Source organism: Cucumis melo, chromosome 6 (genome assembly GCF_025177605.1).
Source record: "Cucumis melo cultivar AY chromosome 6, USDA_Cmelo_AY_1.0, whole genome shotgun sequence".
NCBI lineage: Eukaryota > Viridiplantae > Streptophyta > Magnoliopsida > Cucurbitales > Cucurbitaceae > Cucumis > Cucumis melo.
In genome coordinates this window covers 5290194-5432580 of record NC_066862.1, presented here as the reverse complement: position 1 = coordinate 5432580, position 142387 = coordinate 5290194, and the positions used below count along the sequence as shown (strand labels likewise).

Here is a 142387-nt window from a genome sequence, read left to right as displayed (position 1 = left end):
GTAAGTAATAGTGTACATATACGTAAGTACCAATAGTTTTGTTAATGAAAATTAAGGTTAGGGTTTTACCGGGAGGTTATAACTAATCTAGTGATTCGACTTATAAGAATATAGATAGAAAGACAGAAAGATAGGCCACGTGAAGAAACTGTCCTTGACTCATTAGTTGGTCTTTGAATACATTATTGCTCTCTCTCTCTCTCTCTCCAACATTTCTTCAAACTCCCTTTCAAGTTTCTAACATTTTATGCTGATCATATGGACTGTCTCTCTCTCTGATGAAATCTCTGAACCAATTTATTTTTTCCATTTGTGTTTTGGTGTTGTTCTACGTGTTCGAACTTCACGAAGGGTAATGTGCTGATGGGTTATTTTTCAAACGACCAACATTATCCATTTCTAGTTCTAACGTAATTAATCAATATCACTATATATCTATTAAATCATTGAGTAATCCACAAGTTTAAGTTATTATATAATTAATTACTAGTACTTTTCCACACTTTTGGACTTGAAATATGTAAAAAATACTCAATAAGTGAAAATAAATATAGGATATATTGGACCACACATGACTCTCTAATACGATCCTAAATCACTAATTGATCTAAAAACATGAGCTAATGGGTGAAAAAAATATTTAATATATCTAACACACATCTCACTCGTGAGCTTAAAATATGAGAAAGACAAACTAAAAGTTTGAACATAGGATCTCTATGAACAATTGGATTTAAGGTTTAGGGTAATTTGTTAAATTATAGGGTTTAGGGTTTTTTTATTACGTCATCACAATACTCATTTCTTAAAATATGCTCATCTCTGTAATGCACATCTCATTTGGTATTTAGAATGTTCAAAAAGTGGAAATCAATTTTATATTACAGAGGTTTGAACATAGAGGATTTTTCTGAACCATCTCCTCTTTAATATCATTTTAAATCATCTATGGATATAAAAATGTAAGTTGGTTGGTGAAATCAAATTTAATATTATATCATCGAATACTATTTCACTGTTAACCTCGAGGCGAGGAAAAAAATCTCCAACAACTTACAAGGAGTAAGAAAGTTTGTGTCAAGTGTCGTGCCTAAATTATACAAAAAATGAGCCTGTGATGACGTAATAAAAAATCCAAATGAGCAATATTTCACACATATATACACATATTTTGTTTGTCTTTGCAAGTATGGGGAGTGCTTTTTTCTTTTACTTTTTGGTTTTTGGGAGTTGTGATCTCCAACTAAGCACTTTCAGGGGCTTTGGAAAAGTCATTGTTATGATGATGCTTTTGCAGTTATCATCATTGTCAATATCTTTGTCCTCAAAATCTTTTTTATTCTTTTCCTAACTATATATAATATTTTTTTAATGAAAAAACAAAAACAAAAAAGAAGGTACAGTGACATTATGTTTCAATGTGTCTGGGATTGAGAACTGGATTCAGTTACAAATGAAACAGATAGTTGGATTTACGAGTGACGACGAAATATATTGATAGTCATATTGTCGCATAAGGTCATTTTCTTTCAAATAAAGTTGTGTAAATTGTATGATAGTATAACTAGTAGTATATGTAAAGTAAGTCGAATTTTTTCTTCAAATAATTAGTATCTTACTTTTATAGTTTGATAGGTTGGATGTATGATTTAACGTTGATTGTGAATGGTTACATGAACCTTCTAGTTTAGGTAGTTGACTTATGTGTTATGGTGTTGAAACGAAGGAAATAAATTAAATAATTGTTTTCAAACGTAATGATTTGAATAGATAAATTAAAAAGAGCTCTTGATATAGGATACTAGATATATACAAAACTATATTTTACTGTCAACTATCTGAGAGTAATTATCTTTTTCGTTTAAGTTGATTGTACTTTGACATGAATTATATATATTCAAATAAGTTACTTTGGATTCCAATACAATTATACACAAACACAAAGGAAAAAAATTGCATGACAGCATATTGGAGTTGGCAAAAAAATGAGTCCAAATGCTTGATATAATTTAAAGACTTTTTGTCAACGTCATAGATGTGGTGTGGACAGAGGGTGCCTCCACCGGTGCAGTAAAAATTAGCACAATAGCGTTGATGAAAAGTTCTTAAAGCCACCTTCAAAATTGGTCTCAGAAAATCACATCTCAACAAAATATGCATTTTGCATTAGCATGACTTTTAATTTCAAAATGAAAGGTTTTTTTGAACGAGTATTCAATTTCTTCCGATAGTTTTTTTACTATCAACAGAGACATGATTTGTTAGTAATTTTTTTGTTTGCTGGTGTATGTATGTAGAACCAGTGTTGCAAAGTACTCTCTTCATGCATATACTATAAATAGTTTTCTAACGAGATTTTCTAAGTACGCTACAAATGCTACATGAAATATAATTAACCACTAAGTTCATAATCTCATGTAGCATTTGTAGCAAGAAAGAAAAAAAAAAGGCTTAACAAACTTTGCAACATTAAACCCTAAGTTTCTTTTTTTTTTTTTTTTTTCCTTTTGTTTTTAATTGAAATAACCAACCCTGCACTTAAATTAGGCATGAGATCCAAATATTAAAAAAACAAGAACAAATAAATATTGAAAGAGGCTAATTAAAAGTCATATATATATGTGGCTTGTGTTGACTTCTAGTTGATCAATTTGGCAAAAAAGAAAAATCTTTAAAAAAGTTAGTAAAATTTTAATTGGTCCATTTTTCAATATTATCATAATTCAAGATACTTGTTAACTAACGAGTTTTCAGTCTCACCTAATCTATGTATCATCATAGAAGCCTCCTTTATATCATCTAATAAATAATGTGCATTTGTTAGGATCATTTAACTTTAGTAATTACTATTTAATAAAAATAAATTAAAATGTAAAAAGCTATTATCAATAAATTTAAGAGTTTTACTTGAAACGATTAATCCTTATTCTAAAACAAATATAATAGCTAGAGATAGAGACTAGTATACAATTTTTAATTTATATAATCTTATATAAGCAAAAACATATATATTCAAGAAAAGGATTTTGAATCCACTGGATTGTGTGTGTATGTGTGTGTGTGTATAAATATATTAAAAAGAAACAAAAAAAGGAAGATAAAGTATATACAGAAAAGAAAATGGATGGTGGGGTAAGGATATGTGAGAAAGGCAGTGTAGTTGACATGAGATTGAGAAGCTTTTTGTTTGAAGATAGAGATAGAGAGTATATGGAGAAAGAAAAATGATGAAAGTTTTAGTGTGAGAAAATGTGGGGCATGGGGATGTGGTTGTGTTGTGTTTGTTTATGGGCAAGTAGTATTAACATTTTTTCAACTTCCCTTTTCATTTCATTTCTTGTGTTTTTTAGATTTGACTTACTCTGACACTCTCTCTTATATATCGTTGTACATCTTTTGTAGGTCCATCCCCATCTCTACCTTTCACTCATTCACCCTGCAGTGTTCGAAGAAATATGAAAATTGTCACAAGGGGTCCTCCTAACTCATATATATTATATGTAAAAACATTCTTTAATGTTTGATTAACATAGTCGTTTAAAATTAAATACTGTTGACTTATAAAATTAAACCTCACTTTCCAATCAGCAACTAATTAATCAACTCTTCTTGTCTTGCCCTATGCTAATTTATTATTTGAACTCCCTTTTAAAATATTTGGAAAAGTTCTCTCACTATATCACAACACTTTTATCTCAAAAGGGACATAGTGCCAAATACAAAAAGACAAATTGAACATAAGAATATTGGTACTATATATTGAACATAAATCACATCTTTCATGCAATAATAATATAATAAATCAAAAGATGTTACACAAAAAGTTAAGTTATAATAAATGCACCCAATACGTTTTAAAACAGAGAGTTTTAATCAAGATGATACTTGTGTTTATGATCACAAGCTTTTAAACTATCCTTGATGCCCTAGTACTTATATATGCATATATATATATATTTAAAAAATGTCAGATTTATTTGGTACTTTATTGGCAGTGTCCAGTAGCTTTTTTTCCTTTTTATATAAAATGACATGTGTATGTTGCACATTGAAATATATATATATATATATATATATATATATATATATATATATAAGTATATGTATGTAGTACATGACCTGTGAAGTTTGGCTCTGACAAGCTTTCTAATTTCTAATAATTCAACCCTAACTTGCCCCTTTTGAAGAACAATACAATTTTTCCCCCAAAAAGATGCAAAAGTTACAAACTTACAACAGCATGGTTTTTGCAAGACAAAAATTACAATAAAATCTTTTATGGATGAGTTTGATACATCACAAATTGTCACGTTATTTGTTAAATTAATAATCGAAATTATAGATGATTCAATTTGGGACTAATTTAAGTTACATACTTTTTAAATTAAAATGGAAGATAGTGATCACCTAAATTGTCAAATCGTAATGATGCATTATATTTTTCGTCGGGCTTCTTAGATCGAATAAAATTAATTTGTTTCTACTTGGTATTACTATTTAGGCTTAGTAGTCCAAGAATATGCTTAATTAGTTTGACCCAAATGTCAACGAACTCCAAGATTTAATTAGCAAGGTTCAAAGACCAGGTTCATAGATCGACCAAGTTTAAGCCCACAAAACCCCACTTAATAAATAGAAGTGTTCTCCTTTCATAAATTTAAGACTCATATAAATCTAGCGTGAATTTTTCAAGTTCCAACAACCAGAATACTCCATAAACTTTTGGAAACTAAAGTTATCCATGCATTTTGCTTCCTCAATTCATGCATACGCCAACACAAATAAGAACATTTGAGACTCCGAAGAAGCTTGAAGAGAATTTTCTCAATAATCAAAAGACTCAAACTATTAAAGTTGAATCACACTTGAAGACAAAAGTTATTAGATGATACGTAACATCCTTCATACTTCAACTTCAAGAACATCAATAATCTATTTTGCTTCCTCAAATCAATCATTAAGCAAAGAGGATCAAACAATAAAAATCAAACCACATATGTTTAAACTCAAAATTCAATTCACATTATAAGAAATACGTGAAGAAAATAGAGAAAAACCTGGGAAAAAAAGAGTAGAATAAGAAATGAGAGTGAGAGAGAAGAAAATGCATATGGGGGATAAAATTGTAATTTTACATAATATAAGCAAAAAACCAAAACTTTATGATTTTCAAAAGTTAAAAAAGGCTTAGTGCATATCGAATACACCTATCTTTGTGCATGTTATCAAATTGTGCAACATAATTTGCCATGTAGCAAAATTTGCTTTTTCTTTTTTTTTTAAGTATTTTAATATTTTATTTTACGTGAGTGATGAAAACGGATGCACAAAAATATGAAACGATGTGTAGGATATATCTTATAATTGCTTTTAAGGTGCATATTTAGATCAACTTTCTAAATGTTTGAAAAGTGTTTATAGGTGTAAAAAATACTTATAAATTCTTAAACAGTCACTCTAAATGCATCTTAATATTTTAATGAACAATGTTGCTAAATGAAGATTAAGTTTTGAATACTAATGAAAAGTAAGGAGTGGCAATCATATAAGAATAAGCATACAACTAAGCATAGAGGTCTTGTGTGGTAATGATTTGAGTTTTTGTTTCTAAAAACCAACATATTTTCCTGTAAAGTGATTTGCATAAATTAGGAGTTACATTCTTGGCTGAATTTCATTCAAGTTTCTAAACATTAATTTTTAAATTTTGATTCGAGTTTTGAAAGTATCAATAAAAAATAGATATGCTTTATAAGATTAGTTTAAAAAGATTAAAATATATTATTTAAAATCGTTATCAAACAACTTATAAACAATATCCAAACCTTCACCATTTGGTTGTTATCAAGAAAGACATTCATAGTCCCAATCACTTAATGAAAGGCTTAATCTCATCTCACAATGTGAATGTGCTAATCTAATTTTCTTAAGAAAAATCTATAATCGATCTAAATTTATACTCAAAATTAACAATTATATTAATTTAAAATTTAAATTTTATAGTGTTGTATCAATTTAAATATTTTAATATGTTTTATTTGGACACATTTATAAAATTTCAAAGTTTTAGTTTATACAATTATTGAAGTTTAGAGTTTAAATGAAAGTTTATAGTTTAAATCGATACAACTATTAGTTTGAGATTTAAAATGATATAACACTTAAAATTTAAGATTTAAATGGATACAATTATTAGTCTAGAGTTTAAATAATGAGGTCCTTTAAAAAAATATAACAAATCGGCAAAATATTTACATATATATAATAATTCTAAAACGAAAAAAACCCATAGGCCCACCATGGAAAATACCAAAAATACTCCATCAACAACTCGCCTAATATATTTGGTGCATGATCGTTTAGATTTGGCTGTTGTTTAGTACACAATCGTTTAGATTTGACTACAATTTATTTTTTCAATTCTATAGTTTAATTTTATTACACAATCGTTTAATTTTGTTACGTTTAAATTTGGTTACAGGATCGTTTAGATTTTAACTCAAATCTAAATGATTTTTTTCTTCAAAATTTGGTACAAATCTAAACGATTTTTTTTTTCAAAATTTGGTACAGGATCGTTTAGATTTGACTAAATGATTTTTTTTTTATTTTGATACACAATCGTTTACATTTGTCTACACGATGATTTATTTTTTTACATGATCGTTTAACTTTTTTACACAATCATTTACATTTGCTTGCTTCAATCTAAATGATTTTTTTAAGATTTTTTATACAAAATCTTTTAAATGTTGCTATTTTTTGTACATTTAGATTTGATTACTCAAATTTAAATAACGGTAAAAGAAAAAGAAAAATAAGACTCTGTATACACAATCTTTTAGAAGAAAGACATGGAAAGAAATTGCAGCAAAAAAAAAAGATTAAGACGATGAAAGAAATCGCAGCGAGGAAGAGTAAAAAGAAGAAAAGACAAAACTGAAATATTTAGAAAATGGCTAATTCTATGAACTTTTTTACGTTTGGGATTTGGATATTTGACTATGAACTTTAAATGTTGCTATTTAGAAAAGAAATCGCAGGTATGAAAATTATAATAAATTAATACAACTTAAGTTGGGCCGGACAAGACCCAAAACTCAAGGACCACCTAAGACATTGTTTGGGCTTTGATCGAGTCGACGGAGTGAACGAATTTAGACCATGCTTGGATGAAGTCTAGACTGAACTTGGGCCGACGCCTGGGATTTGGACATTTGACGATGAGTATTGAGGTTCAAACCCATAAGGAGGGATCTAAATTGATATTTGGCGTTTTAAGAATTTAAAACTACACGCCTCAGATACCCGCGGCAATTTGACAATCTTCTTCCCGCTGAAAACGAACCTCAAATTTAGGGCTGCGCACAATGGCTTAATCTGGATATGAACTTCAACTAAACTCCGCGATTCTCTTCAATGTCTTCTCTCAGCAAACATTTCAACTCCCACGACGCCGGCCGATACTCAGCCATGGAGTTGGATGACCCCCGAAAGCTTCAGGAAGAAGGTGATGATGATCCGTTTCTTAAATTTGTTGATTACGCGAGGTCTGTGCTTGCATTCGAAGACGATGAAGACTTCGATCCTAATGTTAATGGAACGGAGACCGATACCCCTGGTTGGAGTTGGATCGCTTCTCGGGTCCTCAGAACTTGTATCGCCTACTCCAGTTCTGTTACCCCTGCAATTTTGCTATCTGAGCTCTCGCAGGTACTGCAAATTTGAACTCTTATAAGGTTTCTATCTTTTATCATATAAATAATTGAGTAATCAAATAGTATGATTCTGCTAATTGTCTGATTTCAAATAAAAGATTCCACCGTAGTTGAATCCTGGAGTTTAATGGAATTTCTTGGTTACAACTTAGAAGTTTGAGTTTGTAGCAGTACGCCATCTGTGGTCCTTATTACCAAGTGGTCGTAGCGAGGGGAGGATGGTACATGGGCCCATGCGTTAAATGAGTTGTGAATATTCAGTACTCGTAGTCATATCTTGCTTCTAGGCTGCTTCTAGGCCCTTGAAGTTGACGTCGGCTTAAATTTGCTTGATCCAATTGTAGTCCTTTTGTTTTGTAAGTAATAGGTAATGCGGGCAAACCCCGAGTGACCTAGATTGCACCTTGATCCCACATATTGGTTTTTTTAAGTATTAGTATCCTCTCAATGGTCTTTTTGGGTTCACTATCTCATCAGGTGAGAGGCTATTTCAACTGTTAATTATTGGTTGCCTCCCAAGCATCATAACCTGGATTGGAATAAGAAAGCCTCAGGTGACAAAGGGATTCATTTCTTCTCCAGGAGGAAATTACATTCTAGTCTTCCATTTCTCCAGTCAATTCCCCTCTAGTTTGCGACTCATTGGCATAGGAGTAATAGAATTTTGGCAAAGCATAAAATTCTTTATACCAACGCCTATCCAAATATATATATATATATATATATATATATATATATATATATATATATATATATATATATATATATTCACCCACGTAACCTGATTCGCTAGGTTTCCTTGTTGTAGGATTTGGGATTAGCCATGAATGCCATGGTGAGGGGAGTTGTTCTGGATGAATGTGATATACTTGAAGTATAATGGTGGTGCATTATGCAGCATCTTGGAGAGAGTTAATGTCTGAATGGTTGGTAAAACCTGACAAAGCTATCTATACCTAGAACAACTACATCTAACTCTTATGTTAAGGAATCAAAAAATTGCTCGTGATTTACATGGCTAGACAGAGCATGGTACTTGATGAATATGGAGCAACTCCAGGATCTAAATGTTTTATCTAGACTATGACTGGTCCACTTCTAGTTACCAACTAAGATGGTCTAAGTTAATCTTTCAAAGTGTAGTTCCACAAGACAGCTATTTGACTAGTGATTTTATTTTGAAGGCTTGGTATGAGCAACACAGAGTTGGTGCTCCCAAGAAAATACCTGAATGTATTAACCAGTTGAAGAAGAAGAATAGGAGAAAGAAGCTCCCAAAAACAGTTACTATCGACTCCATATATGAGAAGAATTTCCTGTCTTTAAGTAGCGTTTTGGAAGCTGTAATTCTTGATGAGTTTATTCTTCCAGGTACTTATATCTTTCAGCCGATGATTGTAATTTGAGCAATGTTCTGGATACTGCATTTCCAAATTAGTTATTCATGATTTATGAGCTTGAATATTTGTAGCTTAAGGAAGGGGTTGAAGAAACCGAAACATACAGATTCAAATGCAATAGTTCTCGTTAAATTTCTGAATAAGATGTACATCTTTTTCCCAAAAGCTGGTACCTTCTATTATTTTTCGATTTTGCTTGGTTTTATGAATTACTGAAGTACAAGATGTCGTATCCCTAGTTTAACTGTTTAGATGTCATTGCATGCAAGAATCTGAATGTTTCATCATGTCTTTTCCCAAGGTACAAATATACATATGCTTACTTTGGGCGATTTTTGGAGTTCTAATACAATTGATCTTTATCTCCATCGTAGGTAAACCGTTTACTTTGTGATGCTATCTATTTGATCTGCGGTTCCTCCTATAAAACCATTCTGAATGAATTGCCATTTTTTCACTAAATTAGCAGATGCTTACAGCAGTTTTACTGCACTGCACTGTCGTTGTGACATATTAATTTGGAAAATCCGGCTTTCATTAAGAAGAATAATAGTATTTAGAGAGGCCAACAACAAAAGATTTAAAGGTCAGCTAAAAGCTGGGAACAAAAAGATCACAAAAAGCCCCCAGTTGCTGTTGATAAATAACAAAGGGTAATTGTAAAGAAGTTTGGTAGTATGAAACCAACAAAGAAGCGTTAACATGCACAAAACCCCATGCCCCCTTCGACAACCTATCTAACCCCATAGAAGTTATTGGTTTCTTTGCTAATGAATGCCTCATAGAATGATGAAAGAATCCTTAACGATGAATTCAAAGTGACTTCATCCATAATCCCTTAAATACTCGATCTCCGAGTAATGGAAATATCAAATGTCTGCCACATATAACACACACTTGGAAGGCAAAAGGGTAGTCATGGTTAGTGATTTAGATTTTTTGCACTCGTACCTGACACAGTAGTTCAGACCAAGGACAAGAGTGGATGATGTAAACAAAGTTTAAGGAGAGAACTTTATTACTTCTGTCAATTAAAAAACAGGTCACAGAATACACTCGGCCAAGTTATAGACTAAGGCCAGATGAGACCAAAGACCGGTAAAACTAATCCAAACAATCAGCTAGATACAGATTAGTAAAATTGAAGTTACTCAAGTTAAGACTTAAGTAACAAATAAAGGTCTTCAAGAACTTAAATGGTATTAGTATTACAAGAAACCCCCCAGCAAAAGAGGCAAGACTAAGACCACAAGATGTCCTACATCACTTAAAGAAAATAGTATCATGAACGAACTGTACACAAATCTTGAAACATTCAAAAACCTTCAATGAGGTCTGATGGAGAATGTCTACCACAAATTAGAAACGAGAAAGAGCGTTGTCCTATCAAATGCTCTTGATAACAAAAGTTTCCTCCTTTGACTGCTATTTATTAATGTAGAAATATTAGCTGATCGAAGAGAATTTCCAGTTGAATTTCTTTATTTAAAAGCAAGACTCTTTTTTTTTTTATCGATAACCTCATTCAGGAATTCCTTGTAAGATGATCAAAATTCTTCTCTAAGTCTATCTGAAAAGAACTTCCTTCTTCCTAACTATTCTCCAAAGCCCCATTGCAGTACTTTCTTCTTTTCATTATCATTTCTCAGTGAATGCCTTTGAATGCTTGCAGTTTTTATTTTATTTTATTGAAAAAGAAAGAAAAAAAGAAAAAATAAATAGAAGAGGCCTAGATTTGAGTGCTGAGTTTTTTGTAACTCAAGGATACAGTGTGTACAGATCTTGTTCTAGTAGGTCAGACACAGTTGCTGAGTATGAATGCTGGGATTTTGTAGTGCATATTGGCATTTAAGCAGTGTTTTATAAAATACTTAGATGTACATGTTCGAATCACATTTTTGTAGGTTTTATCCATAAACATAGATTTCCATCTCTGTCTTTTCATCTTGATTTGAGGTTCTGTTTTGACTCTACAAACAACGAAGAACTTGCCATCTTTATGTTTCATGGAAGAACAAGTAAAACAGGAATCTTTGGATGGCAGATTTTATGACTTAGTGGATGGAATTCTGAAGAAAGGGAGGCAAATATTTGTAACTGGATGCTATCTTCGTGCTGCCAGTGGTGGTTCTGGTTATCCACGACTTCTACCAACTGAATACCTAGTCATATTGTTAGATGAGGTTGTCAAAAATGGTTTAACTACCGGAACCAATATTGCATCTCTCTCTTACAGTGCAGTTAGTATCTTGTTGTTTATTGTAGGAAGAGGACGATGATGTCATGCTTCTAGGAGCTCAATTTTGTTCTGATACCTTTTCTTCTGTTTCTCTTGATTCCGTCAATGAAGGGACTACATATTCATTGTATGCAAGGCAAGATATATCAATATTTTGTTTACCTACTTTTCTTCAGTTTAATCCAATTCTGTTTAAACTGGTTTCTTATCCTGTATAAGCTGCATTTATGATTTGGTCTTCTTTTGTTTTTCCCCCTGCCTAAAATGGTCAATGCTTAAACTTTAGAGGCTGAATCAACTAAATAGTTTTCGCAAAGGATGGATTTTGGATGTTCAATAATGAACTAAATAGTGGCTGCCGTATCTTCTATATTTGCAGGATTGAGTCAATTGGCCCACTGGAAATCCACGAGAAGATTAATGGTTTACGGATGATACAAATCATTCTTGTTGATAATGATGGTTTCAAGCTAAAGTTTCTCTTATGGGGTGAACAGGTGTTACTGGCCAACCTTTTAAGGTGAATCTTTTAGTTTGAATTTATTTCAAGAACATTCTTATATGATTATATCAATGAATTTATTTCAAGAACATTCTTATATGACTATATCAACTTAACAGTTCTCAATTGAACAGTGTTGGTAGTGTTCTTGCGCTTGATAGACCATATGTTGCAACCGTAAACGAGAATGGTGTAGGGACAAGTGAGGAACTTTGTCTTGAATATGGTAGTGCAACACAGTTGTATTTGGTGCCTTGCATTCAGCATGAGGAGCAAGTGAGTTGTAGAGCCCCACCTCACTCGGAGCACACACATCCACGCACGAAATTAGAAAAATTTACATGTCTCTTGGATCCCGTTATTATGTAAATATTCTACTACGCAGGTATGTGTTTTAACACAGAATATAAACCAAGCTTCAAGGACAGTCAGTATGTCGTATCCTACTCAGGGTCCCCAAGTTTCTCAAGTTTCCTTGCCCTGTGATTCACATGGGGCAATTGATTTTGGTAACTATCCTTTTCGGGTGAGTGTAACTTCAAAATTAATGTTTCGATTGTATTTGTATTCTTTTTCTGGAATTACTTATAATACAATAGACACTTGACATTTATAATATCTATTCCAACTTAAATAACATATATATTTTTCTTATCCTTCTCTAATTTCCAATTAAATTCGAACTCACCCGTAAAATTTAAATTGAATTATCTCCTCAAAACAAATCAATTTAATCCTCAAAATTCCAAATACCATCCCAACAAATCAAAACAAATAAATAGTTATACTTGGAATTTTGGGATGTCACACTGTCTTTATCTTAAATGATTTCAGACTGGCCCTACATATTTAGCCTCAGTCAGTTTTTTGTAATCTGTGGGTCGTTCTTTTGGTGGTGATACTAAAAAGACGATTTGGTTGGCTTTGCTGCATGCTTTCTTTTGGATCTTATGGGGCGAGAGGAATGTCCTGCCTTTTTCGCGACTCTTTTTCCACTTCTGGCCGGTTTTTGGATTTGGTTCTATTTACTACTTTTTCATAGTGCAAATATTAGTATAGTATGAAAATCATCATTTTAGGTTTTACAAGATGCGAAAAGTAAAAGCCAATTTGTTCCTTACGCATCTGAAGTTGAAATTAGAGGTTGCAATGCTATGATATTGAAGTTCAAATCCCCTATCATCCAAGCTTTTAAGAAATTTACTTTCATCTTGAAGTCTGTCTCGTTAATCTTTGTGGAGACAAATCTTAATTTTTTCCATGCTATTTGTTAAGTTTACAGTCTTTTGTGATCGACCTTCAAGACAAGATGACTGGCATTAGCTTATATGGTAACGTTTTAGATATAGCTAATGAAAGAAATACCACAGAAGCTGGTTTCTCCATGAGAATTGAAGATAACACGGGAGAAATTTTGGCCAAGTTACGCTTTGAGAGATCTTGGTATCGACATTTTCTTTTCCTAGCTTTTAATTTGTGGGTTTTATGAGTTTCACTTTTACATAGCGCGTGAAATAACAAAAACTTCTCATTGTATATACATCACATTTTCTGAGTTTACTTTCATTTTTTCCTTTCTACACCGCCCCATCTTGTAAAGGTCATTTGGAAGGGTAAGCGTTGGACATACAGTATTTATAAGTGGGCTGACATGCACCAAGAACAAGAATCGGTGAGCTAATTCAAACTATTTACTCAGTTATCCAGTAAATAAATTAGAAGTGTTGTACGATTTGAAATCCTTCCAAACATTATTTATAACTTGTCTTCAATTTCAATGTTTTCTCTTATATATGTTGGTGGTTTCTTGATGCCATTTCTAATTTGATTTGCGTTTTTTTCCTTGTGAAGCTTAGAGGCTTTATGGATTGAGAATCATGTTGGAGCTTCTTTTGTCAACCTTAGCTGCTTGCCAGCATTGTTAACTTCATCTTGTCTTCATAAACTTTCGCGACTTTCTGATCTTACGAGCAACACTCATGGTACAAAGGTAAAGTATTTTCCTTTTACTTCTCTCTCTTTTTGTCTATAATATATAAGTGTTATATGTGCAATAAGGACTTTTCCAAAATTGAAAGGGAAAAGTAACCTTGAGGCCGAGCCGCTGAGGGGGAAGGGACAGGCTTCGCGCCGGTTCTTCTATAAAAAAAGAAAACAGCCCCAATATTGTGGTTTATCAACAAAGACTGATTACATAATATTTTCAGTTTGGGGCCATAAAGAATTCAAAATTACAATATATGTACGTATCTTTTTAGCGTCAAATGTCTAGGTTCTTTTCATTCATCAGGACCACAAGAGAGCTCTAGTCGCACATCTTCACGAAACCTTAGCACTCTCAATAAGCAGCCTTGCTAAAGCGATTTCTAGGACTCGTTTATCAATATCAAAACAGAACTTTTGGCCTTCAAAGAATTAATGTATTCTTTCCCCTCCCACCGCGATTATTTAAGTTGGCCATCAGTTTATGAATTTTCTGCATGCGATCATAATATCAAAAAGTGGATGGACCTGCAAGAGCGTGATTTTACCTTTTCCAACCGCTTCCAATAGTCTTGTTATCTCTCTTCTTCTATCAGCTACGATCTTTATTTTGTTTCCCCAAAATCTCCTGACCAGGTTTGTCGAGTTCGGCTTGACCAAGTTTCACATTGTCACGTTAGTACGAAGTTTTTGCACGCAATTTGTGGTCATTTTGTCGAGGAGACACCTGCCAGAATTGAGTGCAGCTTCTGTTGTTGTGAATGCAAGTCTGAGCTTGTGCGTACATTCGACCTCAAAATTACCCTGGCAGACGATAGTGCAAAAATCTTTGCATGGTGTATGGGTCAAACTGCTGCAGAGTTGTTGCAAATATCTCCCGATGAATTCTGCGAACTACCTGAGGTGAAAATAGTTTTTGTTGAATAATAAAGAATTAAGTTGCTAGTATACCTCTCTAAATATAACCTAGTTTGACTACACCGATTCTTTTGCAACCCCATTTTGTCACGTGACAAAAATTTCTTTTGAAAGAAATTATATTTTGGCCTTTTATCTGCTGCGTGGCTGGACTGGTTTATAATTTGCTAAAAGGAAAATCACTGCAACACTATCTTCTTTGGTTTACAAAGTTGTGATATATCATGGTATGAAAATCTGATCGTGAGAATCACTATTTAATATGAAGTGTATCGTGTTTGGGCTGATTCTTCTAACACTGAGTGTCTTGACAATTGGTCCTAATCTTGCAGGAAGAACAAGTAATGTACCCATCTTCACTTGAGAATGAAAATTTTGTGGTTGCAATAGTGAACTGCAGAAGGCAGAGCAGGAAATATGGTAATAATGTCAATTTTGCTAATGATCCACTTTCATGGGAGATTACTCGTGCACTCAAGTGTGAATGATGTTGCATTATCTTTCTAACAATGGCTGCTGCAAGAAGGCGAAAGGTATAAAGATCTACAGGTATTATTCATTGTTCATTTTATTGTCTTCTTCTGCATTATCTAATTCATTTTGAGTTCAAACAGGGAACCAAGTGAAGAGGTCATATTACTATAAAGGTAAGAACATTTCTATTTTTCTGGTCCCTCTATTTTTTTCAATCTGCAACGTTTTGATCTCTTGGGCCACTATAGATAATAGATCGACTTATTTTGGTAGCTATTTAGTTATGTAATTTCATAAATCTTAGGATAAGTTTTAACATTTGTCGATATTAAAATTATTTTTAGTTAAAATATCATTTTAGTTGTTATACATATATAGCAACTTTGAAAATTTTATGCATATATAGCATATATAGCAACCTTGAATTTTTTTTGCAAATATAATAAAGTTTATTGGCTATAGATCTTTATAGATGATAGACTCATGGTTTATTAGTGATAGATCATATTGTTTGAGGTCTATTGTACAAGTCTTTGATAGATTTTGTTATATTTATAATTTTTTTAATATGTTATTCACTTGACTATTATTCTTAAAATTGTTATCCATTACAATTATCCTTTAATTGAATGTTCAAATGTTAAATTTTAGTTTGAATTTACTGATTTGTCCATAAAAGTACAGATCTATGTTAGTCTTTCTTCCGTAAAAAATGTGAGTCGATCACGTTTTTAGTTTATTGTATGAAAACTATTCTTATTATTTAAACAATTTCTAAAAAACTACATTTACAAAAGATCTTGTAATTACTCATCAAACTTTGAACTATAAAATTTGAACTCACAAATTTATAAAGTATTAAAATTGAATCTCCATGATAAAAGGTAAATTATGAAACTTATATATTTGATACAATTTCTACAACTATTTAAGTTTCATGCTCTAATTTAATCATTTAACAAATTTAAATATTCTATTTTTACGATTGAAAGTTCAAGAATATACACTTATACAATAATCACCGTATTTTAAAGGTGTCTTTTGCGATTCGTCTATAGATTTAAGATTGACTGGTACTCTGGATTTGGAAATTTAAAAGTACTTAGTAACATAACATCTATTAAAATAGAGTTAAATCCAATTCACTAAAATGCTATTTTTTAACTTTTCTTGTCTTATGTTCTATTTGTAGGGTGTTGAAATATTCTCTTAACTTTATAGCTAGAAATTTAATGGAAACAAAAAGGTATAAGATAAGATCTGAATTATTTATTATAAAAGTTGAGTATAGACTAAAAATGTGTATATATGTCGTTATGTAGACTTTTAGAATAGATCGGAGACCCCTATACTCAACTTTTGGTAGCATCAATCGAAGTCCTTTTTATTTTAAAATAGTGTTTTAGCCAACAACAGAAAGTAGAGGATAATTTGTGAGCCAAAAGCTTGAGACAGGAAAATCAATAGTGGTAATGCTTTTAATATTTAAACGATTTTAGATAAATTTCAATGACAATTCCTATTTGATAATATAGTCTTTTATCTTTTATAAACTTTGAAAGTTGAATTTAATTTTACTACTTTTGCAAATTCTCGTACAATGTGTTACATGCTATATTTGTAACCTTTTATTTTTCCTAATATAAACATGTTTTAGTTTTTTTATAATTGATCTACAAGGTTGATTTTCTGTTGATATTTTTATTATATTTCATCAATTTTCCTTTCATATAACATGTAAAATTGTTTGGCATTTAATGAAGAAGAATAAGCATTGATTGAAGTTTTGAAAACCAAGCAAGACAAAGAGTATTTTTCACTTTTAGGACTGTACCACCAATTCTTGAATTAAATGTGAAGCAATGAATTGTTAATTTTGTTGCTCTTTAGCTAAAGTTTAATATGCTTTTGGTCGTTGCTCTTTTGAAATGGAAAGAATTTACCGTACTCTGTTGTGATCTTCATGTGCTTCACCAACTTAATTTCTCTACAGTTTGTTTCTCTTTACCTAATTCCTCAAGTCACCCTTTGATTCTATTTTGGCCTCCCTAGACCTTATATATTATTATTCATAAATCATCTTCCAACATTTCTCATCATTGTTCACACTTAATATTTCTTTTTCCTTTCTTTAACTATTTCTTCACTTCATCCTATTTTCACGGCACCACCAGATTTTAAGTCCTTTTAAGGTATGTTGAGTGAAGTAACGTTTGTGATTTATAAATAGAAGATTAATACTAATGAAAGTACCTATCTTTTTTTTTTTCCGTTGATATTTGGTCACTTGATTAGTGGAAATATTATTTTACTATTTTCATGAAATGACTATCTTTGTGTGATATTATTTGTTCTTTTCTTGTCTTTGATATTTGTGTATTAAAGAACCCTTTACTAATTTCAATCAATTCCTCAATATCTCTGGGTCGAGGAACTAGAGAGTCGGATTGGAAAATGCGTAGATATAAACTATCTTTATTGTTTGGAGAGTTTGTAGGGTTCTACTACTAAAAAATTAGTTTATCTTATTAACTCCTTTTATTGTGGATTGTAAAGTTCAAAGCTTCACTTCTTGTTCCAAATATTTGTGAAGACTCTTAAATGTTCTTCCAATCATATAAATGCAAAGTCAGCTATTATATATTTTTTTTTTCTTTTGCTGTACTTTGAAGTTTTTGTTTGAATGTTTGGATTTGTGTTTACGAATGTTAATCCAAATTTATTGCACAACTTAAATTCCTTAATCCAGAGTTTATTGCCCTACGTTGAAAAGGAAAAATATTGAGTAAAGTGTAGTGTTGAAATGGGAGTTCAATTTGAGAACAACAAAGAATGAAGGGACCTAAATGGGAACCATTGCAAATATAGTCAGATTTAAAATATTAACATTTATAGCATTTTGTTAAAATATTATACTCTTAATTATTTGAAATGGTTGTCCATAACAACTACTTGTTTATCTATTGAATTAGTTTTCTTGTGGTTGTTTTTATATTTTGATGTAAGTAGAGATTTGACTGTTCCATTCTTTGGAACTATGTTCTACTTTTTATTAAATTAATACTGATTATTTGTTCCAAAACAAACAAGAATATTTATCATAAATTGGTATCATTCCTCTTATTTATTTTATCGTTTATTGATTTGACATCACTTAAAGTATCATCAATTTTTTAACTGTCTTCTTAAAAAAAAAAAAGGATCAAATGTACTAAACTAATATTTAATAAGTAAAAACAATATAGATAGATTCGTCTTACAAGTTACAAATAGCACTATGTAATTAAATAAATTAGTTAAAATGTTACCTAAATTCTAAATTTATTAAATTAGTACATAAAATACCAAATGTTTAAATATAAGATAAATGAGGGTGTTGTCAAATCCTTAAATAATTTGATGTTTGTTTTTATGTTGAAGCCTTACCAAATAAATTTTGATCGTAGAAATTTAATTCAAATACAGTTTAGTAGATCATTCATAAGACATAGTAAAGTCTTTTTTTTAGATGAAGAGGGTTTGGAAGATTCAAAAGACTTCTTTTTTGGTTGATTATAGGCACTTTTATCTTACATAATTTCATTATTCATTATGTTTTCTAGTCAAAATTTTCTTTTTTGATTCCTAGATTTTGAGTTCAATTTAGTATGTTAATACCTTTATTTCAAATGTTACAAATATTAGAGTTAGAAACTATATCTAAGGACTAAAAAGAATTACATATTTCTATGTTGATTTTATTACTCTTCTTTGTCGTTATGAAACAATGACTCTATTTTCTTATCCTCATAATTTTAGTTAATTAGATCCTTATTGTGAAAAATAATAATTTACCGATTACCTTACTCTGTCCCGAAAATAAAGCGCCGCCGCAAAATCTGTGGCCGTCGCCGGAAAGATGGATTCATCAACACCGGTTTCCCATACGATTAATATTCCGGGAATCTCACAAGAAAGCTCTCGGGAAGAGTCTCTCCTATCTTCCATTGAAGGAAAATTGGAAGCCAATTGTTCATCCGTTACCATCTTCAAAGCTCCAAGCGAAATCAATATTGAAGGTAGAAACGTGTTCGTTCCCGCCAAAGTTTCAATCGGCCCTTTCCACCACGGCGCTGCACATCTCCAATCCGTTGAAAATCTCAAGTGGCGTTACTTGTCCACTTTCTTGAAGCACAACTCGTCTCTCACTTTACAGGATCTTATTAAAATCGTTGTAAAATCGGAGAGCAGATTGAAGAAATGCTATGAGAAAAAGTTTTGCAGTTTGGATAGGGATGAGTTTTCGCTGATCATGTTGCTCGATTGCTGCTTCATTCTTGAGTTGCTTTTGCGATACTCGAAAAGGAGGTTCAAGCGCCGGAATGATCCTGTTTTCACTACTCCTGGTTTGCTTTTCGATATAAAATGCGATTTGATGTTGCTTGAAAATCAGATTCCATACTTCCTTCTCGATGAAATTTATGAAAAGGTGCTAGATCCGCGAGAGGAAAATATGTTTCTCAGTGATCTAACCTTCCGATTCTTTAGAACTATGGTACCTGGAGATCGGAAATTTATGGGTGATAACTTCGTGGTGGAAGCAGATCATTTACTCGAAATGGTGCATTCTTGTTTCCTCTCCACCTATCCTCCAGTTAAGACGAACGATAAATTGAAATCGAAAGAATTACCTAGTGCGTCGAAGCTTAAAACTGCCGGAATCAAATTCAAAAACGCCAGATCTTCAAAAAGCCTATTGGACATTAAATTTCAGAACGGCGTCCTTGAAATTCCGCCTCTCAGAGTGTACCAACAAACGGAGGCGATTCTGAGGAATCTCGCAGCTTATGAAATCCGTCAATCCGGAACCGATCAGCAAGTGAAATCGTATCTCAAATTCATGAGCCACCTTCTCCAGAGCGATGGAGACGTGAAGATACTCTGCAGAAAGAAAATCCTGTATGCTTTGGAGGACGACGAGGAGCAGATTATTGAGAATCTGAAATGGATACGCGAGCAGAAGGAGAGCCTATCGGGAACGTACTTTGCCGGCATTGTTCAGAAATTGAACGAGAAGCCGGACCGATCAGTCGTGCGGTGGCGGAGGCTGAGAAGGAAGCCGACGGCCATCGGCGTTGCCGCCGATTTGATGGTGGTTGTGATCTTCGGCGCGGCCTTTTTCGCTGCATTTTCAATACTTCAGCGCCGTTACAAATAAGTTACGGAGTGCAAAGACGACTAAACCATATCAATCAATAAGTTTTTATTTTGGCAACCAATCCCTAAACTTACTAAATTTTACGATTAAACCCTTCAGTGTTGCAAAATTAATTTTGGACATTTATCTTTTATTAATTAAATTATAAATTTAGTCCTACCATTCACGGGAAGTTATGACAGTCATGTTTCTTGTTTATTGTTTTTTCGTTTTTTGTTTTCTATTTCTCTTTTTTTTTAAATAAATGTTAAGGTTTGATTATATAATCATTAAACTAAAGTTTCGTTTAACAGAGCACTCATTAAAAACTTGTAATTTTATATTGATGGTTTTTTTTTTTTTATGTTTCTGCTACTTGTTTTCTTAAATTAATATTAAAATTCTTCCATTATCAATTTGAATTAAGATTCTTTAATCATCTATTATCGATTTGAAATAGGATTCTTTAATTATTACTTATCAATTTGAATTAAGATTCTTTAATATTAATTATCAATTTGAATCAAGATTGATGGCTAGAAGGAAATATTTGATAAATTGATCAAGATTCCTTTTTAAAATTGATAAACTAAATCTCATCGTCGTTCACAACCAGAAGAATACTAAACAAATTAAATTTCACTTTATATCCGCTTAAGGATATTATATGCACGTCAATTAAATCTCATTTAAGAAAAATAAGCCGAAGAAAGGGTAATTAAGAATCAATAAATAATTAAAATATATTTACCAATGGATATGTGTTACCATCCCTCTAATTAAATTATAGATTTTAATGTGATTTTTGAAAGTTACTATATTTAATATGCATATATTTAATTTGGATTCTAACTCATGATCATGTATTGGTTATATTTTATATGTTATGCATAAATATTTTTGTTTCTTATTTTTAAAATTAATGAACATCCTTAAAAATTGATAAAAAAAAATAAAATAAAAAAAAACAAAGAAACTATGAAAATTTGTTTCTCCTAGTTTTTTTTTTTTTTCCTTCCTTATTTTATCTAATTTAATTTTTATTATCATTTCTAATTGGCTCATCTTTTTAACATTTTAAGAGAAACATAGAATTTAGTGGCAATAAATAATGTTATTGCTAATGGAGTATATAAATAGGAAGCGATGAGAAGTCCAGTAATTGGCCAACACATCCCCTTGCCTTGTCACCCTCCATTGTCGAGGGATACAGTATTATGCTATGCTGCGGTTCACTACAGCTTCGCTTGTCCTTAGTCGCTGCCACTCATCTACCTTTCGATCTCGATGATCACTATCATACGTTCCTATTGAATGGTCACGAAAAGTGGATCTAAATGTATCAATTTTAACTACCAAGTTTTGTTTGATTAAACATTAGGTAAGATTATATTTTTTTTATTAAAATTAATATCTGAATTTAGTTTCCTATTTAATTCTTAAATTTTAGCATTTAGTGTTTAAGTTTCAATTTAGTCCTTCATTTCTAAAATGTTATAGTTTTAAAATTATGTTATATGCTTCGATCTTTCAAATCTTTTTATTAAATTTTCGGAGTTTTTTTTATTTATTTTTAAAGTGATAAAATATAGTAAAGCTTAATTAATTATGATTCGTTCGATTATTTTACATTTATTAGCATATACCAACACCAAAGACATATATATATATATATATATATATATATATTTAATGAATAATTAAAGTAAAATATGTACATGTTTAAGTTTGAGGTCAAAACTAAAACAAAGAGGTAAAGTTTATAATGTTTTAAAGCTTTTAAACTAAAATGAAATTAAATTCAAAATTTAATGATTGAATATGTAACATTTCGAAACAAATAAACTAAATACAAACTAATCTCAAGACTCAAAAACATATTTTTCCTATTTTTATCTACTAAATTCTTACCTTATCCTTCAAATAATGGAATTTGGCATTTTAATTAAAATCTCTTTCGAAAATCACTTGTGGCATTGATTTTAATAATGCATCTTGTAGTCTCGAAGTTCGTAAAAATTAATGATTCTATGACAAGAGTAACAAAATGATGTATTGACATTTTCAAATGAAAAGAAAAATGTCTAAATTATTTCTATTACGATAATACTTGAGTTCTTAGTAACACAATTAAAAATCTCTCCCAAATTTTTTATAAACAAAATTTAAACGAGACAATAAATTGACATAATTGAAGTTTTATAATTTTAATTGATACAACTTTCAAAGTTTCCGATATAAACTATCAATTTTTCAAATATAAATATACATACATACATATATATTATGTCTAAGCTTTGAATATAGTTTTCACATATTTTATAGGTTTCATTTAGTACTTCAATCTTTTTTTTTTTTTAATTACAATTTAATAAGTATTATAAAATTTACGCATTGGATTCCATTAGGTTTCAATTTGGTCCTTTTGTACCGTACTTGCATTTATAGATTTTTAACTTTTTCACTGAATAACCATTTACCATCACTAAAATTATTCTGTTAATCAATTTTAAATAATTAGAAAGGGACCTTTTTAAATCAACTTTAATAATAATGAAAAAAATAGCAAAATTAATTAGAAAATTTGTAAAATTAATTAATTGAAGATCACATATATATATATATATATATATATATATATATATATATATATTTTAAAAAAATTAAATGAAGATGACAATAGCCGAACAGAGTGGTTATGTACACCCGTCCACAGAGGATGAATCTCGTAGACGTAGCATATGTCAACGTCAACGACTCGACGCCCATTTTCTCCCTCACATTTTTTCCCTTTTGTCCTTTTTTTTGTCTTTTTCTCTCACGATCATTGATTGTTAATCTTTCCGATGGTGGAGTCTCTTCCCCTTAAATTCCGCTTCCTTCTTCAAAATTCCTCTCATTATGAAAGAAAAAACCAAGCTTTCCGACATTCATTCCATTCTTCCTTCCTTCCAAAAAGCTCAAACGCACTGAAAATCCCAACCCACAAAAAGCATGGACGGTCAACGGAGAGTCGGCGTCGCGGTGGATTTCTCTGCCTGCAGCATTAAAGCCCTCAAATGGGCCATCGACAACGTTGTCCGCAAGGGCGATTACCTTGTTCTCATCGCCGTTCGTCCCGAAGGCGATTATGAAGACGGCGAGATGCAGCTCTGGCAAACCACCGGATCTCGTATGATTTCTCTTTCGATCGTACCAGATATATGCATTTCTTATTCCGTCGCATCGATTTTCTGAAATTATTTGGCGTTTATTTCGTTTTCGGTTTGGTTTTTCTATTTCTTGATGATGATAGGAGATTTGTAATTTTTGGATGTATGTGTGTGTTTATTGTTTTGTAGCGCTTATTCCTTTGATTGAATTTTCCGATCCGAACACTATGAGGAAGTACGGGATTAAGCCTGATGCTGAAACTCTGGATATTGTGACAACGGCGGCTGCTCAGAAGGAGGTGATTTATCATATATTCTTGTTTTAATGTTCATTGAGATTTATTGCACTGATATGGAATTTGTTGTGTGATTGAACAGATCACTGTTTTGCTTAAGATTTATTGGGGAGATGCTCGTGAGAAGATTTGTGAAGCAATTGATAATATTCCTATTACTTGTCTCATCATTGGGAACAGAGGTCTTGGCAAACTTAAGAGGTGACAACTAATTCTCTTTCTGTTGTCTAAATCATTAATTATGCTGTTAATGGTTGATTTAATTAACAATAAAAGTTTGGCTAATGCTTTCAGAATTATACTTTCTTACTTTACTGTTGCTTATGAATTGGTTTTTACAACAACATGAAAGCTGTTAAAAATGGAAGTGTATTCAAATTCCGATGGTTAAAATCACCATGAAACGTAGTTTCTTAGAACCCAATTTTGATGAAATAAAATTTACATTTAAAATTGTTGAATTAAATGCGAAATTAATTTTGGAGTGCCTAGAGTTAAGGATGAGATGTGTTTTTAAAACTGATAAATGGTTCTGTATATAGAATTTTTTTTCTTTTCTGAAACTGTTTTGTAGAGAACGGAACAGATCTAATAGTATCTTCTCTTATTATACTTGTTAAATCCTGTGCTGATTTTGGCATTTTGAAAAGGAAGTGATGTTCAAATTTTGGTTACTAAAGCCCGTTTACACCTGTTTGTTTGTTTTTTCCTTCTAAATCCAAACCAAAATTCGAAAAGTAAAAAAAATGCAGTTTCTAAAAACTTTGTTTTTTATTTTGAAAGTTTTGGTAAGAATTCAAATGTTTTCTTGAAAAACGATAGTAATAAACCATTGTAAGGAAACATCGAGAAAACAAGCAAAACCAATTGGTTATCAATTGGGCCTAAAAGTTTGAGATTGAATGTAGATGACGATTCAAACTCTGCTCAACTGTTTATCTACCTGTCGTAGATTTGAAACTGTAAAAATATGTTTAGATAACTGTTTAAACAGATTATGAAGTTTTTTTAATTTCTTTTTCCATTCATATCCTTATGAACAATGTATTCCAATGTTACTCGAATACGTTTCCCGTAATAGTTCCTAGATTCCTTAAAAGCTATTGTAAATACGTTACCAACTTTCGTGTCAAATCTATGGTCAGGCAGTTGATTCGTGGAACATAGGTGGCCTTAGAAGGCCAAGTTAGATATATAATTAGAAACCAAGAGAGTATTTGGCTCAATAACTTCTCATAAGTTGGATATTAGATAACTCAACTCACTCTACCAACGGTAAGTTTAAATATTTATCGAAGTACTTCCCCTTACCCTTCCCTTATTCTCTCTATAATGTTTTCTAACTTATGACTAGACAATTTTGCACCCTAAACACATGCTCCTTTTAACTCCAGATTTCAGAAGTCAACTCATCTAGAATCCGACTTTGAATTTTACTGTTTCGAATTTGATGAAATTTGTGTATGCAATATAATTTTACAGGGCCATATTGGGGAGTGTAAGCAACTATGTAGTGAACAATGGTTCGTGTCCAGTCACTGTGGTGAAGAAAGCAGATCATGAGAACTGATCATCCCAACCCAACAACACTCTTTAAATCTACACTTCCCCATTCAAATTTTCTGATTGTTTTTTGTGAATTTGGTAATGTATATGTTGATGATGGTTTGTCCTTAACTAGTTTGACGTGTTGTTAAAACGTTTGTTAAATAACGAGTGTTTTTATGGGCTGTTATTGGAATGGTTTATAGGCTGTTTGGGTGTGTTCTTGAAAACAATTTTCTGTTCAATAACAAATTAGTAAAAATATGTCCACCATTTTGTTTTTTGTTTTTTTTTTTAGAATTAAGATTATATTGTTATTACACTTTATCCAAAATTTGAAAGCTAGAAATTTGGAATCTGACTATTGTATTTAAGAATACAATATGTAAATCACTGTCAGACAGGTGAAAAAACATTACCAAATGTAATTCTAGTTTTATGGATGATATACCACAAAAATGTTCCTTTTTCCAATAATTAAAATTCTATGGATCTATTACATATTTTTTAAGAACCAAGTAACAAAGAGAAGTGAAAAAGATCAGTTTTATAAACAGATGAAATAAGATAATTTTTTTAGAAGTTGCCTTTATAAAACTCAAGGATTTTGGCGAGTGTGTGACCCCCAAAAGTAGTTTTAAATGAAAATTGCATGTTTTGTTTTAAGAAATGTTTTAGCTTTCAAAAATTTTAAAATTACTTTTAAACTTCAAAAGATTTTAAAAATACTATTATTTGTTCGTTTATGAACACAAGACGTTAATATTCGTTTCAAAATTTTCTCAAATTTACAAGGGGAGAAAGGGGAGAAAAGGCTGCACACCAACCGGCCAAATATTTTCGAGATCTTTTTTGTTTAAGGTAAAGTGTATTGTTGATCCAACTTTTAGAAGCTTAGAGGAATGAGGCATTAGTAGTTTTTGTACATTTATAAAGAGCAAGTTGTGTTTTTTAACATTTCTTTAAATTTAGGGTATTTTTTAAAGAAAACATTAAGGGTGTGTTTGGCCCAAGGATTATGTACATTTATAATATAATCCTTTTCCTCTAAACTCTTGAAAGTTAGAGCTATTATATTTTATAATTCAGAATTCTTAGATTAAATAACCATGTGTGCCATTGAAACATAAACGATCAACATAATATACAAACCATACGACACTATAATAATTGTCCTATATCGTTTGCATATTCCAACTAAAAACCCTTATAAGGGTTAGAGATAGATTTAGAGAGACATGAAATTGTAAAGATTTCGTTAGGGTTTATCACAGTATTACAACAATAGTAAAGCATTAAAATGGTATAATCTAAGAAAGACGGATTGAAACCTCAATAAACCTAATTACATATCATTCTAAATAGCATAAACTATTATGGGCTATTTGGTCTAAGGGTTATCACTATTGGATTGGGTCATGATAACTCAATCCTTATTTGGAAAAGTTGTCATAACCCTTTTTTTAGTATTATCATAACAATCTTCCTTCTCTCTCATTTTTCTTAAACTTTTTTCAACTCCCCATAACCCTATCTCTTCAACTCTTTACTAAAACTATTTTTTTAAATCTTTCTCCCAAACATATCTTATCATATCTTTAATATTTAACACTCGAACACAAACATAATATGAAAACAGTAAAAAGGAGATGTGTGGACATGAGTTTAATTCTGTAATTGACAGACTTTATCTCTTAAAATGCTTAAATTAATGTAGTCCCTATCGGTTAAAGAGAAAAATGGAAGTGATACCGACCAATTTGAGCTCTTTGTTAGAATTGTTTTAAGCCAAAAGGAGATGAGGTGAGAAACGTGTAAAAAACTAAATTGCTTTCTTAAGAAAAGGATGTTGAGAGAATTTATTTCAGAGAAAGATTTGTAAATACCCACATGAGAAACACAATCAGTTCGTCAAACGAGGTCGTGCAAGGGTAATAAAGATAACACTAATAACAAGATTGACATCCTAGTTTGAAAGTAAAATTAATTTATTGTCCATGTATAATAAATAAGATTCTGAAATAGAAATTCCAATATCGATAACAATATTTTATATCTGAACTTTTTGAAGGTTGAAATTCGTGAAATTTAACTCTGAAAGTCTACATCATCATTGAATAATAAGATCAACATTTGATGTAGGTTAAATTGTTGCAAATATTTAGGTGGATCGTTGGAGAAGATGTGGGCATGGGTGAATGAGTAAAAATTTTAAGTTGTCAATGATAAAGTACAATCTAGATTTGCCCAAAAGAATAACCAATTTCAAGTATGGCTAACAATACCTCGTACATAAAACAGACAACCAGGAAATGGAAAGGGTTTATAGGCACACTCTTTTAAGCCAAGCAATTTTGCATATGTTATTATTTAACTACAAATAATGGAGAAGGGAAGGCAACACCATAAAAACATAAGATTGCTTTTTTTTTTTCCTTGTAGAATCAGAATGATATGAAACATTAGAATTTACGCTAAAACTATCAATACACATAAGACCCTCGTGTCTCATAGCAAAAGCTATCAATCAACAAATATCATCTCCAATCTTCTAAGATTCATCCATGAACACAGAACCATGAGCGCTTGCTTTCATGAACTTCTTCAGCAAAAGAACAACGATTGCAAGAGTGAGCCCGATGGCAGCCCATGTGAACAACCTGTCGTCAGCTGGTTTATGAACTCTCGTCTCAGGCCTCTGCTGCTCAGCCTGAGTGGTGGGGCGACTAGATGGCGCCACTCTTGCCACTTCGGGCTGGACCTCTGGTACTGCTTCCTCAACGATCCTGTTGATTGTAGGTGGATTCTGCAGCTCTTCCCCAGCAGCTGCAAGTTCAGCAGGTTCAGAAGTTACCTGGACATCAGACTCCTCGTTGGTCGGTTTTTCGTCAGAGACATCTGAAGAACCCGATTGAGGGACAGGCGGCGCCTTACTCAGCATGTATTCATGAATCTGAGATATAAAGGAGCTGATTAGTTAACAATGACATATCACGTGTTGGAGATTCAATACATTACTACTCAATAGCTTACAAAATTTCGACAGAACTCAGGCATACCTCGTCAATTAGTTTTTGACGCTCAGGAGTACCAAATTTCGGGGGTGCTTCTCGAGATTTGATGGCCAATACTCGCCTTTCTTCCTTCTTGTAATCCAGGGAACCAAGAGCTCCATTTGGGTTTGTGGGCATGAAAGCAATTAATGCCACCAAGGCAGTGCGCACTACAAACAGTAATCAACAGAGATGGGGATTCCAGGAAAAAGGGAACAGAGATCAGCGCATGTGGAACTTGAAGCAACTAAATGTAAATGTAAAATCCAGACAATGAAAATCCTTTGAGTTTAACATAAAATAAGATGACAAGAGAAGTTTAATAAAGAATAAAAAGAACGCACCACTCCATGATGGTTGCCAATGCTCTGGATGGTGATTTGATATGCTCAAACAAATCTTCGTTTGGGTTTCAAATCGACCGTTGGGCTGAAAGAAAGGAATTGGCATCGATAAGCTCTTCCATTAGGTATAACATCATTTGTAAAAATGCGCAACAGAAGAACTATAGGATTGTTTGAGAGTGATTATGAAATTGCTAGAATAATCCTAGTCTTCTATTCAGTCTGAGAGATTGCTTCTAATCATTCAAAATGAATTTTGATTGTATGAAAAATTGTGTTTAAAAGTGTATTAGATATGAAAAGTGATTCCGAACATGCTCTATATAAGCCGAGAAGCAACAGAAAGGGAAACAAGCATGATGAGAGATCACTATCTTACGGTCAACAGCATGAATGAAGGTGGCTTGAATGGATATTCTGCTGGCAATTGGATACGTCCATGATATATCCCACCCTCAAATTCACTATCATCAGGTCCGCGGATGGCAAATTGCCATTCAAATATATTCTCCTGAAAGACCAACATTTAGCTTCAAATTCATCAGGGAGGTTTGGAAAAACCCCTAAATTCTATAACAATTGAAATACAAAAATTACGCACATAATTATAAGATTGGTGTGTCAATCAAGCAACGCTTCCTAGTTCCCATAGCCAATATTTTCTCTCTTTTGCTTTTCTTTATCCGAAATGCAATGAAGCCGACACAATTATAACAATCAAGACACATGAGAATAGCATAAGATAAATGAAGATTTATGCAAAAAGACCGAATGCGCATGTGTTCGTTGATTTAGCAATCAATTTAAACAATTTGATTATTAGCCTAGCTAGAGAACAGGGGTTTATTGAAACAAAGGACTGCCCCAAACTTTCAGCCGTCGATAATTTTTGAAGATTGTAAACTGGAATGAATAGTATAATAAAAATTTAACCCAAAAAACCGGGTAATATTTTCACTTTCTTCCTTTTTGAGCCCTAACGGAGCATTCATATGCGACTAGTCGCAGACCCCAGTAGAGTAGGTAAGAAAAATGAAAGAACACCAAAATGATAATTGATTTCCGTCCACACTTCCACATACGTCGTACCAATTCAATAATCGGAGACAATCAAAATGAAACAATTCATTCAACAGAGAAACGCAAACCATTAGAATGTAAAACTGACCAAACAAGAACAACACCCATTAGGTTATGGAAATTCAGAGAAACTCAGAAGCAACAAACCTCGAGAGGAAGACTCATGAAATCATCAGAAGGATTAGCCTGCATCTCCTTGACCTCCTGAAGGATCCTCTTCACCGCAGGGTTCTTCATATTGTACTTATCCTCCGCCATAGCTTCTCAATTCAATCGCAGATCCGATCCGACTAAACCCACCACCGATCACAAGACTACAAAATTACTTGATCGAAAAAGAAGCAATCTCCGGAACCAAACGAGAGGATTTGAATCGATAATCAAAGCCAAGCCGTACAGATTGATGGCTGTCGCAATTTATTGGCACGGAGGAAGAAGGGGAGCGAAACAATGAAATTGGGTATTGACGCGCCACGTCATTCTTTTATTGTTTGTTGACGTGTCCTTTGCCTATTGGTTCTTAGAAAAAAGTTACTCGATATTTTCACGTTGTTTTTCTCTGGTTAAAATTAACAAACTACACTTTAAAATTAGTTAGAGTAAATTATTATTATTCAATTTAAATTTTGAATTATATCCATCTAAATTTGTTATATTAAATTAACCCGTAAACATTGGAAAAATGTATTTATCTAACTCTTTCACTCTCGTAATTATATCAATTTAAACCCTCAAACTATAAAAGAGTAAAAAAATAACAAGAAAATAAAAATAAAAAATAGTTATCCATTTTTAAGTTTTCTATTTTTACAATTTAGAAAATGCAGTGACATGATTCTATTATCGTAATTTTTTATTTTTTTGCTATTTTTACAAACGTTCCTTTAAATTTTAATTTAAATATTACTAAATAAAGTTTTAATAATTTTTTAAACATAAACTTTAAATCTTAATATTAATCCATATATTACAAAATACACAAAATTATTATTTTATATTTTCGTTATACTTCAAATTTTATTTCTTGTTTCAAAATATTGAAAATTTAAAGTATTAAAATATATTAAAATTTTATGAGTAATTGAAATATTTTAAAAAATTTATGAACCAAATGAAGGCAGTTCAAAAATTTATAATCCAAAATGGATAAAAAATGTTAAAAAATTTATGGATTAAACCTATAATTTCAGTTCTTATATAATTACATATAGACTATTTTGAAGGAACTCTTCATAAGTTGTAAGTATGAATTTTTTTTTTTTTTCAATTCTTAGATGACATCCCAAAACTTAATCATCTCAATCGATATATATGTCTTGGGTGATAAAATTTTGTTACAATTACTCAAAACTTAAAAATATTTAATATCTAAAGTTTTGGTTACTTATTTATCCTAATATCTATTATTTTGTTTACTTTTATCGTTTGCCTATATCTATGATCCAACATTCACTTCTCTCTCTTTCTTAATTTCACTTCTAAAATTGCAAAAAGTACGAGGGATTCTAACTTTTTTTTGTTGCCTATACGTATAATATATGAAAGCTCTGACAACTAACATCTAATCACTTTGAAAGTTATATGAAGTTTGAAAAATAAACAATTTGAAATAACTTGTGCAAATATTTCAAAATTTATATTGGTTTGGTTGATAATTTAATAATACTAATTAGTTTTAATCGAAACGTTTACTATAATCAATATTAAACACAATATATTGGTTATAAATGCATATTTACTTAAACATATGTATGGAATTTAAATATTTAACATGAGAAGGTATTTATTTAGTCTATTAGTGCATGTATCTTCTAAAACAAATGAATGGAATTTGATGGTAAAAGTGCATATGAATTAGTTTTACATTTGTCTCTAGATCGACTAATAATGTTCCTCACACATTTGCACTAGCATTTGATAATCTAAAAGTGATATGCATTTACATTTGCATATATCACTTTGTATGTCGTTGGTTTAATAAGGACAAGGGATAGTGAGTTTTCTACCATCATTGTTGGTTAGTTTATTGTTCAACAATTATTCTCGTATTTCTTCTAAATTTGTTATTTTAGGTGGAGGTTACGTTTTTCGAGGAAAAAAATACAATTGCAAGTGTTGTCCTCATTTTATAGTAGATGATAACCAACCAAAAAACACCAAACTTCAAATAACGTAGTCACATTCCACATAACAATACCCACTCAAGTCAACATTCATCACTATCCCATGGCAAACGTGAATAAAACAATGCTCAACCGTCGTTGCAAAAAGAATACACATCGTGCACAAGATTTTGATTTGAACCCAAAGTGTTATCCACAATTTTTGAAGACCTCTTACAATGTTCCTAACTTTCTCGTTCAGCAAATCAATCACTTCAAGACCTTTTGAATTCGTGATGGTTGTTTTCGACATGGTTTAAGACAATGACAACATCTTTGGGACCCTTGTAGATCAATTGAGCAAAGCTTTAAGGACACATTGCTCAAGAAAGTATGAATTATGCTCATCTACGTCAAAGGAGATTCAATAAAGTCACAAACATTCTAATTCTCGTGAGTAGAGAAGTTTGTTTTGAGAGGCATCAATATTCAATTAAAGTAAAGTTTTGAGTTTTGAGTTAGAATTTAAAAAAGTATAATAATTCAGCCACTGTCCCAAACACCCTCTAAATGTTTTGGGATCAAATTTCTACGACACTACAAGTTTCAAATATTGGTTTAACATTTACGTGATATCATGCAATTGTAACTTACCAGTTCTACCATACTTATGGCTGTGTGGGAGTGGTTTTTAAGTTCACACTAAATATTTAGTAAGTACATATCTAAGAATAATTTCAAAATAGTTAAAATTATTGTCATCGTCTTTAAAACCCTTTCCAAACACACTTTAAATTATTTAAATCAATTAATGGATATTTAAGATGCATTTTCACATCATGAAAATGGATTTTGAACAATTATAGATATCTCATGAGTAGTTTTAAAAATAACAAAGACGATTTAACAATTCTATAACTACTTTTAGTATGTCTCGTGGAAAATGATGGAAATCTATATCTATATTATATATAAAAGCCCCTATATAGACAAACTTTTTCTCTTTATTTTACCCTTATTTTGTAACCATTTTTATAATTAATTTTCCGGATAATTTTTTCATAGTTGTTGCAATAATTTTATTTTAGTTTTTTCTTCTTTTATCATTTAACTTTTTATTTTAGTTTTATTAATAAAAATGACTTCTAATTATTAATTATGATTAAATGTAATCAAATGTGAGGAATATGAAATGTTTTATCTATTTATTTCTAAAAAATAAATACATTCTATAATTTATGACTTTACCTTTAATTATAATTACATTAGTTTCAAAACTTTTGAAAATTTAGTAGTTTTTAGTATCATTCTTGTTACTATAAAAGGAGTCTTATTCACTATATTTTTTAAAACTTGTATTTTATTGGTTTCTTTTGCATACAACTCAACTTCTCTCAAAATTCATTTTTTGATTTAAAGAATGATAGATAAAGACTTTTTTTTTGTTCCTTCATCTATTTCCTCTAGCAAATTCTATTTTGTATGATTGATAACAAAAACAAAAAATTATTAAGGATTTTCGTTGCATTCCAAGAGTTTTTAATAATTACGTAGCTCTTTCCACTAATGTTAGCAAATGTTTGTAGAATGAAATTTGTTAAAATATCATTCTTAGGTCTTTGAGACCATCAATATGAATGTTTCTTTTGTATGATATTTTCATTATTGACTTGGTTTTCTCTATGTACTAAAAAAACAAGCACACTGTGCTATAGACTTAATTACTTGGTAATTGCAAATATATATATATTTTTTTTATGTTTTCAATTTCTATTAATTGATATACTATTAGTTGAATAAGGAATATTTGAATCAATTACAAATTGTCATGTCATTTACTAAAATAATTGTATATGTGATTAACTAAAAATTGAAATGTGGCCCAAAGACAAATTGAACAATTTTAATGATGTCACATGTATGACAATGAGATCAAATTAATTATTTTGATTCAATTAAATATTATTTACTTGAGCTAAAATTCAATTAAGCTAAAAAATAAGCTTAATTTAACTCAAAATTAAATGACTCAAATCATGTGATTGAGTCCATGAGTATGATCCATGAACCGTTCAAGTCCATAAAAGCACAAGGAACTCTACAAATCGATGAGTTATCCTCATTTGTGGAGTAGGAAAATTTTTAACTTCAGAAGGTCTAGAGAATTCTCTAAAAACACTCTCGAATATTAAATCTCCTTATATCACGTGCTTTGTTTCCTCAAATCAAGCGTAAGCATCCAGCCATTTGAGAAATATCATTCTCTCAAGCGTGCGATGACGGGCAACGATATTGAAATATGAGAATGTTTGAGGCCACACCATCTGAGCATCAAGTCACGTACAAGCCAAACCATTGAGACGAAAATCAAAAGAGAGGAATGAGACACCAAAAGTCACTAGCTAGTAAAATTAATAGTGATTTTCGTATTGGAGTATTGTTGACCAAGGAAGTATACATAATAGTCATTAAAGTAATATCGATAATAGTTATTTAAATTTTTTTATTCGACAAATATGGGCAAAAGATTTTTGCCATGGCGATTTCAATTAATTGCTACTTATGGATATGGTAATGCATTTTGACTACTTATAGCAGTTTGATTTGGAGATTGTCTTTGTCTTTGTTTTATCACATGAAGATGAATGGGTGATTTTAAAATTTATTTTTTTATTGTATTTCATAATATGGATTGTCTTTTTTTTTTTAAAATAATTAATAATTTATGGTTATTAATATACAAAAAATTATTAGCAATATGTTAAAAAAAACACACACACATACTTCCAACAAACATTTTTCCATTTACACGAGATTTTCGAAGAAATTTGATTCGTGGAATTGAACTTGTGTTGATGTTGTATTTGCGTTGATTTGATGTGATGTGGTTCGATCTCTAAAATTTGACCATCCTTCAAGAGCTTCAGAGTTTAGAGACTTCTATCTCTTGCCAGAATTCTCTCTAGACCTTCTATAGTCGAAAATTTACAACCTCTACAAATGAAGAGAACTCTATTTTATAAAGTTCCTGACGAGCTTTTATGGACTTGAGTTGGAAGTTGGTCTGGTCTATGGACCATCCGCATGGACTTAATCACATGATTTGGTTCATATTTAATTTTGGGCTAAATTAAGCTTATTTTTTTTGCTCAATTGAATTTTAGCAAAGTAAATAATATTTAATTGAACAAAAATAATTAATTTTACCTAATTTGTCTATTTAGATTTAATTTGGGACACATGCTAATTATTTTAGTAAATGATGTGACAATTTGTGATTGGTTCCAAAATTTCTTATTTAACAGTACTGTGTAAAAAATATTATATTTGTATTATGTAGAAACTATTGTATTTGTACTATGTAGAAAATATTTTATGAAAAAATATACTTTAATAAGAACGTAATGAAAATACAATATACGTATGTTTATATTTAAAAATATCATTAAAAATATTTATTTTATTGTATATATCTTACAATACCTAATATGTCTAATAAAAATATGATTTATTAGCACAATTTCTATGATATTTTTTTAACTCTAAACAACTTTATAAAAATAAAAGTAGGTTATGAATATAAAAAGAAACAAATATTATCTCCTAAATTAATTTCTTTTTAAAATATATTTTAAATTTTCAATAAAATCTTGACATTTGACGTGTGTGTTGTTACTAATAATAATAAAAAGACATAAATACTATTGTAATGAAAAAAATCATATCAATTTAAGTTTGTCACGAATTATAGAAATTTTATTTTAAGAATAAAAATGTTTATTATATTTAAAAATGCAACGTATAAGTAAATCTATTAAGACGACGTATTAAACCTTAAAATACGATGTCATGTTTTTTTTTTTCAATATTAAAAAATTAAAATTCACAAAAAGGGAAAAAAATCCCACACATTTTACAATTTATTTAATTCAAAAAATGTCTTTTTATTCTTTATAGATAAAATAACATCTAAAATAAACTAAAATATTTATAAATTTATCAATTATACTGTTTTTTTTATGTATAGAACCTAAAATGTAGGTATATCTTTTAGATAAACTAATCGATTATATTAATTATTCAAAATTATCAATTTTATAAACAAAACAAAAGAAAGATATTTTATATTAAGAATGAGTGGATTAATAGTATAATTGCATAAAATTTTCATTTAAAAAACATTAAAAATTTAGATTATAATCTTGAAAGTCAAAACTTCGATTTTACTACCTTGTTAAGAAGAAAATATCGAAATATATTTTGGGGGACTCAGTTCCAATAAAAAAAGAAAAAAACTCAACAATTTATATTTGAACCCATTTTTATTTTTGACGCATGATTTAAATTCGGTAATTAATCCCGCCGATTCAAATCTAGAAAAGAAAACCGAAACGGCGTCGTTTGACAGAACAAAACGACGTCGGATAAACGAGGGTGTTTTTTAATTATAATATCAAAAAATATTTTCGTCAATTAAGTTGGCGAGAAGGCATTGTTGTAAACTTCAAAACGCTTCGTTCGATTCTCTACTCTCCTCTCATTCCCTTTTTATTCGTCTCGCTGTTTTTTTTTTCCTTTTTTTTCTTTTTTGTATTTGCTCGTCTTCCTGTAGACTGAAGGGAAAAAAAGGAAAGAAAGGAAAAAAAAGAAAAAAAAAAAAAAGAAAAAAGAGGAAAAAGAACAAAGAAAATAGAAGAAGAATGAACTCTCACAGAAATTCCCAATGAAAATTTTGGAGCTCCCTTCAAGAATCTAAACCTATATTTTCCGTCCTCGCCCACACTCCATAGTTTTCAATCGCATTCTTACGATATCTCATCACTCCAATTCCTTATTCAGTTTCTTGATCCATATCCAGCACAGTCGTCCAATCTTAGAAGCTAAAGATGCAGTTGTCCACCGTACAATTTTTGTTGGGAATTTGTAGCTAACCCCATTGAAGGTACTTATTTCATGGTAGTATTTTTGGGTGTTCGTAAATGTTTTGAATATTGTGTAGGGCTTTTTTTTTGTTTTTTTTTTGTGGGTATGTTTTTAGAATTTGATATGATGAAATTGTGTATGTTACTTTTTTTAGTTAATTTGTCATGTGGGGAGTTTCAATGAAACTGAATTAGAGTTTATGGAATGGAATAGAGATGCACAATGGATTTTGAGAGGTCTGGATTTCAAAGGTGGAGAAAAGAGTTTCTGAGTTTCTGGGACTCACCATCTGGATGAATTTCGTGACTCCTTCAGTTCAGTAGGTCTGGGTTTTGGTTTTTTCCGATTTATTACTTTGGTATGCGGTTCACGTTCACTTTGGCTTTGTTGTTTCCTTGTACTCTTCGTGAAATTCGATGAGCATTCAGCAGCAGTATACTATAACGGCACTAGTCTTACTGCTAACTGGGTTATTCTCCCTCTCTCACACGTGCGTGTGCAGTCACGCACATCGTCCATTGCCAATATGATTTTCCTCTTCAAGAGCTTTGAATTAATTGCCTTTGATCAATTGCGAGAGAACTGGAGGACATGGGAGCACTTTTTTATTAACTTACCCCATACAGGTTGACAGTAATGCTTTCTTCTCCAATTTTTCTTCATTGGTTTGCTTGAGTGGGGCATAGCATGAGGGGGGGGGGGGGGGGGGGGGGGTTGCTGAATAGCCAAAAGTTCAACAGAGAAAGAGGAGGGTATTTGAGGAAGATGTTTTAGGAGAAGGAATTCATATGGACATGACCGTGATTCAGAAACCAAAGTAAGAAAGTTACACTTGAGTTGGAATGAGCGTTCATAGAGGAAGATGAAGACGTGAAGTTGGAGTTTATCGAGGAAGAGTGCGAGTTTGGATTTTACTTTATTTTAGTTTCTTGTCAATTTTTTAGGTACCATCTAGTTTGTTGATGGATTTTTCAATTCAATTTGTTCAAAAGGCTAAATACTCCCTCAATGCATTGGTTGCAATTTTATTATATTACTAGATGGTCACTTGAGAGTTCCTCATGGAAGATCAACCATGGGCATGAAGAAATATTCTTTATTTCAAAGTCGTGGGATCACCTTCTAGATAACTTTAGAGCTTCAAGAGCACACAAAGTTATTTTTAGACTCTTATAATATATAGAGTTATGTTTGTTATTTGGCGATTTGTTCTCTTTTCACTTCCTTGGAGTGTTTGTCTCTTTAAATACATTTTCGATCATTTTATTTATCAATGAAAAATTTATTTTTGTTAAAAAGAAAAAGAAGACTAAATATTAAGCCAAACGAAAGATATAATGTCTTCTAGTTGTAATATTTCTCTTGTTGTCCAAATGAGCATAGCTCAAGTGACATAAAATTTGTACTATTAGAGGTTAAAGGTTTGATTACCCTACCTCACTTTTTGATTAATATTTCTCTTGTTATATTATTACTGTTTCTATTATACTTTATTTTTTACTTTCAACAATGTTCCACTGGCTTTTTTTTTTTTTTTAATTTTCTTGCTGCCATTTGAAATCTTTGCTTGGAACACAACGTACACCATGGATAAATACTGTGACTTTAGTTATTTTATCAAATCCACATCTCTTTTAGCTATCATTCAAAGCAAGTTGTTTCTTCCTTTTTGTAATTACGGTTTGTCTACCACCACAAATAAAAAATGAAGTTACTTTTTGTAAATCGTTATCTAGTTGGAACTTCTTTTATGTTATATTTAATCATATTAATACATGCTTACTGTTTCCTATAAAAAAATGTTGATTTGACTAAGTATTTGATCTTGAGATTTTTAGTGGTGAAAATTTTGTTTTTTTCTTCTACTTGTAGGTTTTATGACTAATATGGCTCTTCGAAAGTTTGTTTGTGGTTCTACACCTTCAATTAACCTGAAACATTCAAGTTTTCCCATTAAGTTGCACGAACAAACTCAATTTGAAGAACCTGAGACTAATCAGACGTTGGAGCCTGATGTAGAAATTGACCCCAGAGAAGTATATTTTCTTATTATGCACTTTCTTTCATCTGGGCCATGTCTTAGAACTTGTGGGCTACTATGGGATGAGCTTTTTGAACACCAGCTTTTACCCCGACGATATCATGCATGGTATTCAAGAAGTGGGGTGCATAGTGGCCATGAAAATGACGATGGCTTGTCATTTCCATTAAGTTACCAACACTTGGTGGAGAGGTATGCATCTCTTCTTGCTAAAACTTGTGCCTTACTTCTTTTTGTAGTTTTTTTTTGGGGGTGGGGTAGTGATGGTATTTTGACCCAAGATTACTAATGAAAATCCTATTACAATTGAGAGACAAAAGGGAAGAAAAATCCGTGCTTTTGGTACTTGCTTCTTCCATTGTTCATTATTGAATTTGATTCAACACATACGAAAGTAAATCTATCTTGTAATGTTACTTTTTGTAGCCTTCCATGGTATAATTATTATTATGTTGTTGTTACCCTTAAAGGTATCCCCATGTCGATAAGAATCACCTGATAAAACTTTTGAAGCAATTGATACTTAACAAGGCCCCTCCATCTAGAGGTATGAGTGGTGGAATTGCTCCAAATGCTGCTGATGTGCCTACATTATTGGGAACGGGCACATTTTCACTTTTAAGCTGTAAGTGATAGTTGCTTGCACCTTTTCCTTGTCAATCTGTTGTTACATCATACAGTGTTCTTGGATTTTGGAGATTATTAGTGAAGACTTAGGTTATAATACCAACAATACTTTCTTATGCTGTTTTTGAGCCCGATCCAATTATTTACGTGGAAGTTCTAGACTACTATTCTATCTTTTGCTTTGTGGAGTTACTATTCATTTTTTTCTCCGGAAAATTCTTGATTCCCAGATGATAAACATGAAGGAGTTGGCAAACCAAGTGGTCCCCCAGCACACATGCGTTGGCCTCATATGAAAGCTGATTCTGTTCGTGGATTAAGTTTGAGAGAAATTGGAGGTGGTTTCTCCCGACATCAACGTGCGCCTTCTGTACGTGCAGCATGTTATGCAATTGCTAAGCCATCAACAATGGTTCAGAAAATGCAAAACATAAAGAGGCTACGAGGGCATAGGAATGCTGTCTATTGTGGTATCTTTCTCTCTTTCAACTTTTTTTTTTCTTCTTCTTCTTTTAGATAGGGATCAAAGAATTTCATTGGTTAAATGAAATTACAAGTGAGGTTCCTATTCAATCACAAAAAAGCATTTTCATTGGGCTATAGGAGAGCTTAAGCCAAAATTAGAGAAGGGAGAAACAATTTGCACCAGTTAAGCGCAGTATATGTAACACAAGAAGTAAAAGATTCAAAGTCCTGCAGCTGTAATGTATTTGTAAAGATGCCCGAGTTCCTTTCATGCTGTAGTGACTGTACGATGGCCCGTGTAAAGTTAGGCCAAAGAGTCTTTTTCATTTTTGTAGGGATGTCCAAGGAGAATAATATTTATTTGGGGCCAAAGATCTGTTGGTAATGTTATTGACCAGTTAAAACTTAAGTGATATACTACCAAAAAGATCTTGCCAAGGAGCATGAGACAAGGAGGTGCCTGCGAGTTTCTGGGCGCACAGAGTTCATAATACAACATGAGACAACATAGAGATACCTGTAGTTCTTCGTTGAAGCTTGTCAATAGTGTTGGGAGTCAGACATAAGTGGCCAAATTCCCATGAGTATAATTTAACATCTTTGGGATTTGGGATACTTTCCAGTTTAAATCAATTTGTATGAAGATTCTTTGCCTTGAATTCCATGGATAACAAAGTTCTGGCCAAAGATTTTGTGGAGAATCCATTATGGTCCGAGTGTCAAACCCCCAAATCATTACTGTCAGAGAGCATATATGAAAGTCTTGCCTATTCATCAATTTCAGCCTCTGTGAAGTGCCTCTTAAGCTCTAGGTCTCATGTTGCTGATTCAGAATGCCAAAAGTCAGCGATGGCAGCATCTTTGTTGAGAGTAGGAGCAAATAAAGATGGCAACATCTCTATTGAGAGTAAGAGCAAATAAAGTTGGGAAATCATCCTTCGAAATCCTATTACTAGCATTGTGTATAGGTACCATTGCTGACCTTAAAGATGGCGTTGCTGTAAACAGTACTTTTAAAGTGATTGAGGACCCTTTGACGATAGGATGGATGAGATCATGGGTTGTTGGTCAAAGTGAATTGATCCATTCTTAATGGCAATTACTTTTCTTTACAAAGCATCGTTTTCATTATTAACTCTCCAAATCCACCCGGCCAAAAGAGGTTTGCTTTTATGTTGAATGCTAATGATGCCAAGATCACCTTCTTCCATTGGGGTGACTGAAATCTCTTTTTTCTTCTTTTCTTTTATATAAGAAACAAACATTTTGTTGATAAAATGAAATAAGGAAAAACCCCAAGCACCCAAAGGTGATTACAAAAAGAGTGCCAATTGGCAACTAAGACCAATAAACTAAAGTTCTTAAAAGGGTGCCCAATTTTGCACCTATAAAAAGCCGTGGACAATGCCATGTCAAAAAAAGAACTAAAAGATGAAAAAAGTCTTGAAAAAGATGTCTATTACGCTTGCCCCATAAAGTCCAAATGAAAGCCTGAAGAACAACCAGCCAAGTAACCTTCTTGCAACCAATAAACGGGTGACCCACCATAAGAGAGTTGAGGATGTCCGAAATGTCATCGGACAAAGTAGTAGACCAACCAAAAGCCACCAAAATGAGATCCCAAAATTGTTGAGCAAAAGGACTATAAATAAAAAGATGAGTACGGGGTTCAACATTAGCACAACATATATACACCTAGAAGGAGAAAGAGACATATAAGGCATATGATGATGATGGCGATTGATAGTGTTTATAGCTTTATGATTAAGCTCCCAAAGAAAATTTTTAATTATCTTCGAGAAGTGATCTACCCAAATGATCGAATAAAAATCCCTTTCAGAAGGCTCAAGAGCACTTGTCAAGTCATCAATCATAGATTTCACAGTAAACATAGATGGAGTCAATAGTCCGTCTCTAAGAATCAGGCACCATACGAAATCTGCTAGAAGACAAAGATACCAATTCATGAATTTCATGATTAATAAAATTGCATCTAAGTGCAAGTCCAAGTCTCAGAATCAGCAAGATGTGCTTTAGCAACAAAAATATTAGTAGTACAAGAGACAAAACAAACAAGGAAAAATCACATGGAGAATACTACAATCATGCCATCGATCTTTCCAAAAAGAGATCGTGTCACCCGCAAGGCAATGTTGAGTCCTAGAAAATATAAGGTCAACAATATGGTAGATGGAGCTCCATGCGGACTTTGATGGCCTTCTAACAATAGTCGGCCAAACACAAGAGGGATAACAGTATTTAGCCACAATGAGTTGGTGCCACAAAGCATCCTGCTCACGTAAAAACCTCTAGATCAACTTTGCCAAAAGGGCATAATTTTGAGAAAATTGCCAATGCCAAGACCACCAAGAAGTTCCTTTCTAATGGTTTCTCCCTTAGTATTTGTTTATTTTACTTTGTGTTTATTGTTGTTGCTACCTTTATGGTTTTTGAGTTTCTTTTTATCTTTGTATCTTGTATTTTGGAGCATTAGTCCTTAATGAAAGTGGTATCCTTATCCAAAAAAAAGAAAAGAGTAAACCTCAAAAGAACCCCTCTCAAACTCCCTAAACAATCTATTATTTTTCTTCCCCCAAAGGACAACGCACACCCTGAGCATCCACAAGAAACACTCCCTCCCACGAAAAAACAGATAGAGGAGGCACTCCTTGATCATATCTTTAGTAAAACTATGCCGAGCAAGTGAGATTTCAAACAGCTGAAAAAAAATCCCACGTAGCTCTTATGTACTCAAAATGGATCGATCCAAGTCTTCCTTCGTCTTTCAATAGAGAATACAACATAACAAACAAACAAGCGAGGAATGCTTCTTTGCTAGCCAATCCATCATGTTAGTGCGGTCATGTAAAACTTAGGTAAAAAGCTTCACTTTTCTCGAGATCTTAATCCTCAACAGCACCGTGAAGACGTCTTTTTGAGGGGAGAAAGGTCAAACAAACAATGATAAAAACTTGCATGAGAACCCCTCCAAAGGATTAGGATTCCAAATCCTCAAATCCCTTCTCCCATGCCTAAAAGAATAATCCTCGAAGCAAAAAAGAAAGAAAAGCCACATCAATCTCTTCCTTTTGGAGGGAGGATGACTAAACCCAAAAGAGAACAAGGACAAACAAGAGTTCCCATCCTAAACCAAGAAATCAGACACCGTGATTTGTAGGAAAAGACCAATGGTAAAGATGAGGAAATAAAGAACAAAGGGTCCATCTCCACTCACTGATCTTCCATAAAGTACATTTCACACCCTTCTCCCACCACACAATGGACTAGGTGAACAAAAGATGGGAACTCCTTGGAAATATCCTTCCACAAGTTTCGTTAGGTGTCTTTAATCCCTAAGCCAACTAATCAAAAGGATGGAGATCATGTTTACTAGCAATAATCTGATGCCAAAGGGAATTGGGCTCAAGGTGCAATCACTACAACCATTTGGATAACAAAGTGACTGTATTATTGGTGTGGGTCACGAGCATAAAATTGACGATGGGTGTATGGGTTGCAGCTCCATGAGGTATCAAAGTTAGTCGGTCAACAGGTTTAGGATTTATAGGTAGGAATATAGATTGGTTAAAAGTGGATATGAGAAGGTTGCTGATCAATGGGCTTTGATGTAGTGGGAGAAACGATGGAAAAGTGTAAATGGCATAATTTAGGTTCTTACCGAAAAAAGTTTGCATAAATTAGGACTTAAGTGAGGCTTTTGGCTTGAGCTAGATGAGAAGGGTGCTGGGGTCACTGGTGGATGAACTTTTTCACCATACAGGTTGGAAAAGTCAGAGGTTGGGTTGCCTGAATTTTGGCCGCTCATACACCCTTGGCATGTGCCTTGCTTGGGATTTGGTACAATGACCTTTATGCGGGTTTTGATTGCTCACTTGTTTGATCTTCGACAGGATTTGGGATTGCTTGCCTTGAACACTAACCATGTACTCAATGTAAGGGTTAGGGTTGAAGAGAGGGTCAATAAGAACCGTCTTTGAAGAACTCTTCATGCTCCATTTTTCAAATCTAACAAAAAATTCCCCAACTTTGTACCATCCTTTAATATTATTTAGAATGTGTGCTTATTTGTTGTCTTGAACTCCGAGGCTGGCTTTGTCCGAATGTTTGGGGGTCATAGAGCAATGCAATGACCTCTTGCCGAAAAGCACGAAAAATGCTGTACCAGTCTTAATGAAAAGATTTTGGGTAGATGATAACAGTGGATTTAATGTACAGGGAGGCCAAGTTATTATCCAAAGGTGATTGTCGAATGGTCGAGTGGCCTCCCCTATTGCTAACATTTAAGGGTTCCTTGTATGAAGGGTTCGAAGTAAAGGCAGTAGGTTTGGCTTGGGGCTGGATGGGATCCAAGTCTTTGAGGGGGGAGGGAAGGAGGACAACCCAACCTTGTTTTTTGCCAACAGGTACAATAAGTTGATTTAATCTACCGTTGTCCCAAGCTTAGCAATTTCTGCCGGTGATCCTCTCTGTCTGTTATCTTTTCTACCCACAAGACATTCCCTGATCCTTGATTCTCTGAAGAATTTTTGGTTTAGTGAGGGCTCATTGAGGGATGTGAAGCTACTGATCAGCCAAAGATGGGACTTGATCTTCAGAGATAAAGTGAGCTTTCATTTGATGAAGATTTCATTGGCTGCAGGAGAGAATGACAGTAAAATTGTGTATAAACTTTCTATCATTGAGGTTAAACAATTAAAACTGAGTGGTTTAATTGTGATAGGAACCAACTGACTCGCAGTTGCTTCTATCATTTGTTCCCAATAAAAGTTTGGTTATTCATTGAAAAAGTACTCTCAGTTGCTGCTATTGCAGATTCTTCAATTTTTATCTCCTCAAAATTGATTTAAATACCCACTAATACCATCTCATATACCTGGGCCAACCAATTTTTCATCCTATTTCTTTGTCTAGCTAATGGTTTATTTTTCTTTTTACTTTCAACAGCAATTTTTGATCGAATGGGAAGGTACGTTATAACTGGGTCAGATGATCGCCTTGTAAAGATTTGGTCAATGGAAACTGCATATTGCTTGGCAAGCTGCAGAGGACATGAGGTGAGATTTAATTATCAAGAGTAGAATACTCGGCACAATTCAGAATTTCTCGTGTAGAGTGTGCTTATATGTTACTCTATTTTGCTCTTCTAAAGGGTGATATCACTGACCTTGCTGTTAGTTCTAACAATGCTGTGGTGGCATCATCTTCAAATGATTTTGTTATCCGTGTTGTAAGTTCACTTTGCTGATGGTTCTTTTCTGTTTACTTTTATATTGTGGGATAATGAACCTTTACCTGATTTCCCTCGTGTTAAATTACAGTGGCGTTTGCCTGATGGGCTACCGATTTCAGTCTTACGAGGACATACCGGTGCTGTTACTGCAATTGCCTTTAGTCCTAGAGCTGCATATCAGCTTCTTTCGTAAGGCCGATTCCTTTTAACCTTTTAGCTTAGCTGCTGAAGTGTTTTTCCCCTCTTTTTTGATGTTTTTGTTGTGTGTGTGTTTTTTTACCCAAACAAGAAGCAGCCTTTACATTGATGATTTGGAGGTTACAGATATGTTCAAGTTACAAGGGATGAGTAGGAATGCTGTGCTTTCTATTTAAGATTCATCGAAGAAGCAATTTAATGATAAAAAGTTCAAAATATGTTTCAGGGGAACAGTGAAAATGTGATCTCTTCTGTCTTTAGGGTCATTGAAGTAGCAAAAAAGCTCCCCAATTGCCAAATACCATTTGAGGAATAGTTATCAAGCCCAACAAAAAAGGAAGGAAAAAGAAAAAAAGAAATAAAAGGAGATCTGCCAAGATGTGTTAAACTTAGCTACATCTCTATCAGCCCATTCAAGAATGTAGAGTTAAAAAGATTCTTTGGCTTTTTAGACTAAATTTAACATTTTTCCTAATCATCTTTGGTTTTGGACTTGAGCTTGAACCACATAGGAGCTGAAAGATATTGTTCCTGGATTCTTCTTGAACACCCTATGATTGGAACTAGCGTACCAACAATTCCATGATTTTGAAACTTTATGAAGCCAATTCCAACTTCTGTGGACAGTGGAAGGACAATTCTCCTGATACAAGTTTATGTGTCAGTTATTTGCTGAAGATGCTAACATTTTTCGTTGCTGCCTCCCTTTTGTCCTTTGAAGAAGTTATATTCGTTAGGTTTTTAAAATTGTTGTGATTTCTGTTTCTACATAGTTTATCTTTATTTCTCCTTTTTCACTCATCATTTGAGTGGTAGTCTCACTATTCATCTCTTCAATAAAAAGATGTTTTTTTGTTGTTTTTTTTCCTCCACATTGCCACTAAAAAATGAAACAGGTGCTTTACTACATAATCACTTTGTTGGATTTCTTTATTTTGTGTAGATCGTCAGATGATGGAACATGTAGGATATGGGATGCTCGGAGCTCTTCTCAGAGTGCTCCTCGGATTTATGTTCCAAAACCTTTGGACTCTGTGACTGGTTGGCTGATTTGTTTGCATTATCGATACCGTTGATATCTTTTTTGCCTAAAACTTAATTTGCAATATTTTTTTGGCTGCAGCTAGAAATGGTGGCTCTTCTGTGAGTACTCTTCCTCAGAGCCATCAAATATTTTGCTGTGCATTTAATGCATGTGGAACTATTTTTGTTACTGGTAGTTCTGACACTCTGGCAAGGGTAAGATTACTTGTTTTCTTCAAATAACGTCTTAATCTTCTTCAAACCCTTGAATGGTTTTCAAGCGTAGCTTTTAAACTTTGAAGCAAGGATAAGCTCCTAGCTCCTATAGACAAAGCCGACAGTTAATTAACTAATCTTCGTATGATCTTTTACCAAGCAGGTTTGGAGTGCCTGTAAAGGAAACAATGATAACCCAGACCAACCAAATCATGAGATTGATGTGTTAGCTGGCCACGAGAATGATGTCAATTATGTGCAATTCAGGTCAGATCCTCTTATTGTATAGGTTCTTTTATATTATTACAAGTTTCATGCTAATCTACTCTCGCTATCTTTCTGCAGTGGATGTGCTGTAGCATCAAGATTTACAACTACCGACGTTGTGAAGGAAGACAATGTTCACAAGTTCAAAAACTCCTGGTTTGTTTTGCTATTTCTGGTGGGAAGAAAGTTTAGAGTTAGAGGATATATTTGTTTATAGGATGATATTGTCAACGACTGCCGATAACTTTATCTGGTTTTTGTCTAATTTATTTTTGGACTATAGTATTCGATTTGGAATTTCGCAGGGTTTATTTTTATTTTTTATGTAGTTCTATTAAGGTTTTAGGACTTACAAGTTTGCTCTGCATGCTTTGTCACAATAACTTCTCTTACTTATGTGAACAAACCAGAGGAAAAAATCATTACTTATGTGGATGGAAAATGGAAAATAGTACCAGTAAATGGGTTTAGTAGAAAAATAAATAAATAAATAAAAATGGGTACATAGTGTATCTTTATCCTAAACTAGTTCCTTTTTGTGGTTTCCAGGTTTACTTATGACAATATAGTTACTTGTTCTCGTGATGGAAGTGCAATTATTTGGGTTCCAAGATCACGGAGGTCACATGTAAGTTTTTACACTGACTCCTTTCTTTATATGCTGGTGTCTACTCTTTAATGTGATGGAAAGAGGTTCTTGTAGGTTTCTTTTATGGTTCAATTAACCATAGGTTATTTTTTAACAAGAAATAAACCTCTTCGTTAAGATAAGGAAATGAAACAAATGAAAATAGGATTAGTAGCTGCATCCGAACATCTCAACTAGGTTGACACCCTCTTAGAACCACCATCCTACCCCACGTAAGAACTATGACAAAGGAGAACTTAAAGGAAACAATACAACCTGAGCTTATAGTTGGTCAGCTATTGCAATAAAAATTAGTATGAAAAGCTATACAATAAAGCATTAAAAGAGTGAGGCAATCTCGTACTAAGCAGGGGAAATATAGTTTTTATGTATCACTCTGATATCTAATGGCCATTGCTTTCAAATTTTTGTTTCAGGGGAAGGTTGGTCGCTGGACTCGTGCATACCATTTAAAAGTGCCGCCTCCACCCATGCCCCCGCAACCTGCCCGAGGTGGCCCTCGTCAGAGGATTCTTCCTACCCCTCGTGGTGTAAATATGATAATTTGGAGCCTAGATAATCGCTTTGTCCTAGCAGCTATAATGGGTCAGTTTTTTTCTCTAGCTCATTAACAAAGATGTATAGATAATGTAGAACACCTTTTTAAGTCTCTATTTTCATATTTTCAATTAAAAGTTTTCTTGTTTGAAAAAAAACAAAGGAAACTTACACCTTAGGTTCCTGATGTTTGAAGTTTGTTTCAAATTGGTCCCAAGGTTTCAAAAGTGAACAATTTAGTTCATGAGATTATAGGAAATGCTCTATTTTAGTCCCTCTACAACAGAAATCGTTAAAGATTAATTGAGGTGCTGGTGTAGCTTTTAAAAAATAAGCTAATAATTTAAATAGTTATATAAAATAAAATGAATAATATTACTCTCTCTCTCTCTCTCTCCATGATGCCAATCTTTTTTCCCTTCCTCTCCATCTCTCCCTTCTCTTCAATTTAAGTGCCTCATACCTAATCAAATGCTTAGGTTTTGACATTGAACCTAAAGCCTTCAATCTGCCTGTGTTCAATCTATTCATGGATTATTTTGACGGAGGAGACACTATGTGATGCAATAAAGCAAGGACGGTTGGATGGGGGAATCAATGATCGGGGTATTTTTTGTGTTAGATTCTCTTAGGATTGGAATACCTTCACGCTAATGGATTGGCACATTGTGACATCAAGAGTCAATATGTGTTACTGAGTGATGAGGGTTTGAAAATCTCTGATCTAGGTCGTGTAAAATTTGTGGATGGAATTTTCGGTAATGAAGTTGGACTTTTTTTCATTGGCCTGCTTTCATGGTACTAGAGGTTGCTGAGAGGTGAAGAATAGGAATTTCCAACAGATGATGTTTGGGCTTTTGGATGTATGATCATTGAAATGGCTACTAGCTATTCAATGGGAAGATTTGGAGACATCATTGAAGGCGACCCATTGAGCTTCTTTGGCGGATTCTGCGTCTGAAGGAGGAGGTGATAGCAAGGCATAGGTGAAGAAGTGGAAGGGGAAGGTGGGAGAGAATTTTATTTCTTAAAAGCCTCATCAGCCCTTTTGTTAATATTTAATGGATTTCGTTAGAGAAGGAACCATGATAGATCATTTCCTAAAAGTCAGTGAGCTAAATTGTTCAATTTTGAAACTCAGGGACCAATTTGAAACAAACTTGGAATCATATGGACCAAAAGTGCAGTTTTCTAAAGGAAATAGACATTTCCGTGGTTACATTTGTTACTTCAATATTTAACATAGACACCAGTAGAAAATATTTAATTCAAAATTTATATTATTGCAGAAGTTTCGGTTTCCTTTTCAAAAAGAAAAAATCATTATTGTAATCTGCTACTTTTTTGGGATAAGGAACAATCATCGTTATCATCTTTTAATTATTTAGGGCTGAGCACTAAGCATTGATGGGTCGGAGTCGGTTTTTCGACCAAACCGTCACTAGACTAACTATGGTCGATTTAGTAAATGCTCAAACCAGCGTCGATTGCTGAGGAATAAAAGTCCGTTGGTTGGTTTATCCTCTTATTTTTTTTGAAAAAAATTGCCTATTTGGAATTTTCCCAAGCTGACTCCTCTCCTCTGACCGACCGATTTTTCTTTGGTTGGTCGGCTCGGTTTTTCGATCTATCATGCATGCTCACCTCTAATTCTTTATGTTGAAAGTAGAGACAAAGAACACACAAATTTAAGTGGAAACTCGAGTATCGGGAGAAAAACCACAATATTTTTCTTACTTTTTTTTGATAAAAATACAATAGGCACATGAGGGAAATAAATAGAAAAATACAAAGAGATGAAAAGGGAAAAAATATTTAGGACAAATCTCTCAATGGGCTAAGCCCACTAATTCTAACACTCCTTCTCAAGTTGGAACGTAAATATCAATGAGGCCCAACTTGCTAACACAAAAGTCGAAGTTTGGTCTGAGAAGCTCCTTGGTGAGGACATCAACGACCTGTTGGCTCGAAGAGATGTACAGAATGCATATGCTCCCATTGCCAAGTCTTTCTTTGATGAAATGTCGATCAATCTCAACATATTTAGTTCTATCATGTTGAATTGGATTGTTAGCAATACTAATAGCGGCTTTATTATCACAGAAAAGCTTCATTGGTGTCTCACTCCTGATAAGATCAAATAGGACTTTCTGGAGCCAAATTTTCTCACATATTCTCAAACTCATAGCTCGGTATTCAACTTCACTGCTGCTTTTGGCTAGAACACTTTGCTTCTTACTCCTCCAAATTACAAGATTGTCCCACACAAAAGTACAATACCCTGAGGTAGACTTTCTGTCAACAATAGATCTTGCTTAGTCAGAATTAGTATAAGCTTCAACACAACTTTTGTCAGTCTTTCAAAATCTCAGACCTTTACCAAGAGTTGCTTTTAAATACCTCAGAATCCTGTTAACCGCTTCCATTTGATCCACATAAGGTGCATGCATGAACTGACTGACGGTGCTTACGACTAAGGAGATGTTAGGCCTAGTGTGAGATAAGTAAATCAACTTTTCCCACCAAGCGCCAATATTTTTCTTTATCAACAGGAACTCTATCACCTGAATTCCGAGTTTGGCATTGAACTCAATGGATGTGTCAGTAGGACGACATCCTAGCATACCTGTCTCAGCTAATAAATCAAGGGTGTACTTTCTTTGGGACACTGAGATGCCTTCTTTGGATCTAGCAATCTCCATACCGAGAAAGTACTTCAGATTTCCCAAGTCCTTGATTTCAAACTCAAACCCCATCTTCTTCTTTAGTTGAACGATTTCATCAGTATCATCCCCAGTTAGCACAATATTATCGATATAGACAATCAATATTGCAATTTTCCCTGCCTTGGAGATTTTGGTGAACAAGGTGTGAACGGAGTGCCCCTGGTTGTACCCTTGGGACTTAATGAAAGTGGAAAATCTATCAAACCATGCTCTTGGTGATTGTTTCAACCCGTATAAGTACTTCCGAAGCTTGCAAACCTGATTATTAAATTCAGCTTCAAATCCTAGAGGTGGACTCATATACACTTCCTTTTTAAGATCCCCATTCAAAAATGCATTCTTAACATCAAGTTGATATAGGGGCCAATCTTTATTCACTGCAACAAACGACAAAACTCTAATAGTGTTCAACTTTGCAACAGGAGAAAAAGTTTCAGAATAGCAATCCCTAGGTCTGAGTGAACCCTTTTGCAACTAGCCTGATTTGTCAATTGTACCATCTGCTCTTTACTTAAGTGTAAACACCTATTGAGTCTTTCTTATTTAGTTTCCAATTAGAAATATTTATTGTAATCCCCTATTGGTGCTTGGGGGTTCCTCTATTGCATTTTATCAATGAAATGTTTCTTTTCTAAAAACAATCGAGAGAAAAGTTACAAAAGCTTTATTAACATTTCCATAAAATTAAGATAAGGCATCAAACATTTCTATAGACGTGAATATTTAAAACCGCGACTGACACAAATGCATGTACTGTACAACTTTTTATAATGCTATGTTGTGTGAAAATGAACAATATTGCTGTTTGTTCGATCTCTGTTTTCTTTATCATCATTTTCTTGGTTAGTTTTTTTTCTAGTAGGGCTTCTGGACATCAGTGTAACAAATATGTTTCCTTGGGATCTCAGATAGCTTAGTAAATTTTAGGAGCATACTTTATAAGTTTCTCAACCTAGCAGTTTTTCCTATGTGGTACAGATTGTAGAATTTGTGTTTGGAATGCTTCTGATGGCAGCTTAGTTCACTCTTTGACAGGTCATACTGAATCTGTAAGTGTTTTATTTATTTGAGAATTTTTGGTTCAACATGTTCGCATGATGAATTTTGTGCAGACCTATCTATCAGAGTACCGTAAAGATACTTTCTTATTTTCTCCTTGCACTTATGTCATTATAATGTTTCATGCTTTAGCTTTTATTCTCTAGGGTTTTATGGCAAGTCGTTAACTGTTGCAAATAGCTTTTATTCTCTAGTCCATTGGATGTAATTGTTTTAAAAGTTGTGAGAAAGAGAAGTTGTGTTTTGTTGGAGCTAAACCAATCAAGAGTTCTTTGTCTTTGAAGTTACTCCTGTGTGATTTGGATGATTTTGATACCAATCTGACTAGGATTAACACTGTTAGATATGATCAAGAGGAAGGATAAAACTAAGGATAGGAGCAGTGTCTGTATGTGTGGTTTCAAAGATTTTGAATGACTTGCAGAAAATTTTACATTAAGAACAATTTAGTATATCACGACTTAAGGATTAACCTCATACTTATGTTTCACGTTCTCAGACTGACTTTCCTGTAATTTTTGTTTCAAATTGTTACATGGACTTGAATTTAGATTTTATGACTCATTTTACCAGAAGATACTTTTGGTCAAATCTAGCCAGTATAACTAATTTTCAGAAGATTGGGACTAATAACAGAAACTATCATACTGGAACTGAATAACGCAATACCTCACACTAATTGCAGACACCTATTACTTGAAACTATCTATCCCATGAGTCAAAATGCCAACTGTTATAAACCAATTGGATTCTAATATATCAGCAGCAAGAAATGACGAAAATAAGACTGAAGCCAGGCTATAATAATATGAGTAATTTCTATCATTTGAAAAGACATCGTCCTCCTTTGCTTAATGCACTACGAGGCCTAAATATATCCACTTTGTAGTCGAATTTCTGATAAGATTGCTTTATATCCTTTATATCCTTGACAGACATATGTACTTGATGTTCATCCTTTCAATCCGAGGATTGCTATGAGTGCTGGATATGATGGAAAGACGATAGTTTGGGATGTGAGTTTTTGGGTTCCCTTCAGTCTTCGTTATAATTTCTATTTTTTGCTTCTTCGTAAGGACCTCTATTTTATATAATGTTATTTGATTCTAGATTTGGGAAGGCACACCAATACGGATATATGAAATTTCTCACTTCAAACTGGTTGATGGGAAGTTTTCATCGTAAGTTCATACCTCACATGCATTATTTATCTCTAATTTAATGTTCTTGCATTTGTTAAAGCATTCGCTCTCGTGAAATGATATATTTCTTGAGGTAGTATTTTGTACTTATGTTTGAGAGGTCCGAATGACATTCCAGGGAGAAATCTGCACAATGTCATGAAGTACGTCTTGTTATTTCTCGTCATTGTAGGTGATGTTTAATGTTTTCTGATAATTGTATCAATGTGTCGGAGTGTTGATAAAATAAATGTGGAGATTATGATGCCCAGGTAAAAACAGTAGAATATCTTTTCAATTCGTGACTTGCTTTTTTAAGAGAAATTAAGAAGTATCCGCAAATCCATTTCTTGTAACAATCTCTAATTTTTTAAAATTTTAATTATATTATAATTCATGATATTGTAATCTTTTTCGTTCTGTATGAAAAATTACCGTAGTTTTTCTTATGTAAAATAATTGCTTACATTTTCTATGGGTTATTTTCAAATATAGCAAAGTGAACCAAAATATTTAAAATTTCATTGTTGATAGACAGGGATAGACACGAATAGACTACTATCCTTCATTAATCGACATTAATAGATGTCTATTAGTGTCTACATTGAATACAACGACATTTTGCTATATTTGAAAATATTTTCAACAACTTTGCCATTTAAAACAATTACCCTTTATTTATTTTACATTTTAAAGAAAACCTAGTTGGTTCTTTTCCACTCTTCTTTTCTGGTGTTTCATGTTTTAAGCCTCAACGACTATAGCACTGTGAATTATTGGACTGTAGGAATTCAATATTTGCTTGTGGCTATAGTTACTGTGGGGTGAGAAAGAATAGAGTGTCCAGGGGTATTGAGAGGGACCCTAGTGAGGTTTGGTCTTTGGTGATGTTTCATGTTTTCCTTGGACTTTGGTATCAAAAGCTTTTTGTAATTACTCCCTCGGCACTATTTTACCTTTGTTGGAGAACCTTTCTTTAGCGAGGGTCTTTTTGGGGCTTGTCGTTTTTTGTATTCCCTTATATTCTTTCATATTTTTTTCTCAATGAAAGAAGTTGTTACAAAAAAAAATGGGGCGTGTAACAGGTTCATTATTATGCATTGAGCTGATTGTGCAATGTGCATAATTGAATCAATTTTGTTCTTCAGATGAAGATGTTAATGTGAGGCATTGCTTTTCTACCATGTATCCCTCACGTAATATGACAATGTCTTAGTTTCGTTTCTGTGATACAGAGACGGGACATCAATTATACTTTCAGATGATGTTGGACAGCTATATATATTAAGCACAGGGCAGGGAGAATCCCAACAGGATGCCAAGTATGATCAGGTACTTGAGTTATTGATATTTTGTTGAGCACTATTCTTCCTTCATGATCATCCTATGTTTGCAAACCTTTTTGAACACTGATCGTCTTGCCTTTACTGCAGTTCTTTCTTGGTGACTATCGCCCACTTATTCAGGATCCTTCCGGCAATGTAGTTGACCAGGTAGGAAAACTATTTACGTTATGTTGTTATGAAACTCACACCAAAGGGATTTCTACTGTTCTGTGATAATTGCTTGGGTAGCTTTCGTACATTTTAATCTTTCTTTTTTAAAAACAATTGTTTTCATTGAGAAAGAATGAAAGAAAACAAAGACATACCAAAAAATCAGGCCCACAAAACTAAGTAAAATAGGACTACTTACAAAAAAAACTTTTGAAATCAAAGCCCAAAGAAAAACAAGAAACCTCACCAAGGGCCAAAGGTCACTAGGGTCCCTTTCCACACCTCTGCGTACTCTATTGCTTTTCTTTCCTAAGAGGTCCCACAAGAAAGCACCCACCTTTGCAAACCACATTCTCTAGAAATGTGGAGAGGGAAGGAAGACTTGTGTCACATCCCCTAGAGATGTGAGTTCGTGCATTTGGTTTGAAATTTGTTTCTCTATGGTCTATGTTAGCTCGCCTATCAGAGGGACATTTGTGTTATGAATGGGGAGTTTCTCCTCCATCCACCCTTTTGAGAGAAAGGTTGCTTCTTATGGTTGGTGGGATGTGTGCCATCATGTGGAATCACTAGGCTTCTTATTCAACCCTCTAAACACTTCCTTTTTTGGGTACTTAGTTTTTTGTACGCCTTTGCATTTTATCATTTTTTCCAATGAGAGTGGTTGCTTCATTGAGGAAAGAAAAGGAAAACTGGTGTTTCTTTTCTTTTCTTCTGTTTCTTTACTTTCATTTTAATTCTTATGATATTTTATCATACTGATTGTGCAAGTATTTGATTCAGGAAACCCAACTCAGTACTTACAGAAGGAATTTGCAAGATCTTCTTTCCGACTCAGGTTTCCCTCTTCTCTAACTGATGTTGGTATATGATTCCAGATTTGTTATTAATTCATTTTCTGTTTGTTGCTTGTGTAATGAAAAATGGTAGGCATGATACCTTATCCAGAACCTTATCAGACTGCATACCAGCAAAGACGTTTAGGTGCTATGGGTGTTGAATGGCGTCCCTCTTCTCTAAAACTTTCTGTTGGGCCCGACTTCAATCTCGACCCTGATTACCAATTGCTGCCATTGGCAGACTTGGACATGGTTGAACCATTGCCTGACATTGTGGATGCAATGGATTGGGGACCAGAAAATGAAGTACAAAGCGAGGATACTGATTCAGAATACAACGTCACCGAGGATTATTCTACTGGTGGGGAGCAAAGAAGTCTAAATTCGAATTGCTCAACCGATCCAGAATGCAGCTCTGAAGACACAGGGATTGATGATGCTCCTGCTGATGGTCTTCGAAGATCAAAAAGGAAAAAACAGAAGGCAGACGTGAGTATTGTATATTCTTCCTCTGCAGCTCTCTCTCTTTGCAATTGATGTATTAATTTTTGCCAATTAAGATCCTTTTCCATCTTTTAACATTTTCCTCCGAAAGAAAACTCTTTCCTTCATATTCTTGATATTTTTTCCACCAACATTTCAGATGGAAGTCATGACTTCTTCAGGAAGGCGTGTTAAAAGACGAAATATGGATGAGTATGAAGGTGATGCTGTCAGGAGTTCCAGGAATCGGAAGTCAAAGTCTGGCCATAAGCCTTCCAAAAAGAAATCAGCATCCAAGTCCTTAAGACCTCAAAGAGCAGCTGCACGTAATGCTCGCAATTGGATATCATCATTTAAGGGAAAATCTACAGATGGAGAAGAAGAATATGAGTCAGGAGGTGATTGCTCAGAAAGTGAATCTACATTAGAAGATTCAGACATTGAGAGCGATGAATATGAAAGGTCATTGCAAAACAGAATTAAGCATTCAGAAGGGAAAGAAGTATTCCTAGATGGAACCGAGGAGATAACAAAATCTCTTGATGTTCCTGAATCTCGTGTAGATGCTGGAAAGAGAAGGAAGCTGATCGTTAAATTCTCCGTTAAGAATCTAAATAAGGGTGATCCTCCTCCAAACACAGCACTTACTTGTTCCAACACGGCTGATGTGCCTAGCTCTTCATCAAGATCACCAAAGGAAGTTATTGAAACCAGTCAGAATCTCGTGAGATCTGAGAGACAATTTGTAAATATTGATGGAAATTCTGATCTGACTGAGGTCTACACAAATGGGAACATAAGATGGGGAGGGTCCAGGGTTCGTTCATCCAAGCGCATTAGATTTGGGGATACCATGCCTTCTGACGCATATGCAGTATCTAGTTCACTTCCCGATGGCGATCATAATGAAAATGAGAATGCAGTCCATGAATATTTAGAACGAGAAAATCATTTTGGTGCACCATCTCCCCATGCAAAGGTAGAGAATTTTTGTTCAGATGAAATGGACACAGTATCTCCCACAAATTTGAAGGAGGACGATGACAATGCTTCTGGGCATTCTCAGGAGATGGTTAATGGTGGTGACCTTAAATGCGTTGGCACCAGCAAGTCATGTGACCATGATGATTCAAATAATTTGAATTTCATGTTTTCTTCTGACGCAACCACCTCATCAATACAAAATGGGACTCCTGCTCCTGAGAAAACTGAAAATACTGCACCAATGCGTCAAAAGATAAGGTTCAAGAGTATTTCCTTGGATCCTGAACATTCTTTGAAGCATAAAATAGAATCCTTAGATGAAAGCTCGAAGAATGATGAATACAATACAGTATCTGGAAGCCCTCAGCATCCAAATGGGCTGCAGGATAGTGTCATGAATGAAACTTATTCTGATCTTAGAAATAATTGCCCACAAGATATGGACATCGCAATTGATGAAAAGCCAGTATCAACCTTATGCAAATCAGAGTTGCAAGCAGTTGAGACAAACAAAATGTACACTGCAGTTTATACAAGATCCAAGTCAAACAAAGGAAAGAGCAATATAGATAGCAATGGTTGTGCCTCAGGAGAAAATGCCTTGGGCAACAGTAGTTTACCCGCTGATGCAGATAGTCACAAAATTATGGTCCGTAAGGCACGGTCTATAAGGTTTAAGGAGTCCTCGTATGATCTAAATAATGTGGGTGATGATCTAAAGTCAGACGAAGATCAAGAACTTGAACAGAGATCAAGACGCTCTGGAAATTCTTCTGCAGGTAGATCCCATATTCCAAGTGAAGAGTGGGGATCAAGCTCAAGGATGACAGTTGGATCCAGATCCACTCGAAACAGAAGGGGTACTTTGATTCAAGACATAAATCCAGTAGACAGAAGAAAATCAGTTCAGTATGCTAGAAAAGGATCGTGGTTAATGATGCCTGCACATGAGGGTGGCTCCAGATATATTCCCCAACTCGGAGATGAAGTTGCGTATCTGAGGCAGGCAAGTATATGATGGATGGTATCCTGCAGCTTGATTCTTACATTCCTTCTTGTATTATTTGGTGCTAGTTATAGTTTTCATTGATTATTAATAGAATGTGAATACTTTCCTACAGGGCCATCAGGAATACATAGAATACTGTTGTGCAAATTACTGCAACACAAAAGACATGGGACCTTGGACCTCAAACCGAGGAACCATACGAGCTGTTGAGTTCTGCAAGGTTGTGGAGCTCGTTTATTCAACTTCTGCAGGTTCTGGAGATAGTTGCTGTAAAATGCTACTCAAGTTCATAGATCCATCTTCCGATGTATTCCTTCAATTGTTCAAGTTAACTCTGCCCGAGTTGACTAGTTTCCCTGACTTCTTAGTTGAAAAATCTCGGTTCGAAGCAGCAATGCAGAGGAATTGGACGTTCAGGGACAAGTGCAAAGTGTGGTGGAAAAATGACGTTGGAGTAGATGGTAGTTGGTGGGATGGTCGAATTATCTCTGTTCAGGCAAAATCTTCAGAGTTCCCAGAAAGTCCTTGGGAGAGGTACACAATTAAGTATAGGAGTGATCCTGCTGAACCACATTTACATAGTCCTTGGGAGCTCTATGATACTATTATTCAGTGGGAACAGCCTCGAATAGATGATGAAACCAAATCAAAGTTGTTAATGGCCATTGATAAATTAATGTCACCCTCTATGCAGGTGGTCTACTTATTCAAGGTTTATAATGTTTATCTGATAATATACATCTTAAAATGGCCATGTTCTGATTTTGTCCTTAAAAATTCCAGGGTCGTTATGGGATACAAGATTTGATGATTCTCTCACGGAAGACGCAATACAAGAACAGGTAGTTAAATAAAAACCCATTTTGTGAACATTTTGTTGACTCATCGTGTTGATCCACTAAATCACAGTTCCTTACTCCAAGTAATTTACTCAACACATCCTCATCTATGATATAATCTATAATTTTGGCCTTTTGTACATTTATAGGTTTCCTGTGCCATTGTGCCTTGAGATAATCCAGGAAAGGTTACAGAATGATTACTACCGAAGCCTGGAAGCTTTGAAGCATGACTTCATGGTAATGTTATCGAATTTCGAGTCCTTCGTGGCAAAGAATGAAGACATGTCAAAGAAAATTAGACGATTGTCGGACTGGTTTGATCGCAACATATCACCTCTATAGTTTCTTGTAAAATACAGCTTAGCATTCAAAGAATTTTGGTAGAAATTATTGGCCAATGTTAGGTTGAAGAAGCCCACTTGGGTTGTTTCTCGTGTATGTAGATAATTCTTTCTCCCTATTTGATTAAACAGCGCCTTTTATTTATATTCTTAGATAATCTCTCGATTGAAGATTGAGGTTTACTAGGAAATTATAGAGGGAAAGAGGGGGGGATTTGCCATTTTCCACCTTGATTAACTTGTGTATACAGCTATATTTAACACCCACGGCAATAACAAATGAAAAGTCAGTATTGAGCAATCCAAATATCTTCTTTGGTTAATGCTTATAAATAAAACACCTGTTAGTTTTTAACTTATACAGCAAAGAGTTTAACATTAACACTAACAATTTGGTTTATCAGGGTTTCCTGATAAGTTTTGAAAAGGGATTTCTGGATAAGTTTTCAAATTTCTGACAGTAACTAACAAATAAAATTCATTTTATTTGAAAAGACCGTAAAAATTGGATTACTTTCGAACCAACAATATCAACACCTTAGACCATTCTTTAGGATCGCCGCAAATTATAGAACACACTTTCTAAATTATAATCATTTTGTTACATTTTTATGAAAAGTGACCAAAGCTTAAAATATAGGACCTAGATAGCAATCTAAACTTTAACCAATGTATGATACTTCATGAAATTTTTACTCGAATTCCAACGGTTTTTTTTCAAGATATTAGTTTTTCCAAGCCGGGAGTGAAACGAATTTAGACAAATGGCATTGTTCCGGTACATCTCTGGGAAGTTAAATTGAGAAATTGAGAAGTTGCAATGATAATGGTTCTTAACAACCCACATAGAATCAGTACAATTGTAAACCCACAATGCAAAAGATTACACTTTCAAGCATAAAATGGTTAAAACATTTGGTGTGCCAATTAAACTTCGATTGCATATTGGAGATGTGTTTGATATCAGTCTCTCCATCTGTGGCCACAATTTGGATTGCAGCAAACGAAAAACAATGTCATACCTTCCTCTCCTCTGGCAGTGGCCTGCAGGCACAACGCAATGACATCAAGGCAAATACAAGTATAAACATGATGAAACCTCCAAGCAGCTTGACAGAATTTCACACAACTACACAAGCAAACTAACAGTTTATATTTCTCGTTCAAAAGAACCTTATTAAAATTTTGGGAGATGAAAAGAACAAAGCATGTGTTGAAAATCTATGGCGTTAACAATCGAGAGAATAAAATAAAAGAGTGCTCAAGCCTCGTAAATCAAAGTTCGGAAGCAAAAAGGAAGTATTTCCACCGAAAAAAGAAAAGTGGACCTGGAAGAAAACAGCTTCTCCATGGTTGCATTGAGCACATCGGACAGCTTTAGTGCGAGGGAGGGTTGGATCCGCAGCAACATCTTGCAAAACTTGAGTGCGTTCCCCTACAGCATGATGAATCTCATTCCTATAGACGCAGTTATTGTCAGCGACTTCCTGTAAACACAATTTTTATATATGAAAAAAATGAAAGAATACAAACTGGGAATAAGAGGAGAAGAAACCATCAATATCTAGATATAAAACAAGTCCATACACAGAAGAGGATCAGTAAGTGAAAAAGAAGAGAACAGCAGGGGGTAAAATATGGGTACTTATATATGTCCACCCCCATCAATGGGGTTATTTTGTGGCAATTCTAGGAACAAATAAAAAGGGCTACTATATTGGTTAGAAACAAGGCTTAAAACCTTCCAGTTTCCCACCATAGTTAACATGCCAAAGAATTTAAGAATACAAATAAATGTAAAGGAACCGGAGAATCAAAGATAACTCGTGAAAATTAACTTGGACAACCTCACGATCTCCCGGGAGTGAGATAACAGTATAACACTCTAAAATTAATGAAAAATTAGATCAAACTTGGAACCTTCAGAATTAAATAAGTTCTATATATCATACTAAAAATTTTATAAAGGTTACACTACCTCTCCTGGATTAAAAGAAACGAGAGGCCCTTTCTACCATTTTTCTCAAATTATGATTTCGTACATGCATACCTTCAACTAAGGAATGTATGGGCTCGTTAGCATTTCATATTATCAGATGATAACTAGTTAAATCATAATGTTCATAAATCTTCCCTTACTGAAATTTATAGATGTGAAAATAAACTACAAAAGCCAAAGAACAAAGAGGTCCATCCAAGTTCATAGAAGGGCAGGCTAAAAAACAGAGATAACATGACGCCATAAGGAAAACTTTAACACAGGATGACGAACTAAAGAGGCAAGCCCGAGCATTTAAGGGCATAGTCTTGAATCCGGCCCAAATAACCTTCCTTATCCTAGGTCAATTCTACAACAAAGAAAAGAAGTTCACATTCCAAAACAAATTGAAATATGCAAAAAAAAAAAAAAAGAATAAAGGTACCTGGTGATCACAGTTGCGACAGGCATAGAGAAGAATCTTCTCATCTCTATCCTCCTTCGGATAGAGAATGTTGTTACTGCAACATAACAATATCAATGGTTACAACATTTTCGGGGAAAAAAAACTTCATAAGAACGAAAGCGCAAGTGGACGAGAGTGTGATTATGATAATGCATACCATTCCCGGCAAAACTTCATGGTACTCATCTTGTAAAGGGTAGAAAAAGAGAGAAGCCTGAGCCAGAGATTGAACAAAATTTCTGCTAGGGCTTTAGCAGCTGATAATCAGAAGGAATCAGTGGGGTAGTCTAAGATTGTGTATGAAAAAAGAAAAGGAGAGATTTTGAAGAGTGTAATGAAGAAAAAGATCGATCCCAAATCGCCTGCGCTTCTAGAAACGTCGATCAAGCCAAAGACGAGAGCTTTCTTCCAATGGCGGGAGAAAGTGTAGAACTTGTAAATGGGCTTCCAATTCCACATCCCAAATCTAAATTTTCAAGCCCAATCAAAAAACAATATAGGCATTACAATTCGTACGAAATTTAGAAATTCAGAGGTAATAACGAAGATAGAACTTTTCTAAATATAACAAACTACAAATTTGTCTTTCTCTGTCATTTTTTTTTATCGTCGTCCTCTATTCTTCATACGATTTCTTCCATTTTTTTCGATTTTAGATTTGGGTAACCAAATCTATTTATTTTTTCTGCTTTTCTCTCTTTTTTTAGGTACGTGCATGTCTTTTTTCTTCTTTTTTTTTTCATTTTATCGTATCGTTTTTTTTTTCTTCTTTTACGTTTAGATTAGGTAACCAAATCTAAAGAATGGTGTATAAAGAATCTTGAAAAAATTGGTTGGTTAGGCGCTTAAATTAGGATAACGAAAACTAAAATATTGTGTAGAAAGAATATTAAAAAAAATCATTTATACCAAATTTTGAAAAAAGAATCGTTTAAATTTAGAGTTACAAATCTAAAAGATCGTGTAACCAAATTAAACGAAAAAACAAATTTAAACGATCGTGTAACAAACCTCAAATCGTTTAAATTTAGACTTCAATCAACATCATGTACCAAATCGCGTTCCCAAATATATTAAGCGTATTGTTAACGGGACATTTTTTGTATTTTACACGGTGGGCCTCTGGGCTTTTTCCATTTTCGAAATTGTTCTATACAGTGTAAATATTTTGCTATTTTTTTTATATTTTTGAAAATACCTCATTGCAATATTTTAAAAAAATTGTAAAGCAATATTAGCGCTTATAAATCTAACCTAGTTGCAAACATAGCAAAGTACCATACTTTTATCGTTAGACAAATCTAATTCAATATAGTCTATAGATGAACAATATTTGTAATATAGTCTATCAATTATGACTCATGTAAATACTTTGTATTTAACTACTATAGTTGCACCATCGGCATTATTGTTATTATTATTATTATGGCTCTACAATTTTATTTTTATTTATTAAGATATTTTATATTTATATTCCTTATGTTGAATCTTAGTTGAGGAGATTTTATTCACATTATAACTAATATATCCTATTACAACATAGGGTTAGTCATTTGCAAATTAGTCATTTTCCAAGTATATTATGATGAAATACAAGGGAAAAAAAGAGTATTAGAATCAAGGAAAATTCTACGTAATCCATGGTGCATTTATTTGTCATAATTATTTAAATTTAACCACCATACTTTGTTAAACAAAAACTAACTTTGTTTGCATCGCCCATTGAGAATGTTCACCCAGCTATTATTTAGGTGAGTTGTTTAATGTTTATGTTCGTATATATGACACTGAAATCATCGATGTTGTCAGTTTGATTTCATATTTCTTTCGCTTTATGTTTGTAGCACACAACACCGCTAGCTAGTGTACATGCATATCGCTTTGAAGGAGGTTCATTAAGAGTCTGATCAATAAGGAATCTAAATTTGGAGATTGCATGAGAAGCAGATAATCCAACATCTCAAGTGACCAACACACCAAATATTTGCAAACCTTACAGTAACAATTTCATCACGTTCATTACTTATCATACGTTTGATTCATTTAAAAAGTTGAATAAATTGAAAATCAATGGTTTCACAAACAAGATTAGGTAGTGAACTCACTAAAAGTTAATTTACAGTTGTGATAAATGAGATTCATCTCTACATCTAATAAATTTGGACTTCAATCGACTATGTGTATATATTCATCTCTACCTTTCGGAACTAAATCCCCTATACTAAAAGAAAGACAAATGTACAGGGCAAACTTTTATGCCCTTTTCTCTATAACATTTCAAAGTTTGGTACCAACTAAATTATACCACGCTTCCTCTCGAGGAAGCGGAGTAGGAGCAAGAAGAGCGTAAATTTAGACAGAGAGAGAAGAGGGTGACAATGCTAACCAGCAAAATTAATTCGACCAAATGTTTTACAGAGTAAAATGCTAGAGGTAAAATTGAGAGAGTAGAAGATATCTTCCCTGCTCAGTTGCACTATACAGTAAGACCTCCTCATCTTCGGCTGAAACCAAAAATCCCCAAAACCAACTATATTCCCAGTCTGTTGATTCACTTTCTTTTGGGAGTGCGCTGTTCATTCTCGTGTAGTCTAAGAGCCAAGTATTTTTCACCACCAAGCATATCCATGAGTCAAATATCATAATAATTTGGCGAGCACCAGAAGGAAGATTGATGCTAATACTAACTTAAAGATCCGTTCACAGTCATTTCAGGTGAGGAATTTGGCGGTATCAATGGATAGTCGTCCCCACCTAATTGATGATTTTCTGAAGTGATATGCAAGACACTACTGTTGGAGTAACTTCTAGAAGCTGTAGATTCCTTTTCCCTGCAACTTTCCTCATCAGAATTGCCGCTACTACTATCGGAAGAGCTGCTAGAAATACCAGAACCTGTCTCATGATTTTTTTCACCTGAACTTTTGTTCTCATAAGACATACACATGCTGGTTTGAGTAGTAGCTTTCATTGTCTTTGTACCAGGTAAGACGGCCTGACTCAGTGTGGTACACAAAGAAACAAATACACCATCTTTAGGCTTGCACTTCTTGATCAGTCGCTGCTTCTTGACCAATGCAGGTTCCTCTTGAGGAGCCGACTTCCGCTTCTGCCTTAGTGCTTCCATCATCTCATTGCCTTCGTCTGTAGTGTCAGGTTGTTTCCTCTGGGGGGGTCTGTAGTCTTCATCATCCTCGTCATCATCATAATCAACTAGACCACCTGACCTAAGACTGAAAAGATAGAAGGTACTATAAGCATTGAATATAGCCTTTGTTAGATCCTCGAGGCTCACAAGCATAACCATCGTTAGATTGTCTAACAAGTGCTTGGGATGGGTTCAATCAAGAAGGCTTGTAGAGTTTTAGAAATAAAAGTAATTTTAGAAATACCAAGAACACTATGAAGTGCTTTTAGGGTAACACGATTAGCATGTCTCTGGAAAGAGCTTACATTTCAACGTGCTCACGGGAACTTAAAGTGCTTAAAGTTCCCTTAATATGTGCATTTTCCAAGAGTGCCCACGGAAAAATTGTCAATTTTATTTTTTTTTTCAATTCAAAATGGGATAGCATGAAAATACCTTACTGATGGGCGATTTGTAGTAACACCATTAGATAGAGCAGGTTGAGACTCAACATTCTGTTTGGGAGCAACAGATGCAGTATCCTCTTCATCACTGAAATAGGATGGGTTAATGACAAGAAAAGATCCCAGAAAGAAATGTTATACTTTATAGTAAGTAATGTGAGAACAATAAAATTGTTACCTGTCCTCATTGAAATAGTCTTCCTCTTCTTTCTCTGGAGCACGCTCATCATTTCTTTTCCGAGGATCTGACGTGTTCAAAATGCCTTTCACTTCACAATTCTCAAGGGACTGCAAGCACATACATCCGATGGGAGCAAATTAGAATTTAAATAAATTGAATAGAGAAATGGAGCCAATCAGAAAGGACAAAAGTTTACCTGCTCATATTTAACTTTTAAAGCTTGAATGGAAGACAAATTTTCAAATTGGGACAACTGATTCCAGAAGGAATCAATAATATATCTAACCAATAACTTCAAATTTTCCTGCCACAGGCATAAAAGAGAAACACATTAGCTCCACACAGAAAGGAAAAGGAGGGAGATGAGGGAACTTTATGTACCTTCCTAATAAACTCAAGAAGTTCTAAGACGGCAGAATTAAGCAGATTATACCGACTTCCATTAGCAACAAATGCATCAATGATAGGTTTGAGAGTGCCGTTCTTGATAAAATAATTTATCAGATGTTCATCCTGCAAATTAACCAATTAAAAAAAGTTAGGTAGATTACCCACGGTCAATAGTGATGAGCAGCCCATTGGAAGAGAGGTCAGTGACGCAGAAAAAAAATAATGGAAAAACGCAACAATGCAAAACAAACTATTAGATTTAAAATAAATGCAAGAGGATGCTTATTAGGACTAGAGAAAAGTTGGGGAAATTTCACCCAGCAAGACGACATAATAGAATACATATTGATAAACATTCTTATTCCATCTGTCATCTATGGAAAGTCCATTTCTTACATCTCAGAAAGCCCATATCTAACTTGGCACTAATGGCCATTGACTACCTCTACTCTCCACGAGCAATAAAATTCTAGCGGCATGTTGATGGAGTTAGATTGATAATGGTCTACATCCACAAAATTCAATGGATTGCAATTCTAAGGTCAATCTTTTGTGAACATTATTTGTATCATAATTACAAATTCACACTTACATGACGTGAAAGAACGGTACGAATAAATCGAACTGCTGCCACAACCAAGTATTTTTCCTTCCGTCGAGTTAATAGAACCACTTTATCTATCATATTATTTAGGAGAAAATTAGACCTGCCATAAAGTAATAAGAAAATAAGCCACATAGTCTTTAAAATGTATATAAATTGATCGTAAAGGGAATTCAATCTTGGTACTTGAGAAGAAAAGGGCACAAAGATTACTTTATTCTATATGGGTGTTGTTGAACACAAAAGCAAAGTAATTCGCATATGTTTGACAAAATCTCAGGCTTCACGCCATTCTTATCTCCAAGACTTCCACCAGCACCTTCAATTTTCTTGGCTGATTGAAAACCTTCTGTAGGACATGATGTTGTTATAATATCTATTAGATGGCCCAAATGCTTCTCATAGAAAATCTCAATAATTGAATCTCTCTGCAAATAAAAAAAAACAGTAGCACATTTCATGACAAAATGAACGGAGAAAGCTATTGAAGTAATTGCAAAAGGAAAGAGGAAAAGGAGAAGAGAGAGAGAGAGAGAGAGAGAGAGAGAGAGAGACAAGAAAAAACAATCACTTCTTACATGAAAATTTTTACTGACAAGTTTTTCCAAGATTTCAGCAGAAATATAAGAAAATAGAAATCAGCAATCAAAATGTTACACCTGCGTAAATAAATTCAAATGTGTTGCGACACAAAATGCAAAGCATAATATATCTGTTATATATTAAAGAAAAAAAACTGAAGTTCAAAAGGCAGGATGCCAAGATATCATAAAGCAGCAACAAACACTATGGGAATTTCTAAATAAAATTCAACTATACTTGCATTAAAATAATAGCGATGGAAAATTATTGGGGAAAATGTTAAAAAGGCACCTGGACTCCAGACAATGCATACGTATCCAATAGACTGCGAAGAATTTCAAGAAACTGGCAGTGCATGTTGTCCCCAAAATCTGTCACCATACCTTTGACCTGAAATCAACAAGTTTTATGTTTTAATCTTAAAAAAAAAAATGGAGGTCCCAGCAACTTTTTCTCCATGCGACAAGCACTAATTAATTGAAACTGGTCAAATTAAGGACTCAAAGAAGTCAGTTCCCAATGTTTTAAAAGAACAAATATTCTATCATGAACATGCATGATGCATTTCCTTTTCTTGTGAAAAAGTTGTGGAACTTTTCCCTAAGATAATGAAAAGAGATGGTTAAGGAAAGTTAGGTGATGAAAGAGGAGAGAGCATTTTTTTCTGTTAGGTCAAGTGCTTCTACATGACAATAAGTGATTAAAGCCAAGAAAAAAAACAATCAAAAGAAGTATTCATCTTTGAGTTGTCAGGAACTAAATTTGCGATCATGATTGCTATCATATTTTGGGTTCTTTGGGATTTTGTTTACACACTAGAGAGAGAGAGAGAGAAGATTGATCGTGCATACCAAGAGTCCTAAGAGTGGAAATCCTTCCTGTCGAACAACATGAGTACGCAAAAGACTTGGATCCTGATTCAAGAAAAGAATGAGGATATCTGTCCTGCAATCATAAACTAATGGTTTACTAGGAGAACGAAAAGAACTATCATAGATTAAGAATTAAATGCAGATAAACAGGAAGGTTAAACTATGTCATTGACGTACTCACCCTGTTAAGACAAGCTTCTTGTCTTGACTCTGTAATACATCAGTAATGATGTCAAAGATACCTTCATTCATAAGGTCCCTGTAGAAACTGGAAATGAAGACAATAATCATAAAAACTAATCAGACTGAAAGATAAAAATCATCTGTGATTGAAATGGAATCAAGTGGATGGGAAATGGCGGTGACACGCCCAATTGAACCAGCAGGTAGCATATAACTTCTTGACCTTAAAATTAATAGTTATTTACCTGAACAATCTAAGCTGTTGTACCATTTGTAGGCTTTTGCTTAAGCAACAAAACTCATGCAGAAAATAAACCTGAAGCACAAACAAAAAACCAATAATATTCTTTGAGGAAGGAGACAAAAACCAAATTCTAACATGGAATTGTCAATAACATATTTGAACTTGATGCCAAAAATAGAATATCCACTGAAACACCAACGCACAATGGGAACATACAATCACACACGGACAGACAAATGAATAATATAAAATATATAACCAATACTCACCAAGTCTTTTTTAGAGTCACAAGATGTGGAGGGAGATCTCAACCTAGCCATTAACTCCTGAATGAAGGTACTGTCTTCCTTCAATGCAGTAACAACCTGCAGGAGAAGAACACCTTCAGACTACAACAGTATAAAAGTCTAACAAGTTCAATCAAAATTCTAGATCTTACTGCTGCATTGTTGGCATGAATCATAGAATTTAGATTAGCAACCATGGAGTCATCCAATATTCGCGCCAAAACAACATCCTGAAATAGACGATTAATAATTCAATGACAAAAATGGCAGGCAAGGCTAAATTTTGACACTCAATGACCGTACCTTTAAATAGCCAACTCTATATGTCTGATGTATTTTTGACAGAACAAGGGGATCCTTAATGGGAATAGCCTGCAATATTAGATTGCAGATAAATAAAGATCAATCTAAAAATAAAGTCCAAATATTCCAGCAGTTTCATCCATCCCTCCCGATGTTCCCCATCACAAGAAGATACCACTATCAAAGATTCACCTCCTTATATACAACGTGTTCTTTCAAGAAATTACGAAATTGCTGAGGATGTGGAACCTCGGGATCGTCTGCATTGCACATTAGAAAAATCAGATATTCGTAAATAATAATGAGCCTATTTATTTTGGGATGAAGAAACAGTTAGTTGATAATATTAATAAATAATAAGGAATCTATAAAATACGTAATGAATTCTTTACATTATCTTGACTAAATTTTATAAATTTGAATGGGAACAACAGACTGAACAAATGTAATTTCTCTCCTTCGAAAATTGTGTTGTTTCGTTGTTTGATATAGCAACAAAGTCGCAGAAAATCTACCAAGAGCAAGGGATGTCTGCAAATTACTATATATGGCAATTACAGCAATATTTTGCGGACAAGCAGTCTAAAGACTAAAACCAGAAAACCAAATATTTGCTTCTGAGTTGTTAAAAACCAACATTTTAGTCATTTAAGTTTAAAAACAGATTCTAAGTCTTCGAGTTAAATTGACTAACAAACGAAAAATGGGAAATGATAAATTAACTTAGTCGAAAATATTATTGTCAGGTAAAGGTACCTCGTGTATAGCACACTAGTAACAAGTTCTAGTTGTCAAGTCCAAGAGACGATTATTTAATATAATGGCACTTTCTTTTAACAACTAAGGAAATAGAGAGTATTACAAAAAGACAATCTAATATTTAGTATTATTAATAATAAGAAAGATACCAAAAGGAGAAAAAAATGAGACTTTTGTAAAAAAAATATATCTTATTGTAGTTAAAAAAAATAAAATGAATAAAAAGAGAGATGAAAAAAAAGACAAAGTAACCCATGGCATGGGTTGAATAGTGTTGCCTATCCCAAGGGAAAGGGTTTAAGAAGTCATTCTCTCTAAACCCTTACCCCAAACAAGAATTGGGCTTAGGATGTCTAAACCATCCCAAGCCCAACCCTCAAAACAAACAAACAGCCCTCATTTAGCTAGAAGATGAAAGGAGAGGCCAGAATTTTATGAAAGTATGCTTCTAGAGGCCTTCTATAGGAATTATGGCTGCAAAGAAATAAGAGAATTTTTTTAAAATAATCAAGTACAAAATGAAAAGGGAAATGGTATGTACATCAGGAAACACAAAAAATCATTAAATACACGGTTAATACTTATGCAACATCCCAAACCATGACAATAACAGCACCATCCAAATATATTACAGACAATAGACTACAACAGAACAACTTGAACCACGCAGTCAATTAAGATTTACTTTTAAGCATCATCAGAACTTACACTCAAGTGAACCAATAATATCCATAATGAGCTCATCGCAGAATAGCTTATCAAAGATTTGTGGACTGTTGAGCAAAACTGCGAAGTTAAAAGAAAATAGAACCTTTATCAGAACCAGCACCACCAGTCCATAATAACACAATGAAGGCAAAACTTTTACTAACCAATTCCTCTAACGATTTTAAATATCATGTGAAGGCCCTCGGTATTTTCCAAATCTTCACATACTCGAAAAAGGTTCATCAGCTTTCTGAAAAAATCTTGCTGCATTACAACAATATGTTTTAGTAAGACAAATTTCACGATCGTCTTAGACACTAATCTAGTAACTTGAAACCCAAGGGGAAAAAATCATATACCCAACAATAGAGCCAAGAATTTAAAAAAAAATTAAATTACATATCCTGCATTTATTCCTCCTTTTTTTCCCAAATCGTGAATTTAAATCCTTAAGCACAGATCTCATCAAAAGGCAGCATCATGGGAAAAAATTAATAGACTGTAAGGTCGAAGGTTTCATCTCCCAGAACTGTTATATCATGAGAATAAATCCATAGAAAACCAACAAGTTTGTTCAGTCAAAAGCCTATCAGAAAAAAAAAAGGAAAACACACAAAAAATAGGCGTCAAAGAAATGTGACTTGTTGACATAAAAAGTTTATGAAAGATAACCAAGACTTGGTCTCAACAACATAACAAATGCACCTACGTAATTTCAATGTATGATAGACATTGCAAGAATTTAATATAAAGAAAAGGCTATCTGATTAGGGTGCAGTTCAAGGAGTCTGATTACAAAAAGTTTTGGATCAAGAACTCCAGAGAGAAGTAAATGACTACTAGACTTCAACCCAATCCTTTAAGAAATTATAAAGAAACAGATCAAAAAGATCATTCAGAGTCTAGCAAGCACCACACCTAAACCAGGCACCTTGCTTACCACCAACATGGTGCTCTTCAAATTGAAATGAACTAACAGCCAAAAGTACCAAATCATAAAGTTCAAGCTCTTACGTCATTCAATAGTAATTCTGTCAACCTCATTTGATCTGCAATTCCGCTCTCAACAACAGTCTACAAAACAAATAATAATACGTTTAAAGAATTGTACAGATTAGCCATTCAACTTATGAACTATAGAACGCAAAAAGCTATGTGGTTCTTTTATTTAATATACATTTTTTAAAACAAAAACAAAATCTTAATTAATATAATCAAAAGAGACTACCGCTCCAACTAAAGAGGAAAATAGGCCAAAAGGAAGACAATCCAACACGTTGTGTTTCTTACTACACAAAGTGGTAATCTAATATCACTTGAGCTAATCTAATATCACTTGAGCTCTGGTCCGTTCTCTTGCTGGAGGGATTTTGAGCATCAGGAGAAAATTTTTTCTAGCTTCTTAGTTGCTTCATCAAAGATCATTTCATCAAGTTTTTAGTCTGTACAACATTGAAGGGTTTCCACTTTGCTCTTTGTCAGTTTTTTGTTGATTGGTTGTCGTTTTTGTGTTTTTTGTACTTGTCATTGTTTTTTTAATATTTGAAGGAGGCATTTATAGATGTTTAAAAGTTTATCTCTAATTGGTTGTATTTGTTGTTCTTATATTTACTTCTCTCCTCTTGAGAGATTGTATCTTTAGACTTTTATTCCTTTTCATTACATCAATGAGAAGATGTTTCTTGTTTTCAATTAAGACATTCTAAATACCCAATGAAAGGTTTTTCTTCTGGTTCAAAATAATATCTATTGAAAATCCCCATTAGTAGTACAAAACATATTTATATGCATGTACATATAGCATTCCTTTAAGGGAGCATACGAATGGAAAATAAGAAAATAATTAGATGAATTCATCCAATTCAGCAAGGTTCAGATTTAGAAAGAATATTATAACTTCTACCACATGAACAGACAGAAGTGAACACAAAGGTCAAAGATCATTCATAACATGCCGTTATAGGGAGCATTCATTCAATTTTGAGCATGTTAGAAATAATTAGATAGAGAGAAGATTGTTACGGTCTCATAAATTCAGGGTATAAAGCTGCTCCAATACTGTAAAGCAAAAGTATAGAGAGAAAATGTAACCAAGGCTATCATGTGGATATAAATCACTAGGGAGAATTTAACTGAATATATATTTTTCTTTTTTAAATAATTGATTGCTTAGGACCTTCTAGCTTCTATATTTCGACACTAGAAACTTAGATAAGATTTCAAAAACTTCTTAAAAAATATGAAAGAAAATAATAAATTGTCGTTATTATCATCATTCAAATTCATAAAATATTAATGAGGTTTTTAAAAACAACGATAAACACCACCACCACCCTAAGGGAGCATCACCAAAAACGTGTATCTTTCAGAAACAGGAAACAGATAACAATTTAATCATCAAATAGTTCTTCATCAATTCCAACCCTAATGTTTAACTTCAACTTTGTCATTTTTTAAGCAAAAATCAACTTTGTCATTATTTAGCCCTCAACAACAAATCATTCTTCTCCAATAAAAGAAAAAACATATGGGAGAAAGAAAGACAATAGATACATCTGCGGCTCTGCCGATACCTTAAGTATTAGCGGAAGTGTAGATAGTTCAACGGCAGGAAGCTCCTTTAGCTCACTATTCACACTTTGAAAAGCCTCATCTGCACATAACAACAAATGAGTAAGATTGGCACACCTAATTCTCATCCAGAAGAAAAGAAAACAAATATCGTACATTATTTCTCAACAACCAATAAAACATTAAGCACATGATTACAAAATAAAAGAAAGACGATGGAAAAAAAAATCAAGTTCAATGTCAAAGGTATATACAGGCTGATGTACTTCATAATTTTTTATTTATTTATCGATAAATAAAACAACTTTCATTGAGGAAAAAAAAAGGATACAAGAGCATACAAAAAAACAAGCCACCAAAACACTCGTACTAAATGAAGGGGTTCCAAATATGTAAAATGTTACCAAGAGAATAATTACAAAAAAGTTTCAAAGCCAAACCCCAAATGAACACATGAAACCTCACTAAGGACCAAAACTCACAAGAGTCCCTATCCCTACCCTGGACACTCTATTGTTCCTCACCCCCATATATCCCATGACACCACAAGCGCACACACCTTAGCAAACCACAAAAAACGATCTTTCTATCTAAAAGACGGATGGAGGAGGAACTCTCTAATCGTATAGCACAAACGTCCTTTTGGATAGCAATCCCAACATCAAACTCTGGCAGGAAGAACCTCTACGCAGCCTAGGCATACTGACAGTCCCAAAGGAGATGATCTAGATTTGCCTCCACTTTCCCATAAAGAATACAGCAGAAAGGCCCCATAAACGAGGTCGTCTTCCTAGCTGACCAATCTAAAGTGTTCAATCTAAAGTGTTCACCCAACCAAGCAAAACTTACCAAGTAAAGACATGATTTCCTTAGTATCTTAATCCTCCAAACCATATCAAAAACTGACTCCCCGAATCCTCCCCCCATATATCCCATAACACTGCAAGCCCATACACCTTGGCAAACCACAAAAATAGTCTCTCTCCAAAAGACGGATAGAGAAGGAACTCCCCGATTGTCGCACAAACTTCATTTTGGAATGACCCTTGGCTAAGCTATGGTATTATTTCCAGTTTCCACTATTCATCCTAGGTTTTTCGTCTTGCTCTTTGCCAAGAGGTTAATATGTCTCATTTGTGGGTTCCATCCATAAATGCTTGGGATACAATTACACCATAATCTTACTGAGTTGGAAGTTTTTTAATGGACATCCTCATCTCAACATCTGCCATTTGCCATATTGCACTCCTTTTCTAATTCATGGTTTTGTCCCACTGACCATTCATTGGTTTTTACAATTAAATCCCTCATGGCTGATCTTGTAGGCACAATGGATCCTACCTTATATGATCTTTACATAGTTATTTGGAAAGACTGTTATCCTAAAAAAGATAAAAATCTTTCATTGGGCTCTCAGTCTTGGTGCCATGTTGATCATTCACAACGTTGAATGCCTTGTATGTCTATTTCTCCTTCCTAGTGTCTCATGAGTAAAATGATACCTAAAGAGTAGTTACAAAAGGACTTCGAAATCAATGCCCAAAGGGAGACATAAAACTTAACACTTCACTAGGGTCCCTTGCCACCCCTCTAAACACTATCTTATTTCCAAATTGTTTGAATCTTGGTGGAGCTTTAAAAATATTAAGGGCCAGAAGAATGAAGACATTTTATTATAATAAAAATAGAGCAGCAATGCCATAGATGTGATTTGAACAACATTTTGTAAGATCTAAACCATCCCAAATCCATCAAGTTTTTTTTCAACAAGAAACATTCCCCGTTCATATAATAAAAAGAAAATTTGTTCAAGGGAAACAAACTCCACGAAGTGAAAATAAAATAAACTAGCCATATCCATCAAGTAAAACGCATTCATTAGATACACATTAACTAGATCAGCCTATGAATCATTCAAATGAAACACGTGCTTCAACCAATATGGTGGGGATTTTAAAGCATGAAAATGAACTAATAAGTAGTTTCAAGAATTAAAGGTTGCATATGAAGATTGTACACACTTACTGCTAAGATTGCTAAAATGAAGATTCCTTTGTACGTTGCATATATTATCCCTGTATGAGAAGTGTATTAGTCCTAAACTTAATGCAAGGTGAAATATAAAAATAAAATAAAATAAAATCAGAAAGTTAGCCATCACCAAATGAAAGAGCATCCTGTAGCCTCCTGGAAACTAAGTGCTAGCTCTGTTGAATATTCGGGATCTCTCCATGAAATAATAGTATCTGCAGTTTCAAACATAGTTTAAATTGTGTATTCCATATTTAATTCTAACCCCTTGAAATCATGCTGCTGGCTGCTTCCTTTTTTTTTTCCTTTCCTTTCCTTTCCTTTTCTTTTTGAACAAGAAATACAATATTCCTAACAGGGAGAAGGGGCACAAGAGGCCAAACCTCCAAACCATGAAAAATGTAATTCGAGTGTCAGAGAATAATTCACTACTACCTTCTTGCTTCCTATAGATATCATCAGAGCTGATACGATGCAGAAGTAAAGTCTCATTGTCTTCCTCGTCAATGACAAACAGCCCCAATTCCTCTGACCTCTATGATAATACATATAAGTTTAAACAAAAGTGCCAAATTAATTCTCTCATGATTACAAATTTTATAACAAAACTTAGAGCATCTGTATGGATCAAGCCTTTCGTTGTTTCAGAAACATCAATCAGATCAATAGGACAGACAAACCTCTACGTAGTCCACAGTGACATGCCCTGTTCCTTGGTCATCCCACTTGCCATCATCATTCAATCGGTAGACCTTAACACGCTGAAAAAACATTTTCAGAATTCTATATTAATTTAATTACTTGGGTTTTGTAGCAATTTCTATCCCAATGCAAGGCATACTAGATGATAAGACATCGATGATATGAAAAAGAACAAGAAAAAACAATTCATGCACACCACTAGAAAACATGCATCAAAATAGGAAGACTTGTGTTTAAATTTGTAGAAAGTTATTTCCTCCCCAATTAACATTGTCTTGGAGGTCTGGGTAGGTGTTTATTTGGTTCCTGAAGTTTCAAAATAGACACTTTCCTGAGTTTTGAAAAAATGTTTTAAATGGTCCTTGAGATTGTTTGACTGTTAAGAAGGTGACATAGAATTAAATAAATGACTGAACTCAAGTGATGTGGCAAAACTTAATGGGTTTGGCTAGGGATGTGGTATTTTTTTCTTCAATGAATTGGCTAAAATAATAAATCACACACTACAGTGATGGTGAAGAAGGGAAACAAAGGCAAAGACGAACCGAGGTAGAAACCAGGCATACCAAATCGTTTTCGTCCATTCCATGGAGATCACATAGATACATCAGTGAATCTTAAAACTTAGGAATATTGATTTCAATTTCAAACCCTAACACAAACAAAATCGACCAAAAATAGGATTTAGAGATATGGATTCAAGAAGCCTGTTACAAATCAGCAGATACCATGTTTGTAATTTCGAAATATAACCCCTATTTATTTCTCAATCCTCCTCAACATGAATCACAGTTAACACTTCTTTCTCAAATTTCAACAAAAATGTACAAACTTCACTTTGCATCTTCCAGATCTGGTAGTTTCCATTTTCTTTCGTTAATGGAGCAACATTGTAGTGCCAACAGTGGTGTGGCAACGCTGGGAGTTTGGATGAGAAAGAAGAGATGCGACAGGAGGGAGAAAGTCACCCAACAATTTTTTTTATTAAAAAGAATGCCAAGTCAATAATCATCTTATAACAGTCAACTAACGGTTAAACAATCTCAAAGACCATTTAAAACAATTTTTCAAACCTCAGGGACAAAAGGTGTCTATTTCGAAATTTCAGGAACCAAATAGCCCGAAACCTCGAGGACCAAAAATGTATTTTGCCCCATTGGTTTCAAGCCCACAAGTGAACAAGAGTTTCAAAATATTGATATCATATAATTAAATTTATCAAAGCCAATTAACTGAAGTTTTTGGATTGATTGGTGATATTACATATACTACGAACAAAAGGATCCTTGAACTCAAATTTTATTTTTATAAACATCTATACTTGTTAATTGCAATCAAATCCAAGCTCTAGGGTCTTCACTTGACAGGTTCTTCACGGTCATGCGAACTCGTTAGATAGGCCCATGAGGAAGATGCCTTCACTAGTTAGGCCTTTTTGTTGTATTTTGTGTCAAACGACAAAGGAAGATATGAATCATATTCTCTGGCAGTGTGATTGTGCAAGTTGTGTTTGGGGTTCTTTTTCCAAATGTTTGAGATGATGTATGCTCATCACATTAACGTTTGTGATATGACAAGGGGTTCCTCCTTGATCCACCTTTTGGGGAGAAGTTATTTTTTATGATGAGCAGGGTGCATGATCTTATGGATTTTGTGGGGCAAGCGAAATAGTGAAGTGTATAGAGGAGTGGATGGGGATCCCTCAGATGTCTGGTCCTTTGTTTGTTTGTTTTTTTTCTTTTTTTCGGCTTCAATCTCGAAGTTTTTTTTTTTTTTTTTTGTAATTATACAATAGGCATGGTTTTGCATAGTTTGAGTCCTTTCTTGTAGATGGAGTTCCCTTTATTTGTGGGCTTGTACTTTTCGTGTATGCTTGTATGTTCTTCATTTTTTCCCTCAATGAAAGTTGTTCTTTTTCATTAAAAAGAAAAAAAACCAAGAGAAAAAAAAAAACGACAACAACAACCAAGGCAAGAGGGAGAAAGGTAGAGTGCTGTTTCTCTCCACCTATTAACAATGTAAACACCAATAATGCTGGCATCACAATAACCCAATTACTTTCAAGTTTCAACTCTTGTCACGCTATGCTAACCAATTCAACTAGTACAACAATCCAAGAAGCATCTCAAAATTCAAATAAGTAGCGTTCTCAAGAAAAACATAAATAACAGCAACCAATGGGTCAGTACGTAACGGCCTCCAACTAAACAATTCCCAGGAGAAAAAGGAAGCAAGATGTAATTAACAATTCCTCAATCAGTAACCCTCTCCCACCTTCAATCTTCGATACCCAAAAGATCATAGAGGCAATTAATAAAAACCCCAATTAACTAACCAAAATAAAAAGTTCGAGGAGTACCAAGATATCAGGCCCACACAAATACCACCCGCAAACAGCTTTTGCACTGGAAACAAAATTCAAAATAAACCTCCCCCGACGCAAAAATAACAAAAGAAAGAAAAACCAAAATCTACAATTAGCTACTAAAACACCAACCTCAAACTCCAAAACGAGGAAATTAAACCCGGGTACGCTAAGCAGAGTTAATCAGTCGAGTAAATGAAAGCTGACCTGCATCGAATTGGAGTTGGACTGTGATCTATCCAGCGCGCCCATGGTGTGTGACGCCAAAAAAAAAAAAAGTTGGCTTGGAGTATCGAATTTAGAGAGAAAAAAATTGGAGGGAATATAGAAGTTGAAATTAGGGTTTAGAGAATGAGGAGTGATGAGGGGGAATTGGAAGAGAAAGAAGACATGGACGGGGGAGAAGGATGGATTTGAAAACCCTAGAATCAGCCGTGGACGAACGAAGAAGAAGCAGTGTGAAGCTTCGCAACTCCCTTCCCTCTTCTATCTATCTCTCTCCCTCGGGCTCTCTCCTCTCTCTCTCTCTCTCTCTCTCTCTCTCTCTCTCCTCTTTTATTGTTTCTTAAAAAGTTTGGAATTTACAATTCTGTGGTAGTGCGGGGGCTTCATCTACAAATGAACTATTACGCAACCAAATTTTAAATTAGTATTATTGTTTGTTATTAAGAAGCTTTTTTAATTTTCTTCTTCTTTTTAATTCAAATTTTGTTGATCCAATAAATCATTCACCTATATTTAATTTCATATTAATATGTGTTATTAAGGGACGACGGTCTATGGAAAAAGTCTCTATATTGCCTTCATGTGTCTTATGTTTTACCCATTTTTATAATTATTATCGAAGACAAGTTTATATCCTAAACATATGATTAAAATTTTTTCAATGTGTATATTGTCGATTTTTAAGTCAAAAGTTTCCTAATTTTAATCTCATGTACTTTTTAAATTAAATAAATTATTTTTTTAAATGCAACAAGCTGATTTGATATCTTAATTTATAAATTTGATTAGTGGATTTGAATTGAAATTTACCGACCTAGTCAATGACAAAATAAATTCTTTATTTTTTCAAAATGAATAATGACAAAGTAATAAAGTTAAAATCTAAAAGCATAGGAACCAAATCGTATCTTAATTTGAGTGTGTTAATTTTTAGAATAATTATTAAGTATGAAGGAATATTTTTTAAAAAAAATTACAAATATAGCAAAGTCTATCGGTGAAAAATCTATCAGTGATAGACCAACATTTGTTACATGGTGTATCAGTGATAGACTCTTGTCATTGATAGATTTTGACTGATTTTGCTATATTTACAATTTTTTTAAAATGTTGTTATATACTTTATTATTTTGAACATAATTATCATATTTGCAACTATCCCGATAATTTAATAGAAGGAGGGTTTTAGTTGGGGATTGGAGAGGTATTGGGGAAAATTCACGCGCTTTCTTTTTGAATATGAATATAGGAAAAAATGTGGACAAAGGGTGGTGGGTGGCGGGGGGCCCAGAGGGAAAACGTGAGTGGGTTTGCACGTGAGAAATTTGGAGGGAGGGAGGAAAATTTTGTCCAATGAGATGGTTGCAAATTTAGAAAGAATAGTATTTAATAATATGGCCTATGGGAGATTTCATGTGAATGTTACTTAGTTGGGTTTCACGTCATATCACATCATATCATTTCATCCCATCCACATTCTTTCTTTATTTCTTCTCAAATTTTAATGGATTTACCAATGTTTGTTTTCCTAAATTTATTTTTTCATAAATTTTAAAGTAATAATATAAATTGGAATTAGTATTTTTATTATTTTAATCTCGTAACTGCATTGCTTATATCAACCATGAAGTACCGAGGTAGAGTGGGCTATACTAATCAACTATTGTTTGAGGGCAAGATTTAGTTTTAGATTATGGATTAGGATTAGGATTCGAACACTACCTCTGATGATCGTCACTGACCAGCCAATCTCCAACCACCACCTTTGGTGATTCTATTAATGAACTTTCGAAAACTAAATCTGACAATCGTCGCCAACCAACCTCATGTTGCTACCAATCAAACTTTGAAAATTTTTAATAAAAACATTTTTAGGAATTAGGGTAATTTTTTATGATCGTTGTCAGTCAATCTCCAATCACCATCTTCAATGACTCTACTAGCAAAGCAAACTTCAGACAACTAACTTCGACAACCTTCCCCCTCATCAAACTTGAAAATTTTAATAAAAACAATTTCATTATATATGACAAATAACACAAACTTACAAATGTTTTTTTTATCTCAAGAAGTTTTTATAAAAAAATATTTAAATAAAAATGAATTTTTGAAAAATGTTAAACTTGTTCACAGTCATATATGGAGATTGTGGTTAAATTTATTAAATGAATAACCTAGTTAACGATATCTAATTAAATTACATGTAATTTTTTATATAAAAAAATATGTTGTAATATAAAATTGTATAAGACATGTATTCCTACTTGAAATAAATTAGTTTGTATAAATTAGTGTGAGGTACAATTCGAACTATATTTTAAAAAAAATGACATTTCGTGTACTTAATATAGATATACAAAAAATAACAGTGAAAAAAAGCATGATATAACAAATACTATAATAATCTAACCATAAAACACAAATTATAATATTATATACCTCGAACACAAGCTATTATAACTCATACTATAATATTTTGTATCCCAAATACAAATATAATAACCCATCAACCACTATAACCCATATACTATAATAATCACATATTATAATAACTTATTTTGCGTCACAAATGCCTAAAATATACGACAATATTTTTAAAGAATTGTAAATATATAGAAAGAAAATCATATAATCTATGGTGGATAAAGTTGTACCAGTAAAAATCACACTTACGTATTTTCTTTGACTAGGAAAACTTTTTAAACATTTTTCTTCCCCTCTAATTTTATTCTTCTATCATTATTCTCGCCTCTTTCCCGATTAACTGTTGCCGAAAGTTAAATAATATATACGTGGATATATATACATATCCATATATATATAATTTTCAACAATTACAAATGTCACCGTTGCATTGAACGAATTAGTTAGGACAACTTCTTTTCACATATATGTATACACACCTCTATCTATATCTATATCTATATCTATCTCTCTCTCTCTCTCTCTCTCTCTCTCTCTCTCTATATATATATATATATATATATAACTTGTTGATAATATTTTGCTCAACTTCAATTGAACCAAAGAAAAAAAGAAAGGCTTCTTTAGCGCATAAGAACAAGGATTGAGAAGAAAAATAGTAAAATTAGATGTTTACTTTATATAAATTGCAAGTTTATTTTTAAATTGACAAAATAGCAAAACATAAAAATTTTAAATAAAAATTGGGGGACAATGCCTTAAATACCCCTAACGAAGTGACGAATGTGATTTCTAAATACATTTTTTACTAATCCCAAAATATCTTATAATTAAATAAAATTTTGCACCCACAATTGAATAATCTACTTTCCCTACTTTTCCCCAAAACAGAAAAAAACCCATCAAATCACATTCTCAAAACTCTGCAAATTATCCGATCTCATTCAATTTGTGCAGGTCACCGTTTCATATCTTCCATTATTTGGAATTTTGAAACAAAGAATCTTCAAGCATTTCCTTCCCTTACTTTGAAAACCCTAACTCTGTCCGCTTCAAATTGAAAAACCTAAACTTCATCTGCATCTCATCCTTCGCGTCGTCCGTTTTGCATCTCCTTCGCATCAGAAGATAACCCATCATTCGTTTTGCATCTCTTTCATCTGGCACATTGTCCTTCGTGTCTCCTTCGTCCGACACATCTCCAATTCCCAACTTCGTTCATTTCACTTCAATCTTCAACTTCAATCTTATTTGCAACTTCAATCGTTCATTCCACTTCAATCTCCAATCTTCAAATTCGTCGGGCACATCTCCAATCTTCAATCGTCCGTTCACATCTTCAATCTTCAGGCTTCGCATCATAGCATCTCTTTTGTCCGGCACATCGTCTTTTACATTCTACAAAGGGAACATGTTTACCGAGTAGTCAAATATATCTTTAAATCAACAAAATTATTTAAAATGTGTGGAAATAATTAAGTGGAGAGATATATGCTAAGATATTATTGAATTACAAATATTTGATTTTCAACTTTATCATAGTATATGACAGATGTATCTTAAATTATTGTCCAAGATATTTTAAATTGGCAACATTATTTAAAATGTGTGGGAATAATTAAGCGAAGAGATATATGCTAAAATATTATTGAATTGCAAATATTTGATTTTCTGCTTTATCATAACATATGACATATGTATATAAAATTATTGTTTCATAAATTATACAAAATAATCCTAATAATTTTAGGGATTCAAATATTATATTTGGCATAATCTTAGATTCAAACTAAAATAAAACCAAAGTGTAATTTTAGGCTCATATATAACAAATACATGATTTTAGGGATTCGAACAAACCATCTAAAATTAAGGTGTAAAATTTTAATTTAAAAATAATTTGAAAATTTTGAATTAAAACTAAAGAATACTGTCACCTAGCATGTAAAATTAGGGTGGGATATATGTCAAACATTATCTTATTCAAACTAACAATCTAAAATTAATGGGTAGAATTTGGATTTTAAAATAGTGTTAAAATTTTGATTTAAAATTAATGGTTTAGGGTGGAAAATAATGTTAAAATATTAAATATGTATTATGTATTATTCATCTTTATTTTTTGACGAACAATCTAGAGAATAAAAAAAAGGCTAAATAGTTAAATTTATAACAATATATATATATATATATGTTCGTTGGGGTCATTTTGATGTTATCAATATATATGTATGTTTTTTCATAAATAATTTGAAAAATGAAAAAATTGCTAAAATTAAGGGATTATTCATTATCTTTTGACATAATTTTAGGAATTCAAATTAAGAATCTAAAATTAATGTATTTATGTATGTTTCTTATAAATAATTTGAAAAATAAAAAATGCTAAAATTAAGTGATTATCCATTATTTTTAGCATAATTTTAGGAATTCAAAATAACAATCTAAAATCAAGGTATAAAATTTGGATTTAAAAATAGTGTTACAAATTTGAATTAAAACTAAAGGTTAAAATAGAGTAGAAAATAATGTTAAAATATCAAATATGTATTATGTTTTGTTTATGTATATTTTTCGTAAATAATTTGAAAAATAAAAAATGTAAAATTTATATTTGAAGTTATTTTAAAAAATTTGAATTCAAATAGAAGATTTTAGGGGATGATGTAGATTGAAATTATTATTAAAAATTTGTAATATGTATTATTTAATATATATTTTTTTTATAAACAATATGAAATATACAAATTTGTTAATTACTTCATTTTTTGTATTCTAACAATTAGACGATGTTGAAATTAAAGTCATATCTTTAGGAATTATCGGTTCAATTTTCTGCAACAACAAAATATTTTGTTTGATTTTTTGATCTCAACAAATACACTGTATTTGTATGTGAGCAATTGATCTTAGTAAAGGAGTAAATTCGGGCAAAAAAAAATTAGAAAAATTCATCAGATAGTTTTACCGTAAATCAAAATAATTTTGAGATTTGCTATTTTTCTTTTTTTTGGACCGAGGATTTTGCTATTCCAACGGTGTCGTGTAAAAACAAATATCCAAACCATTGGCCCAACACTCATCAAAGCGCAAACTCTATTTGCTGAATGGAAAGCTTTATTTTAAATTCATTAAAAAACCTCGTTTTAAAATAAATCAAGACTAAAACCGCAATAGGAATTCTCAAAAACCCTTTAACTTAAATAACTCAATACAAGCCAAGTCTAATGTGCTTAGCTACGATCTATATTTTATTTCAAAAAATTAATAAAATAACTAAAAAACAAGCTTACAATAATGGTTCAAAATACAAAAATCACATTCATACAAATAAAATAACAAACTTAAAAAGAAAAAGAGAAGTAAATTTAAAAACTAGCTCACCTCACAAAGTAGGATAATAAGTTGAAGAAGACAGTGGAAGTAGGTTTTATAAATCTATAATTATGACCCTTGAGTTAACATTAATAAAATTTAGTTTTTTCAATTAATTTTCAGCACTTTGAGTATGGATTTATAATTTCAACCTGTTACAAAACTTTGTACTTATGGAGGTGTATTTTGTCTTTAAATTTTGAAAATCTGGAAGGCTGGAAGTTATCACATGTTATAACTCTAGAAGGTCACAAGATGTAAGAGATGACTTATTTATTTGTTTGTTTAAAAGTTGAATGAGTTATGTCTTTAATGAATGATACCCCTTGAAAATCAGCAACTGTTATTGCATTTTTAACTTTTTATTACAATGCTTAAGATAGAGTGTATATGAATACTTTCAAGGTATTGGTCAAGTTTAGTCGTGGAGTGACTCAATCTATTTGGGTAATTATCGGTCAATTAGAGTCAGTTTTTCAACCAAACTTCTATTGAACTGATTATGATCATTTTAATAAACGATCAAAACCGACATCGACCGTTGATGACTAAATGTATGTTGGTCATTTGACTCTTTAGAACATTTTTGAAATTTCTCAATTTGGAACATTTTCAAATCGACACCAACTAATCTCCTTTAGTTCCCTGACCGACCGACTTTGATTCGGTTGGTCGATTCGGTTTTTCGACCTATCATGCTCACCCCTAATCTACAACGATGTTCCAAATAGTGATTATAAGATGTAATCAAATCATATGCTTGTTTTATTTGTTAGTCTAAAATTTATGGAAGGATATGTTGGCTTTTAATATCAATAGTTCTTACTTCAATATAATATTGGATATTTAGACCGGTGTGGCCTTAATCACATCAAAAGTGCAACTTGTTGGAAATTACGAAGGCCCATAAAAGACACATGAAGTTTATGTTTTTCATTTATTCCACATTAATAAACAGTTAGGGGGTGTTTGGGGTTAGGGTTTGGGCTGTGGGGTTGGGTTAGCCCAACCCTAACCCCCGTTTGGGCCCAATGTTAAGGAAACCCTAGTTTTAGGGTTTCCTTAACACGATTTCATTTCTCCTTCGAACGCCGATAACGCGTGTTCGTGAATCCGGTTTCCTCCTTCAGCGCAATCCGTCTTCGATTTTTCGTTGAAATCGATTTCATCTTCTTCTCAACATCAAATTCCTCGATTCGATTCATCCTCAAACCGATTTCATTTCGTCCTTCAGCGCAATCCGTTTTCGATTTTTCGTTGAAATTGATTTCATCTTCTTCTCAACATCAAATTCCTCGATATTTTTCCTTTTTCTTTGTTTCTGTCATTTCCCGCATGGAAACCACGAACCGTTTCGTCTTCTACCTCATGTCTTCTAGGGTTTCTGTAGATTTTACTAATGTCCGGTCGATTTTTGTTTTCTTCCTTTCATCCTCTAATACACTCGTTCCGAAAGGGTTTCTCCCTCAAGTTTTGTATGGTTTCTGTTCGTAATATTTTGTCCGGTCGATTAGGGTTTTTTCCGTGGAAATCCTTTAATCCATTCGATGGTTTCGTCTTCTCCCTCGATTAAACCATTATGCCCTTGCGTTTTCGCGATGAAACCGGATTTTGTTACGCCGAATCTCTCTCTAAATCTCTCTCATCCGTCTCTCTCACTCCGAAAGGGCTTCTGTGTTCGTTGAAGCCGACGAATTTGTTGGCTCCGAACACGATTTCCTTTTTGGAATCGTGGTTTTTGGCTCCTTGAAACCTTCTTGCCGCCGTGGTGTTCTGTATGCTCTCGGGTCCTTCGATTGGCAATAGGACAGATTCTTCACGTACCCATTGGAGCTTGGTAGGGAGGTTTGGAGTTCTCAATCCACTTTTTTTTAAAGCCGATGATGAGTAATAATTTTTGCTGAATTGTTCTCTATTGTTTACCAATGTCTTATGTGTTCTGTATTGTTACCTATGTATTATGTGTTGTTCTGTATTGTTACCTATGTCTTCTGTGTTGTTCTGTATTCTTACCTATGTCTTCTGTGTTGTTCTGTATTGTTACCTATGTCTTCTCTGTTGTTCTGTATTGTTACCTATGTCTTCTGTGTTGTTCTGTATTCTTACCTATGTCTTCTGTGTTGTTCTGTATTGTTACCTATGTCTTCTCTGTTGTTCTGTATTGTTTACCTCTATTGTTGTAATACTCTTACAATTGTTGAGTTCATGATGAGTTCAAATTTCTGTACAATTGTTGAGCTCTATTGTTGTAATACTCTTACAATTGTTGTTACCTATGTCTTCTGTATTGTTTTGTCCGGCCATGATGAGTTCAAATTTCTGTAATACTCTTACAATTGTTGTTTTTGTTTACAATTGTTTTAGTATTAGCTCTCTGTGTACAAATGTTTAATTTCAAATTTGTTACATTAATTTTCAATTCTTCTATTGTTCTGTATATGTATTCTTTCTATTATTTTGCCATGTCTTATTGCTTTACTGTTGTCTCTTCCATGTATTTTTAGTCTATGGATTTGACTTCACATTTCCTTACAAAATTAATTTCACTCTTCTATTCTATTTAATTGTTCTGTTACAAAATATATTTTAATCTTCTCTGTATTCTTTCTGCCCAGTGTTGTCTCTTCTTCCTTTCTGTCCAGTGTTGTCTCTTCTTCCTTTCTGTCCAGTGTTGTCTCTTCCATGTTTTTGTAGGGTATGCTTCTGTTATAGGTTTCAGTATATAGGCTTTGACTATGCTATGCTTTATGTCAGTTGGTCTTTATATTTTTGTTGACCTCCCTCTAAGTCCTATCAACTTGCCCCATCTTTCCCCTATATATTGGCACCTTTCCTCTTTTCATTCACTGCATTCTTCTTCCTCTTTGTATCATCTCTGTGGTTTTAAGTTACATTCTGTAAGTTCTCTTCTTCTTTACTGTTACCATGTGTCTTTTGTACCCTCTATGTGCTTGTAACTTATCTTTTGTATTCATTACCGTTACCATGTACGTTGTCTCTTCCATGTCTTTTTAGTCTATGGTTTTTGCTATATGTTTTCTATACATTTCTGTCCTTTATTTATTTTCCTATAACTATGATGGAATTCCATTCATTTTTTTGGAATGGAATCAAAACTCTGAGGCTACTAAATTAAAATCAATCTTGTTTTTACGGTTTCCCGATTCAATCTTCATTTGGAGTTAAATTTTTCGTCCTAAAAAGGTATGTATATTTAATTTTTTTTTCATACGTTTTCTATTGTGTTTTAATTAGAAATAATAATCATATTCTTTTCTTATGTAGGACGTTGCGACGAAGGAGTTCGAAATTATTTGAAGAGGTACTCTTGTAATAGCCGTTTGTAGGCTTTGATAATGTATTTTTTTTTTCGTTTATTTCCGATTTTGTATAATTTTATAATAAACATTTTGTATATAGAACATTCGGGTTAATTTGTTACATAATGTATCCTTTTAATTTTCTGTTTTTTAACAATTTTTTTTTCTATATAGTAATAAAGTTTGTACAAATGTGTTTGAAGCTTTCAAAATTTAGTACACACGTTCCAACGTTTAATCACATTTTTTTTTCGTAATTTATTCCAAACCGTTTTAAACATAAATTATAACTTTTATTTTTCTACCAACAAATAATTAAAAAGTGTAATAAAAACTATTGTATATAGAATTCAGAGTTCGTGGCCAAAACTTGTAAGAACTATAAAATGGACATAGTTTGAGAAAATAGAGATAAAAAATATTTTGTATTTTGTTAATTTATATTTGAAGATCAAATGTTGAGATTAGTAATTATGAGGAATATAGAAGTCATAAAAAAATTCCTATACATTCTAAATAATTAGGTTATGTAGCATATTGTGAAATAATTAGGTTAAAAAAAAAATATACATTGAAAATACGTTTTTTCCTAAAAAGAAAAAATAAAATACGTTATGTAGCATATTGTGACGTTAAAGAAAGAAAAAATGTTGGTGATTTTCAAACTTTTTTCCCATTTTCGATTATAATGTTCTTAAGCCTCATTTTAATAAATACCAATTTTTATATTTAATTTCAAAGTAATGAAACTTCAATTTTTTATAAAGTTATTTTATTCTCACACATTTGTATGAAATTGTATTTTAACAACAAAGTTATTAATATGTTTTGACCACATACTTTTTTATTTTATTTTTACCTTATTTATGTTTCGTTCAATTTTGTTTTCCAACAAATTTCATTTCTATTTTTAAAATACTTATTTTACAACTAAAATAGATTGTAAAAATTGTTGAAATAACCTTCTTTATTGTTTGGATTTCAATTGTTCAAATAATCTAATTTTTTTGTTCTATGTTTATAGTTTTACTAAATAGGGATATTACTAAGTTTACATATTTTTTTACAATATATCGATATTGTACTAATTTTAAATAGTACATGTTTTTAGGGAACTTTACATACATTGTAATGGATGAACAAACACTTATTGGAGTTCTAACTGCATTCACGTTGGCCCAACGTCAGATTTTACTAACGTTGGAGCTATTAATGAACAACAATAAGCGTCTCCCACATACACCGCCCGATACACGCCATAGAATTAGGGAGCTTGCTTACTTTCGCATGATACACGAGTCAGATCTTGTGTGTCGGCAAAGCACGCGGATGGATAGGCGAACATTCGCAATTCTATGCCATTTACTTAGAAATGTCGCTGGTCTTTCTTCAACTGAAATTGTCGATGTTGAGGAAATGGTAGCAATGTTCTTGCACGTCCTCGCTCATGACGTGAAGAACCGCGTCATACAACGAGAATTTGTACGCTCCGGTGAGACAGTATCTCGACATTTCAACATCGTATTGTTGGCTGTTCTTCGACTGTACGAGGAGTTGATAAAAAGACCTGTTCCGGTAACAAGTAACTGCAATGATCAACGTTGGAAGTGTTTCGAGGTGGGCATCCTACAAGTTCACTATAATTGACCTTTAGGTACATCGCAGTTAATTCATTGTGTTCCTTTCAACCTGCAGAACTGCCTTGGCGCGTTAGACGGGACGTACATAAAGGTGAACGTCCCCGCAGGAGATCGGCCTACTTTCAGAACGCGTAAGGGGGAAATTGCCACAAACGTTCTTGGGGTCTGTGACACGAAAGGGGATTTCGTTTATGTCCTCGCCGGTTGGGAAGGATCTGCAGCAGACTCGCGGATCCTACGTGATGCGATTTCACGAGAAAATGGACTACAAGTGCCAAAGGGTATATAATTTTTATAATAAAACACCGTCGCTTCTTACTTACCTATTTAAAGTTCATAAACAAACCATTTAATAACAGGATATTATTATCTGTGCGATGCTGGATATCCAAACGCGGAGGGGTTTCTCGCCCCGTACAGAGGCCAGCGGTACCATTTGCAAGAGTGGCGTGGTGCTGCAAATGCGCCAACAAATGCAAAGGAGTACTTCAACATGAAGCACTCCTCGGCAAGGAATGTTATTGAGTGCGCGTTCGGTGTTCTAAAGGGTCGTTGGGCCATTCTTCGTGGAAAGTCGTATTATCCCCTGCAAGTCCAGTGTCGCACCATTCTAGCATGTGCGTTGCTTCACAATTTGATCAACAGGGAAATGACATATTGCGACGACGTTGAGGACGAGGACGAGGGGGACTCCACGTACGCAACGACCACCGCTTCAGAAGACATTCAGTACATTGAGACAACAAACGAGTGGTCTCAGTGGCGCGACAACCTAGCCGCATCGATGTTCACCGATTGGCAGTTCCGTAACGCTTAGCTAAGACATATTTAGATAACAAGTTTTTTATGACTTCGTCGCAATTCTATCGTCTCTAACATGTACTGTAAAAACTAATATGGGCTGTTGCATATGTATTGTACGCGTGCCATAATTTGTATCATGCCTATTTTACTTTGGAGTTTAATGGTGAAATTACTTATGTACTGCATGTATTTTTTCTAATTTCTGATTCTCAGTATGTCAACCTCAAATCGTGCACCGAGACATGTTTGGACGAGGGAGGAGGAGGGGACTCTTGTCGAATGTTTAATGGAGCTAGTGTCAATGGGGGGCTGGAAATCAGATAATGGTACATTTCGCCCAGGATACCTTGCGCAGTTGGTACGCATGATGGCAGAGAAACTACCTGGATGTCAGGTACGAGCAACAACTGTAATTGATTGTAGGATCAAGACACTTAAGCGAACGTTCCAGGCCATTGCCGAAATGCGGGGCCCAGCGTGCAGTGGCTTTGGGTGGAACGATGAAGAGAAATGCATCGTTGCGGAGAAGGAATTATTCGATAATTGGGTTAGGGTATGGAATATAATTTAAACGTCACACAACGTTAACAATTTACATTTAGTAAACAATTTTTAAATTAGTACTCATACGTCATATTTTTTTTCTGCCCGCAGTCGCATCCTGCAGCGAAAGGACTCCTGAACAAACCATTCCCGTATTACGACGAGCTTACATATGTATTTGGTCGGGATAGGGCGACCGGTCGGTTCGCTGAGACATTCGCGGACGTGGGGTCTAACGAGCCAGGTGGCGGATATGACAGATTTGATATGGGGGATGGAAACGAGGACTTCCCGCCCGTGTACAGCCAGGGAGTTGACATCTCGCAGGACGATGTACGTGCATCCCGACCTTCTCGCGCTTCAGATGGTAGGAACGGATCAAGTGGATCGAAGAGGAAGAGGGGAAGTCAGCGAGACTTCGAGCTTGAAGCGATACATGTGGCGCTCGACCAAACAAACGAGCAACTCAGGGAGATTGCGCAGTGGCCAGCACGCAACCTTGCAAATGACAACCACGTGCGCACGGAATTTTTCTGCATATTGCGTGAGATGCCAGAACTTACGAGTTTGGATAGGGCGTTATTGCAAAGGCATCTTTTGTCTCGTATGGACGACCTCCGGGGTTTCGTACTCATGCCTGAGGATGAAAGGGAGGGCTTCTGTAGAGTCCTCCTACGAGACATAGAGAGATAGTTTCTGTTTGTAGTGACCTGTGTTGCTTATTATTTCGTTACGTATTTTTCTGTATCATGTATTCGATGGTTTATGCATTTTGTATTGTCAAGAACTTCTTTTGTTCATTCCTAATGTTTATTTTAAATGAAAGAAACTAGTCAGAATTTTCGAAAAGCGTTATAACGGCTATTTATATAGGTTTAAAATTGGATGACTTCGCTATCGGCCATTCGAAATATTGAATAATTTTTTTATCTTTATAAGAAATTAATTGTAATAAATTTATCACAATATGTTCAGAAATTAATTTTAATTTGGCCAACTGTATATATTAATTTAATAACATTACACATACAACAAATAAAATAGGAGAATAATACGGATTCGAGGATTTCGTAAAAAAATATGCAATAATTTTTTTATGATATTTACAATTGAATTTAAAAATATTATACAACATAAAAAATTAATTAACCCACCCCATTTAACAATTTTCCCAAATAAAATTTATCACAAAATCCACATAAACCTACCCACTTAACCCTTCCCCCAAACACATTTTATCATAAAATTCCCATAAAACTACCCACCTAACCCTTCCCCCAAACACATTTTATCATAAAATCCCCATTAAACTACCCACCTAACCCTTCCCCCAAACACATCTTATCATAAAATCCCCATTAATCCTCCCCACCTAACCCTTCCCCCAAACACATTTTATCATAAAATCCCCATTAACTCTTCCCACCTAACCCTTCCCCCAAACACATATTATCATAAAACTACCTTTTTAAACCCTTCCCCCAAACAAGGGTTATGATAAAACTAGGTTTAACTTAACACTAGTTTTATCTTAACACTAACCCTTCCCTAAATCAACCCTTCCCCCAAACGCACCCTTAAGGAGTTGGCATGGAGTATATTTATAATACCACTTTAGAGACTTATAAAAGTGGACAAATGGGAAGTACATAGTTTCTTCCCACACAAGTTGTCTAACATGCCAGATTCTAAGCTATAATTTTCTCTTGTTACAACCTTAAAATAAACAACAACTTGTCCATGTCCATGTAGGTATAGTTAACCATAACTATGTACTATTATTTTAAAGGCAAAAAGTTCGATCTTTCATTATTACATACCGCATATTGTTAATTAAAACGAGAGAGATAATAGCAATAGAGACTTTAACTTCTAACTACAAATGACAAGGCCTACGTTCTAATTATATTATATGAAATCAAATTTACAATTTCACCTAGTTTTGTAAAACCAAACCTACCCCTTCTCAGTTATCTGGGAAGAGGAAAACCCCTCGACACGTGGGCGACTGCAGGGAGATGCCAGCAGCACTGCCAACACAAGCAAACGATGCTCTGTTCGTTTCATCTCTCGACTTTGCATCGCTTGCAAATCACTCCAAACTAAAAACACTACTTCTCCTCCAACTTTGAAAAATCTCTTCCATCTAATCCAGCTCTAATTTCACTTTCCATCACTTTCCCTCTCAAATGAAGCAATTCCCATTTCCCCCTTTTAAAATCCTTCCTCCATTCCCCCATTTCTTCATCACACAATGGAGTCCAAGCCCTTCTTTTGCCTTCTGCTTTTGTTTCTGCTTCTGTCCTCCATCGCCGTTATTGCTGACGATTCTGAAGTCTCCGTCAAGCCATTGGTGAAGATTGTGAAAGGGAAGAAGCTTTGTGACAAAGGGTGGGAGTGTAAAGGCTGGTCGGAGTATTGCTGTAATCATACCATTTCTGATTACTTTCAGACCTATCAATTTGAGAATCTCTTCTCCAAGAGGAACTCGCCGGTTGCTCACGCTGTTGGGTTTTGGGATTATCGATCTTTTATTACGGCGGCGGCTTTGTTTCAGCCTCATGGATTTGGTACCACCGGTGGGAAGCTCATGGGGATGAAGGAAATTGCTGCTTTTCTTGGTCATGTTGGCAGCAAAACTAGTTGTTAGTTTCTTCTTTTGCTTCTTGTTCTTAATTATCTGTGTGGGTTTGAAATTTTGATTGAATGTTTCAGGTGGGTATGGAGTGGCGACTGGAGGTCCATTGGCGTGGGGTTTGTGCTATAACAAGGAGCTGAGTCCTGATAAATTGTACTGTGATGAATATTACAAGCTCACTTATCCCTGTACTCCTGGAGTTTCTTACCATGGCCGTGGTGCCTTGCCTATCTACTGGTATGTTGCTCTAAATTCACTCCACTTTTAACATCCCACTGTTGATTGGTGGAAGGTTATTTGCTGAAGTTTGATAGTTCTGTTTCTCGACTTGGAATTTTGAAGTTGTGTTGTGTTACCATTTATTACCTTAAACAAAATAGGATATTTATTGGATAACCATGATATAGTAGACAAATGGAATAGAAAAGTGAACAGTTTAACAAAATAAAGTGAGTTTAGGCTATATAATAACAGATTTAGAAGACGCAACCACCACGATTAGGAATGTGAGCGAAAACCGAACAAACTGCTCAATCCATCCAAAGGCGACTTATTTATTTGAAGGCTAAACCCGAAATAACTGAACTGATCGATGATAGTTATAATACAAATGTAAACTCAAAGCGTTGAGGGCGCGAGTTTGAGGGATGGGAAATGCAATGTTTGTTTGTATATTATATATCATGATCATTCCCTCTTTCCGGTCATCTTTTCAGCCATTTCAGCGTTGTCTCATGGCCCATTTTGCCCTGCCCTTGGCTAATAGCCTATGGCAAACCGGTCACCGTGACATACTATATCTGTAGAGTTACAAATTAAAAGCTAGAAACATCATAGAAGTTTTTTTCATTGTTAAGAGACGAGATGGATTCAATTGTAAAAATTTATGATCTTAGATGGTGTCAACTCAATGTTTATTCAGCACTCTTATTAATGTCATGATTTGGTGAATGATGCCAAAAATATAGACTCACTCCATCACAAGTCAAAGTTCAAAATTTATAGTTTACAGACCAAATAGATGTAAGTATGAAAGTACGTAGACCAAATTTGTCGTTGAACCTTATTGAGCTACTTTGTGCTGACTATGGGATTTACCAGGAACTACAACTATGGAAAAACAGGAGAAGCCTTGAATGTTAATCTATTGGACCATCCAGAGTACATTGAAGACAATGCGACTCTAGCATTTCAGGCCGCAATTTGGAGGTGGATGACCCCAGTGAAGAAGAACCAGCCCTCAGCCCATGATGTGTTTGTAGGCAAATGGAAACCAACGAAGAACGACACACTGGCCAAACGACTCCCTGGCTTTGGCACTACCATTAACATTCTCTATGGCGATGCTGCGTGTGGTCAGGGTGAAGTTGACTCTATGAACAACCCCATCTCCCATTACTTGCATTACCTTGATCTGATGGGCGTTGGTCGAGAAGAAGCTGGACCCCATGAAGTCCTTAGCTGTGCCGAGCAGGAACCTTTTGAGGCATCATCTTCCTCGTCCTCGTCATCTTCTTGAGGTTTGTCTTTGTCTCAATCAACTCATTCTTGGTCTGATTCTTGATGGAGAATGAAAGAATATCAATAATTGGATTGGAAACTAAGATGTTTTGTGATGTATAAAGCTATTAAATTGAAGGGAAGGAAAGAATTCAAGATATATATATATATATACTTTTTTTGTGTGCGAGAGTTCCGTGTATATATCCAATTGGTACTGATTAGTTTTCCCTCTGTTTGTTATAAGTTTTGATGTTTCATTTGAGTTTTTGTAGTCTATTAATTATCTACTTTTTCTTTTACGTTTGGAATGTGAACCATTTGAGTTACATAAATACATTTTATGTATGGATGTTGCGAATTATATTGGTTATCTGTATTTCTTAAGCTGCTGAAACCGAAGAGATGGGAAATTAAACCCCTTCCGCCATCTTTGTAATATTTTCCACGAGTTAAGAAAATTCTCATTTACAAACGAATGATTCTGTTGGAAATCATAATTCTAAGTTTAAAATTAGGTGTTTGGGGCGTAGAGTTGATCATTATAGTCAATAATTATAACGGTCTATATTTAGGGGTAAATTATTTTAATCTGCTTACGATGGTTTGCATTCAAGCTTGGTAGAAAATAATAAACACACCAACAAAAAAGAAAAGAGAGGATGAATTGAAAGTAGCAAACACCATCACAAAGTAAGATTTGAAATAATAATACTGCAAATAATTGTTGTAGCTCCAAACATGGAGTGTGTTATTATAGTCGACTCCACCAATTTTAAGTTGTGGCGCCAACCATTTCTTATATATTTGAAATCAAGAAATTAGATATCATTCCTCGTTGTAGAACACTTCTGAATCTCAAACGTTATTCTTTTCATGAATGAGGTTGAACCAATAGACATGCAATCAACTCCCGTCCATATACAGAAGAATGGCTCTATATGAGGGAGATTTTATGAGTGGACACAACAACACATAGTGGCAAACATGAAACAACAGATAGCGCAAAAAATAATGAAGAAGAATAGGCGTAACTGAAATTGGTCAAAGGTAAAAAAATGAATGAAAACATACTTCTGCTTATGTTAACTATGTGTAAATATATATCTGGACATGACACTCTCATGAGGTCTCGTTACTTTCTCTAATTTTTTTTCTCGATCCCAATTAGACACAACTTACATATATTAGAGTGCGTAACAAGAAACTAAAAAAGAAGAATTGAAAGAAAGCGAGAATCACAAACACACCTCAATTTTGGTTATTTTAGTAATTTCACCCAACGATGACATGAGCAAAGATTCAAAAAACTTTATATTTCCAAAACTCTAATTAAGTTTTATTTGAATCTCCTACTTTAGACTATTCATGCCATTTTTTTCAATTAAAAAGATAAGTACAACAATCATCTCATTCAACACGAAAAATATATACATCTTGTTCGTATATTTTTGCCACATCATCATCAAATGCCAATCAACCATTTAACTTCCATCATCAACGTTCTGTTAATTCAACTAACATCATTTATAACTATCTGTTGAAACTTTAGAAACCAAAACTATAAATTAAAAGTCAGACCCTATAAATTGAAGGTGTGTTCTCTCCGAAGAAAAGAAATATATAGAGAAACAAACAAACGATCCTCCTGTTTATTAATATATGCATGTCATTATTTTGTCCCATTCACTTGTAAAGTTAAAATTGGCCTCTTCATTCAAATTGGTTGAAAGTCTCCAATTCTGAAAAGGAATTCTCTAATTGGACGAAATAGCATGAGGCTTTTAAAACGAGTAGATGACATATAATTGAAATTCTCCCATCGGCCAAGTTGATAGGTTGGTGTGACACCACTTTTCACTGCCTTACACACACACTGTGATTCTGATTTAATCCTCCACGACCCAATCACCAAACCACACTTCCTCCCCGAACAAATTGTTTTAATCTCTAAATTTTAAAAATAGATGTATTTAGTTAATAATTTTTTAAAAATTTATCTTTGATTTATAAAAATAGATTCATTTGGTCAATGTATTCTTTTAGCTTATGTGGTTTAAAAAATGTGTGTCCCCTTCATATTATCTGGTTTCGTATTTTTAATATTAATCTTGAACGGTCGTAACTTTCCTTATAACTATTTTCTAATACCAACCACAACTAATAAAGTTCTACATATATATATATATATAAAGAAAGAAAGAACTAAGTTTATCTATAGGATAAATTACAAAAATCATCCATAAAGTATGATGTAGCTATACTCTAAAACTTTTAAAATTAAAAATCGAGCACTCAAACTTATACAATTGTATAAATTTTACTAATTATATAAGTTTACATATTCAATTTTTGTTATTTTTGGTCTAATTTTTACAATTAAAATAAGTTTTGCACTCAAATTTTAATATGATTAGAAGCTTAATCATAAGTCTAGTTTTTATTATCAAAAGTTTGAAGATGTAATTACAACTATCCCCAACTTCAGTGATTTTTACAAATGGGTTCCGTTTATGTATTGAATTTACATGTTTCTTAATAATATAATAGACTCATCTAGGAAAATCCTAAACCCTTCAAAATTAATATCAATTAGGTTTGATAGTGATTAATTTTCATAATGGGATATGCAAAAGAAGACATTGTGAATTGATAGAGGAGAAAAATTGGAGAGAAAGAGACAATTAAGATAAGGGAAAAATGAAATTGGAAAAGTGATGGGCCCACCCACTATTTTTTACAATAAATTTTCTTTCTATTTATATCTTTTTCATTTTCCTTTAGAAATAAAAAGCAAACAAGGAATTCGTGTTTATATGTTTATCTCAAATGGTTGTTGATTTGGAACTCTCAAATGAATTCAAAGTGATTTCATTTGGGGTTCAAAATAATTCTAATTTCATATATAATTGATTTGATAATTTGGCAATGATTTTTTTAGTTGGCTTTGTTTTAAGTTTGAATTTGGATCTTAGAAACTACTTTTAAATTAACTTTAAATTGGGAATCTATATATATAAATATTACATTGATTTTAATTTGGGTTTTCTAGATTTATAATATATTCCATGGTATGGCTTTAAACTTTAAAGTAACTTTTTTATATTTAGAATTCTCAATACTAAATTAAATTGTGTGTCAAATATGTCCTTTCTTTTTATGCTACCTATATATATATATAAAGAAGCTTATTATAATTATATGGTATATTATTTGAAACATATCCTTTAAGCATTGAACATATTTCGACCTCTATGGAAACAATAATATTTTCCTAAGTTTCAAATCTATTATAATAATTATGATAAATATAAAATTTTTATTAATTAAACATTAAATTGATGTTATTCTAAAAAAAAATTAGTATTTTATATGTCAAAATAAACATCACTCGTCGATAATTTAACGTAGATTCTATCTTAGAAGTAGGAGGTTCAATTTTCATCTCCATAACTATTGTACTGAATGTTGATACCAAAAAACACTTCAACGATTGTCTGTAAGACAAAAAGAAGATTAAGGTGTCTAACCATACAACTCCGATGCTTAAGTTAGTATCGAGTTTGTGAGTTCCACCTCTGAACTACACATCTCATGAATCTAACAAAGCAATAACTTTATTATGCTTTCATGGATTATTGTGCGAGCTAACTGAATTTGCCCATAGCACTAAAGAAAAATCATTGTATATATGAACTTTGAAGTTCGAGTTAAAATTCCTCCACCTCATCTATTATAAAAATAAAAAAAAAAGAACCTCCGAAAATAAAAAAAAAAAGTATATGAACTAAGTCTAAAATTCATAAAAGGTAAGAACACTAAATTTGAATGATCTAAAATACGATATAGCTAATTTAAATATTTTATAAATAATTTCATTTTTTTGTTATCCATAACGGTTCTCCTTAGAACAAAACATTTGAAAATATTTATAAATACAGTAAAATATCATAATCTACCGTTATAATAGATAATTATAACCTTTTATTTATTTCTATCATAGACACCAATAGTATTACTGAAGTAGCAGTGTATTTTGATTTAGGTAGATAGACATGATAACAATATACCTTGATGATGATTATAAACAAACAATTGATAGTAATATTTGAAAATAATTCACAGATTAAACAAATTCGAAAAAATTGGAAAACAAAATCATTTTTTAACAAAATAATAATAAAAAGTTTTAAAAAATAATAATAATTAAAGGCTTTGGCAATATGAGAGTCCGATGAGATGGAAGAGGAAGAATCGGCTCGATGGCATACTCATGACCATTGGACTTTCGCCAGCCGTCGGATCTCTCTCTACTGTTTCCGGTGATAATATATATATATATATATATATATATACACTCAGCTCCACCGCTTTTCTCGCACTACATTACCGCCTGACGTTTGTTGCTAGAGAGAGAGCCACAGGTGCCCTCAAAGAGATAGAGAGAAGAACTCGGTTGCCGAGCCATGGCCGGAGCCAGAGACATCGACGATCTACCGAAGAACGACGCCAACTACACCGCCTTGACGCCACTCTGGTTTATCGAGAGAGCTGCCTTGGTTCATCCTTCCAGATTATCGGTCGTCCATGGATCTCGCCGCTACAACTGGCTTCAGACCTACCAACGCTGCCGCCGTTTGGCTTCCGCTCTTTCAAACCGCTCCATCGGCGCCGGAGACACGGTACTTCTCGTTTCTCTCTATGTTTGTTTATTTCTTTCCATTTATGATGCGAGAGTGATTCTTCCGACTGACCTTGGTGCGATGGTTGTCTTCCTTGAAATATCCAGAATCGGTGAGTGCTGAGTGGAAAGTAATTGCTGGATGAATCTTTTTCCTTTTCTTTTCTTTTTTTTACTGAGATAAAAGTCAACTTGATCATGGAGGAGAATTATCGCAGTAGGTTCTAAATAGGAATCCATTTCTTGCATAAAGTGATGAAGTGTTTGTAGGATTTAAGCCTTGTCATGTTTACTTTCTTTATGATGTGGAAAGCCAGAACAGCGAAGTTTGTAGGCTTTAATGACACTTGATAAAGTTTCGGGTGGGATCTTCTGGTATTTGATGACTCCCAATATTCGATTACTGAATTTTCTCTTTTCAAACAGTCGATAAGCGTTTGAAATTACGCGAATCCAGAGGGTTTTGTAATATGTGTGATATGTTATCTTAGAAGGTTATCAGTTTAAAGTATGTGATTTATTGATGTTAATTGAATGATAAATGATTGGTTTCTTGGATATTGTATTTAGGTAGCAATAATTGCTCCAAATATTCCAGCTATCTATGAAGCTCATTTTGGAGTTCCCATGGCTGGAGCTGTTCTGAATTGTGTTAATATTCGTCTAAATGCTCAAACAATTTCATTTCTTCTCGGTCACTCAGCATCTGCAGTTGTTATGGCGGATCAAGAGTTTTTCCCTTTAGCAGAAGAAGCTTTGAACATACTAGCTGAAAAGGGTGATGGCCATTACAAGCCACCACTTCTAATTGTAATTGGCGATGAAAACTGTGATCCGGAAGCACTCAAATATGCTTTATCAAAAGGGGCTATCGAGTACGAGAAATTCTTGGAAACAGGCAATCCTGAGTATGCTTGGAAACCACCAGAGGATGAGTGGCAGAGCATTACTTTAGGCTATACGTCTGGTACAACAGCAAGTCCTAAAGGGGTGGTTTTAAGCCACAGAGGGGCGTATGTCATGTCTTTGAGTGCAGGCTTAGTGTGGGGGATGAATGAAGGAGCTATATATCTTTGGACTCTTCCAATGTTCCATTGCAATGGTTGGTGTTACACATGGGCATTGGCTGCTCTCTGTGGAACAAGTATATGCCTCCGGCAGGTATAAACAATAAAATATATGGAACCATTTTATGCTTATTGAATAGTTCCTATTATCGTAAATTCCAACGACAATAGATCGAAGAAAAACAGAACACTAACAATGTTATGGGTATTAAAACGAAAGATTATTTGCAATTCATTCTCATTCATTCTATGGAGATCTGTTGTGTGCCAACGCCTGATGCTGTGATGCAATATCTTTCCACTTTGAGGCAGTTATCGTTGATAAAGCTCTTTTTTAACTTTTTCAACTCTATGTCAAGTTTTCAGTGAAGCTCTTTCCCCTCGAGAAATTTAATGATGGCATATTTTTGTTGCCATCTACAGTAATATCACCATAAAAGTAGGTGTCCTGGCTTCTAATAGCTGCAGAACATATTCCATGCCATCGTTCTTGTTGATAGCAAATTTTTGTTTTTGGTTTTTGGTTTTTGGTACAGGTCACAGCTAAGGCAGTTTATTCAGCCATAGCCAAGCATAAAGTAACACATTTTTGTGCTGCTCCTGTGGTTCTTAATACTATTGTTAATGCCCCTAAAGAAGATACTATCCTTCCCCTTCCCCATGTTGTCCATGTTATGACAGCAGGAGCTGCTCCACCTCCTTCGGTATTATACGCAATGTCACAGAAGGGCTTCCGGATTACTCACACTTATGGCCTATCTGAAACTTACGGTCCTTCTACAATATGTGCATGGAAACCAGAGTGGGACTCGTTGCCTCCAGAAGTCCAAGCACGAATGAATGCTCGTCAAGGTGTACGGTATGTTGGATTGGAGGGTCTGGACGTTGTGAACACTCAAACAATGCAACCCGTACCTTCTGATGGAAAAACTGTTGGAGAGATAGTAATGCGTGGGAATGCTGTTATGAAAGGCTACTTAAAGAATCCGAAAGCAAACAAAGAGGCGTTCGCAAATGGCTGGTTTCACTCTGGTGATCTTGGCGTAAAACATCCAGATGGTTACATAGAAATAAAAGACAGGTCAAAGGATATCATCATTTCTGGAGGTGAAAACATTAGCAGTGTGGAGATAGAGAACACTCTCTACCAACACCCGGCCATACTGGAGGTGTCGGTTGTCGCTAGGGCAGACGAACGTTGGGGAGAATCTCCTTGTGCTTTCGTGACATTGAAGTCGAAGATAGATAAGGGTGAGGAGCAGCGAATGGCTGAGGATATTATGAAGTTTTGTAAGTCGAAAATGCCAGCTTACTGGGTCCCAAAATCTGTGGTATTTGGGGAGCTACCGAAAACGGCAACTGGGAAAGTTCAAAAGCATCTGCTGAGGGCGAAGGCTAAGGAGATGGGACCTGTTAAGATCAGCAAGTTGTAATGAATATTGTCCCACTAGAAATGAGCTCTGCTTCTGTAGGTAAATTAGTTTGTTATTCAATTTACGAACGTCAGAAACAAAGTTTATATATATATATATATATATATATATATATATATATATATATATATATATATATATATATATATATAAATAGTTGTTATTAGATTACTTCGTTTTAGTTCATTCTAATAAAGATATACTGCTGAGATTTGTAATTGTCACTTCAAATTGTCTTTAGAGCAAATGTTTTTTGGTAATATATCTTGTTGTCATTGATGATAAATAGTAAGTGAAAAAAAAGTGTATATAAACTCTTAGAACGCAATCCAACTATGCTGAGGTATTGTCATCTCTCTTTATTATACTGTTCCCTATAAAAGGATGTATAGATTATTTGGTTTACTAATTTTCATGTAGTCTTCTTTTTTGGTGAACAATCATTAATTTTAACTTTTTGGAACCGTTTTTCTAACCGTTACAAATGACAAAATGTCGAGAAATATTCTGTTTTAAATGTATTACAACAAAACGAACTTGTGATTAAGATCAATGGATTTATTTTAAATCATTTTATTTATATTTATATTTTAATTTTTTTAATCACGTGTGGAGTCGAAACTACTACTAAAGTCGTTTAGATTATATAAAACGATAATTGACATGATCTTTTATTCTAACGATGAAATGTACGATTTCTAATTTAAGAACTATCGTATTAAAAATAAAATAGTATAATTATTTATTGGTTAAAAAAAAATTCTTTTCAGTTCTTTCTCTTACTTATTCAATTAAAAACTAGTAAAATTGTAAAGTTCGTTGGATGCACGATGAGAAATATTACAAAAGGAAAAAGAGTGAGTTAATGTGGTAATTTCACAGCATAAGGCCGATGCCAAATTCATCGACGTTGAAACTTGAGGTTAGTTTTCATTTTATGCCTCTCTATACAATTCTTTCCGTATATATAGAGAAATTCATATCACAAATTGCGATCATAGCAAAAGAAAATGTTACATTTTAATCTTGTAAGTTTTAGGTTTATTATCCATCTATTTGAAATACATTTCTGAATATTTAGGTTTTTTTTTTTTAAGAAAAGAAAAAGTCATTTTGAAACATATTTGAGTATAAAATTTAGTGTCATTGCTTAATTGACACATGTACGCCTCGAGAACTAACAGGCTACACTCAAATCCACATGCCATTGTATAGTGAGTTTTTATAATTTGACGAAAATAATTTTTTTTTTTTAATTTTAAAAAACCCAATTTAATTTAATTTAATTTAATTCATTTCAAAAAACGAATTGATACTTTTATTTCTGCCAATCATTTCCCACGTGAATCTTTCCTTACAGATTTAACCAATTACTGTAAATAAAACAATACGAAATTACTAATGAAAAGCAAAGAATATTCTATAATATATACATTTTCTTTTTATTTATAAAAAAAATTCATATCAAGTTTGCATTTGATTTCACTTTTTTCCCCTTTATTTCTTGTTCTCATCATTATAAATCAGGCCTTTTTAATTAATTCGTCAAAGGTCTGTAGGTTTTACTTTCTTTTTCTTTTTTTTTTTTTAATAAATATTTGTTGGCTTATTTGTCAAAATTTAAAGAATGATAAATATATAAAATTAAAATTAAAATAATGTTGTTTGCTTGTTGGTAACTTATTGGAGGCTGGCACGTGTGAAAAAGGAATCGTTCGCATGCGTTTTTGTTGGATAGACAAATTCCCCATTATGACCTAACCTTACCCAATAATTAAAAAGAAAAAATCTTATTATTATTGCTCAATCTCATAAATGTTGGATAGAGTCAACTTTGCCATCAAACATAATTAACTTAACCCACACAATTCTAATTTCAATTATTATTTTTCATTACATAAAACCTATGTTAATAATTAATTCATAGTATATCAATAAATATGTATCGTTGCAGTTGCAATTCACCTAAAAGTAGTGATGAGAGACCTCAACACCTTGTTTCGCAATAACTTGGTCATAATGTTTTCTCTAGTCAGCTCGCATAATGGTTAAAATGTCAACTGATCAACTTGTGTACTAGTCAAGATGCTTAATGATCATCTCGCTTATAGGTCAAAACAGAAACAGATTAGAAAGTGGTTGAGTCATGAATCTTGCTTTTTTTGTTAATACCTCATTAGAGTCGTTTTTTACTTGTATTGTATACTTGAAGTACAATAAATAATGCCCAAGAAAACCAGCTTTCTAGAAGGTTAGAAAGGACAGCTACTATAATTTATATTCTACAACTTAGTAGGAATGTGTACCTCATTCTTTTACTTACTTGCAGGAGTAGATTAAATCTAATAAATAGATTTTTAACGTATATATCTTTTTTGTTAATACAAATAAAAAAACTCAAACATATGACTTTCAAAGTAGAAAAAACAGAATTCTTAGTTCCATACGTTTAAATGGATGGAAGTATATATATATACTTGACTTGAGAAGAATTTTAGGGTTTTGACAAGAAGATGGGAGGGAGAGATAAGAAAGGTTAAGGTAAAATATTTATAAATACAGTGATAAAGAGAAAGGGGGAAAAGAGAAAGAAAACAGTAAAACGTGTAGGTGTAAACGTATCTTTTTTATTATTTTTTTTCTTTAATTTCTCTGATATTCTTATCTTACCTTCTTACTCTTTCATCTTTATCTCTCTACATTTTTGCAGTGCGTTTGTTCCCCTTTTTTCCCCCACTTTCCTCCCTTCTCAAGTTTTTTTTCCCTTTTTTGTTTGAAAAATAATATTCATAACAATATGATCTCTCTCTCTCTCTCTCTCTCTCTCTCTCTCTCTCTCTCTCTCTCTCTCTCTCTCTCTTACTCCATCCTTATAAATATTGGTTCCACACAAAAATCCTTCATATTCCTCATTGCTATTAAAAATATATGTGAAAAAGAAAACTCTCCATCTCTTTAGCTCCCTATCAAGGTTTTGCGTAAATTTGTATAGAAATGGAAGAGTTCAATGGTGGGTATGGAGACAACTTCTGTTCACCTCCTGATCAACACGTAAGTTTTTTTCTTTTCTTAATCGTTTCCTCAAGAAATGGTTATCTATATAAAATTTCAATTTCAACTTTGTTTAGGGTTTAGGGTTTGTTGAATATGTTCTAATTAATTGAGCCCAAATTTTCCATCCCAACACACAAAAAATTAAAAATTTCGACCCATAACTATTTAGTTTTTTTAAAAACAAACAAAACCAAGTTTGGAAAACGAGAGAAAATAGCTTTTGGTTAGTATTTTGTTTTTCAAATTCAGATCTCTTGCTCGTTTGTTAGAAAATATTAAAATTATAGGGGAAAAAAAAAAAAAAGAAAACAAAACAGAAGTTAAAAGAAATCAAATACATATAATTTTCTAAAACGAACAAATGTCATGTAGGCTTCATCGGGTAATTTATTCCCCAACCTTTGATTGTCCGATTAGTTTGGATGTGTTCCCCGACAACATGTTGGTGCTCCTTGGTCCGGTTTTTTGTGGGTCCCGTGATCCGCAATGGTTTTTGTGGACGTCGGTTGTGCGTATACACATATACGACATCGTTTTGGGTGGTCTAATTGTTGGCATGTCAAAAACCATATCTCATGGAATTCATGTTGTCAACTCCTCTATAACGTGTCGCCTTTATTTCACGACATCCGTTTGCCAACATGGAATTTTAAATCATCAATTTTCTCGTTAATTAAAATATAGTTGGATTCATTATATTATTGTTTATAGGAAATGCCGAAGGGGAAGAAGTACGGAGGGTTGGTGCCGAGGAAGAAGCCCTTGATTTCAAAGGTCATTTATGTCATTTTGTGTAATATAATATTATTATAAGATGTCCTTGTAATTTACATTTTTTTTTTAATTTTAGTATTTCTCTTTAATTACTAATAAATAAAAATAAACAATTGTATTATTATAATATACTTACGAGTTTTATTCTGACAACCTGACCTTTTTTTTATAGTTATTTACAAATAATTTTGCTGAGGAAATAGAGGAGTGAAAAGTGGTGTTTGGATGCAGGATAACGAAAGAGCATTTTTTGATTCAGCGGACTGGGCCCTATGCAAGGTGATGATTCTATAACCCGAATAAGGATGGGATATTTTCATGTGCCCAAACACTTTTTTCTTTTCTTCAAGGAATAACAACTTTGGCCATATAAAACAAACACACACAAAAAAAAAAACAAAAAAGACAAAAAAACAAAATAACAGTACTTAAATATTAATCTATTACTCATAAAATTATATTATAAAATAAATTGAGTTTAGTTTAATTTTATAAGATGTAAATTTTAGTTTATAATATATTCTTAAAATAATAATAATAAATTTTGATTATGAATATGGAAACTAATTAAAGCAAGGGGCTCCTGGAGGTTACCAAAAAACAATGGCAATGGTTGAGACTCTCAGACCCAAATTACAGGTACCTAATCCTTCTTCAAAAATTAAATTCGTCTAGTAACCATTTCGTTTAGTAAATTATGTTCTTTTTTTCTCTCAACGTTTGGTAGATTTAATTCTCGAAAAAATTAAACAAAAATGGTTATAAAAAAAAATGAAATGATATTTTAATCCAATGATATAATATATATTGTTAATGAGAATAAATTTTATAATTTTTAGAGAACCCAACGGCAACAACTTCCCCACGGCGACCAACTTGCACTTCTAGACAAGACAACCTTGTACCGGTAAATAAATTCAATTTATATAAGGGTTAGTTTTAAATATAATAAATATAAATTAAAATATAACAAAATATCACCGTTTATATACAATAAAATGTGATTAACCAAACTATTGGTATCTATTTATATCATGAACATGTGTGATTTAACCTATCTTTAAATTTTATTATATACATTTAAAGTTGGTGGAATTCAACCTTCAACATTTTTTCTTAAACACATATCTAGTTTTTTTCTTTTTTCATATTTTATATGCTCATACTTTGTATGATGTTAATATTATGTGTATTAATATGAGGTTCAACTTGGATAAGGTATGGCATAATATATATAGGGAATTGGGTTGAGTCAGTATATAAATTGAAACTACTAACTATGTAAATGGATATATCTCTTAAATACTTCTGATTTGAATACAATCTTTATTTATTTCCTCCTATTGTTTTTTTAAATAGGATTTTCACTCTTTTTAAAGAAATTCTTAAATTTTAGTTAACTTAAAAAGAGAAAAACATGAATACTTTCTTTTAAATGACTTTTTTTTTTTTGGGAAACATTGTTAAAAATGGATAATAAAGCATAGGAAAAATACTATTTCTAAACTTGAATCTAAAAAGAAATAATGAAAATGTTTTTTTTAGAGGACAATTAAATTTAAATCTATAATTAAATGGATTATAGAAGTGAATTTAGCTAAGTGGTAATTAACGTGCACTTTTCACTTTGAGCTCGAAACATCCTTCCTCCTCGTACCACTGTTTCACTAAAAAAACACTTGACCATTTATTTATTTTTGTGGTTTGTTAAATTATGTATATGTTGTCTCATCTAATTTATTATTTCTATTAATTAGTTTAGAAGTATTATTTCTTTTGTCTTTTTAATTTAATTTTGGTTTGTTGTTGTGCAGGAAGATTGATTCGTTACTATAAGGTCTATCCATTTTTAGACCAAAGATGAAAACTTAAATTCTATCTTTCCACATTTAACTTTTATTGGTTTTAGTTTATGAACTTTTAAAAGGTTTATTTTGATCCCATACTTTATAAAAATGAATATTTCGGTTCTTTTATTTATAAGAGATTGAAATAGTCATTTTTTTAAAGTATAAATGTCTAATGATCAAATCTCGTAGAGAGGTTCTTTTAGTGCATGTCGTCGTTTTCTTATGTGATTAGTTGAGTGTAAATATGTAAATGTAATGTTTATTTAGTAATAAATAGACAAAAATCTTGTGTATATAACATTTATTCTTTTGTTATAAGGTAAAATAGTAATTGTACAAATTCTTTTATATAAGTTGTATCGAATCGTATAGATTGCCTATAAAAAAATGTTTTTTTAAGAATACAAACATTTTTTGTAAAATGAATTTAACATCTAAACAGTTACATATTTGGTTTGACCTATTTATAAATGTTTATATGAAAAATTGTGTTTAGTTTGTCTTATACTAACAATATTTATACTTGGGTAAAATTAGCATAAAGGACTATTAAACACTATGAATTAATTTTATAAAGAAATACACACATTTTGAAATTTTTACTTCAAAAATATATTTTAAAATTAATCGCACGTTATATTGAAATTATTAATTTTTAGTTACTTAAAACTAAACATTAATTTTATTTTTTTTGGTTGATTATTTTTGGATAATTCAATTTTAAAAGCACAAATATTTTGAAGTGTAAATACATAATCATAAAGAAAAATAATTGATTTCCAACAACAAAATATAAATAAGATAAATAATTTTTCCTAAACAATATAATATCAACTAGACAAGAAGATGCAATTCGACCACATTCTTCATTCATCTTCATTTTACGAACTGAACGATCGTGTTCTTCATTGACGTTCTCATAAATTTTTTCACAAATGTTAAGGCAAAATAGATTTGGCTAAGAGAGGAACATTTGCAAATCCTTATATTTAAATGTATACAAACACACATTAAAAAAAATATTCAAAGTATTTAAAAAAAAAGCAAAAAGACCGACAGAGTGAAAATGTAACGACCCAACTTCTTATACTAAGTCTAAACCGTTAAAATTTCAAAAGACAAATAAAGTTTGGATAAAACGAAACGAAACCTCAAAAGTTTATTATTTAAAAACCTAATCAAAAGTAATATGCGATATGTAAACAAATATTAAAATCCTAACTCGGGCCCTATCTAATTTTAAAGAAATGAAATAACAAATAAAGAGTAATAAAAAGACAAACACTCAAGGTCTAAACTCGGACATAAAGCGGAAGCAAGAGATCCCTATGGCTCGCCACGGTCACTTCTGGTCGCTCGCCAGCTTGCCCTTGCCCTTACCTCTGCCCCTGCCTGAAACATGAAATGGAAAGAGTGAGTATAAAATACTCAGTAAAGGACCCACTACTAGTCCCGCTAGGTGCCTGTTAACTTCCTATTAGAGTCCTGAAGATGGTACCCAATAACTGACACGTTCCCGAACACGTGCAACATGTGCTCCCGTAGGAACAAAATCTGGTCTTCGGTGGCCCAAGGGAACACCTAGGACAAACTGGTCTGTAACGTACTCGGAGGAAACACTAAGACAATCAGGTTGCGAGGATCTCGTCGAATCACTCGAATCATATCTATATCCATGCCAGACTGGTGGTCCCGTTGGACTACGCAGTCCTAAATAGGTGGTGATCCCGAAGGACACCCATGCAGGTACGACTCTAATAGGTTAAGCTAACATCCACCCTAACCATATGATACACATAACATAGCATCATCACGTCATCATGTCACATTCTCATATCAAAACATAATATCATATCATACCACAACATCATGTCATATCATTACATCAAATCGCATCATTATATCATATCATATCCTCATCAAATCACATGTCGCTATGCAGTCTAGTCATCAATGTGCATAACCAAGAATGTATGCGATCTCTTAATTCTACTCGTAGAGCTAGTAGTAGAATCTCTTACCTGGAGATTTGCTCAACGAGTCATAATCGCAAGGTCACGCTTTCCCAGCAGCGACGTCCTACTGGTTAGAACAGAAACTTCTCACAACTTGATCACCAATCGATCAAAAACTCCAGACATTCTAATGAAGTAACTTACCTTAGGTCGAAGTTGCGACTTGAGCTTCTAACTGGAGAAGTCCCACGCTCCATTATCAAATGGTCCTAGATGCTCCGTGAGAGAAATAATTTAATGTTAAGCCCAAAATTAAATTATTTGAGATCCAACAAATTTTAAATGCTTAACTGGGTATTCTAAAACCCAATCAACTTACCAAACTAGGTGCAAAGGACCGGAGCAGGCTGACAGCTCAAAGACAGGCGAATCGGCTCGACCAGAAAGCAGAAATCGACTCAGCTCGCGCGTGCAGGATGGCTCGACAAGCGTTGGCACGAAGTGATCGGCTCACGGAGAAAGGGCGCGGGTCGAAAACTGGGTCAAAGGCGAGGCACAGCTGTTCGGGTCGGGTACGGGTGTGCGACTCGGGTTGCGAAGGCGTGGCGCGACTTGGCTTCGCAGGGTTCGACGACCGGCGCTCGACGTGCGATGGCGTGGCTGAGCGAGCGGCTGGCGATGCGACTGATTTCGTGGCGGCAGCTGGCGGGAGAACTCGGGCGGGCGGCTGCAGAGCGAGCGGCTGGCGATGGTGGTGGCGGCGTGCGGCGGCTAGGGTTTCCTTCCCCCCTCTTCTCTCTTTTTTTGTGCACGGGTTCCAAGACTTATTTATATAAAAAATAACCCAATATTAATTTCCCTTTTCCTTTTCCTTATTGTATTTCCAAAACAACCCAACCTCCTCTCTCCCTCATCTAAATCTCACCAAATTTTCCTTTTTATCTTCTTTTTATCTTTTCCCAAATAAAACCCATAATCTCTCCCCTCAACCAACCAAACATCTTTATTTTAACAAACTATATTATATTTTTTTTCACAAGTCAAAACATTATTCTCATAATTCAATTGTTAAGTCCTTAAGTCTAAAATGCCCCCAAACATACCTAGCCAATACAAACATAAGTTTCAACTTAACAAAATTTGATATTTTAAACTTTCCAATAAAATCAAATCTCTATAAGATAAAATCTTCAACATTTAAATAACACCAAAAATCTCAAAATCGTACTTAAGATAATAATATTAAATTCCTAAAATTTTTGGGGCGTTACAGAAAGATAGGTAGTAAAAAGGAATAAAAAAATAGAGGAAACAAAAATAGCTATTTAAGAGGGATTCTTAGTTAAACACCAAGTAAACATTTTTTCTATGTACAATCCCTAAAATGATTTATTTCATAATTTCATTTTTTCTAAAAATTATTTTAAACCAACGTCAAACATCTCAATTTATCTTAAAATGAATTATTTTTAAAATTAAATACTTTAAAAATTAATCCAAATACACCCTCGCTTAATAATCTAAAGTATGATTTTTTGATTTTGTATTTGTATTTTGTTCTATTTTAATATTTATACTTTCAATTATAATATTGGGTCCTTGACTTTTAATAATAATCTTAATTAAGGTAAGTTTGATAACAATTCTCAAACTTAAGTTCTCTATGATAATTAGTTTAACCTAAGTTTGTCATTAATCAGATTTTACTTTTAAACTTTTATCTGGATAGATTTTACTAATATTTTAAATTCTTTTACTATATTCTCTGCAACAAAGAGGCTCTCGAGCGTTAAGCTCAGTCTCGTGAAAGGCCATGAGAGGGTTTCTTTCTTTGGCTTTCAGGGAAACGCCTGTTTTGAGAAATCGACCACTACAAGCTTACACTCCGATCAACAATCATCGGAGGCAATTCCCGTCCGATTCAATACAACGAACTTCAAAACAAAGCTCCTTTAACAACATTGTTGAAGCGCCTTCGAGAGGTAATCCTTCCCCACTAACTACTCCGTTAAAGGCTTCCAGTTCGATTCAGCTTTCCACTCGTCCGTCTCTTGCTGATGATGAACATAAACCAATTGATCATTCATATATTTCCAAGATTCTTTTAAGCAAAGACTGGTTTCTATTGTTAAATCACGAGTTTAAGGCGAAGAGGATCGTTTTGTCTCTTCAATTTGTTGTTAGCATTCTGCAAAATCAAGACAACCCATTAAATGCTATTAGGTTTTATATCTGGGTTTCGAATGCCGACCCTTTACTTGTAAAGGGACAAGTGATTCAAGGGGTTCTTGGTCGCAACCTTTATCGAGAAGGCCCTGACCGTCCGGTGCTATTATCTGTTGATCTTCTTCAGCAAATTAAAGAGTCTGGTCTTAAAGTGACAGAGGAATTACTCTGTATATTATTTGGCAGTTGGGGTAGATTGGGTTTGGCAAAATACTGTGTAGAGGTATTTGGGCAAATTGGGTTGTTGGGTCTTAATCCCACCACCAGACTGTACAATGCTGTAATTGATGCATTGATCAAGTCCAATTCGTTAGACCTGGCTTATTTGAAATTTCAACAAATGTCTTCCCATAACTGTGTCCCTGATAGGTTCACTTATAACATTCTCATCCATGGTGTTTGTAGGCTTGGGGTGGTGGATGAGGCACTTCGTCTGATGAAACAAATGGAGGGCTTGGGATATTTTCCGAATGTTTTCACATATACAATCTTGATTGATGGATTTTTCAATGCTAAAAGGGCTGATGAAGCATTCAAAGTTTTGCAGACAATGAAGGAGAGGAATGTGGTTCCAAATGCAGCTACTATGAGATCCTTGGTTCATGGAGTTTTTCGTTGTATTGCTCCAGATAAGGCTTTTGAACTTTTGTTGGAATTTGTTAAGAGGAAGCAGGGTGTATCTCAATTGGTTTGTGACAATATTCTATATTGCCTTTCAAATAATTCTATGGCCAGTAAGGCTGTCATGTTTTTGAGTAAAACTGGCAAAGAGGGTTATGTTCCGAGCAGTTCAACCTTCAATGTGACCTTGGCGTGTCTATTAAAAAAGCTAGACTTGAAGGAAACATGCACTATATTTGATAATTGTGTGCAGAGTGGTGTCAAGCCAGGGTTCAGTACATATCTTACGCTTATTGAAGCCTTGTATAAGGCAGGGAAAATGGAGATTGGAAACCGATATATGGATCGGTTAATAAATGATGGTCTTATTTCCAACATATATTCATATAACATGGTCATTGATTGCCTCTGCAAAGGCAAATCAATGGACAGAGCATACGAAATCTTCAGGGATCTGCATAATAGAGGCATTTCTCCAAATATTGTTACTTACAATACGCTTATCGGTGGGTTTTGCAGAAATGGAAATATGAACAAAGCTCAGGAACTTCTTGAAATTCTATTAGAATGTCGTTTTAGACCAGATATCTTCACATTTAATTCACTAATTGATGGCCTCTGTCAAGCACATAAGCATGAGGATGCGTTTGGTTGTTTCACTGAAATGGTTGAGTGGGATGTCCCTCCAAATGTTATCACATATAATATATTGATACGTTCCTTCTGTGCGATTGGAGATGTTTCTAGATCTACCCATCTGTTGCGACAAATGCAACTTCATGGTCTACAACCTGATACTTTCTCCTTCAATGCTCTCATCCAAGGGTACATTGGAACAAATAGGGTTCAGAAGGCTGAGAAGCTCTTTTGTTCTATGTTAAGGTTGGGTATACAGCCTGACAATTATACATATGGTGCTCTTATTAAATCATTGTGCAAATCAGGTAGGCATGATGAAGCAAGAGAGATCTTTCTCTCAATGAAGGAGAATGGTTGTACTCCTGACTCTTATACTTGCAGTCTTTTTAGCGGCACTCTTGCCCATAGTTAGACCTTTATGAGGATTAGGGATATTGTGAAGATTGAACAAAATATGATGGCAAAAACATTTTATAAACAACTTGGAAATTGGGATCGGTTGCTTTTTGGTACTGATCTCACGATGTTCCAAATTTTCGAGCACTTCCAAAATGAGTGTTCCTTGTTTCAGAGAGAGGAAGCCAAGTGATTCACATTTCATTTGGTCAACAGTGTTGCCTAACTAATCAATGTGCACGAGCAAGTTTGAATATCCACAGTTATTAAAAAAACATCACGGTGTTCTCCTAAGTTTTGATGCTTAGCTGTTGGGACAGGAGCAGCATCTGATCAAACTTAAGCTGTTATCATTATCTTAGTTTGCAACTTACCATCTGCTGGCATTACAAGAGGCTTTAGAATTTGGCAGGTTATTTATACTCTGTAGCTTGGAGCTTCTTCTACTGTGGGAAAAACAGAAAGTTCCTGTAATGGTATAACTGTCTTTCATGTGACCTACAATTTATCAAAATTTCAGTAAGGGGAAAATACTTTATTGGTTATGTGAAAAGGGGATCAGATGTTATCTTACTATGTTTTCAGAAAGAAGAGTCCAAGTTTGAAGGACTTTTACTCTGATTTCTTTGAAACTATTAGCTTTGGCTTGATTTGAGGACTGGACGCTCCATTGCAGATGATGAATCAGGTCTTTTAATTATCATGTGAGACATTGGGGACATTCTTACTGCTTCTCTATCGCCAATAGAAATGAAAACAAAATTACCAGAAATCTTGATCATTATTTTCTTGTGCTATTCCATTTTACCCTTTTCTGTTTATCATGTCAGAATGATGAATGCCATAAAAACGACTTGACTTGGGTGATTCTATTCTGTTGGTTTCACATCTAAGCTCTTATGATGGAGATAAAATAGTGGTAAAGCTGGCTTATATATGCCTTTACTTTTCTCTCTGCAGATAGGTAGGTTGCAGAGGATTATAGTTTTTTCCTTTAATTGGATTTATTATAATTGGCGTTTGACTGTAGTTAACACTTTTGACAGGCTAGGTGGATGCATGACTGTATGTAAGGTTAACCCTGTAGAAATATTCTCCAAGAACTTGATCTTGTCAAGATGCTGTCCTTGTGATAGAGGTAATGTCAGTTGCATCACATTACTCAAAGTTAGTGTGAACAATTTATATGCATCTTTAAACTGTTTGGGTTTCACTGGAGAACCATTCATAGTCATCTTTGTTGGGAAAACCCTCCCTCTAATACAAGAGGAATAAACAGAGAAATTGAAAGAAAGGAATAAAAACTGGGAGCCTAAGAATTTATGTGAAAAAACTCCAAAACGGAGAAAAAACTGCAGATTAGAAAAGTTTCTACCATGTGAAAAATTATTGCAATCACATAAAAATCTCTCTCCAACCTCAATTATAAGAGTACTCTCAAAGTATTAATCACTCACACATTTGAGCCAATATACCAAAGTGCCTATAATTGAGTGATTTGAAACTAAGAGCATAAACTTTTCTTTTAGAATAATAGTTAGTCACCATTCCAATTCCATTAGGTTATAGTTAACTGGAATCATTTTGTAATATTCGGTGATCAAATAGACAAAGTCTAGACCTTAGGAACCAAAAGTGTATCAAATGGCCCTTAGAGAGGCTATTTCTCCTACTCTAAAACCACATGCATTGTGGTGTTGAATCACAATGAATAGATATGAGGTTAACCCGGTTTAGATTTGAACGAGGGGTTTAATAACTAGGAACCTGTGGAAATCAAATCGCTAGCATCTCCCCTGTTCCCTTGGTTTTTCCATTGAGATAGTAGCGTAATCCATCTCAAAGTGTTTTACTTTATTTATTTATTTTTTAATTTTCTATTTTGTCTCATTCCTTCTGTAAAGTACAGAAAACCCAAGTTCACAAAAAAAGTCAGGTTCCTTTCATGGTTAGTTGCCCTTGGTAGGAATAATATCTTTGACATCAATTAGGGGTCCTCGGCTCATGTACTTCACTTGCAACGGTGTGTTCTTTATAAGAATGGTGTGGGAAGATTTTAATCATTTATTATATAGGGATGCTCTTCTCCTATTAAGGTGTTTGATGTTGCGACACGATAGACCAAACTTCTCCATTCTCCATTGATAAGTGGTCTTTTTGCACTTTTGCGGAGTATTTGGTTGGAAAGAAACCAAAGGCCCTTTTCAGATGTTGAGGATTTTTTGCTTGGATTAATGGCTCAATCTAGTTTCTTTCATCACAACTTGTCTTGCACTTTTTCTACCAATAGCTGGCCTCCTTTTTGTAACTTTTGTATTCATTTAATTTTTGCAGCCCCCCTCCCCGGTTGGCCCAACCGCTCTTTTTATGAGGGCTGCAACTGCAAACCCCTCGTGTATCGTCAAATTTGTGAGGCTCGGAGCGTCATCTACGTAGTAACTTATCAACTTGTAGTTGCCGACGAAGCAAAGTATCAGTGTATTGATGGCTAGCTACTGACATTCCTTTGGTTCTGAGAGAATATTTGTCTATTTACTAAATCTGGACCACTGCATTGATCCCATTTGGTTCTGCCATTCTGCAAGTGGGTTTTATATTTATTGTATTTTCTCAGAAAATTGAATTTTTTTGCCATTCTTTAGGTTGGAGAGTCCATAAGAAACTTCACGAGTTACTCCTTTTAAAGTGCATTTTGCAGGGTATAGTTATTTGTCGAGATGAAGATGGATTAGTTGGGGCTCGAGCGAGCGGTTGCTTTGTCTCGAATCATAATGTCTCCACAAGACTGAAGTTCTGGGATGAGTTGATCAGATTGCTTGTCAGCCAAGTTTGCTTCAACATCGTGAGCTTTACTCAGTCATTAAGAAACGAAAATAAGGCTGCAATACAATGTAGAATATTCTATTGAGTACGAATCCGAGATCTCAAAGCTTATAAATTTAGAAACTTTACAAGATCAGAGATACGAGCCTAATCTAGTAAGGAGGTGTTTAAACTGACTTTTAAGTAAGCGCTTATAGGTACAAAAAAGTGTCGATCAACATTTAAAAAGTAAATTCAAATAGAGACCAAGAAGATTTGAGTAGAAATTCACATGTTATTCGAATTCTCCTACTCCTATGAATGACTAATTTGTGTTGTTTTACCTATAACATTGTTCCATTCTTTCTTCAGAGAATTTCTTCCCAACTAGTGATTGAAAAAGTTTCATGCCTTTGCAATTTTATTGTTCACTTTATTGTATATTATTGCAATTTTTTGCAATTTGCAAGGACTGCTTTTACAATATTATAGTTTTAAATATTTTTATTAGATAATTAGTAAATTAGTAATACAAAGCAATTAAAATTAGAGTAATTATATGACATGGAAAACTGTCAAAAAAATATTTTCAAATATCATTGATGTCTATAGGCATCGGTCAATAAACAAATGATTATTATCGTAGATGTTTTTATAAGGGCTTATTGTTGTTTATCATTGAAAGATAATTGTATATATTTTTATTTTCCTCAACCAAATTTCAAAAAAAATAAAAAAAAAAGGAAAAAAAGAAAAAGAGAAAAAGGAAATACCCATGTTCACTTACATCACTAAAGTTGGCATTAGAGTATCTTTGACTTATTCAAATTTATGTCCCAAAATTTCTCTATGCAATAGAGAAAATGCTGCTAAAGGTTTTAAGTTTCAACTATATTGATTGAGAGATATTTTCTCAAAAAGGAAAAGAAAATTGATTGAGAGAGATTATTATTGTTAAAAATAAAAAAAGAATTGTCGAAATCACAAAGTACAGAAAATATTTATTGGTTGTTAAAATCCATGAAAAATATCTTTATATTATTTGACTCCTAAAAGTTAAAGTTTAAATTTGAATAAATTTTATAGGGAGAGAAGACAAGAGGGAGGAAAAACAAGAGAGGGAGAAAATAATTCGAATTATAAAATAAAAAAGTTGATCGATGTCAATTAAAATTATTTATTTTCAAATACAGTAAAATAAATTAAAATAAATATCATGATATATTTGTAAGTATATTTTTTTTTTTGCAATTTTGTCATTTAACTACCATTCTACCTTTAGATAAATAACGACCCAATCTTACTATGATTATTTAGAACACTAAATTCTAAATAATTGTGACTAAAGTGTTGTTTTTGAAACATCAAATACTAAATAAGAACATATCGACCATATCATAGTTCATCATAAAATTTATTTTAAAAAAAGATTTAAGATGGAAGGTAGTGTTAACCGAAGGTCATTTGAAAAATAAAAAAGTAATTCATACCAATAAACTTTAGGGGTTGTATCAATTTAAAACTTAAACTAATAATTTAAACATTTAAAATTTGTAAGTGTATCAATTTACACATACCATACTATTTTGTTTATAAAGATCTTGAATAAAATTTATAATTGTATCAATTGAATCTCTAAAATTAAACTTTACAAATGAATTAATTTAGACTTTCAGTCATTTTTTTAATAATCATCTATGCATTTATTCTGATAGTTCGTTCTATAAAATTGATATTTGAAAAACACATATTCTAGAATAAATGTATGAAGTGATTTCCAAAGACAATGGTAATAAAAAGTCTGAATTGATCGATTTTAATTTAAGAATTTAGTAGAATCAAATTATGAAATTTCACATGGTATTGGTAGAATAAATTTAAAAGTTCATGATTTAAATTTGGTATAATTATTAATTTATTTTATCGTTTAGACGTAATATTTTAAGATTTTAATAGTTGTCAAGAATATAATTTATATTTGTAAGGAAAAAGAATGGTTTGAACATTTTTGTGGTTTAAATTAGTACACACCACACCAACAACCAAGAAGGTGACATTGAAAAGGCCAAATCATAAAATCATCTGAAAACAAGGCTTAACCAAATTTAAAATTTAGTACATAAATGAATAACATTTTTCATTATCATTTCAATCATTTTTTAAATTCAGCTAACATATTAAAATTTTAATAATTGAGTTGTTAAAAAAACAAACAAACAACAACAACTACGACATCATGTATTTAAGATATAAAAATGAGATGAAAATAGATCACGTCTCAACTTTAACTTTAAGTGTACGTTCGATTTAAGAGAAATTATTATAAATGATAAAATTACTAAAAAGTTCCAATGTCTATTATTTAGTTCATTTTATTATATTTAAAAATATTGCTAGAGTTTTGAAAATAATATTACTTATATTATGTTATATTAGAGTTGTTTTGCAATTACATAACATTAATAAAATATTAAGGGGATTATCCATATTAGATTGTTTTATATGTTAAGTAAGAGGATTAAGTAAAAAAGTATGGTTGTTATTGTTTGTGAAAATATTTACAAAAAAAAATGGACACATGCTACAAACTATTTTCAAAAAGAGGGTGGAAATGAGTAAACCCTAAGGCTACATATCAAATTTATTCTAATGAATACAAATGTTCACCCATTACTGCAATTTAATTTACATAATTAGTAAATTTGGTTTGATTTATATAGTTTTAGGGTTTTTTGTTTTAAATTTCTAGATATATAGTAAAATGGACAAAAATATTTATAATTATAATGAAATTTCATTGTCGCTCGATGATATGCAGGGATAGATAATATTAATAGACTACTATCATCTATCACTAATAGACACAGATGTATTTGTAAATATTTTCAAAAGTGTTTTCATTATATTTAAAATAACTACCATATAATATAGTTTTAAGTAACAATTCCTTGAAAGAGTTTCATTTAAAAAACATAGATGTACTGGGTTACCCTTTCGTTTTTTTTGTTTTTGAAAATTAAATCTATTTCACGATCTCATTTTCTTATAATTGGTTGCATCTTAAAATTCTTAACCAAATTCTAGAAACAGAAATTAAATTTTCAAAAAAAAAGTTTATATATATATTTTAATTTCAAATCATGACTTTGTTTTTTAGACCATTGATAAAACATAGAAAACAAAAAAGCATATAACAAAACAACAAATATGGAGGTGAACAAAGTAGTATTTATAGACTTAATTTTTCTAAAACTAAAAGTTAAAAACCCATATAATTATCAAACAAGATTAGAGGAGGAGATGTCAATTATTAGGAAAAGAATCTATTTTAAAATATAGTGGATAAATTATATAATTATAAGTCATATAGAAATTTAATTCTAACTGCTAGGACAGTTTTGAATGAAGTAATAAATTAATGAGTGTTATCAATTATACATTACAAAAAGGAAAAGAAAACTTCATCCAATAATTAATTTATACCAAACTCGTTGGATTAAATTAATAGTTTCATAGTAATGAATAACAACATACTAACCAATTCAAACTACTTGTACCATTTTCACCATTTTTTTAAAAAATATTTCGGGTAGTAACTCGTTCATGGTTTAATTAAAAACTATCACGTGACAATAAATTTTGATTTTTTTTAGAAAAAGTTTAAATTATTATTTTCTTCTTATATGGTAAATGAATGAGGTAAGGCTATTAGAAAAATGGAAAATTTTTCTAAATATAACGACTACTCAAATATCTACGGTTCGTGTAACAAAACCTATAAATTTAGTCATTTTTTAAATATTTTATATTTATCATTCCATTATTTTCTATTCTCTGTGAATTTTAATCGTCTTCCTCTGTACTCAATGCATTTCTTCCATTTTCTTTTATTAGATTTGGTTGCCCAAATCTATTTCTTTTTATTACTGTTTCTCTTTTTTATTGCATCGTCTTTCTTTTTTTCTTTTTTAAATATATGGTGTATAAAAAATTTTAAAAAAATTGGTTAGCATTTAAATTAGAGTAACCTATAAAAAATATTGAAAAAAATGGTCTTTCTTCTTTTCTTTTCTTTTTTAAGGAGATGGTGTATGTTGAAAAAATTGATTAGGGATTTAAATTAGAGTAACCAAAATAACAAGATCGTGTATAAAGAATATTGAAAAAAAATCCTTTATACCAAAATTTGAATTTTTTTTTTTAGATTTGGAACCCCAAATCTAAACATCGTGCAACCAAATCTAAACTATCGTAGACAAATCTAAACGATCATATACCAAATTTTGATTTTTTTTAGATTTGGAATCCCAAATCTAAACATCGTGCAGCCAAATCAAAACGATCGTGTAGCCAAATATAAATGATGCTGTAGCTAAATTTAAATAATCGTATATCAAATTTTGAATTTTTTTTAGATTTGGAATGCTAAATCTAAACGATCCTGTATCCAGATCTAAACGATCGTATACCAATTAATTAAACGATCGTGTACCAAAATCGCATTACCAAATGTATTATGCTCATTTATGAACGGATATTTTTGGTATTTTACACAATGGGCCTATGAACTTTTTTCATTTTCAAAATTGTTTTATACAATGTAAATACTTTGTCGCTTTTTTATATTTTTGAAAAGATCTCTAAAAAAATTGTAGTTTAGAACGTTTATAATTCTCATTTCAAATAAAAGTAGCAAATAAGGGAAGAGTGAGGTTTAATTTCAAATAGGTAAGGAAAAAGAAAAAGAAAAAGAAAAATTAACTTTATGTTGTGTTTTTCACATAATATTTCAATAACGTCACTATGGTGAGGTCCGCCTAATAATAATAAAGTTGGAAAAGGTTAGCTTTGAGAGACCAAAACGTTTCTAAATTAGCAATAACAATTTTACCCACCGCACACTCTCTCCAACTTGCATAGAAACAAAGTCTATGTCACAAACTATAATTTGACACTAGGACAAACCAAGATGTAAACAACAGTACGACACACATGATGCAATAACCAAACTTTATATTGTTCTTTCTTTTTCCATAATTATGTGCACACACATTGGGACCAACCAACCAATCTAACTAATACTTTGTCACTTTATCTTTCAATTCTCAAAAGTTTCTATCCTCCATATTACCACAATCTCTCTCCCTCTCTTCAAAGTTCCATATGAACAACCACTACACAGTTACGAGAACTTAAGATCAGAATGCATAGATATGTAGTTAGAGCTTCATTGATCAATAGTCCACGATTTACTTTACTTTATATATAAGCAATATATACTCTACTTTACTTTACTGTGGATTGATCAACTCAACTTTTTTCTTTGAATTCAACACAATTGCAGTATGATTGAAGGTTGAAAGTTAGTACATATACTAGGAATTACTCAATGTCCTGAGAGACAACGACAACACACAAATATTCAGGTGAAATCTATGTCCCAATGAGGAAAGAAAAAGACAAAACTTTGTATTGAAGAACAGTAGTTAAGTACTAAAAATGTAGTAATTTACAGGAAAATTTGAATAAATATTGTAGTTTTGAAAATATTTAGAAGAATGTGGTAGTTCTATTCTCTTTCCAATGTCTTGGGTTGCTAATTCTTTTTTTAATTTAAACTTATTGTTTAAATTTCTTGTCTCCCTTTGTATTCATTTTAATAGTTTTGTCAAACAGATTTAAATTTTAATATTGAAGAGCAATAATAAAATTTATATGAATATTTCTAAGTAATTAAATAATTAGATGAACCGTTTTTAATAATGACGCGTAATTAAAAAATTAAATATAAATTAAAATAATTTATAATAACCAAATTACATTTATTTGATTGATAGAAGAAAATCAATGTGTTCCACAACTCGGATGTCGTCGATTTCTAGTTGGTTGTCGACGTCGACTCTGAACTCTATGTTGTTCTCGGTCCTCTTAGTTCTCTGGTTCTTGTTGGTACTCTTGTCGATCTGATACATCTGCAGGTGCTTCATGATACAGATATTCGTTATGTTCCCCATAGCCACGTCCATGTCCATGCATGTAAGAATTAGATGGACCGACATCCATGTATGAAGACGATGGACTGACCCCTGCATCATAATATCTTGTACCAACCTCAGAATCACAATATTCTGCTCTAAATGTTGGCATCATCATCATCGGACTACCATAACCAGTTTGGCTCTGTGTTTGTGTCGTAGGAGACACTTCTTCCACATTATGGTAAACTTCATCGAGTTCAGCTTCTTCCACTCGAACACGTCCCCTATGAACTCGTGGAGGTACAATAGGTAGATTGTACATTATGTATCTCCTCCATGTACCTCTCATTATTATGACATATATCAAGGACTTGTTGTGGATCATCTGCTACATCACGAAGTCTTGCGTTGTTCGATCTCTGTAAATTGTAAAAAAAACTAAAAATATTTAATTGAATAAATAATTTAAGTAATTATACAATATTTTAAAAAAAAATTAGAACTATTTAATTGAATAAATATGGTTAATTCATCGGAAGAAAGAAAAGAAAATATGTAGGAAAGAAGAAGATAGGAAAGAGATGAGAAAATATATGGGGAAGAAGAAAATTGGAATGAGATTTAAAGAAAGAAAAAAGATCACCGGTAGTATTTTTGATGGAATGGCTGTGAAAGACCATTTATGCAAGCAGAAGAAGGCAGAGGCGTGAGACTCTAGTTCTTTTTTTTTTTCAACATAGGTCTGGTCTTTGTTTTGTTTTATTTATTTTTTTATTTTTAAATATGGGAACAAAATCATTTATACCAAATTTTGAAAAGAAAAAATAGATTTGTAACCTCAAATAGTCTTTCTTCTTTTCTTTAAAATTGGTTAGACATAGAATAACCAAAATTAAAAGATTATAAAGAATGTTGAAAAAAAATCGTTTATACCAAATTTTTGAAAAAAAAAAATCGTTTACGATCGTGTAGGCAAATTTAAACGATCGTCTAGCAAAATCTAAACGATCTTATACCAAATTTAAAAAAATATATTTTAGATTTGGAACCCAAATCTAAACTCGTGTAGTCAAATGTGAACGATCGTCTAGCAAAATCTGAACGATCGTATACCAAATCTAAACGATCATGTAAACAAATCTAAACGATCGTGTACCAAGTAATTAAACGATTGCGTACCAAATCGCGTTACCAAATTATGTGCATTGTTGATGGGGCATTTTTTATATTTTACACGATGTCCTTTCCGACCAGACCTGTTTTTTTTTTTTAAATATAGATCGGGTGTTGAACACCAGACCTATTAAAAACTACAATATTATAATAAATATTTTCAAAACAACTATATATATATATATATATATCTAAATATCTTTCTTATTTAGTATATTTAAATAAAAGGTATATATCATATTGTTTAATTAAATTACCAAAACCGAACTAAAACTTTGCAGTCTTTGTTTCTGAAATAAATGATGACATTCACAGATTCCAAACTTGGGTTAGAAACCCCCAACAATGATCATTCCATTCAGTACTCTGATTTTGTACCATCCCTACCTTTGTCTTTTGATTTTTAACCCTTTCAAATTCTAGTCTTTTCACTTTCTTACTTTGCCATTTTCCCGAGAACACAGTCGGCTAAATTCGAAAGTGACTTTGACGTGGTTTTAAACTACTTTTGTTGCTAATTTTAATATCATCTCGAAACCTACTTTTAATCCTATTAAAAATTCATTTTTAATCATATAAAAATTACATTTTAAAATATAAAACGACTCTTAAATTAAATTTTCAATATCCAAAGATATAATTCAAGGTGATCTTAGAATAATGATTGTACGACTCGATAATTTAGAGATAAAAATATATGACAAATATGACAAGTAATTAAATATATCATACAACTATATTACGGTTATCAAAGCTATCAGAGGACTATCCGCTTTCATATTTGATACTTTGTAATTTATAAAATATAGTGACATGAATCCTATTATCACAATTTTTTTGGTTATTTTTTTTAGAAAGCCTCTAATAACGGGTTTATTAAAAAATATAACAAAGCGGCAAAGTATTTACACTGTATATAACAATTTCGAAAACGGAAAAAGCCAGGAGGCCCACCGTGTAAAATACCAAAAATGCTCCGTCAACCACGCCATCAACAACGTGCGCATAATATATTTGCGATCGTTTAAATTTGGTTATTGTTTGGTATGCGATCGTTTAGATATGACTACAATTTATCTTTTCAATTCTATTGTTTAATTTTGTTACTCGATCGTTTAGATTCGATCATTTTTATTTGGGGCCCAAATTTAAACGATTTTTTTTTTCAAAATTTGGTACACAATTTTTTTTAATTCTTTTGATACACGATCATTTAGATTTCTCTAAACGATAATTTATTTTTTAACACGATCGTTTACTTTTTCTACACTATTGTTTACATTTGGCTACTCCAATCTAAATGATTTTTTTTTTCAAGATTTTTTATACACGATCTTTTGTTTTTTCTACGTTTACTTCTTTTACACGATTGTTTACATTTGGTTACTCCAATCTAAATGATTTTTTCAAGATTTTATATACACAATCTTTTATTTCTTCTAGTTTACTTTTTTTACACGATTGTTTACATTTTGTTACTCTAATCTAAATGATTTTTTTTCAAGATTCTTTATACACGATCTTTTAACTTTTTTACACAATCGTTTACTTTTTTTTACACGATCATTTACATTTAGCTACTTCAATCTAAATGATTTTTTTTCAACATTCTTTATACACGATGTTTTAGATTTTGCTATTTTTTTATACGGTCGTTTAGATTTAGTTACTCAGATTTAAACGACGTAAAAAAAAAGAAAAGAAGAAATAGGATGAAAAGATTAAACGACGTAAAAAAAGAAAAAAATCACATGAGGAAGACGATAAAAAAAATCGGAATGGAAGGACAAACCTGAAATATTTAAAAGATGGCTAATTTTATGGGTTTTGTTACACGAGACCGTAAATAGTTTGGTGTTTGCTTACATTTATGAAAGTTTCCCTAACTTTTACCCATTTATTTATTAACACCGGTTTCAAATGCAAAATAAGTCAAATTATTTACAAATACACAACCAAATTTTCCTGTCGATTAGCAATAGATATGTATTAGAATCTATTACTTTGTAGCGATCTTTTTGTATCTAAACAACTACCTGTATATAGGACTATGCGTATAAAAAAGATAATATATATATATATATATATATATATATATTTACGTTTTGGTGTTTGTACCAAATTAAAGCATGTGAAACCATTGAATGTTTGAAAGGGAATGTCTTAAATGTAGTGTTTGGTAATTTGGCCCCAATGTTTCTCAATTATTTTCAGACCTTTTACATGATGGGATTCCTAAATATAATGTTTGTTTGTGTTTTCTTTTTCTTCTTAAAATTAATAATTATTTTAATGTGATGGCAGAGTAATATATTCTATGCAGCTGCAGTTAATAATAATTAAATAATATGGTTATACATATATACATACATATATATACATACATACATACATACATATATACATATATATATATGTATGTATGTATGTATGTATGAAACATAGTGATTTATTGATTTTCCATTATTTGGTTGGGTGCTTTTTTTTAAGCAAAAAATTGGGAGAATTTTTGTAGCCTTTTTATTGAGCATTGTAGTGTACATTAGAAGAAAGAAAGACATTATATACATAGGAGCTGCTTCCCCTTTTGTTGGTTTCATGTAGTTAAAAACTCATTTATTTTAATAAAGTTTGTCTTGTCTGGGTAATAATGTAAATTACTTAATTGCCTCTTTTTATTTCAATAATTAATTATTCCTTTTGCCATTATTATTACTATTATTATTATTATTATTATTATTATTATTATTATTATTATTGCTATATTATCTTTTGTATATTTTCCCCTTAATATCAAAAATTACCCGTCTGCTTGTTATATCTCCCGTCAATACACTTTTAAATATAAGGTGGGTATACGTTAACATTAATACGAGTCTACAAATATTTATGAACTTAAATTTAGTGTTTCCATACTACTAAAAATTTTCTCACTTTTTAAAAATGTTATTTTTTTTATACGTGTTCATTAATTTTATGTCTTTTTTTATACTACTTTTATTTTTGTGTATCATGTCAATGTACTTTTAAATGTAGGGTGAGATCCACTGATACTAATGTACGGAAATTTTGGGGTTAGAAAAGAAACTCTAGAAAAGTTTCTATTAATTTAAAAAAAAATTTAGATGTGGCCATTTATCCTATTAACTATATATTATTGGTTTTGATATGTAGAATTGCTTTTAATTGTGATCACTTTCAGCGTGCTGATTTTAGTCCAACATTACACATTTTAAGGTGGAATTGATACTAATTTTGTAAAAAAGAGATGAATTGATATGATATAAGAAAGAATTAGTTATACAAACCAACAAGAGCTTAGCCCATGACTGATATCTGTATGTACCAAAAATCAAAAGATTTTGAATTCAGATAGTTTTGTTTTAATCGATATATATGAGAGTGAAGTTTTCAAATTAACGCATGTCTATTAAGGAGTAGATCATATTGTTATAATTTTTTGGGGGGAAGATTAATATAAGCACATGCAATACTATATAGGTGTGGTCAAATTTTATAGTTTATTTTAATTAACTATTATAGAATAACTAATGTTTGAGGTATGCTTTGATCATGCTCTTACGAAGTTTAATGGATTCATTATCAATTTTATTTTTCTGAGTTAAACGATCGCAATTCAGACAATTGAGGATCTCACATAGAAAAGATTAAAAGACATAAAAATTTCTCTATAAAATAAATGGGTTCTATTTCAATTAAATATATAATTGGAGCCTTAAAAAGAAGTTTAAAATAAAGTTTCAAAGTGAAGAACACACCCTGCCATAGACAAAAGGCAAAGTCTCTTTCAAATATTTGGCTTAGATAATTGGAATGACCAAATGAAACCAAAATTATAGAGATGATCAAATTATTCACTTCTCATTTTCAACTTTAGTTTGATCACTCTATCTTGTTCAAGGTTTAAATGTGGTGGCATATTATACGAATATTCTAACTCTTACCCTTACCTTAACCCCTATCTCTCTATTGCTCCTCAAGTTAATAAAACAAAATCGCTGTTGGTAGTTGATCAACGTCGCCAACACACCGACTTGTGTTTCAATTTTCTTATTTTTGGTTATTTGCTTGTGGATTATTGTTTTTGTCATAACACACACATACTCATTTCTCATTGGCATGGCCATATCACCATGACGTAGTCTGTAATAAGTTTGGCTTTAAACACAATGGTAATAACTCTCGATCTCACAGTTGTAGCAATAAATATGGGCATCCCAAATGTAGAGATCAAAATGGTAAAAATAGCAATATCAATCAAGTGGGGATCAAAAGAGATGGTGCACCATTTTAAATTTATGAGACCTTTTTCCTTCAATTAGCCAAACCCTATAAACTTAGGGACAACCTTTCCCCAAAATGCAATATAATGCCACCGTTCTTCATCTTTCTAGAGAAAACTGTACAAAATATTATTGAGAATTATAGTATCTTTACTATCTCAATTAATAGTCAGCCAAAGAGTTTTTTGTTATTGTAATAATTTGAACACATTGCTGCTCTCAACATTATCAACTATGGTGAGAGCTCCTTGTTGTGAAAAAGTGGGACTGAAAAGGGGAAGATGGACAGCTGAAGAAGATGAGATCTTGACCAATTATATTCAAGCTAATGGCGAAGGCTCATGGAGATCCTTACCAAAGAATGCAGGTTCAATTCAATTGATTTTCATTATAGCTAGATCAGTACAATGAAATTACAAACTTTGTTTTGATTTAGGTTCTCTTATATGGGTGTGTTTGTTTTTGTCAAAATTTTTTGCATTTTTTGTTATTTTTGTCGATTTGGAGTTAAAAATATCCATTTACACAGAAAAAGAAAAAACAAAGTTCGATGATGGTTCTGATTTTTTTGTCTGCTTAGAGACTCTGTTTTACTTTTGGACTGACTCTAATATCAACAGTAAAAGAGTTAAACAGTTACATCACTATATCAAAATCATATGTTTTTGTTTTTAAGTTTTCAACTGTAGTAAAAATATTATTGTTGAACACGGTTTTGATATTTTTATGGTTTATTCATTATGATAAAAGGATTGTTGAGATGTGGAAAGAGTTGTCGATTGAGATGGATTAACTATCTGAGGACAGATTTGAAGAGAGGGAACATCACAACTGAGGAAGAACAAATGATTGTAAAGCTACATAATGTTTTTGGCAACAGGTACGTACACACAACTTGTTTTTCAATTGATAAATACATTTTCATGTTATTGGGAACAACAAAAACTTACTCACTTTAGTTTTTCGTAAATACCTTATGAATTATATATATATATATATATATATATGCTTACTAGCTTAATTTACTATGATAAATCAAACACTCATTTTGTCTCTTTTTAATTACTTATTTGTAAAACTAAATATATATATATATATATATAAACACATATGTTTGATGTTTGATGTTGACACGTGCATAGTTATTCCTCGAATTTTGAAAAGTTTAAGATTTATATGTTGATATAAATATATTAATGTCAAATGTACATAACTCAAACATAAAATATACTATCATCTTATATTCAAAGGCCTCCCTCATATCACAAATCGAGAAAAAACTTTGTGACTTCCTTTTGATTTTAAAAAAATACTTTTATAACTTAATTATAAAAATCACATCAGTCACGTTAACCAAAACGAGTAATAGATCAATTAATACGTGATAAGATAATGGATTAGAATGTCTGTAATATTTAAATCTCTCCTACTCCCTATTGCACTAGACTTGACATTGTTCCTTATCACTTGTGTACTCACCAAATTGTTTTTTTTAAAGAAAATTAAAATTAAATGTTTTTTGATCAAACTTGCCAACATGAACATAATTCAACGTCTAACATAAACTAATTGTATTATGAATTCGAGTTATGAGGTTCGATTCTCCTACCTCACATATTGTAATTAAAAAAGAGAACATATTTTTGAGACTAATTTGATCCAAAGAATCAATATCCCATGTCATATATAATATATATTTTCCATGTTTGGTTTCAATCTAAGAAATGTGTAGAAGGATGGGTGTCCCCCATCCCTAAATTTAAAGCTAATTTAACAATTTCATGGTGCAGCATTTGTTATTAGACGGACCACACTGAACACACAATTATTCAAAAACCCTAAATACAAAGAGAGAGAGAGCAAACGACAAAAGCCATTACACTTTTTAACAGTTTCCTTTTTCCCATTTTCATTCAATCTTGTCTCCCAATCCAAATAAATATGCCCAACCAAAAATAAAATTTGGTGGACCCTTACACTATATATCATGTCCAATCACTTCCAATTCTCATGTATTAATTACATTTTTTTTCCTTCATTTTCATCCATATATACATAATATTAATCGAGCCGTTATTGAATGAACACGATGATGATGTTTTGTTCGTTGAGTTATTAAAGTTTTAAATTATATGTGTGAAAACTATTTTGGATTTGATTGTGTTTTAGATGGTCTTTAATAGCGGGACATTTACCTGGCCGGACAGACAACGAAATAAAAAACTATTGGAACTCTCATCTAAGCCGAAGAATCTACACTATGACACGACTTTCTGCTAAGTCTTCTTCACCCGTAACTGGCATCCTTGACATTACTCCTGCATCGAAACGAAAACGAAACGTTAGAAAAGGTCAACAACAAACTGCTACAGTCAAAGTGAAAACAACCGAGAAAGAAAAAGTAGAAAAAGGGTTGAGCTCGGAAGACGATGAAAAAGAAGATCAAGATGGATTGGGAAATAATCAAGTAGTATTGACTGATGGAGGTGGTGAAGAGGATTTGGGACCATATGATTGGCTAGATGGTGAAATAATGAGACTGAATAATGAAATTATTGAATGGGGAATGGTGGAGTCAAGAGGAAATAATAACAATGGATGCAATGAGAAAGTGAGATGTAATGAAGATAATCACAATAATTATGGTTCTTGTTCTTCTTCAGTGAATTCAGCTTTGGAAATGGATAAATGGTTGAATTGGGAAAAGGATCATCAAGATAATGGATCAATGGAAGGATGTAGTTTGGACCAATGGGAACTTGACGAAATCTCATCTTGGTTATGGGAAACTGAAATTGATCAATGTTTTGATAGTTAGGGTTTCCTAAGAAAAAATTAGATAGGGAAAAGCCTATGTTTTGATTATATATATAATGTTTAATTTATAAAATAACATTTGTTGATTGTTAACCTCTTGCTTTCTTTGTTTTCAAGTTTCTACATTTTCAAATTTTGTTTTAAAAAGTCATCTAGGGAAAAGAAAAAGTAAACTTTTTTTTTTCAATATTATATATCTTAACTAGTTGAATTATGTTCATATTAGTATTAAAAAGAAAAAAAAATAAGAATTTAATCCAAAAAACATAAAAAGTTAGGAAAGAAGTTGTCCCATTTGAAGTTTAAACAATCCAATTGTTTTGGATGCATTGCCAAAAGTCATTTGTTTATTTATGGTATTAGAAAATTAACTTAACTTTTGTATTACATCTAAAAACTTGCTAAAATTTGGAGGATAATTATAATGTGTAGCAATTTTTAAAATAATTATTATATACGTAGCAATATTTCAAAAAAGTTACAAATATAACAAAGTCTATTAGTGATAGACTTCTATCTTTGATAGACTTTTATGGTTTATCAATGATAGACTAACATTTGCTACATGATCTATCAGTGATAGACTCCTATAATTGATAGATTTTGACAAATTTTGTTATATTTACAATTTTTTTTTTAAATATTACTATATACTTAATTATTTTAAATATAATTACTACATTTGCAACTATCCCAAACTTAAATGTATATTTGTTCGATCCTTTCTCCTAATAGAGAGAGAGAAACTACCATACCCAAGGACCTAGGCCCAATAAGCCTATTAACCAAAGAAATTTAAGTTGGGCCAATCCAATCTCACATGAGTTTGATTCATCTAAATTAGGGGATATATATATATATATATATATATAATTAATAGTAAGTCTAAATTATTATTAGTAAGTAAAAGTAATTTTTAACTTAGGACAGATAGATCAAAGTAGTAAATCTCCTAGTTTTGAAATAACAAGAGCATAATCGAATAATAATTGCTTGGATGGTAATTTATAGATCAACGATTGTAATACTTCAACATATGTTCATTAACCAACATTGAAAAGAGAAAAATAAGGTAGGAAAACATAATTAAACCAATGCTGATACATATAAACATAATACGCATACTATATTCAAACTATAAGATTAATTAATTAATTAACTAGTGTGAGGAATTACACATTATAAATTAACGAACTTTATATTATATATGTAATGAACAAAATATTAATCAGAGGGTGGGGAATTATAATGATGATCAGCTAAAGAAACTCTGCTAAGCCTACTTGGAAGCAACCGAATGGCACCATGTTCATGGATGAGGTTTCTTCTTCTTCTTCCTGTCCGCCGCTGTTGGGTTCCATAAACTGCTCTCTCTGCCAAAGCCTTCCCCATATTATTGGAGGCCGTGGCGGCTTTTGAGTTTGGGTTTTTCTCTGCCGGTTGAATTCCGCCGGTCGTGGAGGCCGGATCAAAAGCTGATGATCTGGAGTTATTGGGATTATTATCAGGATTCATTATAATTATTTGGTACGGTTTTGTTAATTTTGCTGGGAGTTGGTTGATATGAAGAAGGATGAAGGAGGCATGGATTTGTGTGATCATCTTAATTCTAAAGATGTTTGTAATTTGTAGAATCTGCACTTTGGTATGTTCTCTTCTTGCAAATTAAGGAACATAAAGATTCCCATTAAGCAAATCTAATTCTATTTGTTTATTGGTTTGGAATATAATTTGGTTGAGATTAGGTGGAGAAAAGGTGAAATTTTGGAATTTTTTTAGTAGTAATTGAGCTTCTCCTAATTGCTAACTATTTTTCTTATTTATGTTTATTTTCATTGTAATGCCTCGAACCTAAGATTTGAACTAGGATTCGAAACTCGGATCTCGATATATCCCTACATTTCGTGCGACCTGATAACATCATCTTCACTTGTCTTAAAGACATGTTTTGTTCTCACTCATATACATTTTAAGAAAATTTCCAAAAGGTCACCCGACATAAGATTGTTCCAATAAGCTCCTATGATCGAGTCACCGAGAAGGTATATGCACCTTATTGTTATAGGTAGTAATTTTTAATTATTTTAAGTCTTTTCTTAATGTTACTTTCATGTTCTCAAAATTCCTCTTATTCAGATGTGATATCAATTTATTTATGTCTTTCTCCTAAACTAAACTAATAGCGTTACATTCATATTTTTATATTTTTAGAAAAAGTATTTTAAATATCAAGATTGATAAAAATATTTACAAAATATAATAAAATTTCAGATTCTATTCATGATAAACATTGATAAACACAAATAAAGTCTATATAGACTTTGAATTTAGTTTCCATTTGGTTGGTAAGTTTCAAATTAATCTCTCGGGTTAAATGTTACAATTTTACCTTGAAATTTATTATCTATTTCAACTTCTTCGATTTCAATGTTATTTTAACTTTTTCTTTTGTTCATAGTGAATTAATTTGGAGCTAAATTAGTTTTAAAAAATGAGTCTTTTAAAAAATATAACAAAGCGGCAAAATATTTACTGTATATGAACAATTCTGAAAACGGAAAAAGCCTACAGATCCGTGAAAAATACCAAAAATGTTTCGTCATCCATGTGCACGTAATATTTGGCACACGATCGTTTAGATTTGGCTATTGTTTGGTACAGATCATTTACATTTGGTTACAATTTATTTTTTCAATTTTATCGTTTAATTTTGTTAAGACCAAATCTAAACTATTTTTTTTTTTCAAAATTTGGTACAAAATCGTTTAGATGTGTAGACAAATTTTTCTTACACGATGTTTTTCTACTTTTTTTACTTGTTTAGATTTGGTTACTCAAATTTAACTATTTTTTTAGTCTTTCATATTCAGTATATGATATTGAACAATCAAATGAAAGTTTGAAAAAAAATATTTTTTATATTTGATACACGATCTTGAACAAAAAAAAGGGAAAAAAAATGAAAGTTGATGGAACAGACGGAAACAGAAAGAAAAAAAAAGAAAATGGAATAGAAGAATGGAAAGAAAACGGAAGAACAAACCTAAAATATTTAAGAAATGGTTAAGGTTTTGTTATTGGTGTTTATGAAAGTTTCTCTTAAAAGAATTAAAAAATTATATACTTAATTAAGTTTCACCATTTTTATTTACTATTAAAATTAAAATTCAAATGTAGATTCAAATTAAACAAAAATGAACAAAAATATCTATACATATAGTGGAACTTTACTTTTTATTTGTAAACAAAATGTCAAAAGTAAATATTTTCAACGATTATAGTCCCATACAACCATTTTTAAAATTTAAAATCACACTTTTTAATTATTTTTAATTAATTAATAGATATTGACGTCAAATATTAAAAATGAATATTCAATAAATAAAATTTTGATCGACAATTTGAAAGAAAACTCGATTCTCTTAATGAAAAATGACAACACGATTTGATTATCAAATAATAAATTAAAATAAAAATCAAAACTTAACGATCTTATAAACAAAAATTAAAAATTAATTCATAACCAAAATTCAAAATCCAAAAATAAGTTTTTTCTTTTTTTCAAAGGATTTTCTTTTCGTGAGAATTCATTTTTCTTTTTTATTTTTCCCTTCATTTTAATAGAGAATAGAGGCTCCTTCTAGTTCCAATAATCATATTCCAATCTTGTGGTTTGCACTAAATTAGAATAAAAACACTCTTTCTTAATCATAAAAAGCAATTTGTAAAGTAATAAAGAAGGTCAACCTTTTTTTTTTCCCTTTAAATTTTTATAAACTTTCTAAAAAATTACGATCGATGGTTTTAATTTCCCCAAACACCTTTAGAAAAACAAATCACCAAAGCTTTTACTTTTGTGAGGGAGAAAATATTTGTAGATTTGATTTTTCTTCCTTGATGAGGAATTTAAGATATAGGAATAAAAATGTGTGTGAATTTCTTTGGATATAAGCTTAAATGGGATTAAAGAATCTTGTAGCTTTTAAGCAACCTTTGGTGGAAGCAATTCTGTAATTCAATTCTCTGCGTGTTCTTGTGTTCTATCTCTCTTCTTCCTTTTCTTTCTGTTCTTTTCTTTTCTTTGTAATATATATAATGTTTTTAAAAACACAAACTTCCATTTTGGTCAAAACAAACCAAAATTTTTAATGGGAAGAAGAAGAAAAAATATGGCAGCTGTTACACATGATGATCTTCTTCCAAGTCCAAAGAGCTCCGAATTGGGCAGCAAATTGGGGACTTTTCTTATCATTTTGACCATTCTTTGTGGTCTATGTTGCTTCATTCTTTGCCTCATTGCTGAGTCCACTCGTTCTCAGGTACCAAAACTTTTATCTTTTTTCATATACGAAGATATTGTCCATTTTGAACTTAATTTTGAATGCTTTGCTTTATCTAGAAGACCATGTGTCTATGTGTGTGCGGCCATGTTCCTTTTTCTTCTCTCTTGATAATAGGTGGGGTGGGAATCAAAACTTTGATTTTGAGGTTGATAATATATGCCTTCTTTCGGATTTTTTTTTGTTGTTCATAGGCGATATGGATGGGTATAGATGAAAATAATAAGGAAAAAAGGAGATGCTCGTACAGCGGCAGCGGGAAGACACCGCTGCTGTGCACGGCGAGCGCGTTTCTGGGGATGGCGGTGATGATGGTGGTGCAACATTTGTATGTGTTGATTGCAGTGAGTAAGTCAGCTCCTCCTGCTCTCATTGCTTGGGATCCTTCTTTTGCAACTTCCAAATCTCTAACCTTTCAAGCTGCTTTCTTCTTCGTTTCAACATGGTAAATTATCAAACAACTAATCGTAACTCCATTTTCCATTTATTCCCTTAAACTTACCAAATTTTCGACTTTAGTTCTTTAGTTTTTTGTTTCACATAATTAATACTTGTAAAATATTGAATTTATCGTAACCCAACCATATGCTGCTTTACTATGTGAGTTGAATACATTCTGATTGATAATAAGATGAGTAAATATGTAATGGGGTGATATAATTTACAATGACAGGATAAGTTTTGCAGTTGGAGAAATTTTATTGTTAATAGGATTGAGTGTGGAGTCGGGGCATCTTAACAATTGGTCAGCTCCAAAAGAAAGCTGTTTGGTGATCAAAGAAGGTTTGTTCTCAGCTGCCGGAGTTTTTCAATTGGCCACCGTGTTCCTTGCCGCCGGTCTCTACATGACGGCGGTCCGAGCACAGAGAATGTTTGAACAGCAGGAAAATGTGAGAAGAGAGGTATTGGAAAGTTACCATATCCACAGTTCCCCACCGAGATCGTTGTCGTTGGCGTCCCCACCGCTGCAGCCAATGCCGCCCATCGCGAGAGAGGACCCGGTAATTAGACATAGCCACCACCATCAAGACCGGGCTCCTTTCTGGTCTCTGCTTCAATCCACTGCCCCTTTTTGCAAACTCTCTGCTTAAAACATTTTTTTTCTTTTTTCTTTTCTCCTTTTTGGATGAAAGGAGATGATTTTTTTTATAAAGAAAAGAAAAAGAAAAAGAAGAAGAAGAAGAAGAAGAAGAAATATGTATATAATAGGTTAAGTAATATTTTGATGTCTGTTCTTCTCAATTCTACTTTTTGTTATTTTTTAGTCTGTTACTTTGTAAAAAAATGAATGTTGTTTGATTCGTTTGTACAAATTAGGGGGAAAAAATAACATTTTCAATATAAACATACATAGAAATACTTAAAAGAGAATGAAAATCTCTTAAAGTACTCTCAAAATGAAAGATTTGAACCATATATTTTTTATAAATAAATAAAAGATAATGTCAGTTGAGTCCTTAGCTAGTTTTTCAACGTGGGAATTTGAGCAAGTTGGAAGGTAAAAGATGAAAAGAAGAATTAGGAAAAATGAAATTTAGTAGAAAAAGCGAATATATATATATATATATATATATATATATATATATATATATATAAAATGAGTATAGCTTAACTAATTAAAATTTGTACTATCGATAAAAATCTTTAATCTTATGTCTAAAACAAAATTAATATTAAATATAATAACTAACGTGTAATCTTTTTTATCTTAAAAAAAAAAAAACGTAAAAAATCATATTTGAATGCTTTCGTAGATTTGGTTGGACCCATATTTTTCCACCTCTTAACACTAAAATGGTTAAGCACGAGCTTTGATTTTAATGAGAAAACCTATTATTATTTGGCAAATTTTGGTAGGTCATTTAGGTTTATGTTAAAATTAAAAAATAATAAGATTTTTGCCAAAATGTTAGGCACTCGGCGTGATTGGAATTTTTTTAATATTCGTCTTAATGAATTCCTAAATTGGTCTCAACATCATTATTCTCAAAAATCATATAGCAATATTATTTTGAGCAAGATTTTGATTCAAACAAGGGAAGGAAATCATGTTTTGATATATAATTTTGGTAGGTGTGATTCCAATAATTTGTAAATATGAGTGTTGACCTTCGGGTTCGGCCTTTCAATGAGTGCCCTCAAATTCCTTGTGTTTAATTTGGTGAAGATGAAGATGGAAGCCCATTGCATTGCACATACATACACCTCTTTCACCCCCAACATGTGGAAAAGTATGGGTCCAATCCTAATTTATGAAATGCATTCAAATCAAATCATCACCCCTTTAGTTTTTTCTTTTCAAATAAGTATAATAAAATGTTTTAGCAAAATGATTAAACCACCCAAATTATTCACAAATATTAAATAAATTCATTATCTATCAACAATAGTTGTCATTATTGTATCGTTAATACACAACAATATCAAAAGTTTCTAACATTCCTATTACTCTTCTTAATTAAGTAATTTACAGTTATGATTTAAATTCCCAGTTTTTAGATTTGAAATTGGAGTTTCCAATTTCATTTGGAGAAGAAATTAAATTAAGACCACCATCATAGTTATTATTATTATTTATTATCGTTGTTATGCGGTTGGGGGAAAAAATGGTAAATTAGAAGCATTATATAAATTCTTCTTCTTCCAAATTGTTTTATCAATCTTTTCTTTTCTTTTCTAACACCTAATTTCTAATTATAAAAATCTCTTGTACGTTTCTTTTAGGCTTTTAGAGTTTGCTGGTATCACATCCTATTGCTTCATCAATATTCAATATAAAGGTAAGTTTATTCATATGTTTCTTTATCCCAAACTTTGGATATATATATATATATATATATATTAAACTGATTTTTATAATTTTTGTTGGCAGAATTTTGATTAATTCAAACAATGAAAGGAGGGAAATTTGTTTTGATATTTTTGGTTGCTTTTATTCCAATGATTTATGGTAAAAATGTTACTATGGGTAATATTGTGGTAGATGGAACTACAAGAATAACAGAAACAGATGAGAATTATATCTGTATGACTATTGATTATTGGCCTTTTAATGAGTGCTCTACAATTCCTTGTCTTTGGGATGGAAATGCATCGGCACTCAATTTGGTGAGAATTTTTAGCATATATTGTTGATTTGTGATGTTGTATTTTATTTTTACTTAACACTTTTCTTTTTCTATATCAAGAACTTGTCTCTTCCTACACTTACCAAGGCTGTGCAAGGTATACTTTTTTTTTTCTTAATATCTTTACAATATAATGTATTTACAAAGCAGAAACATTATAATCCAAAATTTACTAATTTGGTGGGTATGATAATGTTTCATTAGCTTTCAAGACTCTTAGGATTAGAGTAGGAGGTTCTTTGCAAGACAAATTGATTTATGATGTTGGGAGCTTCAAGGGAAATTGTCCTCAATTTGTAAGGAATAGCACTGCAATGTTTCATATCAGTGAGGGTTGTTTGTCTATGGAACGGTGGGATGATTTGAACCAATTTTTCAATAAGACAGGGTATGTGTTATTATCTCTTTTACCCTCTCGAAAATAACTGTGTACGTGCATTCTGATTCAATTACTGCAGTTTATCACAAGACAAGCTTTATAATTTTTTTTTCTTTACAAATAATCTGTAACTTGGTGTTTGTCTTGATAAACATACAGGGCAATAGTGACTTTTGGCTTGAATGCCCTCTTGGGAAGGCAACATACTTCAGGATTGCGATGGGAAGGAGAATGGAACTACACTAATGCAGAGGCATTTATTCAATACACGATTGAGAAGAATTATCGAATCAATTCATGGGAGTTTGGTGAGTTCAAATGATGTAACTGAGCGATTCGTTTCTCTCTTGTTTGAGCATTATGGAACTTAGGTACGTATTGTGTATATATTGTGCCAGGTAATGAAATGGTTGGTCATAATAGTATTGGGGTAAATATTACTTCAGCACAATATGCAAAGGATTTGATCAAGCTTAGGGAGATTATTGATCGTTTGTACAATAACTCCCAACAAAAGCCGTTGATAGCAGCCCCAAGTGCATTTTTTGATGCCTCATGGTATAAAGATTTTGTTTATGGAACAGGTCCGGGCATCGTTGACATTCTCACTCATCACATATACAACATGGGTGCAGGTTCGTCAACGACACTATTTCATATCTTTGGATACATCTAGAGTTGAAACTATTAACTACTTGAATAATGAGATTGTGATCAAACTACTTTTGTGATTTTTAGGATATGATCCTAAGGTAATCGATAATTTTTTGGATCCTAACTATCTTAGCAAAGAATCAAGGGATTTCCAACAACTTAAGAACATAGTTGAAAACAATGCCCCTTGGTCTGTTGCTTGGGTTGGAGAAGCTGGTGGAACCTTTCATGGTGGTAGTCCTTATATTTCTAATACATTTGTTGATGGATTTTGGTAATTTTAATTCATTTAAGTTGATTTATTATTTATTTTTAACTCGATATTATTTTTAGAAAAGTTACTTTGATAATTTGAATTAATGAATTGAATAGGTACATCGATCAACTTGCAATGGCTGCTTTGTACAATACCAAAGTATATTGTAGACAAACTTTAGTCGGTGGATTTTATGGTATTCTCTTACCCTATATTCTAGCCCCTTCTCCAGATTATTACGGGTAAGCTACTCTTCAGATTTCACAACTTTACTATTTTTTCTAATGCATTCATAAAAAAATGTTTTTCACTTTCAATTTTGTGTATTTTGTTTTCTTTTTCTAGAGCTCTTCTCTTTCATCGACTTATGGGTTCTGGTGTTCTCAAAGTTGACAATAACGTCTCTTCTTATTTGCGTACTTATGCTCATTGCACCAAAGAAAGAGTAAGAAGCATATTTCTTGACTTCTTTATTGTTATTATCGGTAATATTATTAGTGATTATAATTGAATTAATCATGTTATTGTAGAGTGGTGTAACCATGCTTTTCATTAATCTAAGTAATCAAACGGAGTTCACAATTGACATTAAAAACAACACGATGAACATGGGTTTGCCCAATAAGCCAAGTCAAAGGGAAGAATATCATTTGACTCCAAATAATGGCTTAGTTCGAAGTTCGACGGTGCTTTTGAATGGAAATTTATTGAAAACCACAGAAGATGGAGATTTACCAGATCTTACGCCTATTTATCGTGATAGTAATTCTTCTATTACTGTTGCTACTTGGTCCATTGTTTTTGTTGTCATCCCTGATTTTGAAGCCCCGGCATGCAAATAAGCTTTATTTATTTATTATTAGGTCTCTTCGTTTCCATTTCCTTCGCTCTCTTTTTGGGATTTTTCTAGGATCTGATAAGCAATAACTTTTTCGTAGTGTGTTTTGAAACAAATATGCAAGATGATATATTTATAGAACTTGTATTTCTTATCACCTCCTTTGTGTCATTTCTTCTTGAATGTGTTTAATTTAGTGATTTTGAATGGGAAAAAATGATCTTAAATTGTTTCAATCGTGTGTTGTTGTGTTTCGATTGTAAGTAGGAATATATAGAAGTGTACAACTATACAATCAACGACCGACGTTGCTTGTTATAGTTAGGTGATGCGTGTTATATACCAATTTGTTATTTTAAGTAGATTGAACCATCGACTTTTGAGATGATAATTGATATCTTATCTATTGAATTATGTTAAACTATAATTAAGTTATTTTTTAAATTCTAACCGTATGGAAAAAAATCAATTGATTTGGAGATGCTAAATTGAAATTTAATTAAGCTAATCTAAGTCTAAATTAGAAAATATCATTGACCATAAAAAGAAGGAAAAAAAAAAGGATAAATACTTTAAAAATTGACGAACATTGCAATGAAAATATAAGCCCAACCTGACTTGCATATTGGGCCGACTGGGCCTAGATACCAACTTGAAATTTCAGAGTTACAAAGATCCTATTTAGTAATTTTAAATTTTAAAATTGAGTTTTGTTTTCGTTTTGGCAAACACAGTTTCCAAATTAAAATTGATTTTTTATTATATATAATTATGATAATTTATCAATGAATTTAACCTGACAGATTAATTATAGTTAAATTTGATCATTTGTTAATAAATTTGATGAAAAGACATAATTAAAGTTATGTACTTCAAAGAAAGTAAAAGATGTAAAGTGAGTTCTGGTGAAAGGAAGGAGAGTGAAAGTACAAATAATAAAACTGAAGATTTTTATGGTTAGAATTGTGGGATTTTGAAATTTAGGAATGAGATAGAAATAAAACTAAAATTATATCAAAATCTATTGAAATTTCTATTAACTTATTTTTATTTTTATTTTTTATTTTTTACTATCTATAAAAAATTCTCTTAATTATTTGTATTTAGTGATGGTCAACACCATGATCATAAATTGTTGAAAAACTGTGATGATTTACTTTTTAAAGTCAATTATTTCCATTTTTTTTTCTTTTGGAAAAACATGTTTATTTCAGGACTTTTTTTTTCTCTCTCTCTCTCTCCTTAATATTTGGTTGACTATGAATCTATGCTGTCAGGAATTTCTTTTTCTTCTAAAGAATGGGTGTAGTTATTGTATATATTTTTAGCCAATAAATGATATATATTGGACTCGTGAGAAAATTGAATAAAGGAATTATTGGTCGATTATGATGTAATTCTCAAGTACTTAATAAAATATAAAATAAGTTCTTGTTCTCATATTGATGTTGTCCCAGATCAGGGTATATTGTTGTCTCAAAAATAATATGGTTTACACTCATTTATATATATATGTGTGTGAGGGATAGTGATGTAAGTCTTGTGACATATGTTTTAACTATCAAGAAAATAGAACTATGTGCAATAGATCTAATAAACTTTTTTTGAAAAATAAAAACGACTTCGTGAAATAGGTTGGTTTGAAAGAGGAACTTGACCGTCAAATGTTAGGAATAAGGGTTATCAAAATATACTCTACACTACTTTTTTCTTTCACTTCTGTTAATATATGATTGTCATTTGCCATTGCATATTGTGGATGGTCAACTTCGATAGTGATCACTGTTGATAACCACCATTGTTTCACTTTGTAAATAAACATCGTTGACAACTTTTTAAATACTATTTTCAGCAACTAACTCTTACAACAAAGGGTCCATTATTTTTTGTAAAATGAGTTTAAAATTTAAATACTCACATGTTTGGTTTGATCTATTTATAAATGTTTATATACAAAATTATGTTTGTTTTAGTTTATATTTGTGAATAAATTTCATAAAAAATACACGCATTTTGAATCTTTTTTCATAAATATATTTTAAAAATAATTGTACGTTATCTTGAAATTATTAAATTTTTAGTTACTTGAAACTAAACATTAATTTAATTTTTTATATTAATTTTTTTAAAAAAATTAATTTTAAAAGCAAAAATATCTTGAAATGTAAATATATAATCATAAAAAAAAAAAGTTGATTTCCATCAACAAAATATAAATAAGATAAATAATTTTTTTCGAGACAGTATAATATCAATTAGACAAAAAGATGTGCAACTCGATCACGTTCTTCATTCATCTTTATTTCACGAACCGAACGATCATGTTCTTTATTAACATCCTCATGATTTCTTTTACAGATGTTAAGTCAAAATATATTTGACTGAGAGAGAAACATTTGCTAATCTCTATATTTAAATGTGTGTTCATATATATTGAAAAAAATATTCAAAGTATTTAAAAATAGAAAAAAAAAAAAGAAGGAGTAAAAAATAGATAGTAAAAAGGAATATAAAAAATAAAGGAAGAAAAATATATATTTAGAATAGATTCCTCATTAAACATAAAATAAAAATTTATTCTAAAATTTGGTTGCATG

At 32.5% G+C, this 142387-nt stretch overlaps 14 protein-coding genes across 29 annotated transcripts; 11 read left to right on the top strand and 3 right to left on the bottom strand.

Annotated features, from left to right (window-relative positions):
* The first annotated feature begins 7287 nt into the window (after window positions 1-7287).
* LOC103483891 (uncharacterized) lies at window positions 7288-15705 on the top strand. 3 transcript variants are annotated; one of them, XM_051086190.1, is made up of 15 exons: window positions 7570-7713; window positions 8527-8644; window positions 8903-9089; window positions 9420-9492; window positions 11163-11301; window positions 11384-11493; window positions 11737-11877; window positions 11979-12135; window positions 12245-12385; window positions 13142-13302; window positions 13460-13531; window positions 13711-13849; window positions 14479-14745; window positions 15093-15293; window positions 15375-15705. In XM_051086190.1, the coding sequence occupies exons 2-14, from the start codon at window positions 8642-8644 to the stop codon at window positions 15246-15248; spliced, it is 1746 nt and encodes a 581-aa protein (XP_050942147.1). In that variant the 5' UTR covers window positions 7570-7713; window positions 8527-8641; the 3' UTR covers window positions 15249-15293; window positions 15375-15705. The 3 variants fall into 3 exon arrangements, with proteins under 3 accessions (XP_008438949.2, XP_016898971.2, XP_050942147.1); XM_008440727.3 differs by lacking the exon at window positions 8527-8644 and having other exon boundaries at window positions 7288-7713; window positions 11994-12135; XM_017043482.2 differs by lacking the exon at window positions 8527-8644 and having other exon boundaries at window positions 7288-7713.
* A 1635-nt stretch (window positions 15706-17340) lies between these two features.
* LOC103483890 (UPF0481 protein At3g47200-like) lies at window positions 17341-20591 on the top strand. Its single transcript, XM_008440726.3, has 2 exons — window positions 17341-17426; window positions 19099-20591. The coding sequence occupies exon 2, from the start codon at window positions 19133-19135 to the stop codon at window positions 20429-20431; it is 1299 nt and encodes a 432-aa protein (XP_008438948.1). The 5' UTR covers window positions 17341-17426; window positions 19099-19132; the 3' UTR covers window positions 20432-20591.
* Window positions 20592-23192: 2601 nt separating this feature from the next.
* Window positions 23193-25686, top strand: LOC103483889 (universal stress protein PHOS32). Its single transcript, XM_008440724.2, has 4 exons — window positions 23193-23582; window positions 23752-23861; window positions 23941-24059; window positions 25341-25686. Exons 1-4 carry the CDS (start codon window positions 23405-23407, stop codon window positions 25426-25428), a joined length of 495 nt encoding a protein of 164 aa, XP_008438946.1. The 5' UTR covers window positions 23193-23404; the 3' UTR covers window positions 25429-25686.
* A 2054-nt stretch (window positions 25687-27740) lies between these two features.
* LOC103483888 (ubiquitin-conjugating enzyme E2 32) lies at window positions 27741-30309 on the bottom strand. Its single transcript, XM_008440723.2, has 5 exons — window positions 30028-30309; window positions 29180-29311; window positions 28801-28885; window positions 28463-28626; window positions 27741-28356 (listed from the first exon to the last, which is right to left on the bottom strand). Exons 1-5 carry the CDS (start codon window positions 30136-30138, stop codon window positions 27955-27957), a joined length of 894 nt encoding a protein of 297 aa, XP_008438945.2. The 5' UTR covers window positions 30139-30309; the 3' UTR covers window positions 27741-27954.
* Window positions 30310-36526: 6217 nt separating this feature from the next.
* On the top strand, window positions 36527-59446 carry LOC103483887 (uncharacterized). 2 transcript variants are annotated; one of them, XM_008440721.3, is made up of 24 exons: window positions 36527-36924; window positions 38778-39138; window positions 39417-39571; window positions 39804-40043; window positions 45004-45113; window positions 45209-45286; window positions 45378-45478; window positions 46431-46528; window positions 46611-46726; window positions 46890-46993; window positions 47072-47149; window positions 47543-47621; window positions 48059-48227; window positions 51884-51954; window positions 52900-52980; window positions 53075-53145; window positions 54381-54477; window positions 54579-54638; window positions 55425-55479; window positions 55572-55969; window positions 56124-57953; window positions 58069-58650; window positions 58740-58798; window positions 58945-59446. In XM_008440721.3, exons 2-24 carry the CDS (start codon window positions 38783-38785, stop codon window positions 59138-59140), a joined length of 5184 nt encoding a protein of 1727 aa, XP_008438943.1. In that variant the 5' UTR covers window positions 36527-36924; window positions 38778-38782; the 3' UTR covers window positions 59141-59446. The 2 variants fall into 2 exon arrangements, with proteins under 2 accessions (XP_008438943.1, XP_008438944.1); XM_008440722.3 differs by lacking the exons at window positions 36527-36924; window positions 39417-39571 and having other exon boundaries at window positions 39004-39138.
* A 463-nt stretch (window positions 59447-59909) lies between these two features.
* On the bottom strand, window positions 59910-62024 carry LOC103483886 (DNA-directed RNA polymerases II, IV and V subunit 9A). Of its 2 annotated transcripts, XM_008440720.3 has the most exons (4): window positions 61741-62019; window positions 61563-61638; window positions 60468-60626; window positions 59910-60183 (listed from the first exon to the last, which is right to left on the bottom strand). In XM_008440720.3, the coding sequence occupies exons 1-4, from the start codon at window positions 61767-61769 to the stop codon at window positions 60103-60105; spliced, it is 345 nt and encodes a 114-aa protein (XP_008438942.1). In that variant the 5' UTR covers window positions 61770-62019; the 3' UTR covers window positions 59910-60102. The 2 variants fall into 2 exon arrangements, with proteins under 2 accessions (XP_008438942.1, XP_050942145.1); XM_051086188.1 differs by having other exon boundaries at window positions 59910-60626; window positions 61741-62024.
* A 1633-nt stretch (window positions 62025-63657) lies between these two features.
* Window positions 63658-78533, bottom strand: LOC103483885 (uncharacterized). The gene is made up of 24 exons (XM_008440719.3): window positions 78164-78533; window positions 75570-75650; window positions 75325-75424; window positions 75020-75104; window positions 74884-74933; window positions 72861-72940; window positions 71302-71361; window positions 70452-70551; window positions 70288-70365; window positions 69013-69080; window positions 68821-68889; window positions 68670-68747; window positions 68500-68595; window positions 68232-68302; window positions 67985-68071; window positions 67783-67876; window positions 67223-67321; window positions 66563-66777; window positions 66338-66452; window positions 65737-65868; window positions 65552-65659; window positions 65353-65462; window positions 65167-65262; window positions 63658-64816 (listed from the first exon to the last, which is right to left on the bottom strand). The coding sequence occupies exons 1-24, from the start codon at window positions 78206-78208 to the stop codon at window positions 64267-64269; spliced, it is 2667 nt and encodes an 888-aa protein (XP_008438941.1). The 5' UTR covers window positions 78209-78533; the 3' UTR covers window positions 63658-64266.
* Window positions 78534-92264: 13731 nt separating this feature from the next.
* On the top strand, window positions 92265-94615 carry LOC103483884 (chitinase-like protein 2). Its single transcript, XM_008440718.3, has 3 exons — window positions 92265-92932; window positions 93003-93162; window positions 94027-94615. The coding sequence occupies exons 1-3, from the start codon at window positions 92542-92544 to the stop codon at window positions 94442-94444; spliced, it is 969 nt and encodes a 322-aa protein (XP_008438940.1). The 5' UTR covers window positions 92265-92541; the 3' UTR covers window positions 94445-94615.
* Window positions 94616-98648: 4033 nt separating this feature from the next.
* On the top strand, window positions 98649-101830 carry LOC103483883 (acetate--CoA ligase CCL3). Of its 2 annotated transcripts, none has more exons than XM_008440716.3 (3): window positions 98649-99107; window positions 99677-100267; window positions 100710-101830. In XM_008440716.3, the coding sequence occupies exons 1-3, from the start codon at window positions 98892-98894 to the stop codon at window positions 101604-101606; spliced, it is 1704 nt and encodes a 567-aa protein (XP_008438938.1). In that variant the 5' UTR covers window positions 98649-98891; the 3' UTR covers window positions 101607-101830. The 2 variants fall into 2 exon arrangements, with proteins under 2 accessions (XP_008438938.1, XP_050942144.1); XM_051086187.1 differs by having other exon boundaries at window positions 98666-99107; window positions 99810-100267.
* Window positions 101831-104296: 2466 nt separating this feature from the next.
* LOC103483882 (uncharacterized) lies at window positions 104297-107637 on the top strand. 5 transcript variants are annotated; one of them, XM_051086185.1, is made up of 6 exons: window positions 104297-104657; window positions 105372-105434; window positions 105666-105713; window positions 106024-106073; window positions 106274-106341; window positions 107253-107637. In XM_051086185.1, the coding sequence occupies exons 1-5, from the start codon at window positions 104601-104603 to the stop codon at window positions 106320-106322; spliced, it is 267 nt and encodes an 88-aa protein (XP_050942142.1). In that variant the 5' UTR covers window positions 104297-104600; the 3' UTR covers window positions 106323-106341; window positions 107253-107637. The 5 variants fall into 5 exon arrangements, with proteins under 5 accessions (XP_050942142.1, XP_050942141.1, XP_050942140.1 ...); XM_051086184.1 differs by having other exon boundaries at window positions 104304-104657; window positions 107249-107637; XM_051086183.1 differs by having other exon boundaries at window positions 104307-104657; window positions 106008-106073.
* Window positions 107638-111009: 3372 nt separating this feature from the next.
* LOC103483881 (putative pentatricopeptide repeat-containing protein At3g16890, mitochondrial) lies at window positions 111010-116273 on the top strand. Of its 7 annotated transcripts, none has more exons than XM_051086182.1 (5): window positions 111010-113825; window positions 113952-114040; window positions 114168-114259; window positions 115456-115705; window positions 115808-116273. In XM_051086182.1, the coding sequence occupies exon 1, from the start codon at window positions 111053-111055 to the stop codon at window positions 113135-113137; it is 2085 nt and encodes a 694-aa protein (XP_050942139.1). In that variant the 5' UTR covers window positions 111010-111052; the 3' UTR covers window positions 113138-113825; window positions 113952-114040; window positions 114168-114259; window positions 115456-115705; window positions 115808-116273. The 7 variants fall into 7 exon arrangements, with proteins under 7 accessions (XP_050942139.1, XP_050942137.1, XP_016898969.1 ...); XM_051086180.1 differs by having other exon boundaries at window positions 113952-114085; window positions 115820-116273; XM_017043480.2 differs by having other exon boundaries at window positions 113952-114085.
* Window positions 116274-127353: 11080 nt separating this feature from the next.
* Window positions 127354-130292, top strand: LOC103483880 (transcription factor MYB111). Its single transcript, XM_008440703.3, has 3 exons — window positions 127354-127745; window positions 128129-128258; window positions 129548-130292. Exons 1-3 carry the CDS (start codon window positions 127613-127615, stop codon window positions 130194-130196), a joined length of 912 nt encoding a protein of 303 aa, XP_008438925.1. The 5' UTR covers window positions 127354-127612; the 3' UTR covers window positions 130197-130292.
* Window positions 130293-134197: 3905 nt separating this feature from the next.
* Window positions 134198-135777, top strand: LOC103483879 (protein MODIFYING WALL LIGNIN-1). Its single transcript, XM_008440702.3, has 3 exons — window positions 134198-134514; window positions 134730-134980; window positions 135209-135777. The coding sequence occupies exons 1-3, from the start codon at window positions 134344-134346 to the stop codon at window positions 135624-135626; spliced, it is 840 nt and encodes a 279-aa protein (XP_008438924.1). The 5' UTR covers window positions 134198-134343; the 3' UTR covers window positions 135627-135777.
* Window positions 135778-137499: 1722 nt separating this feature from the next.
* On the top strand, window positions 137500-139794 carry LOC103483878 (heparanase-like protein 2). The gene is made up of 9 exons (XM_008440701.2): window positions 137500-137643; window positions 137724-137760; window positions 137868-138051; window positions 138202-138350; window positions 138441-138677; window positions 138781-138970; window positions 139069-139194; window positions 139298-139397; window positions 139483-139794. Exons 1-9 carry the CDS (start codon window positions 137500-137502, stop codon window positions 139792-139794), a joined length of 1479 nt encoding a protein of 492 aa, XP_008438923.2.
* Window positions 139795-142387: the final 2593 nt, after the last annotated feature.

Bases quoted from the DNA above. Each gene is read 5' to 3' on its own strand.
- LOC103483886 (XM_051086188.1), bottom strand. From the start codon at position 61,769: ATGAGTACCATGAAGTTTTGCCGGGAATG. The intron at 61,639-61,740 runs GTATGCATTATC...GTTATGTTGCAG, and splicing joins ATGAAGTTTTGCCGGGAATG to TAACAACATTCTCTATCCGA. The intron at 60,627-61,562 runs GTACCTTTATTC...TTGTGTTTACAG, and splicing joins GTCGCAACTGTGATCACCAG to GAAGTCGCTGACAATAACTG.
- LOC103483880 (XM_008440703.3), top strand. From the start codon at position 127,613: ATGGTGAGAGCTCCTTGTTGTGAAAAAGTGGGACTGAAAAGGGGAAGA. The intron at 127,746-128,128 runs GTTCAATTCAAT...TTATGATAAAAG, and splicing joins ATCCTTACCAAAGAATGCAG to GATTGTTGAGATGTGGAAAG. The intron at 128,259-129,547 runs GTACGTACACAC...ATTGTGTTTTAG, and splicing joins CATAATGTTTTTGGCAACAG to ATGGTCTTTAATAGCGGGAC.
- LOC103483887 (XM_008440721.3), top strand. From the start codon at position 38,783: ATGACTAATATGGCTCTTCGAAAGTTTGTTTGTGGTTCTACACCTTCA. The intron at 46,727-46,889 runs GTAAGATTACTT...TTTACCAAGCAG, and splicing joins GTTCTGACACTCTGGCAAGG to GTTTGGAGTGCCTGTAAAGG. The intron at 48,228-51,883 runs GTCAGTTTTTTT...TATGTGGTACAG, and splicing joins TGTCCTAGCAGCTATAATGG to ATTGTAGAATTTGTGTTTGG.
- LOC103483881 (XM_051086182.1), top strand. From the start codon at position 111,053: ATGAGAGGGTTTCTTTCTTTGGCTTTCAGGGAAACGCCTGTTTTGAGA.
- LOC103483883 (XM_051086187.1), top strand. From the start codon at position 98,699: ATGACCATTGGACTTTCGCCAGCCGTCGGATCTCTCTCTACTGTTTCC. The intron at 99,108-99,809 runs GTACTTCTCGTT...TCGGTCACTCAG, and splicing joins CCATCGGCGCCGGAGACACG to CATCTGCAGTTGTTATGGCG. The intron at 100,268-100,709 runs GTATAAACAATA...TTTTTGGTACAG, and splicing joins CAAGTATATGCCTCCGGCAG to GTCACAGCTAAGGCAGTTTA.
- LOC103483889 (XM_008440724.2), top strand. From the start codon at position 23,405: ATGGACGGTCAACGGAGAGTCGGCGTCGCGGTGGATTTCTCTGCCTGC. The intron at 23,862-23,940 runs GTGATTTATCAT...GTGATTGAACAG, and splicing joins CGGCGGCTGCTCAGAAGGAG to ATCACTGTTTTGCTTAAGAT. The intron at 24,060-25,340 runs GTGACAACTAAT...ATAATTTTACAG, and splicing joins GGTCTTGGCAAACTTAAGAG to GGCCATATTGGGGAGTGTAA.
- LOC103483882 (XM_051086183.1), top strand. From the start codon at position 104,601: ATGGAAGAGTTCAATGGTGGGTATGGAGACAACTTCTGTTCACCTCCT. The intron at 104,658-105,371 runs GTAAGTTTTTTT...TATTGTTTATAG, and splicing joins GTTCACCTCCTGATCAACAC to GAAATGCCGAAGGGGAAGAA. The intron at 105,435-105,665 runs GTCATTTATGTC...GTTTGGATGCAG, and splicing joins AGAAGCCCTTGATTTCAAAG to GATAACGAAAGAGCATTTTT.
- LOC103483885 (XM_008440719.3), bottom strand. From the start codon at position 78,208: ATGGGCGCGCTGGATAGATCACAGTCCAACTCCAATTCGATGCAG. The intron at 70,366-70,451 runs GTTAGTAAAAGT...TTAACTTCGCAG, and splicing joins TAAAATCGTTAGAGGAATTG to TTTTGCTCAACAGTCCACAA. The intron at 68,072-68,231 runs GTAAATAACTAT...CTTCATTTCCAG, and splicing joins CAACAGCTTAGATTGTTCAG to TTTCTACAGGGACCTTATGA.
- LOC103483888 (XM_008440723.2), bottom strand. From the start codon at position 30,138: ATGGCGGAGGATAAGTACAATATGAAGAACCCTGCGGTGAAGAGGATC. The intron at 29,312-30,027 runs GTTTGTTGCTTC...TTGGTCTTTCAG, and splicing joins TCATGAGTCTTCCTCTCGAG to GAGAATATATTTGAATGGCA. The intron at 28,357-28,462 runs GTATGCCTGAGT...TTTATATCTCAG, and splicing joins GTCAAAAACTAATTGACGAG to ATTCATGAATACATGCTGAG.
- LOC103483878 (XM_008440701.2), top strand. From the start codon at position 137,500: ATGGGTAATATTGTGGTAGATGGAACTACAAGAATAACAGAAACAGAT. The intron at 138,351-138,440 runs GTGAGTTCAAAT...ATATTGTGCCAG, and splicing joins AATCAATTCATGGGAGTTTG to GTAATGAAATGGTTGGTCAT. The intron at 138,971-139,068 runs GTAATTTTAATT...TGAATTGAATAG, and splicing joins ACATTTGTTGATGGATTTTG to GTACATCGATCAACTTGCAA.
- LOC103483891 (XM_017043482.2), top strand. From the start codon at position 7,420: ATGTCTTCTCTCAGCAAACATTTCAACTCCCACGACGCCGGCCGATAC. The intron at 9,493-11,162 runs GTAAACCGTTTA...TTTGGATGGCAG, and splicing joins GATCTTTATCTCCATCGTAG to ATTTTATGACTTAGTGGATG. The intron at 12,386-13,141 runs GTGAGTGTAACT...TTAAGTTTACAG, and splicing joins TTGGTAACTATCCTTTTCGG to TCTTTTGTGATCGACCTTCA.
- LOC103483884 (XM_008440718.3), top strand. From the start codon at position 92,542: ATGGAGTCCAAGCCCTTCTTTTGCCTTCTGCTTTTGTTTCTGCTTCTG. The intron at 92,933-93,002 runs GTTAGTTTCTTC...TGAATGTTTCAG, and splicing joins TGTTGGCAGCAAAACTAGTT to GTGGGTATGGAGTGGCGACT. The intron at 93,163-94,026 runs GTATGTTGCTCT...GGGATTTACCAG, and splicing joins GGTGCCTTGCCTATCTACTG to GAACTACAACTATGGAAAAA.
- LOC103483879 (XM_008440702.3), top strand. From the start codon at position 134,344: ATGGGAAGAAGAAGAAAAAATATGGCAGCTGTTACACATGATGATCTT. The intron at 134,515-134,729 runs GTACCAAAACTT...TGTTGTTCATAG, and splicing joins CTGAGTCCACTCGTTCTCAG to GCGATATGGATGGGTATAGA. The intron at 134,981-135,208 runs GTAAATTATCAA...TTACAATGACAG, and splicing joins TTCTTCTTCGTTTCAACATG to GATAAGTTTTGCAGTTGGAG.
- LOC103483890 (XM_008440726.3), top strand. From the start codon at position 19,133: ATGGATTCATCAACACCGGTTTCCCATACGATTAATATTCCGGGAATC.